Raw genomic sequence first — 121,682 nt, forward strand, 5'->3', positions numbered from 1 at the left:
TATGAATTGAAGCTTAATTGACAGCGATTGAAGGTCGATTCTCATTTACATCTTAACAGTATCCGAATTTTAGATACATCTTTGAATTCCTGTGCTTGTTTAATTTTGCTTTTCTAAATGTGTGAATCGGAAAAAAAAATGTCAGGAAAACTTTTTATCAAGGAAATTGATTTCATTAGTTTTCAATAAGAAACATATATGGGTTGAGAGTAGTTCAGTAGAGCTATGCGTCTATGGTGTCCTAGATCTTGGATTCATTCTCACCTAGAATACTCATTAGTATCCTTATGTTTATAAAAAAGACAAAATAAAAACAAATAATACTCCATTTGTTATAATATAGTGATTGCCATGCATGTGGTCAATGAATCAAATAGTAGGGCTATGATTTATAGGAGTAGAATTTGTGTATGCATTTAATGTTCTTGGCTTCTTGCAAATTCACATTGGCTATAAATAGCCACACTCGGTAATGAAGAAAGATGCACCCGAGCTTTCTTTCTATGCTCAGCTTCTTACCTCCTTCTGTTAAATTTAGTAGCTCTCCAGTTGTTCTTTTATAGCTAGGATATTACAACACGTTATCAGCACGAAGCCCTGCCGGAACTGAGAAGGTATAATTTTATTTAAATGTACATATATATGAGTAGACGTGGTTATACCCTCTACAAAAAAAAAATTAAATATATATAACCGGAATAGACGTGGTTACACCCTCTACTAATATTTTAACTACATATGGCCGGAGCACCGCCTATTTACGGTACCATATAATTTTGGGTAATACCGAAATATAGTGGGAACCTTGATTTATAAATTGCCTGCCTATCGGATAATAATTCTTTTGTGCCTAACTAACTTATGCAGGATTTTCCACTTAAATATATTATTGGTTGGAGATAACCTGTATACGCAGACGTCCGTATGGCGGGTGAAAATCCATTTGTCATTTTATATATAGATCTATTTATAATATCGATGATAATAATTATGTACACATTTATTATTGCTTACTTGTTAACGCACCAGATTCAGTAGGATTTTATGTAATATTTATATTGAAAATTTAAGTTAATAATTTTTGTGTTAAATTCAGATTAAAATGACAAATCTTACAAACTTGTCGTTCGTTGCGTTTGACATTTCTGGGGAGAATTATCTATCGTGGGTACAAGATGTAAAGTTGCATTTGGGTTCAAAGAAATTAGGCAACACAATAAAGGCAGAAAACACATCCACAATTGAAGAAAATTTTACCTCTATTATTTTCCTTCGACACCACATGCATGAAGATCTAAAATCTGAGTACCTAGAAGTCGAGGATCCCTTTATTTTATGGGAAAATCTAAATGATAGGTTCGATCATCAGAAACTAGTTTATCTACCTGCAGCTGAAAATGATTGGGCTAATCTAAGGCTTCAAGATTTTAAGAGTGTTCGGGCATATAGCTCAGCACTATTCAAAATAAGTTCTAGGCTCATTATGTGTGGTGAGATTGTTACTGAGAAAAGAAAGATCGACAAAATATTATCCACTTTTCATCCCAATAATATCAACTTAGCCGAGATGTACAGGGAGCGCAAGTTTACCAAGTTTGGGGATCTCCTTTCAACCCTCCTTGTTGCCGAGCAGAATCATGAATTGGTGATTAAGAATCATCAATCCCGTCCAACGGGATCTGCCCCTTTACCAGAAGTAAATAACACGACATTCCAGCAGAATGTACGTGGAAAAAGGCATAGAGGTGGACGAGGCCATGGTCGCTACCGTGGACGAGGCCGTGGTCGTGGGCATTTTCGTCCTTATTATAGCTCTGGTCACCAGAAGTGGCAACCTGAAACACAGAGCAAAAGAAAGGCACCACAAGGAGGGAAAACTGACAATTTATGTCACAAGTGTGGAATGGAAGGGCATTGGTCACGTAATTGTTATATCCCACAACATCTTGTTAATTTATATCAGTCATCTAAAAGATCAAAAGGGAAAATGGTGGAAACCAATTTCGCCAACAACTTAGATGATTCTCTTATAATATCAACCGGGGGAATAAGCGTTAATGGTCCTAATGAGACTAACGAAACTCACATGTGGGAGGCTGAGGATTAGTTTCATAAAATTATTAGCAACCAGAGGAATGAGCATTAATGGTCCGAATTACTATAGTTAATAGTGTGTACTGTGTGCTTTATTTTATCTATGTAATGTGTTATGTTCTTATCAAATAAATCATGTTTCTTAATTATATACAGAATGGATTCTGAAGATATATGCATTGCTGATTGTGGTACAACTCATACGATTCTACAAAATAAAAAATACTTTACCCATATAACCAAAACTGAAGCTCAAGTTGGAACGATTTCTGGCGTATCTAATATAATCGAAGGTTTTGGAAAAGCTAGTTTCGTCTTACCTAATGGTACACACATACATATTCCAAATGCATTATTTTCCAGTAAGTCCACTAGAAATCTTCTTAGTTTTAAGGATATCAGATTTAACAATTTTCACATCGAAACCACTTCTGAGGCTGGTAAAGAATATCTCCTTATTACTTCTGCTAATTCTAGCAACAAGAAAATCTTAGAAAAGTTTCAGTCACTTTCCTCAGGATTATATATGATGAAAATCAGAACCATTGAGTCACACAATGTCATTGCTTCCAAACTCATAGATTCAAAATCATTTACCCTTTGGCATGAAAGATTAGGTCATCCTGGAGTCTCTATGATGCGTCGTATTATAGAGAATTCTACCGGACATCCTCTTAGAGATCTTAAAGTTCTTTCTAAAAATGACCTTCAATGTTCGGCATGTTCTTTAGGAAAATTGATTACTCGGCCATCTCCTACTAAAGTTAAGCTTGAAAGTCCAAGTTTTCTAGAAAGGATACAGGGCGACATATGTGGACCGATCCACCCATCATCTGGTCCATTTAGGTACTTCATGGTACTAATAGATGCCTCAACTAGATGGTCTCATGTTTGTCTTCTCTCAACTCGTAATGATGCTTTTGCAAAATTACTTGCCCAGATAATCAAGTTGCGAGCTCAATTCCCAGACCATTGTATTAAGTCAATTCGTTTAGATAATGCCGGCGAGTTCACATCTGCAACCTTTGTTGACTATTGCATGTCTGTAGGAATTTCAGTTGAGCACCCAGTTCCTCATGTACATACACAAAATGGGTTAGCCGAGTCCTTTATCAAAAGACTTCAACTTATTGCAAGACCGTTGTTATTGAAAGCCAAATTACCTACATCTATTTGGGGTCATGCAATACTTCATGCTGCTAATCTTATTAGGATTAGACCAACTGCCTATAATCAACATTCTCCACTACAGATGGTACTTGGTCAAATCCCTAATATTTCTCACTTCAAAATCTTCGGAAGTGCTGTATATGTACCGATTGCTCCACCACAGAGATCGAAGATGGGAGCTCAAAGAAGAATAGGTATCTATGTTGGTTTTGATTCAACATCTATAATTAGATATCTTGAACCACTAACTGGAGACTTATTTACTGCACGATACGCAGATTGTCATTTTGACGAATCTTTGTTTCCTCCCTTAGGGGGAGATAAACATGTGAATAAGATTAATCCTGACATAACATGGAATGCATCGGGGTTACATTTTCTAGATCCACGTACCGGTCAATGCGAACTTGAAGTTAAAAGAATCATCCATATGCAAAATATCGCAAACCAAATGCCTGACGCATTTAACGATTCTAGAAATGTAATTAAATCTCATATACCTGCAGTAAATACTCCAGCTAGAGTAGATATACCAATTCAAAAATCAAGTACAAAAGAATTGGTTACAGATTCAAAGCCACGCCTGAAGCGTGGTAGACCGGTCGGTGCGAAAGATGTTGCACCAAGAAAAAGAAAGACAAAGAAAATTGCCCCTGAAGTGGCACATGCTCCAGAAGAAGCAAATACCCCCCGAAGTGGTATTATCTCCTGAAGAGATTCCCGTCCCTGAAGATTCGGGATTAAACAATCATGAAATTTCAATAAATTATGTGCATGATATGAAATTATGGGATCGAAGTAAAGCCATAATCGATGATGTATTTGTGTATTCAGCGGCATTGGATGTCGACATAAATTCTGATCCTGAACCACAAAGTGTGGATGAATGTCGTCAAAGAAAAGACTGGCTAAAATGGAAAGACGCAATTCAAACAGAATTAAATTCATTGCGCAAAAGAGAAGTATTTGGACCTGTTGTCCAAACACCAATCGGTGTGAACCCTGTTGGGAATAAATGGGTATTCATAAGAAAAAGAAATGAAAAGAATGAAATTGTGAGATATAAAGCCCGACTTGTAGCACAAGGGTTTTCTCAAAGGCCTGGCATTGATTATCATGAGACATACTCGCCAGTAATGGATGGAATTACTTTTCGTTTTATATTAGGTATGGCATCTAAAGAAAAATTAGAAACACGTCTTATGGACGTTGTTACTGCATACCTATATGGATCACTTGATAGTGATATTTTTATGAAAATCCCACAAGGATTAAAAATGGATGAGTTCAAGAAACCTCGTCATATATACTCCATTAAACTTCAACGATCATTGTATGGATTGAAACAATCTGGTCGTATGTGGTATAACAGACTTAGTCGTTATTTACAAAAGAATGGGTATATTAGTAATCAAATTTGTCCATGTGTTTTTATCAAAAAATCACAATTTGGTTTTGTGATTATTGCTGTATATGTGGATGATTTAAACCTTGTAGGAACAGCTACAGAGGTTGATGAAGCTGTCATATATCTAAAGACAGAGTTTGAAATGAAAGATCTTGGGAAGACAAAATATTGTCTTGGTATACAAGTCGAGCACTTGTCATCAGGAATTTTCCTCCACCAATCTACATATACAGAAAAGGTTTTGAGCAGATTTTACATGGATAAATCTCATCCGTTAACTACTCCAATGGTGGTTAGATCTTTAGAACCAGATAAAGATCCATTTCGACCACGAGAAGATGATGAAGAAGTTCTTGGTCCTGAAATCCCATATCTTGGAGCAATTGGTGCACTTATGTATCTTGCGAATAATGCAAGGCCAGATATTGCCTTTGTTGTCAATTTATTGGCTAGATTTAGCTCTGCTCCGATGGCCAGACATTGGAATGGGATCAAGCATATATTTCGTTATCTTCGTGGAACCGTTGATTTTGGGTTATTCTTTCCAGAGAACTCGACATCTCAGTTGATTGGATATGCAGACGCTGGATATCTGTCAGATCCTCATTTTGGAAAATCACAAACTGGATATGTATTCACATATTGCGGTACAGCCATTTCCTGGAAATCCACGAAGCAAACTACAGTGGCAACCTCAACAAATCACTCAGAACTAATTGCAATTCACGAAGCCAGTAGAGAATGTGTTTGGTTGCGATCTATTATCAAGAACATTCAAGAATCATGTGGATTGCCGGACATCACGAGAAGTCCTACTGTTATGTTTGAGGATAACACTGCATGCATTGATCAACTCAAAGAGGGATACATCAAAGGAGACAGGACGAAGCACATTTCACCAAAATTCTTCTATACTCATGAGCTTCAAAAGAATAGAGAAATTGATGTACAACAAATTCAATCATGTGACAACCTTGCAGATTTATTCACAAAATCATTACCAAATTCAACATTTGCAAAGCTGCGACATAACATTGGAATGCGTCGACTCAAGAATATGCTGCAACAAAACTCCAGTGATTGATGTTTTCTTCCAAGGGGAGATTGTACTCTTTTTCCTTCGTTAAAGTTTTTATCCCACTGGGTTTTTCTTTGACAAGGTTTTAACGAGGCAATTGATGATCCACACTATCATGACAATCAAAGGGGAGTGTTATAATATAGTGATTGCCATGCATGTGGTCAATGAATCAAATAGTAGGGCTATGATTTATAGGAGTAGAATTTGTGTATGCATTTAATGTTCTTGGCTTCTTGCAAATTCACATTGGCTATAAATAGCCACACTCGGTAATGAAGAAAGATGCACCCGAGCTTTCTTTCTATGCTCAGCTTCTTACCTCCTTCTGTTAAATTTAGTAGCTCTCCAGTTGTTCTTTTATAGCTAGGATATTACAACACCATTAGAAATGTGCTAGAAAACGTGAAGGGAATTTTGGAGTACTGAATAGTCTATTAAACAAAGACTTGTTCGTGCTCACAAGGCGTTTCATCTCCCTCGAGCCTAAACCCTAATTAAGCAAGGCTGAAGACCCGAAGTCCCTGAAGCCGAGACGCCGGTGGAATAGATAAATTTACAACCGTTAACATTTAGGGTTTAGGTTTGGGTTGCAGAATGATTAATTCGTACTGTATATTAAATTTGCAGACGGTTAGGGTTTAGGCTCGAAGGAGTAGGGCTGATTAATTCGTACTGTATATTAAATTGGCCGACGGTTAGGGTTTAGGATTGAGGGTGTAGGGCCGGTAGGCCCTACTCCCTGAGCCTAAACCCTAATTAATGCGAGGGTGCAGGGCCGAAGGCCCTAAAGCCGAGAAACCGGCGGAATAAATTAATTTACAATCGTTAACATTTAGGGTTTAGGTTTGGGTTGCAGAATAATTAATTCGTACTGTATATTAAATTGGCTGACGTTTAGGGTTTAAGATCGAGAGTTTGGGACCTAAGATAAATTAATACAATAAATTAACTTTATGGAAACGCTAACATGTGTTGCGTTTTTGTTTAATTAGATAAAATGAAAATAAAAAGGTTATAAAGGCAATTGCTTTTGACGTTTGATTCAATTCAATTTGTGGATCCACGCGGCCCAGCCCACGGCTCACCAGAACGAAGCAGTGGTAACCCCAAATCCAGACTTAAACGCTACTCCCTTTAGCGTTTTATATTCTTACAGAACCTTAAACGCTACTTTCATTAGCGTTTAGCTTGTTTTAAAAAAAATTAAAAACCTAAGACGCTCCACGATGTAGCGTTTTGGTTAAAAAAATCAAAACGCTACACCATATGCGTCTCTAAATGTCAGTGAAGGCCATTTATCGGGTATTTTGATATCCAAAATTTGGTTATTTGCACTACTAGAAATTTCATTATTCCCAACGAAATATTATGTTGGCAAATCAAGAAAATCCGTTGGTAAAAGAGATTCCTAACCGAATGCCCACTGAACTGGACCGTTAGAGTATACGTTGTTGGGAAGCAACTCGCCAACCGAATTAGGTGTCCGTTGCTAAGTTAGCAACCGAGTAGTAACAATCTAGTAACAGACCTTTGTTTTGCAAAATAACAAAAGAAACACCATCCCACCAACAGAATATTTTGGTTGGCAATTCTAGCAACAAATGCCCAACGGGAAATCCGATGTTAAATATAGTCAAAATTGTTAAATTTAACAACAAAGAACTAACAGATTCTTTCAGATGTTAAATTTCCGTTAGTAGATATAAACACATTCTGTTGGTATGCATGCTTAAATACAGTGCAAATTTTTCATTTTCTAGAATTGTTCATTTTTATGTCTATAGAAATGCAAATAAAAACAACAAAAGTGTACACTTTTCACATAATAAACATTTCTTTACGATCTTCAAAATGAGGTAAGAGTTACCCGATACAATAGTGTTCAAGTACTATATCTAAAAGGAGCCATCAATTACTAACGAGGCTTGAATACTAGCTAGTACTAACACGTAGCTATTTGATTCTCCATGGCTTTCATCTTATCCCCATCACATTTAGTTCTTCATGCAACTTCTGATTTTTTGCATCAGCAAAGGATGGACATCAAGGAATCTCCGGCTTATAAAAGAGAGATTGCAATGAACCAACTCCATGGACCTTGTTATCTCTTTTTTCTCACACATGTATTGGTACTTGTCATCCACCTGCTCTCACGAATAAATTGATATCTTAGATAATCTTATATGTAGCTACCAAAAACTCAAGTACTTGCTAAAAAGCAGTTTAACAACTTTATGATATAGAATGCAGTGAAACCTAGAATGCAGACACAATCTCAGAGGCCTTAAGCCTATTACTTGACTTCTAATTAATTGAAGATTTGTGGGCATTTTACAGAAGACCTCCTGAATACTATATGATTTACATAAAAATGTCAAGAATCCACCGACTAAAGTTCTAGTCAAATTCTTTAAATTCGTAACTAAAATTCAAAGGTAAAAGTTAAAGTTTTGTTAGAGATTTCTACATACAATTGACAAGCATATTTTATAACAAAAGTTTCAATTATTGAAAATTATCTAGAAGCAACAACAAAGAAAAACTCTGCTATCACTATATACTTCTTCGAGAAAACACCCAAACTCTTCGATAAAACTTTTTCCTTGTGGTTGGGAATGCAATGCAAGATCAACAAGAGATAACATCTTAAGTGCCTTGGCATCAAATTCATAGATTAAGTTAGCACTATGGGGCACAAACTTGTTCTGCATACTTGTAAATGCATTAAGCAACGGTACTTGACCTTAAACAAACAAAAGAGAACATCAAAGTGGAAAAATGAGGTCTCTCCTCATTGAAGTTCCATAATCAGGCATGCATATTAATAAATTCATTGTTAAACATTATAATTTAGGGGAAGACAATCATATTTGCTATTACCGAATCTATTTTACGACATCAATGCATATATCAAGTGTCAACATAAATTTAATCTACAAGAACCAATAACACAACTTGTTCCTCAATTCAATTTTACAATAAGCTGCCCATTCAGAACAATAATTACTTGTTAGATTATATACAAGTATACCAAGAACCCCCCATAATATAATCAGCAAATGTCAATTAAAAACATAAAGGAACAAAACTATACCTGAAGACTTGCACGAGATGACCTCGAAATCGGCCTTTTCTTGTTACCATCTCCTTGCTAGCCGCTACTGCCGCATCAGCTGTTTTTCCAGCTACTAATCAAAGTGTTAGATTCTGAAAAAATGAAAAAAAAAAAAAACAGGGGATTACATACACACACATCCAAATCAAAAACCCACACAAATAACAAATCAACAAATAGAAAAAATAGGAAATCAACAAATCGAAACATGAACATGAAACCCGTATAAAAACATACATAAACCTAATTGTAAAAACATCAAAATCGAACCCACATAACTTATAAAACATGAAAATCGACCAATCGAACCCCAAAAATCAACATCATACTAGAGAAAAGCGGAGTAAAACCCTAAGGGTAACTAATTTGATAACTAAATCGACGGATCTACACAAAAAAATTCATTCTCGAACAGCAGCGTCATAAGTATGATCATTTTGAAACTTTAGAGGTGGCCGCCGTTACAAAACACACCTAAAGATACACAAAGAGAGATAGAGTTTTGGGAGAGGTCGGGCTAATTTTGGGGGGAGAGTTTTGTAAATTTCGGGGTTGGGGTTGGGGGAAATGGCTGGGGGAGATTCACAAAACGAGGGAAAACTTTTGGCTGTGCCGGATTTTCAATATTTCATCGAAGGCTAAATTAATATTTTATCGTATTTGACTAAAAATTCACACACTAAAAGAAACTAAATTGTTTTAAAATTATTTTAATCAATATTAACACGTTGAAATAACATCCATACAGTTTGGATCGTCTAAAATACTTTTTTTAAGATTAGTTTCATATTTCGTATAAATATTCTATTAAAGACTAAGTAATTTGACCTCATATGACTATAAAATTCATACACCAAATTAAAGGCTAATTTTTTTTCAAAAAATTTAATCAATATTATCACGTTACAATAACATATTTATGGTTAGATCGTAAAAAATAATTTTCAAAAAAATAGTTTCGTGTTTCAGGTAAGTATTCGATTAAAGGCTAAGTAATTTGAACGCATTTGACTACAAAATCCACACACCAAATAAAAGGCTATTTTTTTTATAAAAAAAATAATCAATATTATCACGTTACAATAACATTTGTACGGTTGGATCATCCAGAATGATTTTTAAAAAAATAATTTCATGTTTCGTGTAAGTATTTCATTAAAGGCTAAGTAATTTGACTGCATTTGAATACAAAATCCACACACCAAATGAAAGGCTAAATTTTTTCAAAAAAAAATTTAATCACTATTATCACGTTACAATAATATCCGTACGGTTGGATCGTCCGAAATGATTAAAAAAAACAGTTTCATGTTTCGGATAAGTATTCGATTAAAGGCTAAGTAATTTGACCTCATTTGATCGCAAAATCCACACACCAAATAACAGACATATTTTCTTAAAAATTATTTTAACCAATATTAACACGTTATAATATCATCTGTACGGTTGGATCGTCCAAATCATTTTTAAAAAAAATAGTTTTTATGTTTCGGGTAAGTATTCCAATAAAGACTAAGTAATTTAATTGCATTTGACTACAAAATCCACGTACCAAATAAAAGGCTATTTTTTAAAAATTTTTAATCAATATTATCATATTACAATAATATCTATATAGTTGGATCATCAAAAATAAAAAATATTTTTATGTTTCGGGTAGGTATTCGATCAAAGGCTAACTAAATTTACCGCATTTGACTACAAAATCCACATACCAAATAAAAGATTAACTTTTTTTAAAATTTTTTAAATATAAAATTTCTAGTTAAGAATGTAATATAAAATTTCTTGTTAAAAATGAGCCAATTAACAATTATGTTACATGTATAAATTCAAGAAAATTACTTAATATTTACAATACATATCGAAGCCCATAATATTTTTGGCCTTTTCCAACAACCCAAATCAATTTAATCAGCTAGAGCCCATTGGGCTTTAGCATGACACACGTGTCAACTAAGAGACTGGAATTGTATTCGTGTATGTGCTCATGTAGTGTATATCAATTGTTCATGTAAAAGTAAAACCAATAATCAATTACTAACGGAACTGTTGGTATTTATCAACGGAATATCAACGCACGTAATAACAGAAGCTTTGGTTACCAGTCTGTTGCTCATTCCTTGGCATTTTGTTACTATTCCATTGTGTGGCTATAATTCCTAACGGAACCTCTCGTTGGTAAATAAGCGTGGGTATTTCGTCGCGACTTGGTTGGCAGAACATTGACTAGTCAAATCGTTACAAATCCGTTGGGAACTACCAACGGACTAATTTTCCTTAGGAAATTCCATTGGTAGAAACGCTTTCTCTTGTAGTGTTGGGACCGAAACCCAAGAATAACACATTTTTTGGGAATTTTTTTTTTTACAAAGTGGACACTTAAAATGAGATGGAGACGGTTTAAAAGCTGTAATATGAGACTAATGAAGTGGAAAGAAAGGGCAGAGAGTAAATAAATCGACCTGTTAAGGGCAACGAGGCGTTTCGTCTCCGGCAACTTCACGTGTTCCTCTTTAAATGGTCTCTTTATGCGGTCACTCAAATACAATCATCATCGTCATCATCAGTATGAGTACTTACATATTCGTTTCCAGTATTTGTTGTATTGAAGGAAGTGAAATTCTCTGCCTTGGGACACCCAACCAGATCAAAAACCCTCAAAGCCCGCATATTGAAAACTATGCTTTCATCACGACCAAAACTTTTGAGGTTTGGCAGATCTTCAAGTTTAATACAGCCCAGTCGAGGGAGTGTGATAGTCTTGTCATTTGTGTCGTCACCCCTTGCATGTTCCACAATGACTTCTAACGATATACAATTTGATACTCTCAAAGATTCGAGTTGTTGGAGATTCCTGAAAACAGAGCACGTGAAGAGAGTAGAGAATCCACAGTTATCAGCTTCCATTCTCTCTAAAGCCGGCATATAGCAGTCGTAATTTGCACCGTGGATGAAACTCTTGAGGGCTGGCAAATTCTCGAGTGTAAGTGACGAGAGTTTTGGGAGGCCAAAAGTTTCATCTCCGCTGGCATACTCAAAGATGCCTTCCAACATTCTGCAATTTGATACTCTCAAAGAATGGAGTTTTGGGAGATTCCTGAAAACAGAGCACGTGAAGAGAGTAGAGAATTCACAGTTATCAACTTCCATTATCCTCAAAGCCGGCATATAGCAGTCGTAATTTGCACCGTGGATGAAACTCTTGAGAGCTGGCAAATTTTTGAGTTGAAGTGACCAGAGTTTTGAGAGGGAGAGAATAATCTTTTCAGTCGTACCAGAAGTTTCATCTACGCTGGCATACTCAAAGATGCCTTCCAACATTCTGCAATTTGATACTTTCAAAGATAGGAGTTGTTGGAGATTCCTGAAAACAGAGCACGTGAAGGCAGTAGAGAATCCACAGTTATCAACTTCCAAGTTGAGCAAAGCCGGCATATAGCAGCGGTAATTTGCACCGTGGATGAAACTTTTGAGGTCTGGCAAATTTCTGAGTTCAAGTGACCAGAGTCCTGAGAGGGAGACAATAATCTGTTCAGTCGTACCAGAATTTTCATCTCCCCTTGCATACTTAATGATGTCTTCCAACAATCTGCAATCCTGTACTTTCAAGTGTGTTAGACTTTGTAGACTTCCAGAAGCTGAGCACGTGAACAGAGAAGAGAGCCCACAATTACTGACTGAAACAGTGGATAAATCTGGCAGAAGTATGCACTCATGATTGGTACCATAGATAAAACTCTTGAGCTTTGGTAGATCTTTAAGAGTAACTTCATAAAGATTAGAGAGTGTAATAGTCTTCTTGTTCATGCCAGAAACCTCAACCTCCACAATTTCTTCCAAATGAGCACACCTTGATATATTCAAAGATCTGAGAATTGTGAACTCTGAGAATGAAAAAAGATTAGAGAGTCCACAATTCTCAACTTCCACTTCCCATAAAGACGGGACACGGCACCCATAATTTGCTCCATGAATAATACTTTTCAGCTCTGGTAAATTTTTTAGAACAACTCTCTGTAGGTGAGAGAGCGTGATAGTCTTCTTATTGATGCCAGATATTTTGTCATACTCTGCAATTTCTTCCAAGAAAGCACAATCTGAAATTTCTAGTTGTCGGAGTTGTTGTAGACTTCTAAAGCCTGAGAATGTGAAAAGAGCAGCGCCTCCAGAGTATCTGCGAACTTTAAGCACCTTCAGCACTGGGAACTGTAAAGATTTGAGCTCATGCGACCAACACCCACTCAAAAAGAGTGTTTCCAGATTATGTAATCGAGGTTGCCATGTAGACGGAAGTTGCATCTCCTCATCACAACTTATATCCAAGCTCTTTAGTTGGCTGCTGAACTCTATCAATTCCAGCTTAATTTCCTTGCAACTGCGAATTTCAAGTTTCATTACATTTGGAAATTCAACCTGCAAAATAAATATTTTTCATTTTGTCAACTTTATGCTGAGAACGTTTCTTTTATTTGCTTGATAATAATAATATTATAAATAGATAATTTATAATTTATAATTTGAAATTATATATTAATAATGAGAGGCTTAAACTTAACTTGTTATAGAAAGTTATCATCCGACCAATACAAAGATATATAATATCATTTTTTTCTAAATAGAGAAATAATAAATATGAAAAATATAATTTGTGATTAAATATTAAAATTGTAAAATTATCATAATTAACATATATTAATATGAGAAAAACATCCACGTGATACTTTCACTACTCATTTATCATATATAAATATATTATAAATGCTAAATATCTAAGAGAAAATATATTTTAATAGATGTTCTAATACAAAAATATCTTACTAATAAAATGATGTTTAATTATATTATAAACAAAAAATATTAGAAAAATAGATTCAAGCTATTCTAGGTGCTCTATATAGTTGAAACTAATAATTATATTTATTTTTATGATTTCCATTTCAGTTATTTCTTTTTAAATAATTATTATATAATTTTTAGGAATCATATTTCTTATTTGTTCTAATTTTTTGTTACTTATTAATAGGAATTCTATAAATGTTTTAACTTTTAGTTGAAAATAAGAATTTCATTTCATTTTATTAGCTTTTATGTTGTCAAGGAGAAAATTTTATATTTCTTTTTCGGTTCCTATTTGTTAGCTTTTATTATACTAATGACAGTTGATTTAATAATATAATCATTATTTTTTCATAAAATTAAAATTTAATTATTAACTTTAAATTTTGTGAATAATAATAATTATAATATTATAATCAGACAATCAATTTTAAAAACAACTTTTTTATCAATAAAACTATATAATATAACTACATTATTTAATTTCTATAATGAAATAGAGGAGCAAATTTACATATTTTTCTAATAAGCGTATAAACCTCCTTATAAAAATTCTCCTGAAAAGTTATTATTTCCAACATTAATTTGGCCCATTCCACCTACATTTTTCTCTTGGAGAGCAGTAACATAAAAATATTTTGAATTATAAGTCGTTTGACTTTTTTTCACGTATTTTTAAGTCTTTTGACTGTATACTAAAAGTCATTATTTTTGAAATTTTCTTTTTTTGAATAAAAATATATGATTGATATTATAATCCAAATAAAGAGAATTTCAAAAAAAATGATTTTAAGTATACGGTCAAAAGACTTAAAAATACGTGAAAAAAGTCAAACGACCTATATTTCAAAACCGAGGGAGTATAAAGAGTGGTGTTGGGTGCACAAAATTGTGTGCAGAAATTTTGTACATGATGTGATAATTAATTGTCTTGATGTAAATACAGGGCCCAATCTAATTAAAACTTACCACATGTCATTTTGTATAAAATTTTGGACACATTTATATGCACCAAACACTGCTAACATAAAAAATTGAAGAAATGAATATAAATATAGTACCTTGTAGGTATCAATTTCCTCACCACAAAAGCTGGTCAAGTTTGGCAAAAGCTCTAACCGTAAACACGTCAATTCTGGAAAGACTAAGACATCATTGATTTCTCCTTGCTTAGCTTCCCCCACGATCCTCTTCATCTTCTTGCAGTTTCCTACAATAATTTCCTCAAGGTGCATAACATCTCTGGGAACCACGTTTGTAAGGCTATGACAATCGTTTATCTCTAGTTTTTTGAGATTTGGGTACAGGTTCCCTGACTTCAACCCTGTCTCCGTTAAACAAGGCAATCCATTTAGATACAAATGACTTAAAGCTGGCAATCGGCTTACATCTATGTTGCTAGCATCTGTGCCTACTCCAGAGATCAATGAACTACAATCACTTATTCTTAAGGATTGCAGATTCGATAGCTTATGCAACATGACAACTGGAATTATTGTTTGCAATCTACTAAAGCCTTGTACTGAGATGCTTCTTAGTTTGCAAAAAGAGGATTCGCAGTTGTAATCCCTCTCCCAAATATCACTTGTATCTTTTACATTTTCGATTTTCAAATCTTTCAATGAAGGGAATTCAACCTGTTGATAATTGAACACCAAAATTCACTGTTATCCTACTACAAACTTTGGAACTTAAATGCATAGGCATAAAACACAAATGAGATTTATTTTACTTTTGTAGACAGAGATATATAGTAATAATTAAATTCAAACTATTATATAAAATCATAAAATACACATAACCAATTGTGCATGACATTACCCACTCCGCAACCATGTCTGACCCACTCAATCTAATACGACCAGCCCTCAATTATGCTCTAGACAAGCACAAAATGACAAAAACAAACGCTTAATCTTCCCGGTCCCACCCAGACCCCAACTATACCCATCTGGGGAGCCACAATCGGGCTATTCACGAACCGAGTTAAGCCAAGCCGGGTTAATTTTTTCCTGACGAGCCGAGTTTTAAGTTTTTTTTTTTCTGACGAGCCGAAATTTTTTATCAAACAAAAATTGTGTTCGAACTCGAGCTCATTAACTTGTTCGCGAACAAATACAAGCCGAGCCGAGCCAGAAAAAAATAAGGTCAAACCGCTAGTTGATGCTTAAAATAGCTAACCAAATAATTTTTTTTTTTTTTTTTGAAACTTTGGTTATTCCACTAAAGGCTTAATGACCTTTTAGCCTTCAAAGTATGGGTGGAAATTCCGATGCGGCCTCGAAGTTTAAAAACGTACCTTTCGACCCTCAAAGTATCTTTGTCGTACCTTTTAGCCCTTTTTTAAAAATACCGGTATAAATCAGAGGATAAACTTGACAATTCATATCCGGGGTAAAGTTTGGGTGTACCTTTTAACCCTTAAAGTATACATCTCGTTCTTTTTAACCCCTAAAGAATACATTAAAATACATTAGATCTTCTTTTTAACCCTTAATGTTTAATGCCCCTTTTAACCCTCACGTGTGAAATATCAACTTTGTCCACCCTGTTATATACCGATATACGCCATAAGGGTTAAAAGGTATGACAAAAATACATTGAGGGTCGAAAGATACGTTTTTAAACTTCGAGGACACATCGAAACTTCCACCCAAACTTCAAGGGCTAAAAGGTCATTAAGCCTTCACTAAAATGTATATATGTTAACATTCATACGGTTGGATCGGTAAAAAATATTTTTTAAAATATGGAAACACCAAATTAGGATTAAACACTAGTTAGCGGTACTAGTCAAACCTCTACTTGATTGTTAAAATAGCAATACAAATAAAATTATTATTTCCCGAAACTTTGGTCACATAACTAAAATCTATAGATATATTACATATTGAATTCTGATTTCAATATAACACACACACACACACACACACATATATATATATTATAAAAACCCCCAAAAAATATTACATTTTTCGAGTTTTAACGAGCCGAACTTGAGTCGAACAAGCTTGAGCCGAACATACTAAAAGCTCGGCTCGAGCTCATTTTCTTAACGAACTATTTTTTGTGTTCGAGCTCGAGCTCTTAACGAGCCGAGCTCGAGTTTATTCGCGAACAGCTCGGTTCGTTAAACACCCCTAACCACAACCCTACACATCCTTTTTAAAACATTAAAAATATTAAATTATAACTTTTACAATATTAATTTATAAGATATAAACAACTATAAAATGAAAAATGATAATTACATTATATTTGATATAAAATTATTCAAGTTAAATAACTATAATAAATAAAAATAATAAAAAAATTAATCATTTAAGATTTAACCGTTATTTGCACATAATATTTTTTGTTTAAATTTTGATATGTAATTATTAAACAACCAAAATATTAATAAAAATAAGTGCTTCAAGGATGACTAGAAAAGTAAAGGGTGGAGCGTACCATATTATGGAATAGAGGTTGAAACTGAGCAGAGGGCTGCATCATGGCGTCTTTATTTTCACTGCAGAAGCTGCCGAGTCTCGGCACTTTGCTTAGCTCCAATTCTTCTAAATTGGGAAAGTGTATGATATCTCCCTTGCTTGAGCCATCATTCATTACTATTGCTTCCATCGCAGGGCAATCTCTTATTATCAACTTTTGCAGCTGGGTGAGACGTTTTGCAACAGAGTTGCAGAAGAGGTATCTTAAACCGGAGCATTCTTTAATTTCTAAACAGGTTAGATTAGAAAAAGATGTCTGCTGGCTATGCTGAATCTCACCCTGTGACATCCTTGCCAGATACTTCATTTTGTTACATTCTTCGATGTAAAGCTTTCTCAATTCTGTGAATGCTTCCCGGTTGCTATCGAAGATATTACTGATCACATTAATATCAGTGCGCTTCAAACTCACATATTCAGCCTTCTTTATCAGACTATTCAAGCTTTCTTCACGATAGTCTTCCAATTCAACCGATGTCTTGTAAGACAGATCTGCACTTGGGAGTCGAGAGTCTTGACAAGATCCTTGTAACAGAACATGTAACGGAATCCACGGAAGATGGTGTCAACTGCAGCATCAGATATTCTGTCCACAAGTTTCCCCACGAATGGAATGTCAGATAAACCAACCATGATTCTTACTTGCTTCTAATTTTTTTTCCTGTAATTGTGTAACAAGATGCAGTAGAACAACTTAAAATGCAATTAAAGAATAAGAGGGGAGAAGAAAAGGAGCAAACGGAACAGGAAGTCAAGCTGAGCACAGTGGAAAACTTTAAAAGATGCAAAAGTAAATGCCTAACACACATATATAATTAAGTAGTAATTTAAGATGCACAGTGGAAAGCTACTTTAAATCAAATAGTAAAATTAAAAGATGCACGGTGGAAAACTTTGCTGGACAATAATTCTCCCAACATTATTGAGTTTCAAAAGGTATAATTTAAGTAAGGATTGGATCCCTAACACACATATATAATTAAGTAGCATACGTTTACCGGAGAAAAATTTATGAAAAATTACTTATAGGTTTCACGTCCAACGCTTTTTTCACAATGAACATATGCTACTATTATATGTTCTGGACTACCCTTTAAGTAAATGGTGGACCAATTGAGTTTCAGAAAGCATCAATCTAAGTAAATGGGTGGACCAAAAAAGCTCTGCGGCAGCCTTGTTTTCTTATCGTTCCAGCTAGTCAAAATACATTAAGAGCATTTTTGTTTAAACTTTTAAGTTAAAGTTAAAGTTTCTACACGCGGTTTAAAGTTAAAGTTAAAGTTAAGAGCAGAAGAGCAGCAAGAATGAGTGGTGGATTCTCACTCTCAAGTTAAAGTTTCTACACGCGGTTTAAAGTTTAAACCGTACGTCTACACTTACGAGGTCTTGTCCTGTTGTCATTTTGCATAGCTTGGTGAATCGGACTATGGCACGGTGTTCTGTTGTTCAGTTTTCGTTGTTGAATGGTGTACTGCCTAAGGACACAGCCTTAAAAATTTTTACTAATTGAAGTTTGGGAGGGTTAGGTTGTCCAAGTATTTTAACTTCATGGTCGGATGTTATTTTGAGTTTTATAAAACTTGTTTCACATGCAATGCAATCAATTCTCCTTTGTAACTCATTCAAGGTTGCAACAATTTGTTTATGTCTCAGATGTAATTTCAAAAATGTTTGGTAAAACAACTGCAGTAGTTAGTTACTCTGCAGTGCTCGATCATCACCTCGGTGATACAGTTTCCATTACTGGTATTGGGTAATAAACAGATTGGTGCTCATTTTGGACTAGTTGATGAATTATACATTCACACATTTGGACTACTCGAACGCTAGTAATCTTTATTTATAGCCTCCTTTTTAATATTTCTTCATAAAGGGATAATTAAATTATAGCTCCATGAACTATTGACGTTTTATTGTGTAGGTTCGTGAATTAAAGATTCGGTATTTTAGGTCACTTAACTTTTCTGTTTTCTTATCTAAGTCCTTCCGTCAAAAAGATTCTAACGGTGTTAACTAGGGTTCTTGACGTTACTACGGATCCAAACAATTTTGAGGGTGTTAGTGATATCCAAATTTAAAGTTCAAGTAGTCAAATTAAAGCTTGAATCACTAGCGACACTCATATGACACCAATTTTCACAAATTGGATTTAATTTAGAAAACCCTAAACTAGACCATAAATTTAGGGTTTTTGATCGAATCCAGGGACTTAAATTTATAATTTTTTTGAATTGGAACTAGTTTGTGAAAATTGATATCATATGAGTGTCGCTTGCGACTCAAACTTCAATTTGACTACTTGAACTCTAAATTTGGATATCACTAACACCTTCAAAATTGCTTTAATCTGTATGAAACTCAAGAAACCTATTTAACACCGTTAGAATCTTTTGACGGAAAGATCAGAAAACAGAAAAGTTAAGTGATCAAAAATACGGAATCTTTACGGAATCTTTTGTTTAGGGACATAAAACGTCAATAGTTCAGAAACTTATAATTTAATTTTTCCTATAATTGACAAGATGTTTATGTAAATATATTTTTATTAGGTGTTTAAATAAGTATTTTATTTAAGTAAGTTAAACCCATTAAAAATCTAAGTAAAAATTTGAATGAACAAATATTTTTCTTCCTTTTCACGCTACTTTTACTCTCATATCTCCTTTTTATACTTTAAAATCAATGGTCGACCATTACTTCACCATTTTTTTTTCTCTTTTTCACTATTTTATGCATATTTCTTAGTCTTCTTATCCAAACCAAACGTAAAAAATTGGCTAGGACCAACATTTGCGAGTGAAAATGCAACTTCTTATGGAATTTTTGAAACAAATGCACTTAAATATACGTGCACAAAGTCTAGATTGCTATGTTAACAATTCTTATATTTTACTTTTTACAAATAATTTTGATTTAATATTCAATTTTATTTTAGAGATTTTGGTATTAAAAATAAATATATCTTTTAATCAAAATATTTTAAATGGGGACTATTAATGTGATTTTTAAAATAAAGCTTTTAAAAATAAAATATTTTGCTTTGACATTTGAATCACCTTTTTTTATCAAGAAAATTGATTTCATTAGTTTTCAACAAGAAACATATATGGGTTAAGGGTTAAGGGTAGCTCTAGCTCAGTAGTAGAGTTTTGCGTTTATGGTGTCCTAGTTCTTGGATTCGATTCTCAGCCAGAATACTCATTAGTATCTTTAGGCTTATGAAAAAGAGAAAAAAAGAACAAATAATACTTCATTAGAAATGTGCTGTACAGGCTCACAAGGCGTTTCATCTCCGGCACGGCCAAGTCTTCCTCTTTAAATGGTCTCTTTATCTTGTCATTCAGATTGTGAAATTCATCCCCATCGGTTCTACATTCCCGTTTCCTAAATTCAAGCAAGTGAAATCCTCTGTCCTGGGACACCCAAGCACACCAAAATATCTTAGCAGGGGCATGTTGAAATCATAGCTTTCATCACGGCCAAAACTTTTGAGGTTCGGCAGATCTTCAAGATAAATAACCCCGAGTAGAGGGAGTGTAATAGTCTTGTCACTTATGTCGTCAACCCTTGCATCTTCCACAATGACTTCTAACAATCTGCAATTTGATACTTCCAAATATCCGAGTCGTTGGAGATTACTGAAAACAGAGGACGTGAAAAGAGTAGAGAATCCACAGTTTTTAACTGCAGAGATTCCAAAGCCGGCATATAGCAGTTGTAATTTGCACCGTGGATGAAACTCTTCAGGGCTGGCAAATCTCTGAGTCGAAGAGATTCGAGTTTTGAGAGTGTGATAATCTGTTCAGTCGTACCAGAAGTTTCATCTCCACTGGCATACTCAAAGATGGCTTCCAACATTCTGCAATTTGATAAGCTCAAAAATCGGAGTCGTTGGAGATTCCTGAAAACAGAACACGTGAAGGCAGTAGACAATCCACAGTTATCAACTTCCATATTCCACAAAGCCGGCATATAGCAGTCGTAATTTGCACCATGGATGAAACTTCTGAGGTCTGGCAAATTTCTGAGTTCAACCGAAGCCAGTTCTAAGAGGCAGAAAATAATCTGTTCAGTCGAACCAGAAGTTTCATCCCCCCTCGCATACTTAATAATGCTTTCCAACAATCTGCAATCCTTTACTTTCAAGTATGTTAGACTTTGTAGACTTCGAGAGGCTGAGCACATGAAAAGAGAAGAGAGCCCACAATTACTGACTGAAACATCCGATAAATTTGGCAGAAGTAGGCACTCATGATTTGCACTGTAGATTAAACTCTTGAGCTTTGGTAGATCTTCAAGAGTAACTGATTCCAGCTGAGAGAGTGTAATAGTCTTCTTGTTCATGCCCGAAACCTCATCCTCCACAATTTCTTCCAAATGAGCACACCTTGATATCTTCAAAGTTTTGAGACTTATCAACTCTGAGAATGAAAAAAGATTAGAGAGTCCACAATTCTCAACATCCACTTCCCTTAAATATGGGACAAGCCACCCATAATTTACTCCATGAATAATACTTTTCAGCTTCGGTAAATTTTTTAGAACAACCATCTGCAGGCGAGGGAGCGTGATAGTCTTCTTGTTCATGCCAGACATTTGGTCATCGTCCGCAATTTCTTCCAAGAAAGCACAATCTGAAATTACTAGTGCTTCGAGATTTTGCAGACTTCTAAAGCCTGATAATGTAAAAAGAGCAGAGCATCCAGAATATTCGAAAACCATAAGCAATTTTAGTCTGTGGAACCTTAAAGATTTGAGGTCATGCGACCAACACTTCCTCAAAATGAGTATTTCCAGATTATGTAATCGAGGTTGCCATGTAGATGGAAGTTCTATCTCCTTATCACAACTTATATCCAAGTTCTTTAGTTGGTCGCTGAACTCTATCAATTCCAGCTTAATTTCCTTGCAACCGCTAATTTCAAGTGTGACTACATTTGGGAATTCAACCTACAAAATAAATACCTTTCATTTTGTCAACTTTATGAACGTTTCTTTAAATAACAACTTTGTTTATCAAATAAAACTATACAATATAACTAAATTATTTAATTTCTAATAATGAAATAGAGGAGCAAGTTTACATATTCTTCTAATAAGTGCATAGACATCTTTATAAAATAATTTATTGGTTCCAACTATGATCTAATTATTAGATCAAAAGTTAGTTAAATCAAGCAGTAAAATTACCTTCTCAACATTCTCCAAAATAAAAATATATATATATTATTTCAAACATTAATTTCGCCTATTCCGCCTACCGTTTTCTATTGCAGAGTAGTACTTTCTATTGCAGAGTAGTACTTCCTCCGTCCCATTAGATTGTTAACGCTCACCGTTTGCACGCATTTTGAGACTCTTAGAAAGTATAATTCTATAATGTTTTTTTAATTTATTTATTTTCTGAATAAAAGTTTAAATGTCAAACTTTTATTTAGAATTTTAAAAAAAAAAAAATATCATTGAGACTATATTTTAAAGAGATCTTAAAAAGCAAGCTAAAAAGTGATGTTAACAATCAACGGGACGGAGGGAGTAACTACTAACAAAAGAATATAGAAAATTGAAGAAATGAATATGAATATAGTACCTTGCAGGCATCAGTTTCCTCACCACAAAAGCTGGTCAAGTTTGGCAAAAGCTCTAACCGTAAACACAACAATTCTGGAAAGACTAGGACATCATTGATTTCTCCTTGTTTAGCTTCCCCCACGATCCTTTTCATCTTCTTGCATTTTCTTACAATAATTTCCTCAAGGTGCATAACATCTTTGGGAACCACGTTTGTAAGGCTATGACAATCGTTTATCTCTAGTTTTTTGAGATTTGGATACAGGTTCCCTGACTTCAACCCTGTCTCCGTTAAACAAGGCAATTCATTCAGATACAAATGACTTAAAGCTGGCAGGCCGCATACATCTATGTTGCTTGCATCTGTGCCCACTCCGGAGATCAATGAACTACAATCACTTATTCTTAAGGATTGCAGACTCGATAGCTTATGCAACATGACAGCTGGAATTATTGTTTCCAATTTACTAAAGCCTTGTAATGAGATGGTTGTTAGTTTGCAAAAAGAGGATTCAGAGTTGTAATCCCTCTCCCAAATATCACTTGTATCTTCCACATTTTCGATTTTTAAATCTTTCAATGCAGGGAATTCGACCTGTTAATAATTTCACACCAAAATTTACTGTTATCCTAATAAAAACTTGGGAGATTAAATGCATAGGCATAAAACACAGATGAAATTCAATTTAATTTTGTAGACAATCAATTTTATTAAACAATCAAAATATTAATAAAAGTAAGTGCTCCAAGGATGATTAGAAAAGTAAAGCGTGTAGCATACCATTCTATGGAATAGAGGTTGAAATTGAGCAGAGGGCTGCATCATGGCGTCTTTGTTTTTACTGCAGAAGCTTCTGAGTCTCGGCACTTTGCTTAGCTCCAATTCTTCCAAATTGGAGAAGTGTATGATATCTCCACTGCTTGAGCCATCATTCATTACAATTGCTTCCATCACAGGGCAATCTCTTATTATCAACTTTTGCAGTTGGGTGAGACATTTTGCAACAGAGTTGCAGAAGAGGTATCTTAAACCCGAGCATTCTGTAATTTCTAAACAGGTTAGTTTAGAAAAAGATGTCTGCGGGCTATGTTGAATCTCATCCTGTGACATCCTTGCTAGATGCTCCATTTCGTTACATTCTTTAATGTGCAGCTCTCTCAATTCTGTGAATGCTTCCGGGTTGCTATCAAATATACTACCAATCACATTAATATCAATGTGCTTCAATTTCACATATTCAGCCTTCTGTACCAGACCTTTCAAGCTTTCTTCATGACAGCCTTGCAATTCAATCGATGTCTTGTGAGAGAAATGTGCTCCTTCTTGAGGTGACTCACCCACACAAATTTTAAATAATGTTAGATTATCAAATATATTAGTATTTTGAAAAGGCTCAGATATTTTAAATTTTATGTGCAAACTTTTCAAGTGGGTTAGTTGATTAATCTCGACCAAAATAGGTTTCGCCACAGCAGAACTATCATCACTCCAAATCTCAAATCCATCAGGTATATGCAATTCTTCCAGCCTGAATAGGCTGGATATGGTATTTGGCATGATTTTCACTCTCAGCCCAATGATTTCTAGCTTTCGAAGGTATTTCAGGTTTGATAAATCCAGAGGTTCTGGGAGATGACCAAACAAAAGGCGGAGAGTTTCTAGGTTTTCAGGAAAAAGGCCAACATTTGTGTTGTTAATGTCAGTCAGGTCACAACGAAAAAAAACCAACGTCCTCAGTTTACCCAAGGGTTGAAGAGAGAACTTCAGCTTTGAAAGATAAGAGTCATTATTACCTTCGACATATAAAAATCTCAGATTTTCAAACATGCTGAAGAAGCCGCCAGAGAATTGTTGTATATCATTGTTGCATAGTATCCACAAGCTATGCAGATCTGGGCATACAAGATCATCAGGGATATGAATATTATCACCATCCAGATCTAGACGTAAAAATTTGGTTTTGACAAATTCAGCATCATCAAGCAACCGCACGTCACATTTTACGTGTGAAAATGCCAATTTTGGATCTTTGAACGCTATAGATCTCCCTACAGCTCTGATGATGTCATGAAGTTTGATGCACTCATCTTCTTTACAATCGAGCAACAAAGAAGATGACCTGAGAGTATCAACCATTGATAGTACCCGAGATTCCCCAGATACAAGCTGTGACCCTGTTGCCAACCGGATCAGCTTCTTGATAGGGATGTCAGTATCTTCGTTGAACAAGCAACACAAAAAGAGACACGACATGGCATCGCCGTGTAATTTATTGATACTCCATTTTACACAAGTATATACTTGTGCTTCTACGTCCGGAATGTTTACAAATTCACCCTTCTCAAGTTGTTCCAATGCATCCACCCATGAATTGTGAGTTTCGAATTGCAGGGCTTTACTGATTACATGAATTAGGAGTGGTAAACCCCCACATTTACCACACACTTTCTTTGCCAGAGACTCATCCTTCAATGAATCAATTCGATCAGAACCGACAATATTTTTGAACTGATCCCACGCTTCATCATTTGGCAGGGGTGTAATCTTAACAAGAGTCTTGCACTTGTTACCCAAGCATACATTTTTCTCTCGAGATGTTAAGAGAATCTTGGAACCCATAGAACATGGAATTCCAATAAAATCTAGGGGAATTTCCCTCCATACATCGTCGAGTATGACGAGTGTCTTGCCCGCATTCAATAAACTTTGTTTCAGCTGAGAAGCTCTGCTTTCCGCATTATCTTGCGAATCAAAGGTGCAACCAAGATCCTCAGCAATCTGTTTCTGTAAGTGTATCACATTCAGCTCTTCTTTACCCACGTTCGCTCGTGCAAACTTGTTGAATATTTTCTTCTCGGCGGCTTCTTCCCATAGCTGTTCCATCATCCTGGTTTTCCCTACTCCGGGCATTCCATATATACCAACGATCGGAGAGCTATCAGTGGTCAACGCATGCCATAGCTCCCCATAAGAATCTTTCCTAGATTGAAATTCCTGGAACTCAGTGGTACTTTTGGGTAAATTTTCAGCTCGCACAGGATGTGCAATATCATTAGCCAGGAGCTCCTTTCCGGAATCAATGAGGTCAGTTAGCCTCTCAGTCTTCTTCACCGCCTCTCTCCCAAGTCGAAAACGTGAGACGGGGTTGGTAATTGGGAGACACTGAATGCACCTCCATGAATGTCTGTTTTTGTATTTTTCTGCAAACTTTTCCGTGCTCTCCTTGATTTTTGCAGCCTCTTTCTGCCACTTATCTACATGAGGCTGGATCAGTTTACCATTAGCTCTTTCCGCAGCAACTTTTGTGGACACCCTGTCCTCCTCCATGCTAGCTTTTTCCACTTGGGACTCGAAAGTCTTGACAAGATCCTTGTAACAGAACATGTAACGGAATCCACAGAAGATGGCGGCAACTGCAGCATCAGATATTCCGTCCACAAGTTTCCCCAGGATTGGAATATCAGCTATACCAGGCATGATTCTTACTTGCTTTCAAATTTTTGTATGTGTTCTTGGAATTGCGAAAGGAAGACGAGAAGCTAGATAGCAATTAAAGGATAACAGAGGAAAAAGGAATGAATAGCAGTGAAGAGAGAAAGATAGCAAAAGAAAAGGAAAGAAAGAACTTGAAAAATGGGTAAAAAGGGCAATAGAAAACAAGGTAAGGAAGCTAGATTGGAGTTTTGAGATTGAATTAGTGAGAATGTGAGAAATTGAGATTATCCGATACCATACATTTAATCTGATATAAGTTTTTCACGTTCTGGCCACAACTGCATCTGCATGTTAGATCCCCTCTTTGAGGACTGGAACATGAATGCAATTTTAAGCTAACTCCATGATCCTAGGTTACAGCCTGGAGAGCTTAAACAACAAGTCAATTGGATGCTGCATATTTAAATGAAAAGCACATGCCTGTCGCATGAACGCCGTTCACACTTGACATGATTTATGTCTAACAACTAAAATTTATGCAAGTCAATCATATTTTAGAAGAGAAGGGTGTATTAAACTCGGATTTTAATTGATTGTTTTTAGTATATTAATTTTAATGTATTGTATCTGATTTTAATTTGTGCGGATTCTTGATAAAATGTCGCGGAGTTGATATAAATTTGTTAGGATTTAAACACAATAGATTTTGGTGAGATTTCAAAAAATTTAAAATACACTGACTAATCTTATAAAATCCATCATTTTATAAAGTTCAAAAAATCCATCAGTATATTTAAATACCATCAAATTTTGATGTAATGTTGACACGTGTGCAGTGATACTACTCTTAGACTCTTAGCTGAGCACGTCAGTGATCAATGATTCATGGCTTAGCTACAGCCTTCAGGAGTACCCTTGACGTAAATTTAACATTCACACCGACTTTCCTGTTAGCCCTCCATTTTTATAATCTTCTTATGCAATAATACCAGAGCTGTGTTTTAATCCAACGATTCATTTCGAGCACGGTTTAAATAAATATTTCAAATTTATTATTTTTTAAAAATATAATCTCTTTTTACTTGATTACACTATAAATGTTTGTTGTTCTGATCCATTTGAGTCTTTATCTCTTTTGGCAAATGACTAATAAGATAACATAACAGAATGTTAATTTGTGAAGTTTATTTGTTTATTAGGTGGTATTTGGTCATATGGAATTTTTTTTATCATCATTTAATAATGTATATATTGAACTTCTAATAACATTTCAATCTTGTACAACATGATTATAAAATTTAGGGTCGCGCTCAAGAGAGAACCAATGCTGAAAATAGAATCATGGAACCACTAAGGTTCTGCTGCAGAATTCTATATTTTACATAGATTTTTGCTATCTAAATATAAATACATGTTTTTTTGTATCGTTGTGTGTGTTCAGAAGTAATTTCAAAATATAATATATAAATAAAACATTTTTTATGTGCAGTTATGCTGCAAAACTCTAACTAATACTAGAAAAAGGTTCTCTGTGTGATATTGGTTTTCACTTGAACATAACCCATAAAATTTATGTCGTAAGTATTGTTGATAATCTATAAAGGGTAGCGGTCCACAGCCATTAATGGCTGTGGAGCACTTAACCAACACACAGATCCTCGGCCATTGGATGCATATCCAGCGCCAGGATCATATTAAAATTTTAATATGTTCAGCGCTTTTTTAGCGTTGGACATCGGAATCCCCATCCAGCGCTAAAAAAGCGCTGGACATATTAAAATTTTAAATTGATCCTGACGGCTGAATATGCATCCAACGACCCAGAATCTGTGTGTTTTTTAACCAGTCCCTGGCATATGATTGCCAGGTAATGGACCCATGTATAAATTGAAACCCATGTCCTCTTGCTCCTTGAGGAATACACATTTGTAGTTTCAATATACAAGTGTAGCCACCACAAAAATTTCTCCAAACTCCAACACGATGCAACAATATATTGTTATCAATTATATTTTAACTAGGATGGTGCCCGCTGTCGCGAGCTTAAATGTTGAACAGATATTTGTTTTTTTTTCGGTTCTAAGTTATAATTTTGGTGTATTTTTTTGGTTTATCGAAAAAAATATTTTATATTATGTAAATAAATGCCTCCTTGTAGTTAATTTTAACATTGTACAATTTGTTTGGACTTTGTTAATAAAATATAGTAAACAGTTAGCGATTGGGACATAGAAATCGCTGAATTCAATAGAAGATTTGAGTGGAAAAGGAAAAAGTTATAGCATTTCCTTATAAGAACCCCTACGGGACAACTTTATTTGCAATTCGATGACATATTCATCCCTTTTAGATGAAATTATAAAGACATAAAATAAAGATTTCTCATATGATATTTATTATTTTTTAGTACGCTTTAGTAAATAAAAAAAATTAAAGAAAAAAATAAATATTTGATTGCCACATAATCCATGCTTGTTAAGAATTTTTGTTGACTTTTACTACCTAGTCCCTAGTCTATTCTTGGAAAGAGCCACATGAAGACATTAATATACTGTTATCCCTGCTGTCCATAAGTGATTCATAACGCTTTTGTTGAATCATTATTGTTGCGCACGAGTCTTCCTTTTTCTTTACATATCAAGGTAATGCAGATGAGCAAAGCCCTGATAGACTTAACCTCTTTCCTTTTATGTGTATCTTAATCAACAAACTTCTAATACATTCATTTTCTTATAAACAGGTTTATCTTGATTCAGGTATGGACTCTGATCTGAAGATCCCTATTATGTTCTTGAAAGCCCTAATTTTCTTTCCTCGTGGAACTCTTCCTGACAAACTGGTACTCTCCCCAAGTCTTTTCAATCCAACTTATTGCTTTGCGAGTTATAGTTTTAAGTAATTTTTTTCCTTTTCTCAGCGTCTTCCCCGTGGTTTTGTTGATCTTTTTGGGGAGTCTTTGCCTGAGATGTTAAATTTGAAGACTATGGAAGGGTTTAACTTTGCAGTGAAATATTCAAAAGAGGATGGATGTTTTTCCGACATGCATGGACTTTTGGCGAAGTTGCTCCCAAAAGAATGTCAATTTTTTTTATTTAAGCACTTAGGAGGAGCCAATTTTGAAGTGTTTATATTAGATGTAGGCTGTGTTCTGCAGGGTATACCTGGTATGATTTCTTACCTTGTTTTCATTTGTCACATTGAATACCCAATGATGACGTTATTTTTATCCAGGAAGGAATAACTCCTTTGAATGCATGTTTATTCGAATATTTGGGAAAAGTTCTAGCGAATGGAGTCCCTTGGTATGAAATATATAACTGCTGCTAATTCATTATGATATGTTCGATTTTTTGCCTCTGATTATGTATTGAATTACTTATATATTTTTCAGAAATTGTCTGAAGATGTTATTGATAAGTTTGGTAGTCAAGTTCCTTCTGGAATAAGGTTTCTTGTCAGTGATGGTAGTTTAGTCTCTCGTTCTTTTGATTCTGGGAATGGCACGATAAGAGGACTATAGAAAGTTTATAGGTTTTACGATGTATCAATTTGTGATATTCTGGTCTTCACATACACCGGAGGTGATCTTTTTGTTGTCCATGCTTTTGGAAAGGATTGTATGCCTAAACGTTCATGCAGTAAGATATTATTTGTTTAAGATGTGATAAATGTTGACCGTTTTCTTCCATAATATATTTTTCATATGATTATTTTCATTTGAAATGAGTTTATGGCTTTTAGAGGATGCTGGTCTGTATTTTGAAGTTGAAATCAAGCAATCTCACCTTCAAGATTATGATTTTGGTGTGGTAAGTTTTTGCAGTAGACAGGTTATGCCTTTATCCTTTTTCTTTTTGTTTTTTGTGATTTTCAGATTGTAACATTAATCTAAATATACAGACTGTACCTGTCAAGTTCAAGGCTGCAACAAAAAATCTTGGTGAAGCTGAAACTCTAAAAATACGCCATGGTCAAAAGAGCTGGAATGTGGTTCTGAAGAAGCGAACTAATAGGGTTGAACTTCACAGTGGATGGTCGTTGTTGTGGAAAGATTTGGATTTGATGACTGGTGACATTTGTGTTTTCAACAATGCAGGTTCTAAGCTTAAATTTAACCTTGAAGTATATAAGAAAAGTATCTGAAAATGCATGTTGTTTATTTAAAATGGTTATGATAGTCGTCTAAGATTTGCTCCTAAAACTGTTTTTAAATGTTCCAGTTCATTATGGTATAAACTAAGATCTCCTATGTTTACCAGAAATATTAATCGTTTGCAAAATTTACTATGATCAGATATATGAAATGATGTTTTGTTTGAGTGAACATATTAATTCAATGCAACATTTAGATGCTGCGAAACTTACACATAGATAGTGTGACATCAAATTTGATATCAAAAGTATATTTCATGAAATTTTATACGAAATTTGAAATCTTTCATAATTCCAATAATACTTTTATTTTTGTTAACAAATTAAATTTCATAGGTGAAAGATTTCTTTTAGTGTATAGTGTCAATGGATTGTAACACCATCTCCAACCCGTAACACTAAAAAAGTGTAACTTTTATGCTATCTTAGTTCCAAAATCACATAATGCATAAAATCCAACGCATCAACACTATAATTTATACTAAAATGAATCTTTTTACGACATAAAATGAACAAATTTATTTTTAACACTATAATTTACACTGAAGGAATCTTTCTCTGACATCTTTAAAGGAAACAAATGTGTTTTATTAATAAAAAAGGGCATTATGATGTAAAAATTACACCAAACATATATACTTTTAACACCAAATTCGGTATACTAGCTATAAATTTTATAGCATTTTAGTGTTGTATTAAAGTTGATTTACTGTTTAAATTACACTATATAGCGTTTCCTTGTTATGTTAGCTTTGCTTTAATATTCTAACAACTCTCCATGGAGCTGGAATATAACAACTTTATCGTTAATGTTTTGAAAATGCTAGTAACTTTAAGAGCATTTTTAATGAAGTTGGCTAAAATTAATGGGCTAAATTGGACGTTAAGACCTTACATAAAATTTGTTGTATGTTGTTAATATTTCAACTTTGTATAAATATAATATATTAGTTCAATATGATAACAAATGATGTGACAATTTTTCTACTTCCCTCAAAATGTTGACCAAATATACCCAACATTAGTGGATTGCCTGTGTTTTTAGACAAGTGTAACATGTAATTGGAGTGGTCTTTATTTATGCTATGCTTTATTAAATGTTAGCGAAAGAATTTTTATGTTTGGAGATGTTCAAAAATAGTTGTTGAAAAGGTTAGGAAATGGAGTTTAGCGAGGTAGGATTCTTATTGCATTTTAGAATAATCATGTACATTATGAAACCTAAATTAAATAAAATACGTATGAAATTATTTTGTGCAGTTTGACTTTTGTCATAGTTTTGATATTTATATAAATTTTTATTTATAAATAATTAAAATGTTGTTTTCCAGTTAATTAACCATTTTGAAATATATCTAAAAGCATGTGGCGTGTTTATAATAATATAATTTGTTAATAATACTGAAATAAATTTTTAATTAACATGATAAAGTAACTAAAAATGTAAGCTTAAAAAGCATATTTGATGATAATGTCCAAATATATTCCAGTTAGAGTAACCTAGAGCTAAAATACATTTTAAAATCGTGACTAATAATGTGATTTTTCAAATAAAATCTTATATTCAAATTTGAATTGCTTTTTTTATTAACCAGATTGATTTCATCGATTTACAACAAAAGAAATACAATACTCCATTCTTAACTGTAAAATGTGCAAGAAAACATGAACTCAACTGATAAGTGTAAAAGAACTCACAAATACAAAATTTGCAGTACTGAACACTCTCTTAAACAAATAGACCTGTTCCAGGCCCCTAGACATTTCATCTCTGGCGCTGCCCGTCTTCCTGTTTAAATAGTCTGTAGTCTGGAACTCTTTTCCATTATTCTACATATGTAACATATTCCTTTCCTGTATTTGCATTCAAGCAAGTGAAATTCTGTGCCCGGGGACACCCAACCAGATCAAAATAATATAGTCTGGGCATATTGAAAGCATAGCTTTCATTAGGGCCAAAACTTTTGAGATTTGGCAGATTTACAAGTTGAATAACCGCGAGTTCAGGGAGTGTAATAGTCTTGTCATTTGTGTCATCACCCCTTGCATCTTCGACAATGTCTTCTAACAATATGCAATGTGATACTTCCAATTCTCTGAGTTTTAGGAGATTCCTGAAAACAGAGCATGTGAAGAGAGTAGAGAATCCACAGTCATGAACTCTCATAAATTTTAAAGCCGGCATATAGCAGTCGTAATTTGCACCGTGGATGAAACTTTTGAGGTCTGGCAAATTTTTAAGTTCAAGTGTCTCGAGTTCTGAGAGGGAGATAAAACTCTGTTCACTTGTACCAGAAGTTTCATCTCCCCTTGCATACTCAAAGATGCCTTCCAACATTCTGCAATCCCGTACTTTTAAGTCTCTTAGACTTTGTAGACTTCCAGAGCACATGAAAAGAGAAGAGAGCCCACAATTACTGACTGAAAGAGAGCGCAAATCTGGCAGAAGTAAACACTCATGATTTGCACTGTAGATAAAACTCTTGAGCTTTGGTAGATCTTTAAGAGTAACTGACTCCAGTTGAGAGAGTGTAATAGTCTTTTTATTCATGCCGGAAACCTCATCACTCCTAATATCCTCCACAATTTCTTCCAACAGAGCACAACTTGATATATCTAAACGTCTGAGACGTGTAAACTCTGAGAATGAAAAAAGAGAAGAGAGTCCACAATTCTCAACAAACACTTCCCGTAAAGACGGGATACGGCACCCATAATTTGCTCCATGAATAATACTTTTCAGTTTTGGTAAATTCTTTAGAACAACTATCTCCAGGTGAGAGAGCGTGATAGTCTTGCTATTCATCCCAGACATTTCAAAATCCTCCACAATTTCTTGCAAGAAAGCACAATCTGAAATTTCTAGTTCTTGGAGTTGTTGTAGACTTCTAAAGCCTGAGAATGTGAAAAGAGCAGAGCCTCCGCAATAGCTGCGAACTTCAAGCACCTTCAGCCTTGGAAACTGTAAAGATTTGAGCTCATGCCACCAAACCCGACTCAAAATGAGTGTTTCCAGATTATGTAATCGAGGTTGCCATTCAGACGGAAGTTGTATCTCGTCATCACAACTTATATTCAAGCTCTTTAGTTGGCTGCTGAATTCTATCGATTCCAGATTAACTTTCCCACACCTGGCTAGTACGAAATCCATCAAGCTAGGGAATTCAACCTACAAAACAATTCATGTCATTTTATATTCGCCTAAAGCTTAAGCGTCTCCAAGATCATCATACTGGGTTACATAAATATATAATAAATAATTCAATTTCTAGTAATTAGTATATTAGGCTAAATTAGAACTTCAACGATTATATTTATTTGTGTCCCTAACATTATTATAATATTAAATTGGAAATCTATTAATAAAGAAATAATGTATAAGAGATGGTAAGCATTAATATGGAAAAAAAGTAAATATATGATTATTAGATATATAAAATAAGAACCTATCTTATAAATTTTAGTTTAGAACCTATCTAGCTAATCCCTGAGAGTTACACTTGGAGCAAGGTCTTAATAAGCAAGTACTGCAATATATAGTCATGGTTCCGAGAGAGCGGCATAAATGATCATTGAACTTAGTTCTTATTTCCAATCTAGTCATTTTACTTTAAATATTTTTTTAATGGTCATTAAACTAAAAACTTACTTAATTTTGTGGTCACTCCGTTTTCCTAACACATCCATACTCTAGCAGTTTCGATAGATGAAGAACTCCGCAAGAAATTTACAGATTTCAAGACTTCATATGGTCTATGTAACGAATGAAACAGCATTATCTAATAGAAATAAAAAATGATGCAAGTGATATCATTTGTTTTGGCTTTATTGTACCAGTTAAGTAATAAATCAATAACAAGCAATAAGAAATGTAGTCTCTGACTTAAACTTTGGGTATTTCTTTTCCCTTACCTGATTTTTTTTTATTTTCATATATAATATATTTCAAAAATCATTAGCACTAAAAAATAATATGTAAAATATTTTTGAAGATCAAAAATAAATTTTAATTTAGTTTTTACATATTAAAAATAATTTTAATATATTTTTTAAGTCAAGATATTTATAAGATTAATGAAATTTTTAAATAATAAAATATATCAAATTATAAACGTAAATATATTTAACTCTTTTAAAATTATTTAATATTTAAAAATCAAATATAGGGATAATCATATAATTTTTCATTCCGTTTCCGGATCAAAACCAAACAGGTAATACAATTCAGTATCATTCTTCTCCTTTTCTATTAATAAAGAAGTCTATTAATAAAGAAATAATGTAAAAGAGATGGTAAGGAATGGGTTAATATGAAAAAAAAGGGAAGTAAATATATGATTATTAGATATAAAATAAGAACCCATCTTACAAATTTTAGTTTAGAACCTTTCTAGCTAATGTATACTTTTATCGCTATTTGATGCCACAATGTTAATTTTATTTAGGCCCTCCTCTTGAGTTTTTTTTAGGGGAGAAAGTAAGTGAATGTAAGTGTGAGTAAACAACTTTCACTTGAGTGAAAGTTTTGGAGTGAAATTATGTTATAATTACATTCATCTTCACTTACTTTCTTCTTTTTAAAAAATTGTGGCGCCCTGAGAGTTACACTTGGAGCAAGGTCTTAGAGCATCTCCGGCAGAGTCTTAGCCGGTTCTCTAAATATATAATAAAATATGTATATTTTAAGGGATTACTACATTTTATTGAATGAGAACTCCAACAACATTCTCTATTTACATTCCCTATTATTATTATAACATTATATTCAACTTGTAATAAGGAGAGAGAAAGGAGGGAAAGAGTGAGAAAAGGGAAAGAAGTGAATATTTTATTATTCAAAATAGTATGAGGAATGGTTCCACAATCCTTAAAAATGAGGAATGAAGGTGGCATCCCAACTTTTTAAGGCATGACTAAGACTCTGATGGAGTTGTATTTTTGTCATATTCTTTATTAATATAGCTTAGGACACCATATAAGAGCAACTCCAGCAGCTTCCTTATTTCATGTCCTAAGTCCAATTATAAGGAATGTGACATAAATTAGTGCTCCAGCAGTGTCTTAGAGGTGCCTTAAATCACTAGGATCCTCCTTCCATGACTTATTAAGAGCATCTGCAATAGACTCTTAGAATCACTCTTAAATATAATATAAATTATTAGCTCTTAGCAATTTAGTGTACATGTACTCCAACAATGTTCTTTATATCCACTCTTTATTTATTTTTATATTATTAAAAGTACATTGAACTCATAAAAAGACAAAAAAAGACAAAAGAAAGTGGAAAGAAAGAGAGTAAGTGGAACAAACTTATAAGAGCATCTCCAACGGTACTCCTAAATCATTCCCTAAACAATAATATAAAATGTGGTTCCTAGTAAGTTAATACACCGGAAAACGTGAGAACTCCAATGCTACTCTTTATATTTGGCTCCTTATTCACATTTTATATTTATTTTATATAAATGAGAGGAAAAAGTTAACTAAAAGAGAGAGAAGATTGAAGGAAAAATAATATAATATTGAGTTAGGAGCTACTAGATGCTCTTTAAAAGAAAGGAGAGAGAGTAGGCTCCTAAATTTTTAAAGAGCATCTAGGAGTCCATTGGAGCACTAAATTTTGATTTGCTCCTAAATTTTAGACTTAGGAGCTTGTTTAGAGAGCCCCTTGGAGTTGCTCTAATAAAATATTAGTTAAGAGCTATCTAGGGGCTCCTACAATTGAGGAGAGAGAAGAGACTCTTAAGCTTTTAAAGAGCCTCTAAGAGTCTCTTGGAGATCAAAATTTGGCATGGCTCTTTATTTTTTAATTTAAGAGCTCAAATAAAGAGCTTATTGGAGATGCTCTAATAAGGCACCACTAGTCATGCCTTATTTGATTTCTTTAATAAAAAAATCCTTTCTCTCTATTATTGTAACTTATTTTCTCTCTCTTCCTTCCATCTTTTATCAATCTCTTTCCAAATTTATTATAATAATAATAATAAGGAATGAATTATAAGGATCATTGTTAGAGATGCTCTAAGTAAGCTGCTGCTAGAGATGTTCTTAATAAGCAAATACTGCAATATATAGTCATGGTTCCACCTATACTTAGAAGTTGTTTGCCTATTTAGATGGGTGTTTAATCATAATATACTTATCTATTTGTTTGTCAAAATAAAATATCTCATAATATATGTACTCTTCTTGTTCAATATAATTTTTATATTGAATATCATTAACTTACATAACTTTCAAAAGTTATTAAATTATTAAGTGAATACTCCTTCCTGTGGCTTTTGGAAAAAAAGTTTGAACTACCTAATACTCCCTATGGTCCATAATATAGGGTGTTTGACTTTTTACACGTAACTTTAAGTTCTTTGACCGTGTAGCAAATATTAATATTTTTGTAATTTTCTTTTTCTGAATAAAAATATAACATAAATATATTTATTCAGAAAAAGAAAATTTTAAAAATACTAATTTTAACCATGTGATCAAGCCTCCTAAAAGTACGTGCAAAAAGTCAAACGCTCTCTATTATGGACCAGAGGGAGTACACGTCTCTCTCTATTTTCAAAGCAATTATTCGAATGCTTTTCCTTAAGATGCTTTTGGAATACAATTTCCAATATTTGACTAATATACATATACTCACAACACAATTTAATTTAGTTCAATCATCAAGGATAGACAAGAAAAACTATCAAAATAAGAATGAATGAGTATTTCATAAGATTTATAAGTAAATATTAAAACAAGTACTGAATATTGATAATAGTAAAGAATAATTTTCCAATTTATTTTATACAAGCGGTATATTCAATTTTTAAATTAAAGAACCATTTTTTAAGTATAAATTATATGTAAACTTTTTACAGTATTATAATTTCTAATATATTAAATGCAAGCTTAAAAAGTATAAAGAACTCAAGTGAATCAACAAAAATTCTCACCATTCTCACCATATAAAGAATTTAGAGGTATGAGAGAAGTTGTTTTTAAAAAAATATACACGTACCTTTACTTCCTCCCCCTTATTGTACCAAATGCGGCTCAAAGTTGACAAATGCTTTGACCTCAAATCCTTTAACTTAGGAAACACCAAGACATGATGAGTGATTTCTTCTTGTTCACCTTCCCCTATGATCTCTCTCATCATTTTGCACTCTTCTAACTTGATTTCCTCAAGGTGCACAACACTTCTGAAAACAGAAGAATGTCTGAACACGTTTCTCAGGTTATGACATCTGAATATTTCAAGTGTTTTAAGATTTGGATACAAATTTGTTGCAGTAGAACTGTTCCTTAAGTTGAGCCCTGTTTCTTCTAAACATGGCAATCCCTTTAGATACATAACACTTAAAGCGAGTAGTGGGCATACGTCTATGTTCTTGCCATCTAAGCCAACTTCGGAGATCACTGAACTACAGTCACTTATGCTTAAGGATTGCAAATTCTGTAGCTTATGCAACATGGCAATTGGAATCACCGTTTCAAATCTACTACAGTAATCCAAAGAGAAGCTCTTTAATTTGCAAAAAGATCTGCTGTCATTATTATAATCACTCTCCCAAATATCACTAGCATCTTCTACATAGAAGATTTTCAATATCTCTAGTGAAGGAAATTCAACCTGTTGATAGTTTAATGTCAATGTAGTGTGCTCAAAATTCAAAATATTTAGAAATGAAATACAGAGGCATAAACCACAAACGAGACTTCACTTTTAATTCATGAAAGATATTTTTAGTTAATATAATTATTTAGGGAAGAAAATGGAGTTAAGAGGCCATATAATGTAGATCGAATATATATTTACTTTTTGAGAAATCGAATATATATTTACTTATTTAGATTTAAAACTACATGTTCAAATTAATTTTCTGTAATATGTTCATATATTGGGTATAAATATTTCTCTGTTAACTTAGCTGAGTACTAAATTATTAGTATGTTAAAATTTATTAAGATTACTTAAACAAATTTAATAATTACTTAAAATTATTTATTACAACTAAAATTAACACTTAATATGATTTTTAATACAAAATTTTAAATTTACAATATACATAATCCAAGTAACTAAACAATTGAAGGACAATTATTAGAAGTATGTATCAAAGTACTAACGTGAGAGCCCGATTTTCATATACATTGTAATTGTATAAAATGGTTTTTTTTTTCATTTTTCAAACATAAATCATATTCATTTATTAACAATAATCAACATGATACTGTTGTAATAGAGCATAAATATCATCTATAACTTAATTATCTCTAATATTTAGTATTTTCCAATAATAACAATTAGATATCTTCTTAAATAGATGATGAGGGCTAGATTATTTTATTATACTTCGGGTTATTTTGTTTGTTCTGGTTAAAATCTCTTCTTGTTAACTTTTTTATACCAAAAAACACCAGACTTGATAATTAGGACAATGTTTGGAAATGGAATCTTTCAAACAAAAAAGTAAAAAATACATAATTTAATTGATTTTAATTAATAACTAGACATACTTGCAATAAATAAATAAATAAATATATATATATATATATATATAAACACACACACAAAATTATATATACAATGAGAGATAATATGTGTTTATTGGAAAATAAATATGAACCATCAGATAACTCTATAGCGTAATCTATTTCAATACAACCTTCAAATTATGTTTTTTCTTACAAATCAAGATATATGAAATACGAAAAATCAAATTTAAAATTAATTAAAAAAATACATTATCATATACTTAAATTATAAAAATATACAAATATATAATAAAAATATTTATTATTTATACTACCGATTTACAATATAAAAAAATATTATAAAAACTAAATTTTTAAGAGAAAATATATCAGTCAGTTAATATAACTTAATCAAATTTAAATTTATTAGTAAAAAATGTTAATAAAATAATACTCAAATTTAAATTATAAATAATAAATTTTGAATTATATATTAAGACTAGTAATTAATAAAGTATAACATAAGAATAAATTAATAGAAGTAAAACTAGCATGGTCAGGAATAATATTAATAAATTAACAGAAAATAACATGATTTGAACATACCATTCTATGGAATAGAGGTGGAAACTGAGCTGAGGGCTGCATGACGGTGTCTTTATTTGCCCCGTAGAAGGTTCTGAGTCTGGGCACATTGCTTAGCTCCAATTCTTCTAATTTGGAGAAGTGTATGATATCTCCATTAGTTGAGCCTTCATTTATTATTATTACTTCTATCACATGACAATCTTTTATCATCAATTTTTGGAGCTGGGTGAGACATTTTGCAACAGAGTTGCAGAAGAGGTATTTTAAACCGCGGCATCTTTTAATTTCTAAACAGGTTAGTTTAGAAAAAGATGTCTGCTGGCTAAGCTGAATCTCACCCTGTGACATACTTGCTAGATGCTCCATTTCGTTACATTCTTCAAGGTGCAGCTTTCTCAATTCCCTGTTGTTATCAAGGATACTACCAATCCCATTAATATCACTGTGCTTCAGTTGCACATATTCAGCCCTCTCTACCAGACTTTTCAAGCTTTCTTTATGATAGCCTTCCAATTCAATTGATGTCTTGTAAGACAGATCTGCTTTGTCATAATATGACAAACCCCTAACCACAAGTATATTAAATAATTTTAGATTATCAAATATCTTGGTATCTTGAAAAGGCTCAGATGTTTGAAATTTCATCTGCAAACTTTTCAAGTGGGTTAGTGCATTAATCTCGACCAAAATGGGTTTCGCAACAACAGAACTATCATCACGCCAAATCTCAAATCCTCCGGGTATATGCAATTGTTCTAGTCCGGATAGGCTGGATATGGTATTTGGCTTCATTATCAATCGCCTCCCACTCCCCTTGATTTCTAGCTTTCGAAGGTATTTCAGGTTTGATAAATCTAGAGGTTCTGGAAAAGGCCCATCCGAAATGCAGAGAGTTTCTAGGTATTCCGGAAAAAAGCCACCATTTGTGTTGTTAATTTGAGTCAGGTCACAATTATCAAAAATCAGCGTCCTTAGTTTACCCAAGGGTTGAAGAGAGAACTGCAGCTTTGAAGGAGGAAAGGTATCTACAAGAAATAAAAATCTAAGATTCGCAGATAAACTGAAGAAGCCACCTGAGAATTGTTGTGTACGCGAGAAGCCGCGTGAGACATTGTTGAATTGTATCCACAAGCTATGCAGATCTGGACATACAAGATCATCAGGGATATGAATATTATCACCACCCAGATCTAAACGTAAGAATTTGGTGATCACAAAATCAGCATCATGAACCAACCGCACGTCACATGTTACCTGTAAAAATGCAAATTTTCGATCTATGAACGCTATAGATCTCCCTACATCTCTGATGACGTCATGAAGTTTGATACTATCATCTTCTTCACAATCGAGCAACAAAGAAGATGATCTGAGAGTATCAACCATTGATAGTACCCTAGATTCCCCAGATACAAGCTGTGACCCTGTTGCCAACTGGATCAGCCTCTCGATAGGAATGTTATAATCTTCCGGAAACAAGCAACACAAAAAGAGACATGACTTGGCATCGCCATGTAATTTATTGATACTCAATTCTACACAAGCATATACTTGTGGTTCTACTCCAGGAATGTTTACAAATTCACCCTTCTCAAGTTGTTCAAATGCATCCACCCATGAATTGTGAGTTTGGAATTGCAGAGCTTTACTGATTGCATGAATTAGGAGCGGTAAACCCCCACATTTGTCACACACTTTCTTTGCCAGAGACTCATCATGCATAGAATCAATTTGAGCAGTACCGACAATGTTCTTGAACTGACCCCACGCCTCATCATTTGGCAGCGGTGTAAGCTTAACAAGAGTCTTGCAATTGTTACGAAAGCATACATTTTCCTCTCGAGATGTCAAGAGAATCTTGGAACCCATAGAACATGGAATTCCAATAACATCTAGAGGAATTTCCCTCCATACATCATCTAGTATGACGAGGGTCTTGCCCACATTCAATAAACTTTGCTTCAGCTGAGAAGCTCTGCTTTCCGCATTATCTTCCGATTCAAAGTGGCACTCAAGATGCCCAGCAATCTGTTTCTGTAGTTGTATCACATCCAGATTACCATTACCGACGTTCCCTCTCGTGACCTTATTGAAGATCATCTTCTCCTTGGCTTCTTTCCATAGTTGTTCCATCATCCTCGTTTTCCCCACTCCTGGCATTCCATATATACCAATGATCGGAGTGCTATCAGTGGTCAACTTGCGCCATAGCTCCCCATAAGATTCATTTCTGGATTGAAATTCCTGGAACTCTGTATTACTTTTGGGTAAATTTTCAGGTGATGCAAGATGTGCAATTTCATTAGCCAAGAGCTCCTTTCCGGAATCAATGAGCTCAGTCAGCCTCTCAGTCTTCTTCACCGCCTCTCTGCCAAGTCGAAAACGAGAGACAGGGTTAGGAATAGGCACACACTGAATGCACCTCCATGATTGTCTGTTTTTGTATTCTTCTGCAAACTTTTCGGCGCTCTCCTTGATTTCTTCAGCCTCTTTCTGCCACTTATCTACATGAGGCTCGATTAGTTTACCATTAGCTCTTTCTGCAGCAACTTTTCTGGACACCCTCTCCTCCTCAGTGTTAGCTTTTTCGACTTGAGAATCGAGAGTCTTCACAAGATGCTTGTAAAAGAACATGTAACGGAATCCACGGAAGATGGTGTCAACTGCAGCATCAGATATTCTGTCCACAAGTTTCCCCACGATTGGAATATCAGCTAAACCAACCATGATTCTTACTTGCTTTCAAATTGTTGTATGTGTTCTTGGAATTGCGAAAGGAAGACGAGAAGCAAGATAGCAATTAAAGGATAACAGAAGAAAAGGAAAGAATAGCAGTGAGGAGAGAAAGATGACAAAAGAAGAGGGAAGAAAGAAGTTGAAAGAAGGGTAGAAAGGGCAATAGAAAAAACAAGGTAAGGAAGCTAGATTGGAGTTTTGAGATTGAATTAGTGAGATTGTAAGAATTTGAGATTATCAGATAACATATATATAATCTGATATAAGTTTTTCACGTTCTGGCCACAACTACAAGTTAGATACAGCCTTTGAGGAGTAGAACATGTTTACAATTTTAAACTAATCTTAACTACTCCATAATCTTTAGGTTACAGCCTGCAGAGCTTAAACAGTGGGTGTTTGGATAAGGTTAAAATAAGTGCTTTTTGCTTAAAGTAAAGAAGTGGAGAAGAAGTTAGAAGTAAATTAAGACTTATAAGTGGTTAAAGTGTTTGGCAAATAAGCAGAAATCCTGAAACAAAAGCTAGCATTCCTAACTTTTTATAAGTGCTTCTTGACTTCTTACACAAACGGTACGAATAAGTGCTTCTAACTTATAATCCAGAAGCCGGACTTTTAAGCCTTCCCCAAACACCCTCACAATAAGTCAATTGGATGCTTACTGAACCTGCATATCTGACTAAAATTGGATACCACATGCATGTCGTCATGAACGCCGTTCACACTTGACATGATTTACCTCTTCGAACAAAATTTGTGCAAGTCAATCATCTCTTAATTTAATTGCGGATAAAACATGTGATGCGCGATGTTGAGAAATGAAAAGGAAAGAAGAGCAACCAACAGAAAAGGAAAAAGAGAGCAGATGAGCTGGTAATGAATGAAGGATTTATATAACTCATTTAACTTTACCATGCTCTTCTTGTAATTGCATCTTAGGAATTAAGCACAGCCTGGAGAGTTTAACAAGTCATCTGACGGTTAGCCGTTAGTCTATAACATGATTAGTCAATCACACAAGTTGCACAATATTAGGATGTCCGATTCACACTAAGTATAATTTATGCAAGTCAGTTATCTTTTGCCGTGTTAGGTAATATAAGATGTTGAGATATACTCTAGTAGTAGTACTAATGTCATTTATTTATGATTAATGCATATTAGTAAATATAGGACATCAGTGATAAATGATTAATTGCTTAGCTGCAGCCTGCAGGAGTACCCTTGATGTAAGTTTAACAATCCAACTGGCTGTCTTATTACACCTTCATTTTTGTAAGCTTCTTCTACCATAACACCGAGCAGTGTTTTAATCGAATTCGTACTAAATGGAGTAATTAAGCATTTTAAAGAGTGATCGGCTGATAAATATGAGCATAGTCTAACAATCTGCGAGATAACATGCCTACACACTTCAGTATGTCTCCTCTTCCCCTTCCCGTTAACTTGGTATTATAAGCTTGTGAGTTTCAGAGGACAGCGATTTTTATTGGGAAGCTTTGAAATTAGAATATGCTTTAATTTAGTTCATGGTATTTGAAAATTTTCTATATATGATTGTTGTTTGCTAAAACACTATAACTACTAAAAAACATTAGGCCAATTTTGGGGCAAAAAATAATGAAAGGATTGTTGTGTGCCGAAGTACCAGGCTGATAGAACAAGAATTCAGTAAATCATTAGTACCTAAGATTGAATTGAGAGTAACTCATTACTATGATTCTGAACTCTTGTGAAATACTCCCTCCATTTAGATATGTTAGTGACTAGATATGATTAATTCTATAATTATTCTATGATGAAGATTGTTGGAAACATGTGAAATTGTTCACGTCGAATGAGCATTCATTCCAAAACGGCGGGTAAGATTTTTAGTTCAAATAGTTGAAATGGAATTATTAAAAGAATGAAAATTATAGAACTTTTTTCTGATTACCTCTAATTTAGAGTTCAACTTTCATTACATTCTCTCTCGTGTCATTCCATCGAAGTGAACACAACTTTAAGAGCTTTGACCATGTACTTAAAATTTTCTTTGAAAATAACATCATCACAAGTGATCTTATTGCTAGCCGTTAGTCTATAACATCATAAGTCAATCACACAAGTGGCACAATATTAGCACGTTCACAATAAGTATAATTTATGCAAGTCAATCATCTGTTGCGCTTCTTAGGTGTAACATGTAATATAAGATGTTGACGGAGTATATAGTAGAACTACTGTTAGTTGTTTATGATTAATGTATATTTTTTTTTTTGCCAACATGATTAATGTAATATAAGATGATTAATGTATATTAATTTATATATGCACGTCAGTGATCAATGATTAATTGCTTAGCTGCAGTCTGCAGAGTACCCTTGACGTAAATTTAACAAGGGTCTTTCTAGTGTGTGCCCAAGGGCACACATTAAGCACTAAATTTGATGGGTTTAGTGGATTTTGATTGGTGGAGTTTGGTGTAAATGCAGGGGGGCCATCCATATTTATGATTACATGACCAATAAGAATGCACCAAACTCATAAAATTTAGTGCTTAGTGTGTGCCCTATAGAAAAACCGATTTAACAATCCCACCAGCTCTCTTATTAGCCCCCATTTTTGTAATCTTCTTCTGCAAAAACACTGAGCAGTGTTTTAATCGAATTTGTACTAAATGGGTAATTAAACGTTTTAAAGAGTGATCGGCTAATAAATATAAGAATCGTCTAACAATCTGTGAGATAACATGCACGAGTCCTCGTCATGCTAAAATGGACCGTCCATAAGACTAGATCGGACCTCTCTAGCTACTGTGGGATAAAATCGGCTTGCTTTATGTCCCTACTTTTGGACTTTTGTCATTGTGGGATAATATCACCAGCTTTCGTGTCCACACGTTCGGTAACATGATTATTCAAGCTTCGAGAGTTAGCTCTAAGTATCATGTGGTCAAAATGTCTTTGGTGGGTAGGTGTAACATCCCGAATTTTCGGAATATTAAAAACTAATTTCACGACATAAATAATACCATTACTTAAATCAAATCCTCAAATAATATATATGTCAAAGCAGCGGTCTAACCCAATAATCAAAAGTCATAAATTGGAGACGCAGCTCCATAATTATCCAAAACCAATAATTAATAAATTCATCAAGTTACACTAAGTCTTTATTCACTAATGCATATAATCACGAAGCATAAAATCCAAAAGCCTCATTCTTATTCTCAAAATCCTTCCACATAAAAGAACCTGAAATATAGAAAAACGGATGAGCTACACAGCTCAGCAAGTAACAATTTGACATTAAATAAATTTCAAAATCAATGGGCAGTTTTATAAAACATTGTTTCTGAAAAACAACAACAATTTGTTATATATTTGCGAAGTTAAATCCAACCCAAAGTTTATGTTTTAAAAACAATTTCAGAATTTAAATAGAACAGAGCAGTACAGAATAAAATAAAACGAACATCTTATAAATATCACAGTCTTGCTCTACGGCCACACTTACCCAGTGACCGGGATCATATTCTTATTCTTTCGCCACACTTACCCAGTGACCGGGATCTAAAGTTCAATAATCACGCGCCCTTAGCAGGTATCTAAAGTTGCACACTTGTGCGCCTACTAAGGGTATCTAAGGCTAGTTCCGGAACTATAGCGTAGATTACGAACGGGTTCGAAACGTAGAGACTGTGTTCTAAATTCACAAATACTTATATCTTATAAATTTGAAATCAAAACTCTTATATCTAATACGAAATTAAAAGCAGAATCAAAATATCTTTTCAAAATTTAAAAGTAAGTCAAAAGTACTTACTTGAAAAGCGACTAACAGTGAAATTAACACACGAGCAAATCCTAAAAATATTTAATCCACGGTTAACAAGTACGCAAATCCTTTAAAATTAACTAGTACACAAGTAAAATCATATTAGACACGACTGTGCACATAAATCAAATAATATACTATCTGATACTAGGGGTGTTCATCAAACCGCCCACACCGCATAAACCGCCCGCACCGCTCCGCACCACACCGCAAAATGCGGTTTTTCTTTTTCGTGGTGCGGTTGCGGGTTGAAATTTTAACAAACCGCGCGGTGCGGTGCGGGTTGCGGTTTGATATTATACAAACGCGGTTCAAACCGCACCGCACCGCTTTATTCTAATATATAAAAATATATCATATATAATTACAAATATTTATATTATATATATAGATTATTTATTATGATGTTATCTCATATGTGTGTATATATATGTTCAATTTACTCAACTTAATTTTAATAATTTTTTAATACAAATTAAGATTAGTTCTAAGACGACAAATTAAATATTATAATTATATTTGCTTTCTATGAAATAACTTGTTAGTGTTAAAATCTTTTCATCTCTATCATTATCATTTTCATATTTTAGTTTACATTTTTTTTGATGAGTATCCTTAACTCCTAATTTGTGTGTGTGTATATTATTTTAAATACGTATAGTTTAAAATTATATTTATATTGTCATTCAAAAGTATAAATATTTTGAATGTCTAAACCACGCAAACCGCATGAACCGCACCACACCGCACCACACCGCACCGCACCGCAATTTTGTGGTGTGGTTTACGCGGTTTTTATATTACGCGGTGCGGTTGTGGTTTATGATTTTTCTCAAACCGCATGCGCGGGTTGGTTCGCGGTTTTAGGAAAAAACCGCACCGCCCGCACCGCGAACACCCCTATCTGATACAATTTTCAGCATGTGTTGACAAAACAGGTGTATAAAAACTATGTACAGGCCATCATAATTTTAGTGAAATATTGTGAAGGATTAACTTGCATATATCGACAATTACAGTATAGCATGCCAAATCGCGTAGCCTCACCAATTAAATTGCATACATCGACAATTTATTTAATAACAAAATCACGTAAATTTTATAATCCATACACATAATTACTAAAATTCTAAAAGACAAATAACAAATTAAAATTAAAGCATGAATTCACACATTTAAGCTCAAAGATGTAAATATAAATTATTATTATTTTTTTTAAAAAGGAAATTAATTAAATAATAATAGCACGCATAACAAATTTATAATATATATTAAGATCAAATACCTGTGAATAAAGCAAGAACCATCATCATATCCTGTTATCACGAATATACAGACTAAAATATGAACTTATACTTTTCGGCAAATAATTAACATGCTTCTGCACATCAAGTAATATTATTGGTGGGCTCAAGTAAAGCTTGCGACATGTAGTGATACAGTTAAAAAGAGAAAGACACAGATTCACATGTACAGGAGCACAAAGTAAAGAAATTGTTATGTACCTCTACGACGAGTTCCCTGTACACTTTTTAATGTACCCTAAGATGATCTTATATAGGCAAGCAAAAGCAAAAACACCTAATTTTAAAGTAGGAAGTTACGAAATTTAGTCATAAACTTTGCCCTCCTCTTAAACTAGTTTCTAAAATAAAAGGCATTCTTACAGAGATTTTGATTTTCAAAAATATTCCTACAATCCTTTCCATCAATAAAGAATTTTTTTTTTCCAAATTAACTAACACAATAAAATTCTAGAAGGTTCTAATTAATCTAAATAAATACAAACAATCTAAATCTAATATCCAAAACATAATAACAATACTAATTAAATAAAAATAAATAAATAAATAAATAAAATCACCGGATTTTACAGTAGGGCTTTAGTAACCGGGTGCATATACTTGACTTAGATCCGATAATCATGGTCTCCAAGGAATATCAATTAGTTAAACAATCGATTATTTTTTTTATTTTTTGGTTTAATTTCACTTGGGATAAATTCTTTCTTCTTTTATGTTTCAAAGTTCAGTGTGACGTGTAAGGTAAGTTTATATTCGCACTTTCCAAATTATTTTTAAATGTTTTATATTGTTTTATTATTAAAATTTGGATCAAGAAGATATTTTAGATACAAAAAATTTCCACACAGTTTTGACTTATGAATCCGTTAGTAATTACGTATAGTTCTGAAATTAAATTATGATATATTACTAGGCGTACTCCGCACAATTTATGATACCTTAATAGAGGCGCATTATAATTGACATCTATGATTCTTTGAGATCGTGTTCGTGGGTATTAATGACCTTAACGAACTGTGAAATATGTTTATATTTGCATTATGAATATATGACTTGTGATTTTGGAATGGTGAACGATAAAACTTTTTGAAAGTTTACTTGATCCGTTAGTTGAATTAGTTTTGTTACTAGGTTGTGTAGCTCACGACTTATAAAATTTCAAGTATTCATCGCTGGCTGAGCTTTGAATTTTATTGAAGTGAACGAGTGTCTTAGAGAAATATTTAGACATTTATTTGAGGAGCTGTGTATCAATAGGTGTGATCATTACATTTTTATATCCTGGTTCAGTTTTGAATTTTTTGGAATTTATTTAAATGAAATTATGTGATTTTACTTGAGAAATTGATGGAATTTAAGTTTTATTTGAAATAACTGACCAAATTAATAACTCGGATAGCCAGTTGTTATAGGGTGGGTTAAGCAAAGTGACTCCAGGAAGTGGGGGTGGTTAGACGATCAAATACTTTTGGCATTTAGGAAGCAGCCTTTTTTTTATGATGGCTTCGGATGAGACGTTTGAGCAGGTGATGGTTTTTATGGTTAGCAAAATGGGATGGAATGCATCACATGTTTCTCAATGTCATGGTGTCTGGTTATTCAGTTTTTGTTGTCAAAGGGTGTATTGAAGGAGAACTTGAAGTTGAATTCGTTTATGGTGCTGGAAGGAGTAAACTAAAAAAACAGTATGTGGAGAGATTCTGTGTGGAATTTCCTCAAGTGCCAAATTTGTACGGCATTGCAGAGGATGATAGACTGAATTTGCAGCTTAAGTTATGTCGAGAGATTCTGTGTGGAATTTCCTTAAGTGATTTGTATGGCATTGCATTGGATGATGGACTGAATATGCAGATTAATTTCTTCTCAGGGAAAAACCTTCTTCGACTCTGTCTGCTGTTTGGAAAAAGGAACAGGTGACACCAGTGTCAATAAGCTATTGAAAGGATCATGTTCTATTTGTTTTCTGTTAGGAAGAATTTAAAAATATGTATTGGCACACTGACACTGACACCAAAAAAATAAACAAAGAAAGCGATGTTTAATGAAAATTTTATTTTATTTTTCTATCTATATTGTTTGATGTTATTGCAGACTGCACTGTGCTTATGGTTACCTGTGATTACACTAGAACGTTAACGTACTCTGGACAGTTAATAGTAGCGAGTTTTGAACTATATATTACAATTTCATCATCCATATTTAGTTTCTGTGAAGGGATGCTGCTACAATCACAGTGATCGCTTCATGGTGTATGACTTCATAGTTCATGGGCCGCTGGATTGATGGTTACACCATATTCCTGTGGGAGTTGGAAGTTTAGATTGGTTCATGAGAACGAAAGTTGTCACCACTCTTGCTCAAGGGATTGTGCAAGTAGAGTCCAGTTGTTTGCCTGGAAGATAAAGAAATAATATGCATATGTCTATAGCACAGTGAAATTGATTATCAGAGTATCTTGGAATGGGCTCCCCATCTTGTCCAGTCTGAACTCTACCATGGGCTTCTAGATGATGACATTTCTTCTTCATCCTAAATTATTGAAGCTGGAGTAGTTCTGAAGGTTGTGGACCTTGTTTATTTGTGCACACAGCATGTCCCATTTAGGCGTCCTAGAATGCCGCATGTTGTCCACCAGCTGCAGCAGTTGGCCTAGTCTTTTTCTGTGAAGTTAAATCAACAAGTTTCCGCAAATTCTATCTACACCCGCAAGAAGTGTTTTTGGATGGCTTCTTTGCCTGCTTGTGTCATTGTTAAAAAAGAATGTAGTTTTTTCCAAAGAGAAGGGTACATCTCTTATCTTACTGGGCTAAATTGATGCTGTCGCAAATCTGTCATTAGCGGTGGTTGTACTAGGTTAGCTCACCACAGGTGTGCCTATAGTACGACTTGCTGGTACAATGATTATCTTTGAAATAAATGAAAATGTTTCATCTGTATAGCAGAGCTTTCAGACAAAATTATGTCTGGTATTCGATGCTTGAAATTCTATTGTTTACATTCTTCTATAGGAACATTTCTGGTTGATTACAAACTAAAAAAAAAATTCTTTTCCTCATTTCTATACTAAACCTGGTTTGTGAATTGTAGTTGCGGAAGTAAGAATTAGTCCAGTTTTATGCACATCCTAGCTCTATTTCAGGTTTTTCTCTTACAGCAGTCATAAATCCCGGTTTTAATGCCAACGTATTCTTTCCTTGCTTTCAACTGAAGCTGTCTGAATAGGAGTTGAGTTTACAAAGAGCTCTGCAACTCTTATCCTTGACTTATTGCAACAGTGCACGTGAATACAAGGTAAGCGTCTTTCTCCCTCCGTCCCACCCAAATGTTTACATTTGGTTTGGGCAACGAAGTTAAGAAAATATGTCAAGAGTGAAAAAGTAAGAAAAGTGAAGATAGTGGTGAGACCGATTGATAATTAAATAGTGTGATACTTGATTCTTTATACTATAAATTTTACAATATTTTGGTAAGTTTGAACTATAAATAATTGGATAAGAGTACAAAAAATGGTTGGGACAGTGATAGTAAATAGTTTTATTCTATTCGAAATTCTAGTGTCAGGTGACCTTCAAGAATCTCGATCTTTAAAAATTTTAATATCGTCAGTCCACATGAATCGCAATATATATTTGATATCACAGATCAATTTCCACCTCATCGAAATCCTAGTCATTAAACACTTTTCTACATTTGAAAGGCAAGTTAGAAAACCAAAATTAGCAAGTATACTTATCGTAATCAAGAGGTAAATGGTTGAAGAATTCAGAAGTGTTGCCTTATCAAAGAGTGAAACAGTTGGGAAAACAGAGGAGTGACTCAAACAAATTGCTTGGCGACACAAATGAAGAAAAAGTAGTTATGTTAGCTTTTCTTCTACTTCTTCGTAAAAGTAGACCAGCAACAATGATATAAATGAACGCTTGAAACCGTCATGTATTCTTTCACTTTTTCTTCTACATCCAACTGTTACGAGAAGTCCAGCGGCGGAATCAGAAATTGAAACCTCGTCTTTCAAATAATGATTTCATTGATTATTCAAAATCAGTCTGAGATTCTAATTAATACTTCTAATAACAAAACATGAACTAAAATCAATGGTGGTGAAATTACGGAACAAGGATTAATTACAGATTGATTGAATTGATTGGGGATTAATCGGATGATTAATTGAATAGTCGGAAATTTAATCAATTCGGCAAGCAACGAAATAGAGATTAATCGGTGATTAATTATTAACTTTTTGTAGAGAACCATTCCCTCTAAAACCTTAAGGTGTTAGAGGAGGCTCCTTTATGCATTATTTGGGTTGAAGAGTGGATTATGGGCGCCCATCTTTGGGGTGTAAATTGCCTTCGTGTCCATTTTGAATTGTGAGAATATTGGGGGGTGGCAGGGGCTCGAACCCGAGACCTCCCGCAAACCTGAGCTCTGATACTATGTAGAGAACCATTCCCTCTAAAACCTTAAAGTGTTAGAGGAGGCCCATTTATGGATCTTATACTTATATTTCATCACTTTTAGAACAAAGCCTAAAATGAAAAAGCTCGAATTTTTTCAGTCAAAATTATAGCGTACCCTTCAGCTCCTAGGAAGTCTTATAAGATGCTTTGTATTTGAACTCGAGACTATGAATTCAGGCAACTGATATGATGCACCAGGAAAGGAGCCATAAAAGTACTCCATTAACAGAGCTGGTAGTTGGATGGATGGTAATGAAATTTAGTAGTAGTACTGCTTGGAATGAAGTCCTTTTGAGAAATTAACAGAGCTGACATGTCCTTGTTCATAACAAGTTACTCAAAACTATAATAAAAACTTTTAATGCAAATAAGGTACTGATATTAATTCTTCTGGGTCGGCCATTAAATTGTTTACCTGTTCTCATGCATGCAGTTGCACATCATTTACTAAAAATATTTGAAATAACTTGATTATTTATTTCACTGATCTCTAATTTAATCTACCTCCTGAACCTCATAACTTTTTTCTCTTTTTCGGTACCGTCTGTAAGTCCCACCTCAAATTTGTCAAAATTACGGCTTCAAAATGAGACGGGTCGACAGGACTCAAACTCGAACAAATTACTAATAATTTCCAAAAATTATACAGACATGATTAAGCATTCTAGAATTTAAATATTAGGTCAAATTAAGAAAGCTGGTTAATTACTGGTATTTTTACCTCTTCTGTAAAACCAAAGATTTTACCCACAAAATTTGCACAAACCCAACAATGAAAAGCTTGTAATTTGTACGTATGTATCATGTGTACATGTGACTTTTACCGTGGATGTATCTCAGAGTTACCCAGCTAATTAATCTAAACTCTCATTAATTTACTGGTCCATCTTTGTTGGAAGCTTGGACCCTTAATCCAGATTTGCAACGAATAATCACATCAATTATCAAAGGGTTGCCACAAAATCATGAAAACTTAAATCACACGACAATCTAACTAATGATCTTTTACCTGACAACAAAAGAACTAATGATCCCTTAATTTATGTCATGTCAGATTTGTTAGGAACCTTTTAAGTTAGAGGTTGGTCGCTCGATTTAAAATTATAGCATTAAGTGAATAAATTAAAGTGTTTATGACAAAAATTGAAGAGAAATTTGTCATTCGCAACATGCTGGTATGATCGTTTGCTACAATAATCTGTTAAATTATTTTAAATAAATTAACGGACTATTTTGAAATAGAGTGAGCAGTTATTATCGGTTTCATGTTGATAAAATGGTGAAAGATCTAATATTGTTGTGATAAAATTGAAGTCATGCAGGAGACGTTATGCATGGTGATGTGATATATTATGTACATGCCGCTTAATTAGATACCGTTAGTCTTTGTTTTGCATGACACGAAATATATATAGAATGCAACATCAGAAAGTATAGTTTAGCTAGCCTCGGATATGGGCATTTCTTCTCTCCTATAAATACCTGCACCAGTGTTGCCATTTCTTCTTAATTCAGTCGCGTTCCCTCATTAGTAGAGAGAGAGAGGGAGCCGAGAGAGAGAGAGAGAGAGAGAGAGAGAGAGAGAGAGCAGGGGAGAGAGAGAGGGAGAGAGAGAGAGAGGAGAGGGAGGGAGAGAGAGAGAGAGAGAGAGAGAGAGAGAGAGAGAGAGAGAGAGAGAGGGAGGAGAGGGAGGGAGGGAGGGAGGGAGAGAGAGAGAGAGAGAGAGAGTTGCAATGACAACTTTAAGGGTGCTTGTACTATTGTCTTGCATGATCATAGCAAATGCCTACCGAGACAGTTTTTCGCCGGAAAAACAATTTTCCGGCAGCCACTACGTTCAACAAGTACAAAAGATGCAAGTTTTTAAAGAGTCCTTTGCTCAACTTCAGTCAACATCACCATCACCATCACCAGTGAGTCCAAAAATATATCTTTTTCGATATTTTTTAGTACATTGTTTTACTTTATCATGACATAAATAGTACACGTTGGTACATTTAAGAGTTCGAGCGAGTTAGATAGAAATGGCCACTTTATTTGCTATGTTCTTTGATGATGATACAGGTAAGTGATCCAAAAGGCTCATCAGGGGTGTATCATGTGACATCTTATGGTGCAGACCCAACTGGAAAAAATGATAGCACAGACCAAATTCTTAGAGCCGTTTCGGATGCGGTTCGAGATCCGGGGAACGGAAATTTGTATAAGGATATTGTTAATCTTGGCGGTGTAAGAATCGATCTTGATGGTGGAAACTACAAGATTAGCCGCCCCTTAAGGCTGCCGGTTGCCGGCAGAGGTAACCTCATGGTATATGCTACTTAACAAATTCTAGTATCACGTACCAAATGATAATGTGACAGTAGATAAATCTCGTAATTATAATTTTACATAGTCCTCGATAACATCATCATTTGGTACACCATTTGATACTATTATTTTTCAGATTTTCTGATTTTGACATTTTCGACAGATACATGGAGGAACATTAACAGCTTCGGAAAATTTTCCGTCAGATGGCTACCTAATTGATCTGTCAGATCCATCTTCTTCAGGACTAGAGTACTATTATGAATATGTGACACTAAAAGACCTTATGTTGGACTCAAACTTCAGGGGAGGAGGAATTCAAGTGATAAAATCACTGAGAACTGGAATTGATAATTGTTACATTACACATTTCAATAGCTTTGGTATTTTTGTCCAAGGCGGCCACGAGACCTACATTCGGAACTCCTTCTTAGGCCAGCACATCACTGCTGGTGGCGATCCCGGGGAGAGAAGCTTCTCAGGAACAGCAATAAGCCTGAATGGAAACGACAATGCTGTTACCGATGTGGTGATATTTTCAGCTGCCACTGGAATTCTTTTAACCGGCCAGGCTAATACAATTTCCGGGGTACATTGTTACAACAAGGCCACAGGTTTTGGTGGTACAGGGATATATCTAAAATTGCCTGGCCTAACTCAAACCAGGATCATAAACTCTTACTTTGATTACACAGGAATTGTCGCGGAAGACCCTGTCCAACTTCACATTTCCAGTAGTTTCTTCCTAGGCGACGCTTATATTCTCCTGAAATCAATTAATGGAATTGCACGCGGAGTTAACATTGTGGATAACATGTTCTCCGGGTCTGGTAAAGGAGAAGACATTGTTCAATTGGACGAAAGAAACAGCAAATTTACCAACATTGATCAAGTGATTGTCGACAGGAATAACGCGAGAGGGATGAATGTTAAGGCAACAGTTGCTATAGGCACAAAAAATGCAAATGATGCGGATGATACATCCTGGACTATTGATCTGAATCAAGCTCTGCTATTTCCTGATCGTGTAAAAACTGTGCATTATTCGTTGATAGCAGGTGGAGATGCGTTTCCTAATCATGCATTGCGGAATGTTACAGATAACCGAATTGTTGTCCAGTCGAATGTGCCTGTTCGAGCAAATATTACTGTGATTGTGGATCAGTGATCCAGAAAGATTGCTTGTGTACTATTTATTATTTGTTCTAATTCAACCTGTACAGGTAATAATGTTACATGTACTACAGAGATTCAGAAGACGATTAAATTTATGATATAAACTTGCAGACTTATTTCATTCTTTTTGACGAATTATTGTTACTTATTAGTGTGTTTAATTATTAAAAAAATTATTTCATCAAAAAGAAATTATAAAAAATCTGTAAACTTTATTACTACAATTTTACAAAGAATATTAGTTTCCGCTTATCATGTCCAATACAGTTGAAAAAATTGAATGGGCTTGGCCTTGGGCTTTAGTTCAGCCATTGCCAATGGGTCATATCTTGGATCAGTGTTGGGCTCCAAAAGTGTTTAGATGGGTCCAAACAAAATTAATTACTTTATACTAGGGGTGTAAACAAACCAAACTATTCGTCAGCTACTCGAATTCGGCTCGGAAAATATTCGAATTTGATTCGGTAATAATCGAGCCGAGCTCGAGCTATTCGAATGTTTTACCGAGCCGAGCTCGAGCTTCAAATTACTCGGCTCGTAAGGTTCGCGAGCCTTGTCGAACCTCTATTATTTTTTAATTTTTTTATTATAAATATATTTTTACAAATATATTTAATATTTTATTTATAATTTATATATTTAATCGAATCGAACTTGAGTCGAACCGATCATATTTTGAATTTTTGTCAATATTTGGTGACTCGATTCGAGCTTTCGAGCCGAACTCGAACCTATCAAACTATTTACGAGCCGAGTTTCGAACTTGAAATTAAAAGCTCGATCGAACTCGAGCTCGAGCTCGAGCTCCGAACTTTTCAGTCGAGCTCGAGCCGAGCCTGGCAGTGTTCAACTCGGTTCGGCTCGTTTACACCCTGCTTTATACTAAACTTTAGTAAGTACTACTCCCTCATCCCACCCATTTATTATCAAATGGGTTGGGTACGGAGGTTAAGAAATATAAATAAAATATTGGAAAAGAGAAAGAAGAGTGGGTGAAGTGGTGGGACTCATTGATTTTTAATATATAAAAAGAAGATAGTTGAGTAAAAGTAGTGTGAAAAGGAAAGAAAAATGGAGAAGTGGTGGAACCCATTGACTATTTTTGGTAAGTTTTGAAATGTAAAGAATTAGATGGGACACCCAAAAATGAAAGTGTAAACAATATGGAAGGGAGGGAGGGAGTATATTTCATGAGCTCATGAGAATCATTTTATTTGAATAAAAAGTACAATGGAATCGAATTATTATTATTATTATTAAAATAAAAGGGCAAGTCCACGTAGTTTACTTTTTTGGGCAATGCGTAATACGTACATAAAGAAGCTTCACTGGCAACGTGTTTAGGTAAAAATAGTCCATGACTTTGATTAAAATAACCAAAAGAAACATGAAAAATACTTTTCTTATTTTTTCCTTCTTTTCTCTAACACGCTTTGAAAATTTAAATCTAACCACAGTTTCAATCTTTTACGCTTCCTTTTCTAGGCCTGGTCCCACCCCCAGCGGATCTTATTTTTCTAATAATAATTAAATATTAGAAATGAAAAAAAAATTAAGTTAAATATAACTTCATAAGAACATTTAATTGACTAACATATTTTCTAAATATTTATCATCTCCTTTTTTGAAGTCGGTGGAACTAGGAGAAAATTTGGTAAAGCAAAATATTATAAAGTGAGGGTCGAACTTTACTTTTTACAAATTATATTGTAATCAAATGAGTAATCTGATTCCATTGAAAGGTATATTTATTTAGTGGACTTGCGATGTTACGAATATATTTTTTTGACAAACATAATGAAATCGGCTTTAATAGTCTCACCATAAAACAAACAAAGCAAAGTCATTTGCGACCAACGACAGCGTTCAGTCTTTGTACCGACTCCTACATAATTTTAATTTAAGATTTTATTAGAAGATCCCCATTTTATAATACATCAAATTTATAATTGGACCACTAAAAGGGCGGTAAAATCAGATGTGATCAACTCGATCTCATTTACTGTGATGAAATCTAAAAACACCTGAAAGTGATTCGATCGTTTTAAAAGTGATCTGTAACTAAAATTATACTTTCTTATAAACTTTTTTGATTTTTATAATTATATCTAGAAATGACTCGGTCGATTCAATAGTAATATGATACTAAAATTTCAATCTGTTAAACTTAGAATTTTCAATTTATTTAATTTTAATTTCCAAAATTGACTCATTAGTAGACACACCGCGAAATTATATAACCCATGTCAAGCTAAAAAAATTAATGAATTTATTCGTCAAATTATAAAAATGACAAATAAAATAAGACGGAAGATTACGAGATTACAGTCAGACTGATGTAGAGTGTTTGTCTACTTATCCACAAACTCATATAAATCGGCTCAAGCACGGTTACACATACAGTTGCACCACTCCAAATATCGAAGCCAGAAGTGCCAAAACCCAACCAAAATACTCTCTCTATCTCCATCTCCATCTCCCCGTACGTGCATTTCTCAACTCTCTACACCACTCCTTTCACTTGCTGCATTACATTCTTCTCTTTCCAACACAATGACAAATTTTTCTTCTTCAGCCCTGCTCATCACCTTTTTTGTCCTCTTCTTCTTGCAAGATTCTTCATCTTCACCTTTTAAACAGCAGAAATTCTACAAATTCCAAACGAGATTCCAAGAAAAATTCGTGTCACCTAATCTTGCCCCTGTAACAGCTCCATTGCCCATCCAAGATACACCAAAGGTAATCCGTTATCGAAATATATAATATATAATATGATCCTCGTAAACCTTCTCAAACCTCAATGTCGTAGTTTTTTTTGCCGGTATGAAAGAAATTAAATTAAATTTTATTGTTTTTTTTTTATTTTTGCAGAGTAGTGGGAGAGTGTTTTTTCCTATCGGGTATGGAGCGGATCCGAGTGGGGCGCAAGATAGCAGTGATGCCATACTGAATGCAGTAGCGGATGCACTCATGGTAGAGAATGATGGACACCAGTTGTTGCCTGGAGTGAGTGACTTGGGAGGTGTTATTATTGATTTACAAGGAGTGAGTTTCAAGATTGGGAAGCCCATTAGGCTTCCACCTGGTGCTGGCAATCTCGTGGTAATTTTACTCTATTCCTTTTCTCTACTTTTGTTTACAGTAATATTTTAGATAAAATACGGACTATTTATGTCGGTTATTGAACATAGTCACACATCCGTCTTGTATTCGACTGAACATCGGAAGTTCAGGTTCTTGTCTTCTAGAATATTTGGCGCATTTTGTTACTCTGCTTTTTCTTGTGCTATGAGACGTGTTGTTTTGTGTTGTGATTTACATGGGTAGTGTACTTCTGGTCTTAGGATTTTCCATGTGAACCTTATCAGCTGTGTCCTGTTGCGTTCGTTAGCAACATTGTCTGATGTTACAATCAGACACTTACTTAGTACTAACAGGTGCTAAGCCTCTTCAATGCCTTCTTAACAAGTTTTAACTCTAAATTTAAAGAGTATATGAGAAATTAAAACTCCAATGAACTCTGGACAGCTCTTTAAAAAATTTAAGAGTTTTCATCTCTCTCCTCTCTTATAAAGAACTTCTAGGTGCCATCAACTTATCTTTATTGTATAAAATAATCAGTTATTTCTATTTCTATTTATGTCTCTCTAATTTTCTCTCCAATTTTTCACTCAAATAATAATATAATATGAATAAAGATCAAGCCTAAAGAGTAGGGTTGGAGTTGTCACGATATTAAATATATTAACTCAATAGGAGATTAGGAGCCACATAATATATTATTTTTTAAAGAAGGATTTAAGAGCCCATCGACCAAGTATTCGATTGTTAAAAATTTATACCGAGAGGCAGATCGATTTTCATTTTTTTGGGGATAAAAATCGAATGAAAAACAAAGGCATGTGGATGTTCACCACGTGTCAAGTACTGACATGAGCGGCTTTAGCGCATGGGGCCACCGGAAAAAAGAGTGTAGGTTAGATTGTGTTTATTTACAGAGAAATAGAGGTCGCAGACAGGTTCATTGGATTTCTCGTACATTAATGGGGTCTTGCCTCTTTATCTTCAAAAATTAGTTGCACCTTCTTCTACTACTTTCCAACTACTCCTAATTTAACTCTTACTCTGCATTCTCTTTTCCAGTGAACATGGTAAAATATTACTACTACTCCTTTCGACAGCAGAGGCCTACATAAAATATATTCATGTCTAACATGCAGTAGAGAGGTTATTTCCGTGACACTATAAAATAGGGAATTAACCCGAACATGATATGATATGTAATTGATCTGAAATGTAAAATTGAGATTGTTCTCGTAATTATATGATAATAATTAATTCAATACAATTATTCTATTTTGTTCGTTTTCTATTTCTGCTAAGCTAGTATTAGTATCATATTTTTGAGTTTCTAAATAAAGTAATGTCGATGATTTGGATATCAGATTCAAGGAGGAACTTTGCGTGCATCGGATACATTTCCAGGCGATCGACATCTTGTTGAATTATGGTCACCAAGTTCTGTCAAACGTGATACAGACGACCTGGAGGACAATGCTCAAACCGGTGGAATATACTATGAGGACATTGTATTTCGGGACATTCTTTTCGACTCCGAATATCGAGGAGGCGGATTGTTGGTGCTCGACTCGGCTCGAATTCGTGTAACTGACTGTTACTTTCTTCACTTCACAACACAAGGAATTCTTATTCAAAATGGTCATGAGACCTTCATTTCAACTTGCTTCCTGGGAGAACACCCAACCATTGGAGGCGACAGAGGCGAAAAAGATTTCACAGGCACGGCTATTGATCTCGCGAGCAACGATAATGCAGTCACCGATGTCGCCATTTTCTCCGCAGCCATCGGGATCACTCTAAGAGGTCAGGCTAACATAATTACAGGGGTACATTGTTATAACAAAGCTAAGTATTTTGGTGGAGTTGGAATTCTTGTAAAAGCAGCACAAACAAGACTGGATAATTGTTATCTGGACTTCAATTCGATAGTCATCGAGGACCCTTCTCAAGTTCATGTCATCAACGGGTTCTTCCTTGGAGGAGGTAACATTGTTTTAAAATCGATCAGAGGTCGAATATCGGGTTTAACTATCGTCAACAATATGTTCACTGGGAACGAAAAGAGTACTTGGACGCCTATTGTAAGTCTAGATGGGGCGTTTTCAAGTATCGATCAAGTGGTGATTGATCACAATAATGTTAACGGGATGAGTTTGAGATCAACGGTGGGGAAGATGGCGGTTTCTGGCAATGGAACAGAATGGGTTGCGGATTTTTCATCTGTACTGGTGTTTCCTAATCAGATAAACCATGTTCAGTATTCATTCTATGTTCCTGGGTTTTCTGGGGGGTTTCCGGGACATGTATTGACAAATGTGTCGAATAATATTGTGGTAGTAGGGAGCGAGAAACCGATTAACGGGGTGGTTTCTGTTGTTGTCGATCAACATAATATGGTCGGGGAGAGGAATTTTTTCATGTAAAAGACTAGAAATGCCTTCATTTATAACATAAATTTCGATATTTCATATCAAAAGTTTCTGGGCAGCTTCTATGTTCAACAAAGGCAACTGCTGATAATTTCACAAATATAAAGCACTAAAGGATGCTTAAAGAAGAAATCATGTAAAGCGATTAATAACTGAACAAGAATCTCGAAAGTTACTAAAGCAAGGAACAGAAATCTGGAGGTCAGTGCATGCTTTGTACTTTACAAACCTTTCATGTCTATATATTCTGATGCTCTATACAGGAAAGACAACAGATGTACACGTAGAGTTGCAAACAATCGATACTCGGCAGATGCCCTTGAAAGGATTAGCCATTACATATCAGATATATATCCACAATGACAACCTTCCAACTCACCAAAAACCATCATTTTCAAAACTCACAGAGCAGTACAAACAAATTGCACGTTGCCTGATATAACTTAAGTGACATCACACAAAAAAAAAATCGACAAAAATGCAGCACATAATTAAGATTTCTCTGCAATACATGTCTATTATATATTATGAAAATGCAGCACATAATTAACATTTGTCTGCAATACATGTCTATTATATATTCTGCATAATCTGACACAATTTCACAACTTCTGTTATAGTATACACAGCTTTCCATACCTGTAGCTACAATGCAACAATGCTATGAAGAAGTTCAAGCAGAAACACCATTTGTGCAAGTATGGAGATCAAATCAAAAAATCCAAACGAAATATTCCTACCATATCAATACTGCAACTTATTCTTTAACATCAATGTCGCGCTTGTCGTAACCTTTATCATAATCTTCATCAGTGCTAGCATCATAGTAATCATCATCATCTTCATCGTCATCGTCATCAAAATCATCCTTGTCCTTCACCATCAACTGTTCTTGAATGCGATCCCTAATAGCAGTTCCCTAAAAAAAAACAATGTACCATATTAATTATACAGTACATTTATATATGCAAAAGCATGGATCCTATGAACTTAAAAAAAAGAAAAATCTGGTGGATGTGTTCGTGTGAGTGAGTGCGAGAGATCTAACCATTTTATGACAGCCTTCTTCAAACATCTCAAGAAAACCAGCAACCATGCGATCAGCATTATCCACCCACATGTTACGAGTTTTTGCAACAGTTTGCATCTGTAACATCAAAATCAACATACATACCACGTTATCCTACCAATCAGTATCAGAACTAACTTGTTACTATTTACAACATAACAATAAACCCTAGGAAGATTAAGCTGTAGGAAAAGAAACCTTTTAACTAGACGGTCACGGCCTAATGGGACTTTGATGAATTCAAATGATGTTAATATCATATATGCAGAAGACTGATATTTTACACAATATGAAGCATAAATGGATTTTACAAAAATCAAAAAATTAGTATTTTCAAATATAATGCATACTTGTTTAGGAAAAACGATTTGAGTCCATGGAGGTTCAACTCGGCGACTAGTTGACTACTCGCTGATTACTCGTCGACACTAGTCAGACAAGTTAAAAACAACAAATTATATATGTCATTAACATATGTACCAATACATGGGGTACTGACTTGTGTATAATATGAAATTTATGTAAAGTGTATTTGTTTTTTGTTACCTGTTACTCTGTTAGTTTCTACCTATTGAGATAAAATTATTCTTTACATAGTTAGATATATAAATTCATTTCGATATCATTTCTTCACTTGATGACAAAAAAAATGATGTTACTAATAAAAGGCTTCTATTATCTAGTGCATATCACTTGTATACATAATATCTTTTTTGGGTGAATTTACATAACAGTAAAATTTTAAATAAAAAGAGAATAATATCATTCAGTGTTAACATCGTACACGCGTGCATACGTCACCCGTCTCTCTCGTCTCTCTTCTCCCAGCCATTATGAAAGGTTCTACGATATGAGAATCTGGCTGGGGTTTTGGTCACTGACCTGACAGGTTGGCGATGCAACTAGCTGCCGATCGAACAGTCAACCGAAAACCCACCTGATAGCTAGTCGATGTTAAAAATTGACCATAGGTCGAGCAGTCGAGTGCCATGACAACCATGTTTACTGATGTTCTATTAAAAATAATGCCTCTCCCTCAGACTAGTCGCCGTGACAGCCATGTTTACTCATATTTTATTAAGAGTACGCCCTCTCCTCCCTCATTTTACTACCTTTTCTATTTTCTATTAAGAGATAGCACTTTCAGTAGCAAAATAGACAAGGAGAGAGTATAATGAGTATTGTTGAAAATGTCATTCATATTAGGAGCCAAATTTTTTATATTATTTTATTGTCCTTTTGGATATGCAATTAGGTCTAAAAGTTTTGAAGGTAGTTGAAGGCCTAGACCAAAAGGGAAAGCTATATTGAAAAAATTATGTAATCTTTTATTTTTCAAGTAAAACCAAGATTACATATATATATTCCACTTCTAAAAGACAAGCAGCTAATTTTTTTTAAGAATTACTTTCTCCAAACTGCAACAAGAGCCCTCCTTTGACTTTTATGGTCAAATTGATTACTTACAATCAACAATTTTCGTTCTCACATAGATATTCCTAAACCACTTACGAGTAACGACTATAATAAAGAAGTACATACAACATTAATGATCTTATGGCTAGCAAATTGTTGCAACTATGTATAGTATAATACGTGATTCATTATTAAGCTTAAAGATGGGCTTACTGAGTACAAAGTCAATGAAGAGCATATCTATTTTCTGGTGGAAATGTAATAATTGATTATGCCAAATGTAACTTTGATACCTTCTCTTCCACTTTCTCTTGTTGTTTCTTCACTTCTTCCCGCAACTTTTTTAAGCCCATATTTACTCTCAATCTCTTCTCCTGATAGAAAGTAACAAAAAAAAATTACAATACAATTAATTAAAGAGTTGAATCCCGTAGAGGAAAATATAACCAAAAAAAATTATTGCTCCAGGGTTACTGAAAAAGGACATGCCTTCACATAGCTAACACCCAAATCTTTTCTCGAGTAACCACGATCTAAGTTACGAATGACATATTCATTGTAGTCTTTGACAATTCTCATTATGACATCTGATGTAGAGATTCCTTCAGTCCGTTTAGTCTCCTTGAACTTTCCAATGGACTTGACCTGCATGAAAAAGTTCCAAAAATTCATATACATACAACTCCGGTCAAATAAAGTTATAACAGATGATTGAACAGCCTAACAAAAAAAGGTAAGTGAACCAGCCAGTCAAGAGTAGAGCACTTTAGGAGGTATATGAATCCCAAAAAAAGTAATCGCCATATCATCTAAGAATAACACATGCTATTACAGAGTAAACAAAACACTAGATCCAAAAAGGCGATATACAGTCACATATGACATACACCCCAATGAGTTTAACATACAAATTCATATACATCCTTGCCAGCCCCACTTGCATCAGCATACCTGACAGAGAAAACAAAAGAAGAAACACTTAGCAAATACAAGGACATCAATCTAAAACAGTCGGTGTTTGCAACCAAAAAGGTGGCCATGATTCAATAATTCTCATACTGTATCAAAAGTGGTATGCCTTCCTACATGATAGTGTGTACTTATTAAAACCAAAATGTGCCCTTGTTCTAATAACTTGCAAAACGGTCTATTGATTTCTAGCCATATTCATTAAAACAACCCCTTTTCTTCAACTCCGCAAACTTCTGTTGCTCCTGTTTTATATATAGGGAAGTCGTGTCTACACATCATACAGCATTGACTCATATTAATGTTCTCTTTGTTTATTCTGTATAATCATAATAGGTACAAGGTATTCAAGTGCTGATGACACTTCCAAAATATCAAAATGTTGCTATTCAGGAATGCCAGAGGGCCAAATAAAAGAACTAGATCCACTAACGAACCAAGCAAAAGTTTGTCAATAAACAAAGTATGCAGTATTGTGAGTTATATATAGGTGCAGTGCAGATGTATAATACATTCCTAACACCGATATTAGAAGTCGCTCAAAAAATTTCCATAAAGGCCCAGCATCTGAAATTCAAGCCTTTGCCTTCAGTTGGCAAATTCTAAGGATACATACCTTTTTATGTGAGCATTAGGGTTTAAAAACTGTAGAGAAGCTGATAGCTTAAAAATTTGCTTAACTATATATTTTCATTCTATAAATTAGGTGTACAGAAAGGCCAAAAGGATATATAATATGTGAACAGGATCTCTATAACATTAAGCAAACTAATTGTCTAACGTTTAACTCAGCTCTGGGTTTGGCAAAATGTACACAAGAATAAACCTTATAAAGAAGATCCTACTCGATAATTATGTTATTTGCCTACCCCCTTTTCCCAACTCATCAGCAATGTATTTGACTCTTCTAATTGCAGCATATAATTTAGGACATTAAAGGATGCACATCTACTCCAAATAGAGAACATCTATCAACATTTGCTAATATTAGAGCTGTGTTAGAAACAAAGCCACTTACGGAAGAGAATCATGTGCCACATAATCAATTCGATGTTTGTCAAGGAACTCTATAGTAACCACCCAAGGCGCGTCAGGAATAACTTCATCTACCCACCTGCATGCAAAAAATCGCAAACTTAGTATTAAGAAAGCTGACGTCAACTGTGATACACTGTTCAAACATGTCAACAATCTTAATCTTCCTTTGAAGGAAAGATCAACTTAGCAAACTACACACTATAACATTGACACATTGAAAAATTTCCCAACAATTCCAAATTAGAAAATCTACAAACAATTTCAAAAGATTCTATAGGTTCTCCGAAAAACATTTACTTGCAGTGACGTAGAGACTCGTAGCGCTCCGTATCAGTCATGACAGTTTTGCCCTTGAATTTGTGGGTAACTTCATCATTGCAGCATCCAACAAGCAGGTACGTATTCGGAAACCTAAACATTTATAACATACTGTTTAGCCAAAGTATATCTTTACAAGTAAAACACCAAAAAAGAACACATCTTGAGAAAACAGGCCACCAACAAATTAAAATAAATCAGTAATTTCCAACAAAGTCATACAATAACCGAATAGTAACAAAATTCATATGAATCACATCACAGTCAAAAAATTCTCACTTTGTCAAAACTTCAATTTTTATCATTAACCAACCCCCCCACCCCCCAACACTGAGAATTTAGAAATGAAGATAGCATACAGTACAAATTTACATCACAAAATCAAATCAAGCACAATCTCCATACACACATATACATACAATTTTCGGATCAATTAAGCAAGCATAAAGATCACATCAAGAAACCCGCCTCAAAAACAATCCAAATCAACAATCTAACCAAAAACAAACCGACCCCACATCTAGAAATTGGATTTAACAAAGACCCAACTGGAAATTAAACATCAAAATTAAGAGTAAAGTTGAAAAGTTACGATTTTTTCGCTTGTTCAAGTGAACGGGCATGGCCAAAGTGAAAGAGATCATAGATACCATCAGCATAGACACGAACTGGCCTGTCTGTGGGGGGTTCATTCATGGTATAGACCTTGGCCATGGTACTAGTTACTGCTAATGATTTGATAGATTAATGATTCAGACTCAAGTGTGTGTTGTTGTAGTAGTGCTTTTGTATTTCCAAGATCTTGTATTTCCTGTTTGTGTTGTCCCAAAATACCCCACATTTTTTGTTGTTTTCGAGGTGTGTGAAAGTGAAATTTAAAGGTTTTTTTATATTTTGTGAAATATAATTAATACGGAAAAATGAAAAAATAATATATTTTTTTTCCAGTATTAATATGTCAAGATAAAAAAAAATCATGTCGATAATTTATCGATGGAATGTGATATCTTCGTCTATTTTTCCGGTTATCCAAAATTGTTACGGAGTAATTTATTTTTTGATTATAAAATTTAAAAAGCCATCATCAATTTAAAATGGATGAAATAATATTTACATCCTTGACTAGCATGGACATGATCTAGATACATTCAAATATTATTAATAAACTAAAATTTTAGTAGTATAGTCATAAGTCATATATATTAATTATAACATATGTTCGTACAAATTTTAAGATATGCACTATGCACATATCTTCTCATCGTTTTCAAGTATATATGAAATTGTTTTTTACTCTTGATTACAATTGAATTACAAGAAATTATATTAATATGAATTTATTGAAATATAACTAGAATTACATATATTAAATGTGGTTTAATTAAAAAAATTTAAAAACATAATTAATACTCCCTCCGTGCCTATTTAGTTGTCCACTCTAAAAAAAAAATTGTACCTAAATAGTTGTCTTATTTAAAATTTCAAAACATTTTTTAACACATTACATAAGATTCGCAGACAAATAAAAAGAGCATATTAAAATCACCATTACAAGTAGATATATACTAATTTAAAAAAATGTAAGACTTGCATTTGGTCACAATTGCTATCACTTCTTTACAAATTGTTCAATCAACAATTTTGTGTAAATCAGAATATAACTCTCTATATCAGGTGTAAATGTTGTGTTTCAAGACTTGAGAATGCACTAGCAAATTTTGTCCCATTGTTTCTGCTGCTAGCTGAGACTGAAAAATAGACAATGCGATTGCATAATTATTCGTTCTGTTCCTCACGCCTGGTAGCTGTCATTTTCCCTTCCGGAGGTCCTGAGGTTATAGGGGGTCTGTAATATGAATGCTTATCAAGCTTTGCTAAATCAACATATATCAGTCTACCATCAACATACTGCCCAAAAAGAAAAGAAAATTGAGTATCTTGAGCAATGAGAAGTTTAGAATCTTGAAACATGTATAAAATGAATACAAAAAAGTACAACTTTTCGGTCCATGTTTTCCAGAGCTTGCAAAGCTGCCTCCTGACTACTATATTGAATAAAAGCATACCCTTTCGATCTCTTTCTGACTTCATCCTTGACTATCTTAACTGCTTCAAACAGATACAATTGTCAATATTCGCTATTAAACTTTTATATGCTAGCAAAATTAGATGGACACTTACCTTCAGCTATCTCACCAAAGTTTGAAAATTCTTTCTCCAAACAACTTTCAGTGGTAGAAAACGATAAATCTGCAAATCATGGTATCAACTACGACTCGCATTTAATCTTTTAACTGACAGCTAAACAAGGAAAAAGGAGATATGCACTGCTAATTACATTTAAGAGGTAACTATAGCATACTAATTTGAATGCACTCACGCGATACATGATGCCTTAATAAAGCGACTTTACTGGGCAGTTCACCTTTCCTTAAAATATAGGATTTAAAAGCCAAAACAAGGCAAGCCAGACTGGCGGAAATTCCACCCACACTCTGCTATGGATAAGTCACGTGAAACAGGAAAAGAAATAACAACTTCATTTTCTTTTTTCTCCGATGTCATTCTCCTCAACTCACTCAATGGATGTCTTCAGAAATCGCGACCACTATACACTTTTCTTTAACCTCCAAATAAGAACAGAGTTCCAAGATTTTAGACCATACCTTCAGTAGCCCCTCAATTAAGAACATTAAGTGGTTGACATTCATTTTTAATGCTTTCATACCCATAAACTTCAACATACGAAAATATTAAAAAACTGAACTGAGGGATTGTTGCCTGTTAGAAAGGAGCTTGAATGCCAAGAGGTCAACTGATGAGTCGTTGAATAGGGTTACAAAATAAGCAAGCAGTGAAACCCATAAAAACAGCAATGATTGGGGAGGAAAATGCTAACCACACCAGAGTTTTAGTTGAAGTAAATTAAGTTCTGAATGGGGCACCAGAGATGACGGAGCAACAAAACTGAAAACTGAGACTCTATGGACTTAAAATGTCAAAATTCACCTAGCTGAAGATTATATAGATCATAATGTACAGTGATGCAGGTGTACAAAACACTAAAAGAGTTGACCAGGTAAGATTAAATACTGAGGCTTAAGTTGACAGTCAGTAAAATGGTGTTAATATATAACTGGGAATAAAGGATTGCAGATATTTTAAATTTGGGCATGTGATCTCCCTCAGAGGAGGAATGATGAGATGGTTGGAGACAACAAACTTACACATCACTGTTAAGTTACCAATGGATCAGTAAGAGCCCAGTTTTTCGACAATCTTCAACTTTGTATCCAAATTAATATACATGCACTGGGGTTCAACTAGGTTTTGGAGCTCTGTTACAATATTAACTCCCCTGATAGCTTAAGGGTGATCCGGACTTAAGACACATCCGAAAACTAATATGTGCTTGATTGGATTATATACATATTTAACATTAACAACTAAGCAATATTCCTAATATCTTCTGCTATTCCTTAAATGTATTTACATTCATTCGCACCAACTGATCAAACAAACTTCATAATAACATATAGCAATCTTTATCCTAAACGCCTAGTTAGTTACATATGGATAGGATCAAATAAAAACGTTTTTAAGTTACAAACTTACAAAAAAAAAAATTGAATTTTTTTATTCTCCCAACCTGTTAATCCTTGGTTATAGACAGTGTCTATGTTGAAAATTATTGAAAAAACATCACAATTTTAAAAATAACGAATAAATAAATCGTGCATTCAACACATTTATAACTGGGGTTCAACATTGGGTGTAGAACATTAATTATCATTGTGTTGAATATATTTATAGAGATGCTTAAACTATACCTTAGAAAAATAAATATTGGTTATATAATACGTTTAACTTAGTCTTTACATTGAAAAATTAGTTTATGTACTTCTCCAACACAATTTTAATCGATGTTCAACAAAACATCTTAAAAAAATGTTGAACTCAAGTTATATATGTGTTGAACAAAAAAAGTTTGTAAGTTTGTCTCAGAACCCTCCCCTAGTTACATATTGGTACTCATCCAACCAACTACAATTATACAAAAGTACCGATAAATTCATCATTCATCAATACCCCTTATACACTATCAACACATAACAATGGGAAAACAACTACCTGATGCAATCACACTGTTCTACTGCATTTTCTTGAATCATGATCCCCACACTAACACAGATGTACTAAACATTATAAGTGTGCACATCCATAAAGCTTAAACCCAGTAACAAAAATCAGAACTTTACTGATAATCAAGAACTTAAACACAAAACATATATACAGAAACAGAGGATTGACTTACTTCTGACCATGATTTTGCTAGCAAGCGGGAAGTCAAAGAGAGAGGCTTTAAGGGGTTTAACTTTATGAAATTTAGGCTGCCGGGGAGTGCTTATACTACCAAGATTCAACCATATGTTTGTTGTTGTAGCCATGATTTTGTGTACAAAATGAGCAAAAGAGGAAATTTAGGGGTTTAATAACTTTAATTAGGGTTTTGGAAGTGGGTCGGATCTTTCAGAGTTCGGATGGAGTAGCCTAGGTTGCGTACAGTATTTTTTTTGAGTTGACTGGTTGGGCGTTTGGGTGGGTGAGATTAAAGTAATTATTTATTGTTTAAAATAGAAAAACGAAAATAAAAGTTAGAAATAAGTTAAAATTTAAAACTAATATTTTCAATTAAAGATAATACAAATACGTTAGAACACCAATAATATGAATAAGTACTTCTAATTAATAAAATCAGAAATCAGGTTTTAAATCCAAGCCATACACCCAATTGATACTGTAAATCATCAATGATCGAACATTTTATTTTATTTTTTGCCAAAAAGCTCCCCATTTAAGTATATGTAAACTACCCATTTTATTTTATTTTTTGCCAAAAAGCTACCCATTTAAGTACATGTAAACTACCCATTTAAATCATCAAATGTTTTACTCCCATTCATTTTACTAGAACCGGACCAGTTTCCACAGCTTCCATGTCCGGACAAAAGCTCAACAAATTCCAGAATTACAGCCAATTCAAACGGTTCTTGCAACAGCCTACCAAACATTTATTCCTTTTGTCACACATTTCTTACATTTGATTTGACCACCCACCTCATAGCTAGGCTATCTTAATAATTCATCACAAATTACAGTACTATGGTCGCTATATATATATATATCAGAAACACAAGAATAATCTCAATCAAGTTGGAACTTCATACATGTCTCCATCAAAACTAAAGCAAATAAGCATCTTAATCTCTCTCACTCGTGTTACAAGATCCTGGAATTCAAATTCCGTCATGTTTGCGTGAGTATGTTAATTAAGAGGGAAAAAAGAGGCAACTTTGACCTACTTTTTGTAAGTTAATGAATTTTCCGCATGAACATGTGGAAGCTAGTTCAGATACAGCTGAACCTTCAGCTTCTAAGACCTCTTTAACATGTTTTCTATCTACGGAGATCCTATTTGCGGAGTATCTGGTGTGTTCATGAAAACACACCGACAACCATTTTTTGGTTAGATGACGGTTTTTTATTGATTTTTATGTTATTAATAACAAAGACTCGATGCATGCACAAAAATCTCGAACAATTAAAATCTTCTATCCAAATAAAAAATAGTTATTTGTGTATGTTCATGTCCAATGACACACACTATAAATACTCTTTTATTTACCATAAAAAAATTCAGATCAGATACGAAAGTGGGAACCGCAGCTTGGGAAGGCCAATTAGGAATTCTGCACTACTGAGATCAGAACAGACATCACACTACATAAACTCTATTCATGTGAATACTGCATATATCACCCGCTCATGCAGACTCACACACATGCACCATGTGTATATAAATTTCATCACGAAAGAACTGCGAATAGTCTGCAGCAAGAAACAACAATATAGAACCGCAAGAAAATGACTCCGGTATTAAAAGTGGTCCGCTTAAGCGTCTGCTTCACCGCTAAATTTTTTTACCTGCTTGAAACTGTTTAAGCCTGTGAGAATCTGAAGGGCGCAAATCATGCCAACAAAAAGGGCAAAAAGTTGGAAAAATTACTACCATCATATGAAGTATAATTATTGAAGGACTAATGCATTACATCATATTGAAAATCATAATTAGATCTTATAACTCTTACAAGATGAGGAGATAAAATGAAAAAATATAAAATAAAGGTACAAAAACGGTGCATAAGTAGAGAACTCTATGATGATCATACCTCCAATAGCCTGCTACAAGCTTCTTTTTATTCGAAAGAAAAAATATTTACATTGCAGCTGATTTCATGATCACCATATATATTAAAATTCTCCAGAGATGATTCCAGATGCCCTGATCAGAAGTAATAGTTACTACCATCCCTGTTGTTATCTCCAGTACTGAACGAAGAAGATTCATCCACAAGTTCGTGCAAATCGGGCACATCATCGATACCGAAATCATCCAGGCCTCCACTTTGCATGTTGTTAAAATTGTTGTTATTAATCTGTGAGTTTCCATACATTTCCTGTTGTTGTTGCTGTTGTTGTTGCCAGTGTTGCTGAACAACAGGATTGATCTGCTGATTATACGTGTAATCGGGTCCCAATGGCGCGATTCTTGAGCTTGTACTGAAAACCTGCTGATCATTTTGGTTCCCGAAGCTCAAATTAACCGGACCCTTCTGTGAGCCAAATGATGGACCCTTGGTATTGTGACAGCCAGTGAATTGCTGCACAAGGGATCTGAAATTTGTGGTACTTGCATTGAGAAGTGTGGTTGGAGTCCTCCGTGAAGCCCTGGACCTTCGACGAATCGGCTTCCCTGATGATCCTTGAGGATTCAGGTGAGCATCACTGGTTCCTAAAGAAGTCGAATTGTTAGGCCCCGAAGTATTGTTTGTGGTAAAACTTGTGGTGACTATAGTATTATCAGTTTCGGGTAACCCGAATCCGACGCCAGAGGCGGGATTGGCAGCAGTACTATTGGACTGCTGGTAGTAATGGTACCACTGATTAGGATCAGTAGAGCCATTGTTAGTGTCATTCATAGTTGTTTGAAGAAAAAAAAAGGGCTAAGTATCAAATTTGAAGCATAAGTTTGAATGGTTTTATAGTTGAATATAAAAATGAGTGGTCAAAGATAGGGCATAGTGAATGTTGAATGGATTAAGTAATAATATATTGTGTATAAGAATATATAGGAAAAAATAAGAGCTAGGTAGCTCAAGGCCAATAAGGATGTGCTGGTTCGAGGAAGCAACATGCAAAATGTATTCAATCTGAATGATGTGATCGTTGTGTGATGTGTTTATAAATTTATGTGTGTGCATGTGAACATGCATACGAGATTACATCACCACGCATTAAGACTCTTGATCATCTTGCATAGTTGCATACCTTTCTGGTTTCCAGATGGTCAATCTAGATACTAGTCCTTACATACAGAGCTAAAAACTCCCTTCTGTTAACTGTGCAGTAGCATCGAGAGATGGGATTCGACATGTATTTTAACATTTTAAAAAAATAATTTTATAATTATTTTAAATAAAAAATATAATATTTAAAATGTTATTAAGAAGCAAATAGTTTTAAATATAAATTATAAATCTACATTTTATTAAAATTTCAAAATTTATGTTAAGTAATGAAAAAAATTATAGAAAAATGAGTGAGACTGAAGAAGTATACTGCTAGCAATATAAAATATTTTATGCTGATTAAAAAACATGTTTTGAAAATTATATAATTAGCAAGAGGAATCAAACTCAAGAAGAAGATCAGATTGTGAATTACCGAGTTCACAGAGTGTTATTTTTGAAAAATAAGAACTTATTTTCGTTAAAAAAATATATAGAATGATATTTTCTTTAGAAAAAACTCTTGTTTTTTATTAAATAACAAAAATAAAATATCTTATTAACATCTACTGTATGTCTAAAAAAAGTATAAAAATATATATTTTTCAAGAAAAAACCCTTAAAATTGGAAAGAAAGATCTCGCTCAAACGGACCGACTACTTGAGAGTTGAGACAAATAAAATTACGTGGAAAAGGAGTGAGCGTAAGAGGCAAGTAAAAGTCATGGGTCCATAGATGTAATGAATATATAAGTGTGGAAATTTCGCAAGTATTAGCCAAGTTTGACTGAGAAATAGCGGTCCACACAGAAGCTATTTATATGTCACTGGCTGTCTTGATTTAGGTCAGGAGAAATTTCGTCAAACAAAATACATGCATGTATACATATAATCGAAGGTTCTGAATGTGAACACGATCTAACCGTTTGCATGGAATTGTTTCACGTGCTTTCCCATTTTATTTTATTAAACGTCCAAATATCAAACCAACCCCACTCCCGTACATATATACAAAAAACCTTTCATTTTTAAAGGATACAAAACCATTTTAGTACTTGATAAATTATACTATACAGTATTATTGATAACAAATATTAAATATATATATAAATTGATTATCAATTCATAATCCGGAATAGTGTATTATAACTTCTAGATCGCTTAAATTAAATGATTATTAAGTTAAATTTTACTACTAGCTATGAATCTACTAAATTTGAGTGAATCCCGTTAATAATATATTAAAATAAATTATTTTTAATATATATTAAAATTATTAATTATTAAATTCGCTAATAAACACGATATCGATCGGTATAAGTAATAAAACGAAAATTTTATGTTTTCAAAATCCGGGGTCAATATTTATTTTGTGAATAGTATAACGTCTTATGTGATATAACCGTTGTTTCCCGAAAAGCATACAAAAAACTTGTCTCATAAACTCAAAAATATACTGAAATAAATTGATTAGATTTTTGTGTTCAAAAGATGCTTCTTTCATATATTCAAAAAAATTATTTTTAATTTTTTCGGAAAGATTGTATTAATATATTTTATCATCAAAATTCTTTAAAAATGTCATATTTTTATATTATATCACAAAACAGGTGCCCAACTTATTAAACAATATTACCAGCCTATTTTTGAGAACGCAAAATTTTCAAGAACACACCCAAATAACATATTATAAGAAATTTTATAAAACAATATCAAAATTTTAAAGTACTTGAACAAAATATTTCTGATACGCTGAATAGAACTAAGATTTCGCCGATTCATAGTTGGAATAAAATTGAAACCTCTATGCTTGATATATATGCTAAACACGTACATTTAGAAGTAGTGCAATGTCACTCTCAGTTTCCACTTATTTCTAAATAAAATACATTAAGAGTGTTGCTTCTAGTTTATTATTTTAAATAAACTGTTGCAATCAATTTAGAAAGACCCGCACGTGAACTAAAGCAAAAGAATTGAAGAGATAAAGTACGAAATCAATATTAAAAGAGCAAGTATTATTTTATTGATAATAAAAATAATGCAGACAAATAGTTGGTCAAGGTCAAGAAAGAGTGATATACATGCAAACCAATCGAGCAAGAGCATAGAACTTTTGACCAAGACCCGTCTATTTATCATCGAATATTGTTATTTAATTTATTAACTGAATCATTATATTAAAATACTTCTTTCATTTTTAATTGATTGTATTAAGCTATTAAAAATAAATTAATAGTCATAACGCACAATCTAATCTAAAAATTGTTCGGTCAATCTCAAACTCACAAATGGTTGAAAGAATTGTTAGAAAACCAAGTTCTTATGAAAACCAAGTTTTTATGAAGATATCAAGTTCGATTAGGTAAACACAATCTGCAAATAATACAATTAATAAGAGTGTGTGTAAATAATAGTTATAATATAACCATGTATTGAACTGAGGAACAAAATACATAAAAATGTGAAAGAAGATACAACTCCTCGAATCTAGTCGAAACAGTCTCCTTAAAACTATTTCGGCTCTCACCATATATGTTGAGTCGATAGCTGGTTGTGTTAGCAATAACGGAAATTTCAACGAGTTTGAAATGGGAAAGAAAACTGTCACCAGAAAGAGGTAAGGTTTTAATATTCACAGGTGAGGATGTTGTTTTTCGATTCTTCAAACCTTAGGCCGCATACTCTGTTATATATATAGATTCTAGGTATCTTATGTGCTGCTCACCTACCTTAATTAAGCGCGTTAATTTATTGTAGATTGGTTAACAACATCAATTCCGTAATTGAAATTGATTTTATGATTCTTTCAAATCAATTATAATTATTCGTATTATATATATAGATTCTAGGTATCTTATGTGCTGCTCACCTACCTTAATTAAGCGCGTTAATTTATTGTAGATTGGTTAACAACATCAATTCCGTAATTGAAATTGATTTTATGATTCTTTCAAATCAATTATAATTATTCGTATCAAAACGAATTAATTATTTAAGAGCCTAAGCCTAATGGAAGTTAGAATTAGCAAAACTGGTCCGTGATTATTGGATTCTCACTTCTGTTGTATTGTATATGCAGGTCGCACACGCGAGCAAATCCAAAGGACCCGCAAGCTTTAGATTTCCTCTCGAAAGCCCACAATTTGCACACCCCCTACACGCTCGACTTGGCGTAGGTAATGGTGCAACACATAGCTAACACAAGTGAACACAAAACATGTGTTTTGCTATATTAAATTAGAAAATTGCGTTTTCTTTTCAATGTGATATTCAAGTTACGTATCCATATTTTGCACTTTGAAGGGACAAATTTTAAACTTTCATATCTCATTCATCCATCAACTATTTCGTGTGATTTTAAGTGTCTTGAAAAATTTTCACGGAAGAGAAAACGTTCAAAGTGTCACCGTTGTAAGTGGACAAATTTTAGACCTTCATATCTCATTCATCTTAACAATTTCGTGTGATTTTAAATGTCTTGAAAAATTTTCGTGGAGAGCACGTTCAAAGTGTCACTATTGTGCGGACACAATATTCATTCACTCACGCTTAGCTCAAAATAACTTGAGCATCCAACAGAGTGTGCATATAAAATTTGAATATTCATCGAGATCACATTCGAGTCTTCGATTAAATTTAATTAATTTGATTGATTTTTGTCACATGGTATTTTATGTTACTATTATCATCCATAAGAGACTTTTATCATGTAGTGAATTCATATTAAAATAAAATGTATTTTGTGAGGGATTTGGAATATAGGAGCCGTTTGGATTAACTCTAAAAATATGATTATTGTTTTTATATGTGAGAAGTTAGATATAAGTGAAAAATAATATTAATTTTTTTTACTTTTCTATGCTTGGATAATTTTTTCCAGTTTATAAATCGGGAATTATTTAATTATTTTTTTACACAAACACTAGGAATATTCTTACTTGTGGTCTACAAGTTTGAAAAAAAAGCTTGGCCAAACATCTTCATAAGGTTGCTCTAATTAACACTTCGTTGATTACATAAAAATTAGACTAATAAAAAGATTAAAGGTAATACTTATTACAGGAAGTTGGTCAATTTCATCTGTTTATAATCGTGCGAAGACTTTCTTTCTGTCTCGTTTACTTTGACCATACTGTTTATCACCCCTTAATCCCTATTCTACATCAAATCTACTCACTACAGTACTGGGATTAAGTATTTTATAAACACGAACTCCAAAGTTTGAAAATGGTTAGTCTAGTTAAGCTACTCAGAAATGTTGAAGCTCTGAACTTGACTAGTTGACTCAGACATTCCACGAAATTAGAATATAATTTTACTTAAATGTATAATTATATGTAAGAAGGAGTATTATAAGATTTTTAGATGAGATCAAACTGGTCAAAAAAGAACAATTCAAAGTAAATAATTGACTTTTGAAAAATATAGATTAAAAATACTATATTTTGTCCAGTAATGCATCAGTGACGGAGTATTTGACTATTTGCTCATGCCAGTCGTTGGTCAATATATACCACTTTGTACTTTTCACTGGTTTTGCATTTTCCTAGCATTTCTTTATTTATTACTTCCTCTGTTCCAGTCAATTGTATACGTTTCTTTTTCACTGCTCGACACGCTTTTTAAGGCACTTATAAAACATAGTTCTACAACTTATTTTTAAGATTTTCTTTTTTTGTATAAAAGTATAAATGTTATACTTTTATACAGAAAAAGAAAATTTTAGAAATAATTTACAGAACTATACTATATTGAAGCATTAAAGTCCGTGCCGCGCCCCCGTCCCCCAATGTATACTATTGACTGGGACGGAGGGAGTATCTTTTAAATTAAAAAATTAAAGCATATTACAATTGTTTCTGCAAGGAGCGCAAGATACAAATTAGCCGACGACTTTGTCGGCTGTCATTTTCTATATTCAGTTTGCAAACCTGGCAGAATTCCCATGCGGGGTTCCGACCGACATTAATCGATTTGTCAATTCAAAACTTCATATATGGATATTGGACCGTTGGTCAAATTTATCATTTTTCTAGGAACAAGGTCCAAGTATTATTACCGTAAAAATGTTCTCAAAGAGTATCATTTTACAATTTAAACTAGATTGCGTAAAGTTCTCAAGTTCCAAAACACTATTTGTATAGCATTTCACTCTAAAACGACAAATCATATTACGTTTTGTAGTTTTGTAGTCCTGGACCCGGATATAACTAACACAATGTAGCATCTTTTTATTAAGTATCGCAAATTTTATTTAAAGAAGTTGTGATATTTGCGCCTTTCCTCTCCAAATATGTTTCAGCTTATAGTTAGCATGCAATAGCAAAAAAGTGTTCAAGTATCCGTAACAGGTAACACTCTCCTCTCAAGTGCAAATTGACTCAACTCCCAGAAGTAGATTTCTTTGGATCAAATAACACACCAAATAAGCCTGCAAGGCCTTATACAACATAAAGTGATAGTATGAAATTGCCTACTTCTGGAAAAAGGGAGAGAGGCTTTTCTTGCCGAGAAAAGCAACATGAAAACTGGTTAACAAATCACGGACACTAAATGTACATTGATAAGGGTGATGAAGAACACCTCGATGAAGTTGAAAAAGATAAGAATACACAAAATTGCCAATACATCCATCTCGGTTTCTCCTTTAGGAAGAAGATTTCTCTTTTCTCCTGTTGTTTCTTTGATTTTTGATTTTTAACAGTTAAGTTCCTACTCTATAGTTATTTCCAGAATTGTGGTAAGTCTGGGTCTTTTGTATCTCCTAAGAAGTAAAGAAGAGCACACGACACTTACAGATGACAGAGCCATGCATGTACCGGCTGCCCATGGAGGCAATTTGAGCTTTACGAGAGGGAAAAAAACTCCAGCAGCTATAGGAATTGCAATGACATTGTAAGCCATGGCAAACACATAATTTAATCGGATTCGACTGAACGTCTTTCTTGAGAGATCAATGGCCGTTATTACATCTTCTAGATTATTTCTCATCAGCACATAATCAGCTGCTTCAATTGCAATATCTGTTCCTGCCCCGATAGCCATACCAACATCTGCTGCTGCTAAAGCTGGTGAATCATTGATACCGTCACCCACCATAGCAACTGTGCTTCCATCTTTTTGAAATGAACGAATGACATCAGCTTTACCAGCTGGCATCACCTCTGCTCGTACGTCATGAATACCAAGCTACACACAAAGTTTAATGTTATCAAGAAAAGTACTTATGCAACAATTTATCCGAAATTTTGCTATCTACCCTATTTATGGTCCAAGTCATTAGATGATCATGATTTTTATTAGGTTCAAACTAAAAAAAGCAGAACTATTTTTTCTCATACGATATAAGGTAGCCGCCTAGATCAAAACACTGAAAAAATTCTCACACAATACATGGGTGGGTTGTCAGTTAAAAAAATTTGAGGCATGCTAAAATTTTTAAAATTCACAGTGACGAAGTTAGTCCATTCAGTGTAAGAATGCACCCAGTATTGAGGCATGACTGACACATGATGTAGCTATATGAAAATATAGCACTTCTTTTACATCTGCTTCATATTTTACACCTTATTCTTATATTTTAAGTGCAAAAATCCACCAATGACCCTTATAGAGAGGTATTATAATCCAGTGGGCAAAAACTTCAATTTTGAAGGGAATAACTACTGCAGCGGCTTACACGTTTGTTTTCAATCAACTAATTTTAATGTGTAACTTTAATTCTGTAATATTGGATTAATTTGAAAACCATTGTATCCACAAGATGTGCATGATTAATCCATTAAAAAGTGCCTACCTCCTTAGCCACAGCATGAGCTGTCCTCCAGTTATCCCCAGTAACCATGACAGGTTTGACACCCATTTTCATGAGGCCTTCCACTACTACAGCAGCTTCTCTCTTCAATGGATCAGCTACTCCCAGAATGCCAATTAAGACACCATTGTATGCCACTAGTATGCCAGTTTTCGCACTTTCTTCCAGTTCTACCATAAAATTCTCAGTATCAGTCGGAATAGCAACACCGTTTTCTGTAAGCAAACTACGATTACCAACCTGTTGAATATTCATGACCAAGGACACCTTATATAAGCAAAATTATTAAAATTGTTCACCATATTTCAAAAATTCTTTTCCTTTGTATACTCCAATTTCTTTTGGTGTCTATAATGTGTTATTGTTATTCAAGAAGTTGCAATGAACACTCACCAATATCTGTTTTCCATTAATGAGACATTGGACGCCTCTTCCGGGAAGCGCAGTAAAATCAAATGCTTCGAGAAGCCATCCTGAGTACTTGTGCTCCTTCTCAAGGTATTGAATATCTGTGGTAGCTGAAGGGTCCTCGAAGAAGTGGAAATGGTGAGCATATTCCACTATTGCTTTAGCTAAAGGATGTTCACTGCTGGCCTAAATCATAAGATGCCAGACCAACCATAAGAATGTATTAAGGTTGTTATAGTGGTAAGACACCTAAATGTATATAATCAAAGAGGGGTTAGCTCTTTTGACAAAAATAATAATATTCATTACAAATTAAACTGCTATCGAACTAGGTTTGCAACAACACTTTCACTGATAAGCTTTGATAAGTATTTGGATAACGAAAAATGGATTAAAGCATACAGACTAGACAGCACTGGTATAACTGTTCTCCATAAATAATACTACAGCTATATATGACGAGAAACTAGCTTGGGAAATATATATTTACCTCCGCTGAAGCTACCAATGTGAGAAATTCTCCACGATCCATTTCTGTATAAACTTTCGCTGTTGTGACTGTTGCTTTTCCTTGGGTTAAAGTTCCTGTTTTATCAAACACCACATAATTAACCATCTGTGCCCTCTCCAATGCATCCCCTCCCTTAATTAGCACCCCATGATTAGCTCCAACCCCTGTTGCAACCATGACAGCTGTTGGGGTGGCCAACCCAAGTGCACATGGACAAGCAATTACTACCACGGATATCGCAAACATGAGGGCAAAAACAAAGTTATTGCTATTTTCAGGCAGCCATTCTACTGGGTAGAAACCAAAAACTCCACCGATATACCTACATAAATAATAATTAACATGAGACTTGTATAATATTTAACAATTGATAAACAATTTACTTGCATTTAACTGTCCAAAAGATAGTTGCGAACTTACCACCCAATTAGTGTCAACAATGAGAAAGCAACGACAGTAGGGACAAAAATACTTGCCACCTGCAAGTTAAAAAGATACCCAGGTGAGAACTGGGACAGATACATGAGTTCTTGACTTGTATGCACAGCATAATCTACACCTGAACAAAGTTATGAACCAAATAAATTTGCTAGAGTCTGTCGCTAAAATAGATTCATTAACTTGATAATGACCCCAATATATTCTAGAAGCACCGACTTATATTCCATTCCGCCTTCTATTGCAGCCACATAAGTTATCCAAATCATATAGTAGTAACAGATCTTATGTTTTTTATCATTTAAATTACTTCACAGCGAACTAAACTAGCCTGGTGCACCCACCATTACTGCGAAAATAAAATTCATGCCCATATCACAAAGATTGATTACACCCAAAAATCTGTACATCCAGACAGACTGTTGCAAAATTAGATAATTGTGCAGCCTCTAAACTTCACCTATAAATCTCTTATAATGGACTTGGGAAAATACACACATCAAATCCTCTCTTTTTCTGCATAAAATACACCTAGTGACTATATATTATATCTACCAAATAGTGAATACAAATAACACAAATTTGTTTTATAAAGCACAATACTGAATCTGTACTTGGGATCCACGCAAAACAAAATATTTAAGAACAGTAAGCAATTATACATACACTTAAAAAATCACAAGACTACCTAACCCATTTAGAAGAATTAGATGTAACGACAACTTGAAACTTACATAATCAGCAAATTTCTGAATTGGAGCTTTTGACATCTGTGCTGTCTCAACCAGAGAAATAATCTGGCTTAAAACTGTGTCGGAACCTATTTTAGTTGCCTGTATGTGAAGGGAACCATTTAAATTTATAGTACCACCAATTACTGCAGCATTAGCTGCCTTTGAAACCGGTTCAGATTCACCGGTAACCATACTCTCATTGACGTAACTTGAACCCCATACAACCATGCCATCAACAGGAACTTTTGTGCCAGGCAGAACTTTAAGCATGTCACCAGGTTGAATCAGTAGAGAATCTATCTCCCTTTCTCCAACAACCTTGCCACCTGATAATAATGCAAGAGAAACTACAATAATTAGTCAAATTACGTTTAAATGATCATTAAGCATACCACAAAGTACAAAAGCAACCAATAACCGTGTATGATTATCAAACACACTTATAGAATCTAGTAACTCACCAAAACTTATTGTGTATATCCTTTTTGGTAGAAGATCATGGTTGGGGGGAAGTTATGAGTGAAAGCTGGTAAGAACCTTGGTGTGTAAAAAAAGAAATTCACAGATGCATTATAATATAAAAACCAGCCTACCTTTGTCTTTGAGAAGCAGTAAAGCTGTTGCTGGTGTTAGTTCTACCAACTTCTTTATAGCATCTGAAGTTTTTCCTTTTGCAAGAGTTTCCAAGTACTTCCCCAGTAGCACAAATGTTATCAGCATTGCACTGGTTTCAAAGTACGTAGGCGACCAGAAACCAGTTACTGCACCATATAATAGTGCATAGACAGAATAAAAGTATGAAGCTGAAGTTCCCAATGCTACAAGAACATCCATGTTTGTCGAACCATTTCTAAGTGCTCTCCACGCAGCAACATAAAATCGCTTCCCAACAACAAACTGCACGACACTCACTAAGGCCCACTTTAACCAATCACCCATTTGGAATGGCCCACATTGCCGAAGCAATAAGGCATACAGTATAGGGATGCTTGGACAAACAAATCGCATGAATATGACTGGAATCTGAAAATGAATTAACAAGTCAAAACTGAATCAATTGACAAAGATAATGAAAAGTGTGAGTGATCCCTTGCTATGTGCAAATGACTTTCAGTATGCTATTTGATACAAAGGGTACACGTATTTGTATGCCTACAAAAAGAACTTGTATTCATAAAGATCAGAGAAATGAGTACTAATGACTACGGACATACAGGACAAATGCAGAACGGCAAAAGGAGCAATCAAGCAAAGAATACTAGGATGCACTAGGTTTTACAAATAAAACTTGCACATTCTGTTAAGATGCACACATAGAGCTGGTAATTTACTAGACATGGTAGCAGAGATAAGATATATATACTCACACTAAGAATGAGACTGGTCGTGAAAAGTCGAAACATTTTTGAGGATTCTTCAAGATCCTTGGAAGTCATTCTTGTGTAAGGATTTCTGACTTGTAGATTAAATTTTCCGGAGCTTCGTCCTTGAATCTCATCAACGAGCAATCTAGAACCAAGAATTATGGGATCAAAGAGTACTTCTAGTTCTCTTGATAACCTGTTGAAACAGGACTGTCGCACACCCTTCAAGTTGCATAGTATTCCTTCTAACAGCTGTACATCAAAATCACTTGTTATCCCATTAACTACTAATATAATTTTATCCTGCTGGCTGCTCTGTACAAGTGAACCCTCAAAGCCAGCATCTTCAATAGCATCCACTATGTCATCCTTACTAATAATAGTAGGGTCATATTCGACCTCACCTAAAGAGGTCGACAATGCCACAACTGCCCTCTTCACACCAGGAAGCTTTCTCAAAATTCCTTCAACAGAATTTACACAAGCTGCACACGTCATGCCTCCAATAGTAAACTGTCCCACCACATTTCCATGTGATTTTGTTTGAGATGAACTAGTTTCAGGTATAATCTCTGCCTCAAAACCAGCATCTTCAATTGCATTCTTAATATCATCGTCCTGGAATAGAAATAAATCAATCATTCACACTCACCAAAACTGCCATGTCATTTTACGAATTATCAGATGGATGACAAAAAGTTACACAACCAGATTATTTATTACATCACCGTCATTTTTAAAAAAGCACTCGATTCGACTATCACTATTAACCTAATGCTAATCTGTTGTAAAACTAAAATCAACTTTGCAAACGACTATTATTCCATAGCAATGTCCATTATGTCCACTAATAAATTATCCGTATTAAAACTACAAGGACCGATATAATAGGTAATTGTGCACTTCACGCTTTTGTTACAATTAGTAAGCAGGAATACAGATGTATAACAGGTAATGCCTTTACATAAACAAGAAAAAGTCAGCACAGAGCTACAAATCATGTATATGAACTGTAATGAGCTAGTAACATAAAACAATCATCAAAGAGCTACTCAGACTAATTAAAAGACAAAATTAGTTTAAAATGCAGCTGAATAAATTAATTATTAATTATAGTTTAAAAATTATACAAACTAAACTAAAGGCAGTTAGGCAGCTAAATCAATAAACAGTAAATATAAATGATTAGTTGAAAATGCAGCTCAATCCACACAATAATAATTATTAAAAATTTAAATTACTTGATAATCAGAAAAATTCAAACAGTTTTAACACGAGAACACGCGAGAAACAGAGTTAAAAGCAAGTGTGAATGTGTGATCATAAGTCATGAGTGACTAGTAACATACATTGACGACAGAAGGATGAAAAACGACGTCGGCTTTGTTCTGAAGAAGCGCAACAGAAGCGCTAACAACGCCGTTCAAGCTGATCAGAGCAGTTTCCACAGCATTCGAGCACGCCGCACACGTCATTCCGGTGATTCTCACCTGAATTCTGCTCATTCCTTGCTCTACCTTACTCAATTCCGCTTCTTCGTCTTCGTACGAGTCGAGTAGCCGCACGTCCTCGAGGTCGCCGGCCGGCGAGTCTTTTCCGGTCAGCTCAACACTCCGCGCCATGTATAATATGTTGTTTTTTAATATTAGGTGCGTATCTGTGTGCTGGCACACAGAAAAAATGTAGAGAGAGATGAAGAGAGACAGATGTGTGATTTTTATATACGGTAGAGAGAGAGAGGGAGAGAGAGAGAGATTTTAAGTATAGGGAGAGAGAGATGTGATTTTATTATATACGTAGAGAGAGAAATGTGGAGGGAGAAAGGATAGAAGTTTTATAATTGAAAAAGTTGGTGAAAGAAGATGGGGGTGGAGAGTGGAATTACAATCCTGTCCTTCGTACTCGGTATTGATTTATGTTTAGGAAGAGCGAAATTACGGATTTGCCCTTTGTACTTCATGTTTATGAGGGCTTGTACTACTGGGAATAGGTTAGTGTTTGCGTGACGATTGAGCTAAAATTTGTGGGAATCGGTTTAGTCGTTGCAATCTAAAATATATAAATAAAAAGGTTAGTTTTAGGTTGTTTTTTTTAATAGATTGAATTTTTCGTGTCTGCGATTAAATAACTTAAACTAAATTAATGTTGCTGTCGTATCTTAAATCTATCATACTAAATATATGGGAAGGGAAAGAACGTGTTTACGTGCATGTAGGGATATAACTATCATATCATAAAAAAACCATGTATTTTCCGAACACGAGCCTCTCTTTTTTTCCCTTCAAAATCTTGATTTAATTTCTCTAAATTTTAAGGGATGCACAAACTTCTAACTAAATATTACTCCCTCTGTCCCATTTAATTGTATACGTTTTTTTTCAACTGCTCGACACGCATTTCAATACTCTTATAAAATATAGTTCCGTAACTTATTTTTGAGATTTTCCTTTTCTGAATAAAAATATAACATCCAAACTTTAATTCAAAAAAGAAAATTTTAAAAATAAATAACACAACTACATTTTACAGGAGCATTAAAGTCCGTGCCGCGTCCCCGTCCCCGTCCCCCAATGTATACAACTCAGGGGGACGGAGGGAGTAGTGTAATATTACAATCTTTATCATCGTTAGATTATATACAAAAATTGTGAACCGATAATGTCATATCTTGCATCAATTGTTGTATAAATAAATAGGTCATGTCCTCGTAAAATAAAATATTATTTTGATGGTCAACTTTAACATGATATAATTAAGTCAAAAAAATTATTATAAATGTCAAATAAGCAGATCTATATGTCCGGAGGAAATATTTATTGTGAATTGAGTAATTTATGCTCGGTTAAAATTAGTGAGTAAAATGATATACAATCTAATCTACATTTCAGGATCACTTTAATATTTAATCCGTTATTTTTTCTATCACACATCATTAAATAGACAAATAAATTATATTGAATAAAAAAAAGAGGGTGCTTATTGGGAGATGAATAAGTTTAGCACCCGGATAAAAGGCAGAAAGAAAGATCCATGGAGTAGCATTAGCCACTAAAATGTGTAACAAAAACACAATCATTCATTCATAGAAATGGAAAGTAGACAGGCATTTTGTGCCCCCTTTCCACCAAAACATCAACTATCTCTTTCTTTCCACCAATTATTTCTCAACATTTTGACTTCATTACACTCTCCTCAGTATAAACAATGGTTTGTGCCATTGTCAAAGCTCATAAATTAGGATTCGAGTTTATTAGTATAAGATCAAATCAGTTTTGTACTTTAAACTTTGCAATGAAGGCATGAGCAGAAGCAGCAGGTGAACTAGAACATAGAGGTTTCTATCTGGTAGGTGCATTATTTGACATCTAACCAAAGTGTTAGTTATCTAACCCCCTAACTTCGAAAGTGGTTTAACCCACCCACACCTAATCTAACACAATTGGTAGATAGTGTATTTCGGGTCTTTGTCAAAATAAGGTTTATTTCCGAGAAATTTGCATAATTCTCTTTTTTCTTCAAAATATAAAAGTTAAAAAAGTGTTTTCTATATGATTTTATTTAACAAAACTAGGTAATAATTTATCACACATTAGTACAATTTAACATAGAATTTAGGGATCGTTTCCTACTGCTTCAACTTTTTTAAATATTTGACATATTTTTAAATGCATTGATCATGTAGTTAAAATAAATATCTTTAAATTAAAATATATTTTAAAGTTTCTTTTGAATTAAAGTATAAGTTCAGTTTTTTTTTAAAAATATTATAATTTTATGTCACTTTTAGAATTATGTGTTAGAAAGTAAACGACAAATATTTAGTAATTCCTGGATTATAATTAGACATCTATTAGATATTTTATTATTGTACCATTAATTTAAAAAAATATATTATAATTAATTGAATTCCAAAAATTAAGTTGTAATAGAGGGTTTTCCAAATTAATACGTATCAGAACAGCTCGGTTCATTTCTTTTATTTTTCCAATAGAAGGTCCAGTAATTAGCAGGTGTAAGAAGTCCGCTGGTGTAAGGTCCAAAAATTTGAAGCAAGGCCCATGCTCTTTTTTTTTTAAATTTCTGAGCATGATTTACGGGTTAAAATTTTAAAGGCACGGCCCATGATATTTAAGAATGAATTTGAGTTGCTCAAAGCTATAATTTCATACAAACATTTCTTTTTTCGTGACCTTATATGAAATGTCAACATCATAGTTCAAGTGGATTGTCAAAATTATTTTTATTATATTTTAATAACTAATAAAACACTTGTGTTATAAATTATTGAAACAAATAATTTAAATTATGTATCTTAAATACTATTAAGAGCTTGTTTAGGAACAATAGGAAGGCTTAATTTTATCTTCAATTTTTATAAAAATTAAATTAAAGCCAACAAGGTGTTGGTGTGTTGGTAGAGCTCTTGTACCCCTGCGTGAGGTAACTCCCACGTGTGTGTTAGAGATTAGTTTTTTAAATAACTTTCTTTCATAATTTTGAGTGAAATTATACCAATTATTATATTTATTTTTATTATAATATTTTTTAATAAAAAATGAATTATCCTATATAGTTATCCGAACCACGAGCATGTTTGGTTTAGCTCATGAACGTGACCTATAACTTAACCATTTTTCTAATAAGTTATGAGTTTAAAATGTAGGTTTGGATGATCTTGACTTATTAATAATTTATAAGTTATTAAAATAATAAAACAAAAATAATTTATGGATTATCTATGTCTTACTGATAATTAGTATAAAAAGTTAAGTCCTTCAAAAAAATTAACTTAAACTATTTCTGAATTTAAGTATAATTAAATTAAGTCATTGAAAAAAATAACTTAAACTAAATTTTAAATTTAAGACAATTTTTATCTTATTTCTGATTTTAAACCTACTCTTAATTTATTACATAAATAAATATTTTTTAATTTAAAATTCAAGGTCATTTAGAACTCGGAATTTAAGCCGATACCGAGGTCATACTAATAAAAACTAGCAAGGCACGTGCATTTTTATAAAGACAAATTTTTGTTTGATTATAATACTATAAAGATTTCCGATTTTTTGTCTGTATCAATTTATTAAACATGAATTGCGTAAATTTTTTGAGCTATGAATTGCATGTGTGATTTGTGAAAGCCGAGAGCAATTTAAAATTTTGGCTTTCGATTTAACCTGATTCACTTTTGTTTGGTTAAACTTATTGTTCAAAAATAAAATCTTATTTTTGATGAAAAATACATATAACTCTATTTTATTTCTAAAATAAACCCTTATTTTCTTGCTAAAAACGAACACAACACCATTTTAACATTTAATCCAAAAAATTATAAATATATAAATTTTCTTAAAAAAGAAGCAGCTCTTAAATTATCAAATATAAAAGCTTTGAGAATTTTACTGACTTTTAGATAATTTTTATCAATTTTTTTTTAAAAATACAAGTTATTGAAAAAAGTAACTCAAATGACTTAAGATATTAAGTCATTTTGTTCTTGTTTCTAACTTTAAGCCAACAGCTGACTTGTTATATAAATATTTTTTAGTTATTTTTTTTTCCCGGAAGAAATAGAATTAATTAATTCCTCAAACCGTTCTTCTATACATGAAGAAACTCTGAATGAGCGATACTCATCCACCAACTATGATCAGCAATAGAATTACTATACCTCGCTAAATAAATAGTGAGCTACGTGGTTCGGAGACCGTTTAACAAATTTTAAGAAAACTCCTCTCTTTTTTAACTCTTAAAGTCCTCTCTTTTTTAACTCTTAAAGCAGACTTTTGCATTCTGCTATAAGCCTACCAAAGTATGACATGAGAAGACATGAGCTTCTAATAGCCTGTATTGCAACCAGGCAATCTGATTCGATAGTCACGTCACGCATATGATGCTCTTTTATCCAGCTCAGAGCCTCCCTAATCTCTATCGCTTTTGTCAGTCAGGAATCATACTACCTTGCTTACAACTTGAGCGTGCTTCAATCAATTCTCCTGCATGATTTCTGGCAACGAAAGCAAAACTGTAGCAGTTGGAGGATTGTAAAATCGCAGCATCAGTGTTCACCTTAGACTTATTTCATATGGAAGGGACCAGTGCTTTTCGCTATCCTCCTTGGTCATGAAACCTAAGAAGTGGTTGAAAGCAAAGCAGTGACCAGAAATAAATTAATCCATAACTAACGTAAGTAATCAATTTTAAACTTTAGATAAATTTCTAACAAATTAATAAGAACTCAAGATAAAATGGGTTACATATCAGTCATTTTATAGCCTTTAAGAGTTCATTAAAAATTACAAAACAGTGGAATGTTAGAGTTGACATGGTTGTATATAAGCAGGCATGATGTGCATTACCTCAGTATGTTAGCTGAATATTTTTCCAGAGGAACACCGATGAGTTGATCAGCCTTTTGTAGGTAGAACTGTGTGGAAGTTGTACATGTTGAATTCCCTTAAAGACGAAATATCAGGTTGCGATTGATAACACATCCTTACATTTTGACTGTTAAATATTTATTTATAAATATTTCTACCAATATATAAACTAACATATACATGCTTGCATACTAAGAATATAAAAATACCGTTATACATTGTTCGAAAAAATAACAAAACATGGCATACAATGCTTATTTCGCTAAGCTTTGGATAAAAAACAGAACCAAGTATATGTTAATCCAACTGAGAATTCAACAATATTACATAATTAAAATGTGACTCACTAGTTTAGGAGAAAACAAATGATTGTGCAGAATAGTGTCACCTAAAATATAATATTTCATAAAAGAAATGTAACATTCCATGAAATTTTGGCTTTGATAAGTCCAAATCATCACCATAGTTATCACATGTAATAGATGCACAGATGATTACCTCGGGAGCTCCCACCATCAGCCAAAATAGGACCAGCGTCACGTAATTCAGGCCTAGATCCTGCAGAATAAATTTATGAAGTGTTGGTTAGGATGCTACACCAACTTAAATAATAATAACGTTTAACTAAAGGAAGCAACATAGAGAATGCAAACCAATCTCAAACATAATTTACAAAATCACAGGACATAAAGCTCTGTACCTAGTGTTATTGCGCTTACGCTTAAGAGCCCTGCGCTCTTCCGCCATCTATTTGGTGAGGGACAGTTTTGGCCTCCCTCGTTTTTTAGGAGTCGATTCCATCAAACAATGAGAGGGTGTTGCGCATTTTGCTGGCGATTTCTGATGCTTGCACACAACTGCAGATGACCGCGGATCAGTTTGAAGATCAATGCAAAAATTAGTTTTTTAAACACCATCTAGCAGTAAAAAGTAGCATATGTGTTTGTCCATGTACATAAGCATATGTATGAAATCATGAAGTGATGAAGTAGTAGAGTACCTTGAGAACAACCCCATGATTGATCTCTTTGAGGACGTTGCAGAGGATGAGACCATTGCGAAGAGCTAAACATAATTCCTCTTCCAACGGCTCTTTTGGAAGCACCTCCAACACACATTGCTCCACTTTTCTTAGCCATTCCACTGCTTCATATCTCCGCAAAGCTGCAATTTCATGTGTAACTATATATTAACAGCCTATTTTCTTGGCGCGATTTCAATTTAAATACAGAATTTTTCATTGCTACACTCATAATAAATCGGCCTAATAATATAGGTTGTTGATTATTTAAACCCCATATTACTCCATTACAAAACCCGAACTGTTACATTTTTGTCTCAATATACTTTTTACAAGATTATCGACCCCACCATTCGGTGCATTTATATGTTACAAGTAAGCTGTGGAATCATAACAGAAAAGGGATCCTATAAAAAACAATAGAGTCCAGACCTACAAACACAGATAAACAATTTAACACCGAAGAGAGTCGCATACAATGAGCAAATGCAATCTATCAATCCAACTTGTCAAGTAACCAACTCATGTAACAATCTTAAGGTATCTAATTAAAGTCTCAACATCGTCCTCTATAATTCAACACAATGAAGAAAAATGAAACCCCTATCATATGTCCTAATCATGCTCTATAGTATATACTTGACTTTTTACAGGCCACCTATTTAAGCAAGGCCTAATCTTGCAGATTTGTTTGCCGCCCAGAACAGGCAATATGATAACAGTTTTGATGACAGGTGAAAACAAATCACAAACAAGATTAACGATATTAACCAGAACTAATTGCCCAACCAGTAGCGAAAATCTTTCCAATGTAAAGATTTGAAAACAACGTGCAATAAAAAACTAATATCCGGTCCGATCTCTACTTTACAGTTGGAAATTTCTAGCATTTGAAAATTCAAGTGATTACTAAACACGCACCGTCGGATACTGCTGAGAAATCGAAGATCTTCCTCGCTTTCGCTGAATAAAGCTTCCAGGCAAGACCGGTCGAACCAATCTGGTCCACGAGATCGGAGTCGTGGAGAGGCTTGGGACCGATGCACGGTGGTCTGTACGGTCTTCTCGATCGCTGCGGTGGTCTCGGAAAAGGCTTGACTTAGGGTTTTCATGTTAGCAAACATCACGGTGGCGATGCGGTGGTTGATTGTGGTGGAGGAAGATGAGGTTGATCGAAATTCACCTTCCTCGTAACCGCATTAAAATATAATATATACTTGAACGGATCGCTGAAAAACAACACTAGAAGATTTCACCGTCAGAGAATGATTATAGATGTATATACCTAGTCATCTGCTAAATCAATTGAGAGGGAATAGGGAGCGAGCTCTGGGCGGTTACGGCCCAGGGCAATTGTGTGATTCAAGAAACATCAAGGGCATGCTGGTAATTTCACTGGCATTTTTTAGGCTCATTTTGCTCCTAATCGCCTTTTAATATACAAATAAATTGTATTTAAATACCGTTTTTAAGAACAGACGTAGACAAGGGTAATCAGTTTCTTCTTTCGATTACCAAAACCCCAAACTTGTAAAATTTAAACCCTAATTTTTGAATAAACAGCGTGTATCTATCGCTGTAGCTGTATCAATGGCATCTCCGAGCACCGCGCCACCGTATAATTCAACTTATAGTGATAACAGTAAGCCATATTTTGAATGGTACAAGAACCCTGCTGCTTCAATGTTTCAATTTTCTCACCCGCTCTCTCGCAACTCCTCCTCCCCTGCTGGCTCAGGCATCTCTCACTCCCTCCCTCCCTCCCTCTCTCTCTCTCTCTCTCTCTCCCTCCCTCCCTCTCCCTCTCTCCCCCTCTATTTCTCCCTCTCCGTCTCCCTATCTCTCTCCCCCTCTTCCTCTCCTCTCCCACTCCCTCTTTTTTGTGTTTATGTTATTTGACTGGCATATGATTGCGATGATCTTTGCAGAGCCGGGCCTGAGGGTGTGCAGGTTGTTCAACGGAACAGGGCCCTTAAATATTAGGGGCACAATTTTTATGTAGGTGTATATATATGTATGTATAGTTAAAATGAAAAAAATAGCAAAAAAAGTAAATTTTATTTTTAAGATTAAAAAATTGTAGATGAAAAAAATTGAAAAGTGTTATACACTTCAATAATTTTTAAATGTTATTTTGAATAAGTTATATAAATTCTAAAAAATATTAATTATATCATAATCATGTTAATTAAAATAAATACTTGTATTGAAAAATAATTGTATTGAAAATTGTCACAGTTAGATAAAATTCTAATTTAACTACTAACTTCAATAACTTCATTAAAATTAATTAATTTAACTACTTATACTATGTTTTTTCTTTCTTGATGACCATATGCAGTAATTATATCATTAAAATAATGATTCGATCTTTAGTAACTAATTTATTTTAATATATATTCATTTTTAATTTATACATGCATATATATATATATATATATATATATATATATATATATATCAAATATGAAACAAGTAATTTAAATATAAAATGTAGACTATAGAAACAATTTGTTGTAAAATGTAGACTATAAAAATATTATTAGTGGGTTTGCTTCAAAAAATGCTAGAAAAACAATTTTCAGATAATTTTATATTATCCATGTACTTGTTTTATTTCTTTATAATTTTCAGTTAATTTTTATAATATGAAAAAAAATATTTTATGCATTTTAATTGTAATATGATTTTTACAGTTTTGTGTCAATATTTATTATTGCATGTATTCATATATTTTTAGATTATTAAGGCACATTTTTTACATTTTGCACAGGGCACTTCAAATCTCAGGCACGGCCCTGGATCTTTGTTTTATAGTTTCAAATTAAACTGAGAGGAAATTTGTTAGATGCAAAATCTTTAGGCGAAACTACTTAGCTAATGGAAATATTGAATACAGAAATACTCTTACACAAAATGCAGAAGCTAAAAGTGGCTGTCTCTGTTTTCCAGTGTCATCTCGCTGGCTTGATGCTCGTTTGCACCTTACAATACTTATTCCTAGTGGCATGTTCCATTTTGTTTTCTTGTAATTCTGCCAGTATGTTGCTTGCTAAACCATTATCAAGTTTCATTATATGTAAATCGGATTCTTCTCTTTTTCCGTACTAAGCTAGTAATTTCAGGTTCATCTAATATTGTGGTGGTTGAGTCAGAAGAGCAATTCAAAAGGTCACTAAGCAAGGTTCAAGGTATGCGTATATACTTCTGTTGTGTTGATGTCATTTCTTTCTATTTTTTATAATTGGAGGTTTTCGATGGCCTTAGATATGAACTAAATTGACTTTCAGATGAATCACAGTCAGCAATTTTTTACTATACTGCGGTTTGGTGTTCTCCATGTAAGATTTTTAGATATTTATTGTTTTTAAGTACCTATGTAGAATAAACAGTGATGATTTTGTTTCTTTTTGATAGTTTGCTTATGTAATTTTTCATGACTGACTTTGAACTATAGGTATTTATTTTCATTTTATATCTTGCAGGTAGGTTATTGTCTCCTATTATTAAGCAGATGAGTGAGAAGTATCCTCATGTTACCACGTATAAGGTTGATATTGATCATGTAAGAGTAACCTCTTTCTTGTTTGTCACTCCTTCGTTAGCTGAAGAGTTGTCTCATAAAGTATCGTGTAATTGTGAGATTATAGTCGTAGAATATCACTGAATTATGATTGTCTGCACTCTATTTAAGAGCATTCTGTTTGTGCTTTTTAGACTGTACTCTATTTATAGGCATCCTATTTATAGGCATTCTGCACTCTATTCTGTAATTTGTTTGATGAATGGATAATGAATATACTAGAATATGGTAGAGAATAAGTTTAGGGATTTACTCTTATACAAGGAGATTCCTATATTAGAAGATGTATTCTTTTATGATGGGAAGGTGGCTCTGAGGCCATTTTGATGGAAAAGAATTAAAACAAATAAAAAGATATATTTTATATGGATTAACCTCTGAAAGCCCACGTCCTAAGGTGATTCAACCGCAGAAGAACCACTATCCCTAGGATTTCTCAACCGCGAAAGAGAATAGTTTGCTTGGATCATAACCCATAACAAGAGAGAAACTATTCTTAAGTCATTCAATCAATTAAAGTATTCCCATCATAAAAGAATACTTCTTATATTGGAGTAAATTTTTAAACTTAGCCAACAAATAAAAACTTAATAATAAAGGAAGTAAATCCTTTTGTTATTCTCTACGACATTCTAGAATATTCTTAATTATCTATTTGTCTTATAAATGGCAATCAAATCTATTTTGTACTAATAACTTTAAATTAATATTACAACTCTTTGTTCCCTTTAGTTGTATCCATGCTCTGGTCATTATTTCTCTTGTATTGCACAATTCTGTCTCATTCATGTGGAATGTTTCATTGTTCAGTTACTTCAGAACTTCCTGCTTGTAGTAACCCCTAAATTGAATTCACTGTAAAAAAAACAGCTCTTTATCGTCATGCTTATCGTTCTTAGGAATTGGGGAATGACAAACTACCTCATGTGTTGCCTCCATTGTGTTTATCATTATATTGCTCCAGCAGTCATTCTGATGCTGAAGAAGTTATATAGCTGAACAAAATAAGCAGTATAATTAGTTGGCAAATGTAAAAGACAAATGCAGAAGTGGTATTGAGCTGGTATTAGCTAGTTTAGGTCTCTATTTTTTGCACAATTTGTAGTCACGGTCTCATGTTTGTTGTGATATTTTGCGATCTAGTCTTGCAAGTATTATGAATTTGCGAACCAAATTTCTGTTGAATGAGGTTCTGGATAGCAGATAGCTTACATGTGGTATTGTCTTGTTGATTTCTTAAAATTATTTTTTCTCATCTTTTTTCTGTCTTCTATAATCTTCAATTTGTTTTAATTTTTCTTACGTTTCTAATATGATCCTTATGTGTGGACACTTGCTAGAGTGGTGTTATTGGCTTTTGCTGTCATGTTGATAACTTGATATATGAAATTTTTGTCAATTTGTTTTGCAGAAAGGCCTAGGCAATGCATTGAGCAACATGGACATACACTCTGTGGTAATTGTTACATTTTTCATTGTGTTTGTGTGTAAAGGCAGATAAATAAGTGTGATGTCATTTTAAGAAACTATGGTGTGTGTTATAGCCGTTTAAGTCATTTGTTCTGCTCCAGTGATGAAGTTTTATCATGAGTTGTCATATCGTTCCAATTGCTGAAGCTCTGTATTGAGTTATGTGTGGAACTGAAGGGACAACTGAGGAGCTCTGTCACACACAGTCACACACACACACACAAAATTTTCATATTCTGAAATATCCATTATTTCTTGTACTATGGCCATATATATCATTTTCTAGTCTGTATGGGTATTCTTAGGTAAAGAATCTAGATCTATTAGAAATCCCAGTCTATGTTGGCAAAGTCTCAGTTAAAAGCTTAAATTGAATTAAGATTGTTACTTGTTGCAGTAATTTGAGTTCCCAAGTAATTATATGAAATAATATAAAGTGCTCAGTATCTGTAATGGTAGCAATCTGAGCGTGAAGATTTAGTGATATTGGTAGAGCATTGGAGATGCGGGAAAAGGGTGGATGGTCTTCTGCTTCACACCTGAAAAGTAGTTATACATATCTACAAAAAAGGGAGATGTCTACTTTTATATAAATTCTTGCTTTTTGATCCATTGATATACCTCTGAAAGTTTATTTGTTGAATTAGGTTTTTTTATTAATAAATATGTGTTCCATCTTATTTGGTATTTGAATCACTGATTTGTATGTTGTCATATACTCGGGTTGGCCCCCAGTCTTTAGATCAAGTTTATATCTTTAAAAAAAATCGTATGGTACAACATGAGCCCTCTTATTGTGAGGGTTCTTGACTTCTTGTGATTTCTTCAGCATGTAATATTGTGTTATGCTGTGTGGACATCATTTTTTTTGCTGCAGCCTACAGTTCACTTCTTTCGTAATGGAATAAAGGCCAATGAAGTAATCGGGGCTGACGTTCAACTACTAAAGAATATAATGGAAAAGCTGTACAAGTGATTTTTTCACACATGACCATGAAATGTGAATATTCTAGTGAAGTACAAGACAGCAGAAGGATTCTCACCTGTTGGTTCTGTTAGCATTTAGCATTCAAAATTGTGGGATTTGTATACAAACCAGTGAATTGTTTCCATTTGAGTGAGACAAGTCTACTATTTGAGTGAATTGTAATGGCCGAAGATTATGATTTCACAATATGGAAGGAGATACAATTTGAATGTATGTATAGTACACGACAATTTTATTATGTGTGTACACTCACAATTCTTAATATCATTAAAAATGAAAATCGTGTATTAAATTAAGCATGTGGATTTATCTTTTGGTGTCGTAGGATACATGTGATGTACTAGAATAGATTTTTTTTTTAGACATACAAGTCTAGATATTAAAAAAATATGGAAAATTGTAAAGATACCAACAATATCTTTCTGAAAAATATATTTTTCTCCTATAAATTTTAGATACTTCCTTTTTCAGTAATACGAATACGAGTTATAAAAACTCTTACTAAGATCAGCGATTCTTCGACAAATATATTAATTAAATTTATTTATCTATTTATTTAAAAAATTAAATTTTGCAAGACTAGAAAATGATATATCAAACCATAGTACAAAGATATAATGAAGCTCGGTTAATCCTCCAATTAAAATTATTTTGCATTTACTCAAAAAATAAACTATTTAGTAAAATAAAAATAAAAATAACTAAGATGGAAATAAGAACCGAATTAGCCCATATATCCAAACAAGCCTGAGTGAAGTGTATGTGAGCTAAAACAAAAACAATGTCAATCTTCTTGTCAAACCCAAGTTTGCTGAGAAATGGGTTCAGAAGCCTCATGTTTTTAACCCCATCTGTATCTATTTCCTACTCTACTTGCTCAGTGCTCTCTTCTGATGATTCTCACCGGAAAAAATGGAGGCAGCCGGTTGTTTCAGCTCTCGAGCTTGGGGGAGTTAAGATTGCTAAAGAGGGTATTTTTATTGCAACCCATGTCCTTAATTTTGTTGTTTCACTGCAAAGTTTGAATCGTTTTGGTTTATATTGTATTGGGTGTGTGTTAAAATTTTGTATTGTGTGATAGGATGCTTAAAGTTGTTATTTTTGTTAATTTTCTGGGATTGTTTTGACGCCAAAGTTTGATAGTGTAGTTTTCTCTTTGTGCAAATGTTAGATTGATTTTAGCACACAGGGTTTAGACCTCCGATGAATATCTGCATTTTATGAATAGTAGTTTAGCTTTTTGAATTGATATATTACACTTTAGAATTTTGTGTTCTGGTTTGATTTGTTTTGGTTTTGGTATGTAGATGTGGTTAGAGAAGATCCTACAAACAATGTTCCTGACTCGATTTTTACGAAACTTGGAATGCAACTTCACAGAAGGCCTACGCATCCTTTAGGGATATTGAAAAATGCAATTTTTGACTATTTTGATACCAATTATCCGAACAAGTTTGACAAGTTTGATGATCTCTGTCCAATTGTTTCGGCTAAAGAGGTAACAGGGTATTACCTTTTATCTTGCTTACTACTATCATATAACTTCCATTGTTGGAGGGATTTGGTAACAATAATTTCAGAATCGTCTAGAGTATCCAAGAAATCACTTGAGAATGATGAAGTAAAAGTTACAAAAGTATAGAGAGGAAGTCCAAAAAATTGAAGAGGAGTTTTGCTTATATGAATCTTCTAATGATTGAATAGAATGTTTGCCCCCTAGGTTGACACCTCCTATTTATAAACAAAGGAGTGGACAATCACAACCAGTCATTATCTGTACTATTTACGTCTCTCAGCACTAGCTACTTGTATCCACTTAGGGCAGGTGCTATGTGAATAATGAACTGTGACACCGCCAATTTGTATCCCTGACTGCCACCAATTGGTATTCCTTGGGCAATGACCCCACAGGGACAATCTGTCAGTATTGGTGAGGGATAAAGATGCTCATGTGAATGCACAATTGACAGATAGGTTGAGGACTTATGAACAGTGCAGTCCTCAGATTTTCCTGGACTGATTGCGTGCTTATTGGTCAATGGTCACCGATCTTAAATAGTTCTTCATTTGAGATTTTGACCAAGTTTGCGTAATTTTCAGGGCAAGCTGCCAGGTAGTGAGTTACAATATCCGGCTTACAAGAACTTTCTACTGGCCATTTCTAAATTTCAGTAAAAGAAAATAAAAAAGAACAAAGATGCAAGTCTTTCCTTGTCCAAAAAGGTGTGAGTCCCTATATGCAGACTTGGTGGCATTGCAGATGGTACACAAAATCAGAGCACTCCAGAAAGTAGTTTCCACATAACAAGATTCCCTTTTTTTTTTCCAAGTAATATTATACAGCGCAATAGGATCCCCCTTTGCATGTCACAGTTGTTTCCACGTTATAAGATTGCTTTTCTACTAGTGGCTGCATGTCAAGAGATTAGAAGTGGTTAATATTTGACTGAAAATTCCTATTGTTTATGCACTTCAACCATTTACACATGAATACTATGACTTGTAATCGAGTAGGCTAGATGAAGTGGTCGTAGCTAGCTAGTTTGATTTAACTGAAAACGGTGGCAGCCATTAGGAATTATTACAACCCAACAGTTACCATCAGAATTAAACAGACAAAAACATTGAGAGTTGTAGTGGAACGGGAGCCTATACCTTAGGTACATGATTATAGACCCATAATATGTTAACAATGTTTAGGTCCTTAGATTTGCTTTTTTTATCATTCAGTCTGCAAAATACAAATCACTATTATTGTTCAGCTTGCCTTGCGATACTTCTAATTTAGTACAAATGTAGATAAGGGGAACGGATGAACAACGGCGTAACTATGTTTTAATGTGCAAGGACTAAGGAGAAATTATCAATACTAAATCTAAATCCCTATTAGGCTATTAATGATTTGTGACAACACCTCTTGAGCATACAATATAAATTCAGATACATTGTTTATGTTTGTCTTGCACATTTTTTATCAGCAGAAGGTAGAAAGTGCACCGAACAAATTTTGATAAAAATAATTTTAAGATGCATTCTAATTGTAACTTTATATTCTGCAGAACTTTGATGATGTCTTAGTACCCGCAGATCATGTTAGCAGGAGTTATAATGATACATACTATGTGGACTCTGAAACTGTTTTAAGGTGCCACACAAGTGCACATCAGGCTGAGTTATTGAGGAAGGGTCATACTCATTTTCTTGTTATTGGAGATGTATACCGCAGAGATTCCATCGATGCAACTCATTATCCTGTATTCCATCAGGTACTGTTTTACTAATTTGAAGAAACAATCATTTAAGCCGAAACCTTCTAGTATCTAAAATAGTTTTAAACTTAAACAATGTAGATGGAAGGGGTTAGAGTTTTTAGTCCAGATGATTGGGAGGCATCTGGAATGGATGCTACATCATATGCAGCTGGAGATCTCAAGACATGTCTCGAGGGTTTGGCAAGCCACTTATTTGGTAAGCTCTTGTGTCGTCGTTGAAGTTTGTTTAGGAAGATGGTCAGCATAAATCTAATTTATAGTGTGTATATTAGCAATATGATTTTGACTGAATTTCCCTACTGACATGAAATCTCTCATCACTTCAGGCGCTGTAGAAATGCGTTGGGTTGACACCTATTTTCCTTTCACCAATCCATCATTCGAACTTGAGATATATTTTCAGGTACTTATGCTTGATTACATTATAATTTGTGTTCTTTTAGAAACTAGCTTAAGATTTTGAACAAATGTGACAAAAAGGAGGGAAACAATACATACCAAAATATATATAATAAAAAGATCTTCAACATTAACAACATTCTTCTGTTCTTCATATTGTAAAACCTTTTAATAAGCTTTATTGACAATGCTTCGAAAAACGTCTCTTTCGGTATGTCGCCGAACTATCATGCAACTAAACATCTCCCATTTTCTGGCAAAGAAGACCTTTAACAAGTTCCTTGGCTGAAACTCCAATCTTAATTGTTTTAGTTGCAACCTTGACAGGGCCAATGCGAGCTTCACTGACATAAAACCAAGATAATTCTCTGTTTTTCAACCATTTTTCATTCAAGACCAGTAATTTCCCCTAAATTTTTGAAGCCATCATATTTTCTTACATCAGCAATATAGTTACCACATTGATCTTCTAGTGCCTAGAGTCAAACATGATCAGATTCAAAGAATATAGTTAGCAAGCTGAATCAACTTTCATTTGATTAAAGCCGAGAAGGAATGATGTTGATTAAGACAAGCTATGCAGTGACTTTGGGCATGGCCAGATCCCATAGTGTGACAAGGGGCAGAAGGGATTCTCAGTTGAGAAGCATTCATCCAAACAATATTAAGAAAATTTAGTTGTGTCAGTTTCATCTTCCTCCCTCAAGCCCAGCTCCTGTAAAGAGCAGTGAAACAGGACTGCCATGAAATTCACTTGGAAATAAATATGGTTTTTGTATCAATTTCCTGACTCATTAATAATTTATTAGGACAAGTGGCTGGAGGTTCTTGGATGTGGGGTGACAGAGCAGGAGATACTAAAAAGAAGTGGTAAAACCAATAACGTTGCTTGGGCTTTTGGACTTGGATTGGAACGTTTGGCCATGGTTCTGTTTGACATACCTGACATTCGACTATTCTGGTCAGATGATGAGCGATTTACTTCTCAAGTAATTCTCATGAACTTTAACAGCATTGATCATTATTTTTGTTGTTGATGCTTCCAGTCATGGCTAGAATAAACAATCCAGTTTTAATGGCATTCCAAAAAAAGAGGAAGTAAACTTCCTCCAGCATTAGATAACTAACACCACTAAAAGTTGCAAGTTCCTTTTCTCATGAATGCAGTTCTTGAAAGGTGAACTTGGGACAAAGTTCAAGCCATATTCAAAGGTATGATGTTCTTTTTATCTGGTAAAAGCTATGTAAACTCCTAATTTATCAGTTGTTGCCGTGTTGAAGATGAAATATGCCCAGATTGTGTTGGCAGATGTGTATGTTGCCCAAATGCTTAGAAATATTGGAGATAGTACATTAATATAATTTTGATTTTTGTTCCCAGTTTTAAAAATTCAGCTGCTTGCAAAATTTAATACATTATTAGAACTCGGAATTTGACAGAAGTCCACTTCTTTTTGCAGTATCCTCCATGTTTCAAAGATATGAGTTTCTGGTTAAGTGATTCATTTACCGAAAATAATCTTTGTGAAATAGTTAGAGGTGTGGCTGGGGATCTTGTCGAGGAGGTGAGTTTTTCTTTGTCTATGCAATCAGTATTAAACTCTTTAACCCAAACATTCCATATTTTTGGGAAAAAAGATATTAAGTTGTCAATTTTACTAGTACTCTCTACAAGATGAATATGCTCATATATTTTAAAAAGGACATTAGTGGAAAGTAGAAATTATATTCGCTTGGTATGTGTTGCAATCAAAAGTTGTCAGTAGTATGTTAGGTACTTTACATTATTTGAGTCAAACATAATTAATGCTATTAAAGATGTGAAATGAAGAATATGTTGACGTTGAATATTCAGAGGATTTGCTGGAGTGAATCGTGCATTACTGCATTGTGCCTGTTACAAATCTGAAAGAGGATTTGTTGGGAGAGTATAAATGGAAAAAGGTTGGAGATTTTGAGAGGCATGAATTAGATATCAATGTGGTGATCTTTAGAATATCACCAAGTTGTGTGTAGGGGAGAGTAGGTGACAGGGTTGTAATATTAGTTTGTATTTACTTTATGTTATTTTTTAGGAATAGTTCTAGTGTAGTATATTATAAAGTTTAATATTATAGGCTCATGTTCCACATAGAACCATTAGGCATAGAACCTTTAGAACAATTAGCTTATTTCTAGTATTAGGGGTAATTTGTTAAATCTGAATCAAATTTCTGGATGAGTAAAAAATCTGAAGGAGTAAAATTTCTGAACTAATATGTTTTTTTGTCATTTGTTAAATCTGAATCAAATTTCTAGATGAGTGAAAATTATGAATAAAATTTTATGACGAATAAAATTTTTGTATAAATAAATAATATAACCAAAATATTTCACAATATGTAAAAAAATACTATAAACTATATTTATAAGAAAATATTATAGATTATAAAATTTAAAATACATAAAACTAATATGAACATTTAACAAAAAAATACAAAATTTATAATTCAAATTAAGACTTGTCCTATGTTAACTTTATGCATAATCATAAAAATAAAATTAAACAAGAGATAAATAAACTAAAAAGGGTAAAAATATTATAATTATAGTTATATCAGGAGTTATGCATAGTAGAGTGAAGGCACGGACAATTTCTGGACCACAAAGACTCGATAATGTGAGATGAGTCGTCCAGCCGTAAGAATACTCACAAATAAATGATCTTAATGATAGATATATGCATCGTCCAACTATTTAGCTTCGTTCAGGGGTTAACATATGACCCCTTAGTTAGGATTCTGCAGCAGAATTATACATGAAAAAAAGATCTTATTTATGTATTATATTTTGAAATTACTTTTGAATACACACAATGATGCAAAAAAACATGTATTTAGATCTAGATCCTGAAAATCTATTTAAAATTTAGGGTTCTGTAGCAGAACCTCAGTGGTTCTATGGTTCTATTTTAAGTGGTTCTCTCTTGAGCGTGATCCTAATATTATATATATATATATATATATATTGTTAGCAATGTTGTTTTTCGCACAAAATCACGCAAGCGGACGTGGTCACAAATAATATAGAATCAAATTAAATTCATTCCCACAGAGACTGGCGTATCAAGAATTATGCACTTATGCAACAATGTATGATTATTATTCACTGCTAAGACAAGTATCAAATTGATGGGTTGATATTTAACTTAACTAATTAAAAGCAAATTACCAATACTAAGAATTTATAAACTAAGTGATTAACTCGAATTACTTATGAGAATTTTAAAACATGGGTTCCTAACTTCATTAACTACTTCATTCAGAGCTATGCCTTTATTCGTTATATGTGATGGTTGATAACTAATCAGATAACACGAAACTGATACACGTTATCTTTCGATATACGTGTGCCCTACTACTCCACATCCACAATCAAGATAGAGCAGACACCAATTATGGTTAGACCCTATATGTCCATAAGATTTGAAAACATAACGGTTGACGAACAAGTTATCTATCGAGATTACATAGGGCGGTGTAAGATGGTTAAAATCACACCACAAATCATGTATGTCACACACATAAACCTATGCTCGCATGGCAAGTTCTAAATCCCTATATGACTATATCCACTTTCGCATTCAATAGAGATTAACAAACAACCTAGATGTTAGCTACGCATCCAAGATGAATAAGCACAACCATACGACGGAATCAATTATTCATCACACAAATAGTTAAGGCAAATCAACTACTGAAATCCATAGATAAATCCGTTGGAATCCCATGACAACGATTAGTTCATAATCGAACAACTCGTCATCATGGGTTCGAATGTAAACATGATAGGAATATGTCTAAAACAATATAAAAGAACGAGATCAAGGTTTAGAAAACAAATCCGAAACAAGCATCCAAAGTATCGCCTAACTAGAAGAATAATATGAACTAGGTCTTCTCCTTGTAGCCGTCTCGTGCTCTCCAAATTGTTATTCCCCTCAAAACCCTCGTAATCATATTATATATATATATATATATATATATATATATATATATATATATATATATCTGTGTGTGTGTGTGTGTGCGGGCTCTTTCAAGTGTATTAAAATATGTACGAAAGTATTACAAGCCCAATTAGAAAACCCACAAAATATTAAATCCCGTCATACCTCAAGGCCTTGAGATTCGAGGTCAAGCCCTTGAAGTTCGCCCCTGAGCATCTTCTGTTCGAGTCAAGGCCTTGAGACTTCACATCAAGGCCTTGAGACTTCACATCAAGGCCTTGAGATTTCACCTTGAATCTTCTGTTTCAGTCAAGGCCTTGAGACTTCACATCAAGGCCTTGAGACTCTTCTGTTTGAGTCAAGGCCTTGAGATTTCACATCGAGGCCTTGAGATCCTGCTCTGCTTCTTTTGCACACCTTCGCACTCTATTTTCTGAACTCCAACCACCATATAAGCCTAGAAAAGTCCATCCTCCCTCCATCTAGGTGCTCTACACACATCAACACAAAAACACATCAAACATACCAAATACTTAAGGCCAAATCATCAATTTAAGTCAAAACGAAGGCTTCCAAGTAGATATAAAATCCACTTATCATAAGAATAAGAAAAGGATTTGTTTCCTTCCTTTATGAGGAAGATTTTTACTTGGTGGTTATGTTTAGGTATTGATGTAATATATCATTGTAAGAGGACTTTTGATTGATATTAAAATCGATAATTGTTCTCTCTTGTTATGGATTGCGTTTCATGCAAATTACTCTTTTCTGCATTTGAGAAATCATAAGGGTAGTGGTTCTTCTACGGTTGGATCACCTTAGGGCATCGGTTTTTGCGATCAATCCACAATCATCTATGCTTTTCCTTATTTTACTTTAATTGTTGTCCTTATTCAAATTCCTTATTTTTATTTTTGTCCTGCATCAAAAGCATACATAACGTGGATTCACCGCACGAAACCCACGCCCTAAGTTGATCCAACTAGAGAAGAACAACCCCTAGGATTTCTTAACCGCATAAAAGAATAATTTGCATGGATTGCAACCTATAACAAGAGATAACAATTCTCAATTTTAATATCAATCAAAAGTCCTCTTACAGGTTCTTAACACAAAAGTAGCTGGTACCAGTCCTTTGCTTTGTTGATGCTCTTGTTGTGGTGGCGGAACCAGGATAGTAATGGTCCTCGGGCTAAGATATTTGGCGATCAGTCGTACTGACTAAAATTCGATATATAAATTGTTCACACCAACTTCTCGAGGTCAGCATGGGTTTGAGCCTCTCTAGCCCCTCTGCTGGTTCCTCCATTGTGTGCTTGCCTTTAATGTAATTTTTACAAGCTCTCCCTGAAAGTAACAAAGAGAAATATGTTCTACTAACATGCCAATGCCAAACAGTTATGAACTTAATTGGTAATAGCAGAAGTTCAGAAGCAGAACAATACGGTTCACTTTGTAAATAACGTTGATTTCTTCTAGTTATCTATACTTCACTCTCGTGTCGTTGAAAATATTGGATTCTCGATAGTGCGATAAACTATATGATATGTAAACCCTATAGCAAATCATAGTTTTCTGCAAAATAGGGCTACATGTAGAAGTTTTTGAGGTTCTTTTCATTTAATTTTGACATATATCAACTTTTCTATCAGGTTCGATTGATCGATAACTTCACCAACAAGAAGGGAATGACTAGTCACTGCTATAGGATAGCATATCGCTCCATGGAGCGTTCTCTAACAGATGATGAAATTAATGAACTACAGGTAAGTTTTTATGAGTAATATAGCATGCCTAATATACAATATATGCACATGACTTTGTGACATAGAGTTTTAATCCCAAAACTATTGGCCTTATGTTGGTAAGTGTAATGATCCTGATTGCAGTGGAATGTACGAGATCAAGTGCAGAGCAAGCTGAATGTTGTTTTAAGATAAAAGTACTGGGTGAATTCAAGACTCATTTAAGTCGCATCAATTAAGTGTATTTTCTTCCCCATTTCTGCTTCTTACAGGTATTAATTTTTATGTAACCTTTTTAAATATTTTATACAAGGAGAAAGCTAAATTCCTTTCCGAATTTTTTTGGTGTTTAGCTCTTCCCTTGTGTGTTTTTTGTTGGCCTGTATATTAACAATAAATAATTATCACTCCGGTGGTTTAAATTTCCATGAACTATTGAGCTTCAATGCAGCATGTAATCCAATTTGACTGTCAACTATAATATGCCATGGTGACCTATTTGCATACAGATGATATTTCATCAATATGATTGAATTTGAATAAACGTAGATTGTGTTTGGGAACGTGTATTTTATTTCAAATGATATGATTTGAGGTGTTATTTCGAATTTTCAGTTTTATATTATTATTTGAATATCCCGGATTTCAAATGAAATTCAAATCCAATTTTTTGCATGTTATTTGATCAAATCCAAGATTTCAAATGAAATCCAAGTTCCCAAACAATCGTTCCTCCATTAATTTAAAGTATTCTGGGGCTCTTAACATTATCCTTCAGTTTCTTTTTCTAGCTCCTCTCTGTGGTAAAGGTCAAACTGCTCAGAATGTAGAGTCAGCTCAGTCATGTCTATTTTGTACCCTGCATCAAGTAGGTATAGCTAAAAGTGTTAATAGGCCCTTTATACCCTAGTAGCTAAGTTAGTAGGAGCTCAGCATAGCTGTATGCTAAAATGATGGTACATGGTTCAGGAAAAAAGAGGGATTATCACTTGTCAGGTAGAGGATAAAGGGTTCAAGTATGTCCATCCTTCAAAACTTATCAATCCCTTCAAATTTCTAGTAATGTTAATTAGAACAGTGTAAAGTTACAACTATCTTCAATCAAAATATCACTCCCTCTTTTAAAATAATTGACCTTTAACTTTTTTACACGCACTTTTAATAATCTTGACCGTATAATTAAAAATTTTAATTTTTAGAAAAAATTAAAAAAATATTAATTTTAACTGTCAACATCTTTGTAAAGAGTGTACATTAGGAAGGTAATCAAATCAAGTTTATATCTTTCTACAATATCATTCCGTGCATTCTAGGATTTTTCACTACTAATGTTTTCTTTTTTCTTGCTGGACGTATACTACTATGTTGAGGCCAGTTGCATTAAAGAAAAGATAAAGAAGTGCTACTATATAAGAAATAGAATGTGAAGACTCAAGAAACAGTCTCAACTTTTTCTACTCTAAAAGCTTAGTTAAAATACTCCCTCCGTCCCCGTGGTTGTTTACGTTCACTGTTTGCACGCATTTTGAGGCTCGTATAAAGTATAGTTGTATAATTTTTTTCTAAAATTTTCTTTTTTTGAACAAAAGTTTAAATATCAAATTTTTATTCAGAGAAAAAAAATTTAAAAAATATATTTACAGAACTATACTTTAAATGAGTGTGGAAAAACATGCCGGGACAGAGGGAGTAGCAAAGATCTCTCAAATCTCTCTCTCAGAGGGCAGTGTACCAATAAAGATATCACCAGAGGTGTTACACAGTTAAAGAAAGAAGAGAACAGAAATTACAGTAAATTAACAATAAGATAATTGAAAAATAGTGATAAAGCCTGAACAACACAGTAGGTATAAACAGGGCTAAAGGGAAAGGACAGAAGAAGTGGTAGTGTAGCAGTGGTCAACATGATTTGTGACAATGATAGGCTCTGGAATTTCTGATGCATCCATACAAGACTACACAGAGTGACAAAGATTTGTCCATCTGCTCAGAGACAGGGGCAAATAGGGGGAGGGGGGCATGCACCAAGGAAATTGAACGGAAGGGCAATCATTCAAAGATAATCAATCAAAAGTGTTAGTACAGTGCATAAGCAGCATGAGTATTAACCGGTATTCCCTCCGTCCCGCTGAGTTGTATACGGTTTGAGATGGAGGGCTCTACACATATATCCGTTCATTATCCACCACCAAAAGATTCCTAATAAAAATTCTCTTTAACCCAAAACCCATCTAGTCATGGACAACATTCAGAGTGTGCCACTTTTTTGGCACAACTAAAACTGTAATCCATTTGAATTGGTCTGTCAATTTTTACCTTGACAATTATTCCGGGGATGTTGCGGTGAAGATGCCAAGCAGGGGAGACTTATTGTATTGAGTTTATAAGATGATTGTCACTAAAGATGCACCTATACAGCTAATCAGCTCTCTTATGAAACCTCTATTGCAGTAATCTCATCAGAAATCCTAAACAAAATCTTCCAGAAGTTGAGGACATTTCACCGTATTTTTCTTCTACCTTTTCCGTTCAAACTTCTCATGAAGAAACCAAAATTAAATTGATACTCCATGTTCTTTATGTTACTTTTTGATACGCTTTTTGAGACTTCTATAAAGTATATTTTCATAATATGCTTCTAAAACTTCCCTGAATAAAAGTCTGATGTTTAATTTTTATTTAAAAAAATAATTAAAAAATGTTATGAAACTATATTTTATAGAAGCCGTATTTAATATTTAACATAAACAACCTGATAAGACGAAGGGAGTATGATATATATGTGGGAAAAATTTTATGCGATCACTATTTCACCGGATTATCCGTAATCATAGAGATCATGACAAACTGAACATGTTTTGTATAATAATATATTCTGTATAATAATATATTTTGTAATAATTTGATTGCAATTTCTGCGAAATAATATAAAGCAATCTGTTATTGAACAATAGAATTCCCTATGCACATACATATGAACCTTGAAAAGCTGATGAAGCCCCATAATATTCTCCTGCAAATATATCTCATGCACTCCATCATTGTACTACCTTTCATTCTTTTGCTTACCGACAGTAGATTTCATATCCCCCGTATATATTAAATCAAGATATTCTAATTTTAAGAAATAAAACATTTAATTTTGCATTCTAGCATATATATTTGTAATCACATTTTATGGAGAACAATCTTAGAGTCTAGTAGACATTATCGCAAAAAATGTATGTATCAATCTCATTATTCATCAAATATATAATTACCAAATTAAAAAATAAAGATCCATTCATCATTCTTCCTCGAAAAAAAGTTGAAAATTAATCATAATATATAAATCTCAAATTATGTGGAAAAAAAAAGTCAAAACGACACTTAACGACACTTAATTTTGGACAGAAGAAGTATGTTTTTGCATTGAAAATTGAAATGGACATTCATTTTTCGTTAATTGTGTAATTTTTTGAAAGCGTACATCTAATTTGAAATGGAGGGAGAAATTATTTTATTTAAAGCTTCTGTGTTTCTGGTGAGCATCAAGTTGCCTACTTGCCTCGACATAATAACCACCAGTTCCCCAGCACTGGACACCGGCCTCAACGCTTCATTATGCATTACTATTAAATGTTCCCTTTGTTCCACCTCTGTTGCATGTATCTTGCGTGGCACTAGCTGACACTGCCGCGTAGCAGGGCCTGCCTAGGTTGCTGCATGCATATGAGCATATCTCTTGCTCCCTCGGTCCTCTTAAAAGAACAAAAATTATAATTTTTCATATGACTTTTTTCAGTATTTAACATTTTAAATATACTTATAAAATATAATTTTATAATTTATTTATTTTTTTCTGAACAAAAAATCAAATATTATTATTTGATTTAAAAACTCACAAAAATAAATTATAAAATTATAATGATAACATCATCAAGAAAACGTTCCGCATCCCTCTCCGTCAACCTAACATCTTCTCATATATATAAAAAAAAGATGTTATTCATGAGGCTCGAACTCGGGATCTCTCCAATACAAATACATCACTCAAACCACTTGAACTACACAAACAATTAGTTTATTATTCAAAAGCATTAATCACATACTTTAAAACTTTTGTATTTATATTCGTCTCAATATCTTATTTATTTGAGATGAGTTATTATTTCAGTTAAGTCTCATATATTGTTTACATGATAGATTAATATCTATAAATTAATTATTTACATAAATAAATTTAAAATTAAAAAAAATATGAATAATCAGGTTCGTGCCATGATTCGGATTTCAAAAAATAGATATAATTCGTATTCGAATTCAAATCTAACTTAATAGTTTAAACGAGCACCGATACAATATTATAGAAATTTTAAGTCATGAATGTGAGAAATAAGTACAAAAACTGAGGTTTAAGCGAGCATCTTTGAAAGGAAAAATTGATGGGCTTTCAACATGGGCTATGTCATATTAATTTCTTTTATTATAAAAGGCAATTTACAAAGAGATTACAATATTTTGGAGAACACGAAATAAGGTGACTGAAAGAATATTCCTATGTAGAATATTTTTTTATTTTAAACTTATGAATTCAGAATTTGATATGTAACTAAATCTTTTTTAAAAAAAATTATAGATATAAGGATAGTGACAATACATCAAATTTGGTGTCGGAAAATATATTTAAATGATATAATTTTGATGATATATGTATTTGAAATACTATAACTTGTGATATGAAGGTGAATTTAAGGAAATTTTATATTGTTAATCAAAAGTCAACCACATAATAATAAAACGCGTTTACGAGAACTACTAAAAAGATTTGAGTTATAAATTTTACTTTGTTAAATAAAATAACACAGAGAAATAAGTTATATATATTAAAGTCTTAAAACTATAATTTTTAATATGCCATCATCCAATATATAACATACCAGTTAAATAAAATGATTCAAACTACAGTTAAATTAATCATTTACAAATTAAACTAATAAAATATAATTAATTCTGAACCGGATAATCTGATGCAATACGGTGAAACTAATATCTGGTTAAACGGGACTAGAACAAGAATAGTTTTTTCATGATTCAAAATATCGAATATATAACTTGATCTTTAACAATTGAACATGATATGCCACATTGATCACTCCTAATAAATACGAGTATCAAGATATTAAAAATGTGAGTTTGCACAAAGCTAAAAAAGTAACTACACGACTAATTGAACTAAATATTTTATGGTTTTATGAACTTCATGATGCCTAACTCATATCTACTCTCTTTTTGCTATTTGAAATTCCATAAAATCATTTGTTTGAGATCTGTTTTATAACGAATACATGAAAAATCATTAAAAGTCTTAATAGACAAGCTCAAAAAACTAATTATAGAAAATTAAAATTTTATAACGAGATAATGTTATAACATACTGTATCAAAGTAATATTCATCAAATATTTTTAAATTAACAATAAAAATATAATACATTGAAGTACTATATAATTGATATGAAAAAAAAAGGATAAGACACATCAAAGGTGTCAGAAATTTTTGGGGGGCAATTATATGGTTAGTAGTTCAATTGATACTTTTATAATAAAATAAGGTACGTGTCTTTTTACGTACAACACATGTTTCAATTTTTATTTATACAAAATGTGTGCAACATATGCTAAAAAGAATGTGTTGATGATCTGCTCCATCATGTATCACTTTAATAATTATGCAAACGTACGCTCAAAAAAGAAGAAATAAATGTAGGGCAACGCGGACCACACATCTTCATTTAATCATGATTTAGGATATCGTAATTCACATATCAAAAACAGGTTTTTATCAAAATCATGGTATATTAGTTGAAATAATTTAATAATTTCAACAATAAATTACAGATTCTTTTAATGAGGTATAATATATTTAAATTTTAAAATTTCAGTATTAATTTCGAATATAATTTTGAACATTGATAATATGATGATGGTCTCTATATCCTAACGAATTTGAATATAGAAATATCAGTTCAAATGTAGTTTTTGATCTATAATTTTTTTTAAAAATATACTCCCTTCGTCCTATTTTAGGTGACCTTATTTGACTTTCACGGAGATTAAGAAAAAGATAGTAAAAAAGAGGAAATTTAGTTGGAAAGTGGGTAAAGTGGTGGAATATATCAAAATTTAATAATAGATTTGAGATAGTGATGGTAAGTAGTGAGTGTAATAGTGTTTATTTAATATAAAAGAGTATAAAATAGAGAAGTAGTGTGTGTAATAGTGATAAGTAGTGTTTAAAAATAGTAAGTATAGTAAGTTCATTATTTTAGAGATGTCTCAAAAAAGAATAAGGGTCATATAAAATGGAATGGAGGGAATAGTACTTATTATTACTATTAATGCTATTAGCTTGCATATATTACATTTTTCATGTTTACATATTTTGTCAAAAAGTAAAACGTAATAGTTACGCTCGAAACAATATGATGACACACGGATATTATTTAAAACATAATACAAACTCAAGGTCCGTACAAGAACAATATAATGACATATGAATATTATTTAAAATACAGCAAAAACTAGAGCCCCGTGCCTCGCACGGGCTTTTATGCTAGTTAATAATAATAATAAACCAAAGCTAAGTAAGAAATATACGAGGCAAAAAGCTTGGGATTAGTTAAACTGAATAAAGTACCATTCACATGGTCTCTAGCCCACATATCATGTGCCTTCTCTGATTCCAATCAAATCAGCAAAAATATTTAACACTCTCCAGCAGCTCGACCCTTGGGACTCCAATTTAAATCGCTTGAAGATAGACCCACCTCATCGTCCCAAATTATTTTTGAATTATAATCTTTATAATATGTTAAGATGCTTCGATGGCATAGTTTAATATATTAATTTTTTTGAAAATTCTGTTATAAACAAAAATTTAGTTATTCGATTTTTATTCAAGTAAAAAAGTTCAAAAATAGCTTTCAATTAAACGGTCAATACTCCTTAAAATACGTATAAAAATTAAAATGGCCCATTAGTATGGTACATTAAGTACCACTTTTCGTAATTCGTTTCAACTTGGATAATTTTGTCTTACGAGGGACAACAAAGCATACAATGTGAAGATGAAACGAGGATGAGTCACTTCAAGAAGCATCATACAGCCAGGCATGATGGTATATTTCCTTTTTCATTTCAACTGGCCTATTAATGTCTTCACGTCGGCGACAAGAAGTTCATATTTAAAACTTATCTAGAGAGCACGGCAGTAGGTAAGCTATTCGAATTTGTGCCATTCATTATTTTTTTTTATTACATGTGTCCCCTTTTACATGTTAATTTTAATTTCGAGAAGTCATGTTAACTAATTTTTAATTAAATATTATTAATTATTTATTCATTTTTTTAAACTCTAAAATTTGAAAACAAAATTTTAATATACATTTTTTAATAATATAATTATTATTTTTTAATTATATAATACATGTAAATTTCAGTCAAAATATAGCTAGTTTGACAGGTTAAAAGTCAAAATGGACATATAAAAAAAGACGGAGGAAGTAGTTTTCAAGGTTGGTACTGTCTCATATACTCCTTCTATTTTGAGATATGATCGTTTGACTTTTTTGCACATACTTTCGAGTCCTTTGACCGCATAGTTAAAATTATTGTTTAATTTTTTTTCCTGAATTATAATATTAATCATATATTTTTATTCAGAAAAATAAAATTTTAAAAATTATCATTTTAACTATGCAGTCAAAAGATTTAGAAATGTGTGTTAGAAAGTAAAACGACTTATATTTGAAAGGAGGGAGCAAACATTAATCATATTTTGAAAAAAAATAAAAACAAATATTTTGAAGCAAAACAGATTTTCTGAAGAAGCAAAAAGTACGAGTTTCTGCGTATAGTTTTAGGTATTTTAGTGATATATAGACCCTAGAAGCTGCTTCTGGCTTCTGCCTTGACGAAATAGAAGCACTTTAAGAAACTGAGAATTCCAGCTTCTCTCCCACAGCTTCAGCTTCTTTTCCAAACATTTTATTAACTTATTTACTTCTCACTTCTGCTCCACTTCTCTAGTTTAAGTAAGAAGTCACTCCTTTTAAACTTGCCCAAACGGCCCCATAATTAACTCTGTACTCGCCTATATATAAATAATTAATAATTTTTTGTATATGTTTTACTTATTAATTAATTTAATATATTATGCACGGGATTCCAACATTAAATTTTTATCATCATTTTAGTGAAATATAGAAATTCAATTTATCAATTCTAATAAATTTAAATTATTTATAATAAATAATCCAACGATCACAATTCATTTTAGTCTTTCAAAAAATCTCATTTCAAAAGGCCTCATAATGAAATTTTTTGACTACTTATATTTAAGAATTTGGGTTCCACCCACTTAACAATCTCCCTTCAATATACAAAATACTCATTAACTTCACATTAATACTCCCTCCGTCCCAAAATAGTTGTTACATTCAATTTTGTGCCGGTCAAATTGACTAAAGTTTGACTGAAATATATTAATATTTTATTAAGTGATAAAATAAAAAAAATATGTCACCGAAAATAACTTTTAATCTACTTTAAAATGTAATTTTCAGTTTTTTAAAATAATGAGTGATTGACTTATAATCTTTGGTCAAAACTTAGTCAATTTGACTAACAAAAACAGAAATGTGACAACTATTTTGGGAGCTAGTATGATATAACCTCCTCTCAAGTCCATTTTACAAAAAAGTTTTGTTTCAAATACATGTCCACTTCAACTTTAATGTAAATTTATAATTTCAAAATCAACTCTTTTCTGCTCCCTCCGTTTCAATTTACATGTCCACTTTTAAGAAAAATTTTTGTTTCAAATTACTTGTCCACTTCAACTTCCGATGCAAAATCATATTTCCAAAGTCAATTCTACTCCACATATCTCTTATTTATATTTCCTAGATCAATCTCACTCCACATATTTTGATCATTTAATGCAATTAATTTATAAACAACCACTTTTCTTAAACTGTGTGATTTTCTCTTATTTATATTTCCTAGATCAATCTCACTCCACATATTTTGATCATTTAATGCAATTAATTTATAAACAACCACTTTTCTTAATGTGGACATCTAATTTGAAACAGAGGAAGTAATTTTATTTTCAAAACCAACTCACTACCAACAGCTAAAATTCTGCTTGTTCCATTACCATAATCTAGTACAGATGTTGAAATATTTCTTTTCAATTGTAAGCCTAAATGTGGCCTCGCTGAATAAAAGCAACTTGCCAAAATATTACATGCAGAAAGAAGTATCAACTATTCGAGCAATGCAAAAGACAACATACATAGCGATAATCAGCAAGAAAAAACGATGATAAGTTTACGCAAACTAGAGGTGCACAAGTTCTCATCATAGTTTAAGTATACTTCTCTAAGCCAAGGGAGATCTCTGAGGAGCTCCCTTTCTCCTGTTGTGGAAAGACAGCATCATCTGTTGCGGATACTCTGAACTGCCCCTGTCATGACCATTGCACGATGAGCCTTCGAACTCATGTGATGGATTTTCGAGGTTGCTGGGGCTACTGTGGTCCATTTCGAGCCCTTGGAATTGAGAGAAGTGGAACTCAGATTCATCAAACCCATATGTGATGCTAGAAACATCATCACCTTGATTAACCATGTTTTGAACCTGTAAAACAGCATTTCAGCAGTAAGGAATGCTTAGTGCTTTTCGTTATAAACTTATAATGTTGTGTTTGGTTGGGGAGAATGGAATGGAATGACTAAAGATATTTAAAATTAATTGAGATAGGAAGAAAGTTTTGAAAAAATTTCGAGGGAGTGCAAAATTGCTAAGATGAGAACTGAGAAAAAATTGAGAATATGAGAGAATGGAGCATTCCATCTCAAATTGAAAGTGTGATATTTAGCACATGATGTAAGGAATGAAATAGAGGAAAGAATGAAATTTCTTAACAATTGTCCATAAGATAGTTCATTTTTCATTCTATTCCTTCCGGAATCATTCACCCCAACCAAACACAACATAAGGCTTTGTCACTCGGATGGAATGGAATGAGGGGAGAATGGAATGAAAAATATATAGAAGTTTTAAGGAGAAAGAAGAAAGTATGAGATAATAGTGACAAAATATGAATGTATTTAAATTTCTTGTGATTGTAAAGAAACATGATGTCGAAATGGAATGAGCATTCCTTCCAAAACAAGTGGGTTAAAACTATAGTTAAAATAGCAGGAATTGAATGATTGAAGGAATGAAAATTATATACATTTTTTTTGATCAACACCATTGTTGAGTACAAAATTCATTACATTCTCCCTCCATTCCATTCACCTCAAATAAACACAACCTAAAAATTTAATTATGGAACAAATTCTCTTACCATGTAAAGCATTATGTTTAAATCATAAATATAAAATCTATATAAATCCCGTGACATTTTACTAAAATTCTGCACAAAATCAAAATCATATATAATCAATTAAAATTCATACATTAGAAACAATCATTAAAATTTGAGTTGAATACACACCCTAAATGTCAAATTAGAAAATGTGAGAAATATGTGGAAACGAGTCAATGGTGAAAATAACAATGAGAAGATAAAAGTTTTAATATGATCACGGTATTGAAAGAGGCGTGTGAAAAGTCAAATCATCAAATACTAGAAATAATATAATATATGGCGCTTAACAAGTTAATATATTGAATATCGTGACAACCCCAACACTTTTCTTTATATTTGCTCCCTATTTATATTTTATTATTATTTAAGTGAAAAGTTGGAGAAAAGGAAATATAATGGGGAAAACATTATATTCAATAATAGTAAGTTAAGAGCACATATATGCTCTTCAAAATAGAGAAGAGAGAAAAAGTCATTAAGAGTACATTAGAGCACTAATTTTTCAAATCTTCTTTATATTTGAAGTTATGAGCTTTTTTGAATAGTCCAAAAATGCTCTAACAATCAACTTCTATGACTTACCAAACATTGTAACTAAAATTATCCAAACACTAAAGTAACTTATAGGTCACATGAGCCAAAACATTTTAATAATTTACAAATCATAATCTACTTGTCACTTTTATTGAATTTTAAAATGCTGATTATATATGTTTAACTACACGGCCAAAGCCCCGAAGATGTGTGGCTGTGTGCCAACAACTAACAATGAACCAAGAGTCTCATAGATAAATTACAGCCAGACAAGTGCATGCATGTAAAAAAAGGAGAAGAGTCCAGCTACCTTGCATGAGAGAGAACACAAATGAAACGGCTCCTGAAGAAATCTTTCACAGGTGAAGCAAGTATTATTGCCAGACCCTTTGTAAGAAGACTTGGATTGTGCCCTTGGCTTCAAGAATATTACTTTCGCTTTGTTTATGGTGTATGGCTGCCACAAATCCAAATTATGTGCTATCAAGATCACAATATAACCTTTTATCAATTCTATAACTCAGTCAACTTCACATTTCATCAAAATGTTACTACTGTCATTCTTTTACATGTCATTTTCTCATTTCAAAAATACATTTTAGAAGAGAAAGTAAGTGAAAGCAAATGAACTTTCACTTTCATCCCATTTCTAGAGTGAAAGTTTTGGAGTGAAACTATGTTATAATTGCATTCATTTTCACTTGTTTTCCCCCTTTTAAAAAATTCAGGAGCAGAAATAGGAGCGAAAGTTATATAACTTTACTTCTTCTTCACTTGCTTTCCTCCCTGTTTATATCTCGAGAGCAGAGCGTTAGTAATGCTAGAGGCAAGAGGTTCCGAAATTAATCTATTGCTGACCTGATATCAGCACTTTAGATTCTGGCCTATTACCATCATCTGATGCACATTAATGTTCAACCGTACTTTCTCCAGAAGTAATTATTAATAATAATTTTAACTATGCGGTCAAAGCACTTAAAAAATATACAGTGAAACAACTTCTACTACCTGGATATGGGAACAATCAATCAGCTTCTCCAGGTCCTCCAGTCGAATGACATCCTGGTAAACATATCTCCTCACCTAGAAATCAAACCAAAGTTTTTTAAAAAAAAAGAGCCAATCCCAAGACCATTAAAAACATATCTTGCCTTGTAAATTGTTATTGGTGACTATCCAAATACATCTGCAAGTTAGGTGAACAGTTGGGCCATAAACCAAAAAATGAAAACAAAACAAGCCTAAAAAAGAAGAAATTCATGGGTCAAACTTGCACTTTCCTGAAAGCAACAATTGAGAAAGCTTTTGCAGGAGAGAAATTTAGTTAAAGTAAGGATATCTGCCATTATGGGAATGCAAACAAATCCCAAAAGTAGCAGATCATATGTCCAAAACACTTCCTTATAGAGTATCAATGACAAATTGACAATTGACATCTACTCTAAGATAATTGAGGCCTGTTGATTTCTTGATTGTCATGATTCAACTCCAAAGAAGATTATAATTCAAACCAGAATCTCATAAAATTTGAGAATTTATGCTGATATGAATCCTGAAATCTTTACTCAAAAAACACAGACCCAGACTGATGTAGGACAATTAACAGATACTATTTCATATGAATCATGAAGGTATCGAGTACCTGAAGAACAGGATGAGAGTGATGATGAGGAAGACAATGAGGGCAGAGACTTTGACAGCAGATCAAGCACAAGATGTTCTTTTCATTCTTTCTGGTAGTTTGATGAAGCTCACAAGCATCAAAGAATGTTTCAGACAATAAGCCTTCTAGCCATGCAGGTTTTGCCATAACTCCTGATGATTCTTTCACCATTTTCACTCACAATTCTGTTCTGTATAATTTATAGGAGTGCTTTAATATACTTGTACTCTACTATTTGATGTGTATATATAGTATAGAGAACATAAACCCTACCTGCAGGTACACTCTTGGCCTGCTTATATACCGAAAGTTTCAAAATGTTGTTATTTACAGAACACTCAGGTACTGAAAAAACCAAGGACTTAGCTTAATATATAGCACTGTTTGATACTGAGGAGTCATCTACTCATCTTGAAAATTTACGGTAAACCTCGATAAATGAGATATTTGAAACCAGAAAAATTTATTTTAACATTTATGGAGGTTAAAAATACATTGTCTCTCTTATGTTGGGAAGAGAAGAACATCTTGGAAAAATATCCTTGGGACCAGAGAAATTTATTCACTTATGGAATTGAGATTATAAATTTATGGAGATTACAAAAATGTTGTTTTTGTTATGTTGGAAAGGGAAGAAAAGTATTTAATGTTCTGACCCAAGTTTAACTTTTTACACGTATTTTAAGGTGTACATGTCTCAAGAATATTTTCAATCTTCCCTTTTAGAATCAAAATTTAGTATTAGTAAAGTTTTAGATTATTCATTTATGAAGGTTAAAAAATACACCGTCAAGTTATACTAAAATCGGGGAAAAAATATTCATATACGGAGATTATTCAGATATCGGGGCAGCTCGAGGTCGGAGTGTTGGACTGTACAAAGGTATACCAATATTTTGAGGGGTGTGTGCAGACAAAAAGAGGGTCGGGAGGTACTGATAAGGACTGGGGTGTAGTGGGTTGGGTGTGGTGCAGTGCAGTGCTGGGAAATGTAATGGCAAGAGTACTCCAGCCCACCAATGTGTACTATTTTTAGCTTCTGGCAGTAACTACAAATCACCTCAGGGCTCAGGCTCAGGTCAAGAAAATAAATACATAAAGAACATCAAGTATTTACATATTGAGCAAGCTCATTAAAAACTTATCAAGAGCCTCCGGGGGAAGGTACAAAACAGTGTCGTTATCATTTATAATGGCTTGTCTGGTGCGATACTACAGCTGCCGCAGCTTGCATAGGTGCTCGGAATGGCCAGCAAATGATATAAAAAGATTTTTTTTATTTTGTCCTAGACAGTGTTATACTAGTCCAAAATTGAATAAAATATATTAATATTATTTTTATTTTTATTTTTTTATTTTGCAATATTTTTCTAACGTTTGACAAACGCCACATTGTGTTGTATTACGTGCGATCAAAATTACTTTTATAAATCGTAGATTATTTTTACAAATATAACCCATCGAACAATAATGTTAACGATGGTTAAAGTTGAATGATCTCAATAAATTAATTGATAATTATATTTAAAAATACTTGTAAATGATAAATTATATATAAATTTGGATAATCAAATATATTACTTATGATTATATTAAAAAAATTATGACTGCTCCACTTTAAATTTGAATTCCATATAATTTAACTCTGGTTATATATATTCGTACAGGAATATGTGGAAAAAAAAACTTCGAAAAGTTAATTTAATTGAAGGACATGCAAAATATCAAATTTAGCGATCAAAAAATATTATTATATATATCAAAGCGTTGTTGATAATATTTTTGTAAAATATCCAAAACGAATATATATTTCAATTAAATTTTTGAGTACATTCCCTATAATGTTTTTGATAGTAAATTTTGTTTGGAATTTTTTCTCTTTAAATATGTGGTGACATAAAACCGAAGAAACAAACATTAGAATTTCAAAAAGGAACAGAGATTCTTGTCTTTTTATAGAATTAAATTTTATTAAAAGTATAATTAATTAAATTCATTAACATTAGTATTAACACCCTTTACAAGAACAACTTCAATAACTTAATTGTTTGAAATCTTAAATTAAAATAAAAATATGTGAGGAAAAAGTCACTATTTAAAATTATAGTTTCAATTGAACAATATTTTTGAAGTCATAAATTACTCATTTAAATAAAAATAAAATAATTACAACATCCCGATTTTTATATGTAAAAAAAATAAAAAAAGTTTTAAAATTTAAACAAAATAAAATAGAGCAGAATAAAACAAAACGAAAATCTTATAAATATCGCAGTCTTGTTCTACAGACACACTTAGCTGATGATTAGCATCTTATTCTTATTTTTTTGTCACGCTTTCCCATTGATCGGGATCTAAAGATCAATAATCACGCAACCTTGATATGTATCTACGGTTGCACACTCGTGTGATTACTAAAGGTATCCAAGACTAATTCTGAAACTATAACGTAAATTACGAGCGAGTTTGCAACGCATGATACGTGTTCTAAAATTCACAACTACTTATTATAAATTTCAAATCAAAATTCTTATATCGTATACGAAAATTGAAAGCAGAATGGAAATATCTTCTCGAAAATAAAAGTAAGTCAAAAAGTACTTACATAAAAGTCGACACTTGAAATCCAAAATTAATAACACGAACAAAATCCTTTCAGTTGATGGTGAGAGCCTATACGAGTTTTTCTTATTCACAAGGTGTCTTTATATAACCACGCAACATGCTAATTTAGTTGGAAATTACAAAATTTGGTCCTTAAATTTCTCCATCTCTTAACCAATTTTCAAAATATAAAGTATTTTGAAGAAGATTTCGATTCTGTAAAATATTACTATGATTCTTTCCATCAATAAAAAATCTTTTCCTATTTGAATTAACTTGCACAAAATAAATTCTAGAAGCTTCCAAGTAATACTAATATCTTGATAAAGATACTTAATCTAAATCTAATATCCAATTTATAATAACAATACTAATTAAATAAAATTATTTAAATACATAAAAAAAGGATTTGACAACAATCTCCGCAATAAAGGAAACCTTACCAAACTCATAA

General features: G+C 33.4%; 13 protein-coding genes and 1 long non-coding RNA gene across 20 annotated transcripts; 5 read left to right on the forward strand and 9 right to left on the reverse strand.

Annotated features, from left to right (window-relative positions):
• The first annotated feature begins 1,102 nt into the window (after positions 1-1,102).
• Positions 1,103-2,107, forward strand: LOC108216585 (uncharacterized). Its single transcript, XM_017389389.2, has one exon. The coding sequence runs from the start codon at positions 1,103-1,105 to the stop codon at positions 2,105-2,107; it is 1,005 nt and encodes a 334-aa protein (XP_017244878.2).
• Positions 2,108-10,905: 8,798 nt separating this feature from the next.
• On the reverse strand, positions 10,906-18,117 carry LOC108204424 (uncharacterized). Its single transcript, XM_017373846.2, has 3 exons — positions 17,158-18,117; positions 14,769-15,344; positions 10,906-13,284 (listed from the first exon to the last, which is right to left on the reverse strand). The coding sequence occupies exons 1-3, from the start codon at positions 17,503-17,505 to the stop codon at positions 11,410-11,412; spliced, it is 2,799 nt and encodes a 932-aa protein (XP_017229335.1). The 5' UTR covers positions 17,506-18,117; the 3' UTR covers positions 10,906-11,409.
• A 2,178-nt stretch (positions 18,118-20,295) lies between these two features.
• On the reverse strand, positions 20,296-26,512 carry LOC108216601 (disease resistance protein At4g27190-like). The gene is made up of 3 exons (XM_064091026.1): positions 23,551-26,512; positions 22,789-23,364; positions 20,296-22,148 (listed from the first exon to the last, which is right to left on the reverse strand). The coding sequence occupies exons 1-3, from the start codon at positions 26,245-26,247 to the stop codon at positions 20,787-20,789; spliced, it is 4,635 nt and encodes a 1,544-aa protein (XP_063947096.1). The 5' UTR covers positions 26,248-26,512; the 3' UTR covers positions 20,296-20,786.
• Positions 26,513-32,023: 5,511 nt separating this feature from the next.
• LOC108215379 (probable disease resistance protein At4g27220) lies at positions 32,024-42,532 on the reverse strand. The gene is made up of 3 exons (XM_017387881.2): positions 39,430-42,532; positions 37,364-37,978; positions 32,024-33,526 (listed from the first exon to the last, which is right to left on the reverse strand). The coding sequence occupies exons 1-3, from the start codon at positions 42,136-42,138 to the stop codon at positions 32,183-32,185; spliced, it is 4,668 nt and encodes a 1,555-aa protein (XP_017243370.1). The 5' UTR covers positions 42,139-42,532; the 3' UTR covers positions 32,024-32,182.
• A 10,864-nt stretch (positions 42,533-53,396) lies between these two features.
• Positions 53,397-55,340, forward strand: LOC108194932 (polygalacturonase QRT3). The gene is made up of 3 exons (XM_017361872.2): positions 53,397-53,643; positions 53,795-54,040; positions 54,204-55,340. The coding sequence occupies exons 1-3, from the start codon at positions 53,464-53,466 to the stop codon at positions 55,206-55,208; spliced, it is 1,431 nt and encodes a 476-aa protein (XP_017217361.2). The 5' UTR covers positions 53,397-53,463; the 3' UTR covers positions 55,209-55,340.
• Positions 55,341-57,605: 2,265 nt separating this feature from the next.
• Positions 57,606-60,773, forward strand: LOC108205220 (polygalacturonase QRT3). The gene is made up of 3 exons (XM_017375080.2): positions 57,606-57,955; positions 58,088-58,318; positions 59,662-60,773. Exons 1-3 carry the CDS (start codon positions 57,770-57,772, stop codon positions 60,718-60,720), a joined length of 1,476 nt encoding a protein of 491 aa, XP_017230569.1. The 5' UTR covers positions 57,606-57,769; the 3' UTR covers positions 60,721-60,773.
• Positions 60,774-61,223: 450 nt separating this feature from the next.
• Positions 61,224-66,357, reverse strand: LOC108205221 (choline-phosphate cytidylyltransferase 1). The gene is made up of 8 exons (XM_017375082.2): positions 66,129-66,357; positions 65,516-65,629; positions 65,199-65,294; positions 64,120-64,162; positions 63,701-63,856; positions 63,505-63,585; positions 61,775-61,873; positions 61,224-61,645 (listed from the first exon to the last, which is right to left on the reverse strand). Exons 1-8 carry the CDS (start codon positions 66,248-66,250, stop codon positions 61,484-61,486), a joined length of 873 nt encoding a protein of 290 aa, XP_017230571.1. The 5' UTR covers positions 66,251-66,357; the 3' UTR covers positions 61,224-61,483.
• A 715-nt stretch (positions 66,358-67,072) lies between these two features.
• LOC108205357 (organelle RRM domain-containing protein 1, chloroplastic) lies at positions 67,073-70,189 on the reverse strand. 4 transcript variants are annotated; one of them, XM_064091044.1, is made up of 4 exons: positions 69,852-70,189; positions 67,718-67,786; positions 67,536-67,645; positions 67,073-67,382 (listed from the first exon to the last, which is right to left on the reverse strand). In XM_064091044.1, the coding sequence occupies exons 1-4, from the start codon at positions 69,982-69,984 to the stop codon at positions 67,329-67,331; spliced, it is 366 nt and encodes a 121-aa protein (XP_063947114.1). In that variant the 5' UTR covers positions 69,985-70,189; the 3' UTR covers positions 67,073-67,328. The 4 variants fall into 4 exon arrangements, with proteins under 4 accessions (XP_063947114.1, XP_063947115.1, XP_063947111.1 ...); XM_064091045.1 differs by having other exon boundaries at positions 67,536-67,642; positions 69,852-70,146; XM_064091041.1 differs by having other exon boundaries at positions 67,073-67,444; positions 69,852-70,141.
• Positions 70,190-71,300: 1,111 nt separating this feature from the next.
• Positions 71,301-72,701, reverse strand: LOC108205356 (VQ motif-containing protein 22). 3 transcript variants are annotated; one of them, XM_064091037.1, is made up of 2 exons: positions 71,767-72,701; positions 71,301-71,521 (listed from the first exon to the last, which is right to left on the reverse strand). In XM_064091037.1, the coding sequence occupies exon 1, from the start codon at positions 72,574-72,576 to the stop codon at positions 71,884-71,886; it is 693 nt and encodes a 230-aa protein (XP_063947107.1). In that variant the 5' UTR covers positions 72,577-72,701; the 3' UTR covers positions 71,301-71,521; positions 71,767-71,883. The 3 variants fall into 3 exon arrangements, with proteins under 3 accessions (XP_063947107.1, XP_017230781.1, XP_063947104.1); XM_017375292.2 differs by having other exon boundaries at positions 71,301-71,531; XM_064091034.1 differs by having other exon boundaries at positions 71,301-71,551.
• A 5,716-nt stretch (positions 72,702-78,417) lies between these two features.
• LOC108205478 (copper-transporting ATPase RAN1) lies at positions 78,418-84,958 on the reverse strand. Its single transcript, XM_017375453.2, has 9 exons — positions 84,507-84,958; positions 83,161-83,775; positions 82,387-82,816; positions 81,794-82,119; positions 81,042-81,100; positions 80,601-80,943; positions 80,096-80,296; positions 79,685-79,942; positions 78,418-79,077 (listed from the first exon to the last, which is right to left on the reverse strand). The coding sequence occupies exons 1-9, from the start codon at positions 84,777-84,779 to the stop codon at positions 78,601-78,603; spliced, it is 2,982 nt and encodes a 993-aa protein (XP_017230942.1). The 5' UTR covers positions 84,780-84,958; the 3' UTR covers positions 78,418-78,600.
• A 3,786-nt stretch (positions 84,959-88,744) lies between these two features.
• On the reverse strand, positions 88,745-91,872 carry LOC108205437 (uncharacterized). Its single transcript, XR_001803978.2, has 6 exons — positions 91,483-91,872; positions 90,541-90,704; positions 90,241-90,397; positions 90,039-90,098; positions 89,520-89,616; positions 88,745-89,290 (listed from the first exon to the last, which is right to left on the reverse strand). It is a non-coding gene; the product is annotated as an uncharacterized LOC108205437 (long non-coding RNA).
• A 151-nt stretch (positions 91,873-92,023) lies between these two features.
• On the forward strand, positions 92,024-96,898 carry LOC108205436 (thioredoxin O1, mitochondrial). 2 transcript variants are annotated; one of them, XM_064091046.1, is made up of 6 exons: positions 92,024-92,299; positions 93,687-93,752; positions 93,852-93,902; positions 94,047-94,126; positions 95,556-95,600; positions 96,012-96,485. In XM_064091046.1, the coding sequence occupies exons 1-6, from the start codon at positions 92,152-92,154 to the stop codon at positions 96,012-96,014; spliced, it is 393 nt and encodes a 130-aa protein (XP_063947116.1). In that variant the 5' UTR covers positions 92,024-92,151; the 3' UTR covers positions 96,015-96,485. The 2 variants fall into 2 exon arrangements, with proteins under 2 accessions (XP_063947116.1, XP_017230885.1); XM_017375396.2 differs by lacking the exon at positions 96,012-96,485 and adding an exon at positions 96,492-96,898 and having other exon boundaries at positions 92,025-92,299.
• Positions 96,899-97,328: 430 nt separating this feature from the next.
• Positions 97,329-106,481, forward strand: LOC108215876 (phenylalanine--tRNA ligase, chloroplastic/mitochondrial). Its single transcript, XM_017388519.2, has 10 exons — positions 97,329-97,573; positions 97,910-98,100; positions 99,662-99,868; positions 99,953-100,070; positions 100,201-100,277; positions 101,083-101,262; positions 101,441-101,485; positions 101,734-101,838; positions 105,914-106,027; positions 106,151-106,481. Exons 1-10 carry the CDS (start codon positions 97,384-97,386, stop codon positions 106,199-106,201), a joined length of 1,278 nt encoding a protein of 425 aa, XP_017244008.1. The 5' UTR covers positions 97,329-97,383; the 3' UTR covers positions 106,202-106,481.
• An 8,693-nt stretch (positions 106,482-115,174) lies between these two features.
• Positions 115,175-119,163, reverse strand: LOC108197374 (protein RGF1 INDUCIBLE TRANSCRIPTION FACTOR 1). Its single transcript, XM_017364975.2, has 5 exons — positions 118,898-119,163; positions 118,604-118,814; positions 117,970-118,044; positions 117,272-117,418; positions 115,175-115,688 (listed from the first exon to the last, which is right to left on the reverse strand). Exons 2-5 carry the CDS (start codon positions 118,793-118,795, stop codon positions 115,431-115,433), a joined length of 672 nt encoding a protein of 223 aa, XP_017220464.1. The 5' UTR covers positions 118,796-118,814; positions 118,898-119,163; the 3' UTR covers positions 115,175-115,430.
• Between the last annotated feature and the right edge of the window lie 2,519 nt (positions 119,164-121,682).

This window comes from Daucus carota, chromosome 1, assembly GCF_001625215.2.
Source record: "Daucus carota subsp. sativus chromosome 1, DH1 v3.0, whole genome shotgun sequence".
In the NCBI taxonomy this organism is placed as follows: Eukaryota; Viridiplantae; Streptophyta; class Magnoliopsida; order Apiales; family Apiaceae; genus Daucus; species Daucus carota.

Bases quoted from the DNA above. Each gene is read 5' to 3' on its own strand.
- LOC108216585 (XM_017389389.2), top strand. From the start codon at position 1,103: ATGACAAATCTTACAAACTTGTCGTTCGTTGCGTTTGACATTTCTGGG.
- LOC108204424 (XM_017373846.2), bottom strand. From the start codon at position 17,505: ATGAAGTATCTGGCAAGGATGTCACAGGGTGAGATTCAGCATAGCCAG. The intron at 15,345-17,157 runs GTACGCTCCACC...AATTATCAACAG, and splicing joins AACCTCTATTCCATAATATG to GTTGAATTCCCTTCATTGAA. The intron at 13,285-14,768 runs GTACTATATTTA...TTTATTTTGCAG, and splicing joins AGGAAATTGATACCTACAAG to GTTGAATTTCCAAATGTAAT.
- LOC108216601 (XM_064091026.1), bottom strand. From the start codon at position 26,247: ATGCCTGGTATAGCTGATATTCCAATCCTGGGGAAACTTGTGGACGGA. The intron at 23,365-23,550 runs GTATGCTACACG...AATTATTAACAG, and splicing joins AACCTCTATTCCATAGAATG to GTCGAATTCCCTGCATTGAA. The intron at 22,149-22,788 runs GTACTATATTCA...TTTATTTTGTAG, and splicing joins AGGAAACTGATGCCTGCAAG to GTTGAATTCCCAAATGTAGT.
- LOC108215379 (XM_017387881.2), bottom strand. From the start codon at position 42,138: ATGGTTGGTTTAGCTGATATTCCAATCGTGGGGAAACTTGTGGACAGA. The intron at 37,979-39,429 runs GTATGTTCAAAT...AACTATCAACAG, and splicing joins CACCTCTATTCCATAGAATG to GTTGAATTTCCTTCACTAGA. The intron at 33,527-37,363 runs GTACGTGTATAT...ATTGTTTTGTAG, and splicing joins ATAAGGGGGAGGAAGTAAAG to GTTGAATTCCCTAGCTTGAT.
- LOC108194932 (XM_017361872.2), top strand. From the start codon at position 53,464: ATGACAACTTTAAGGGTGCTTGTACTATTGTCTTGCATGATCATAGCA. The intron at 53,644-53,794 runs GTGAGTCCAAAA...ATGATGATACAG, and splicing joins CATCACCATCACCATCACCA to GTAAGTGATCCAAAAGGCTC. The intron at 54,041-54,203 runs GTATATGCTACT...CATTTTCGACAG, and splicing joins CCGGCAGAGGTAACCTCATG to ATACATGGAGGAACATTAAC.
- LOC108205220 (XM_017375080.2), top strand. From the start codon at position 57,770: ATGACAAATTTTTCTTCTTCAGCCCTGCTCATCACCTTTTTTGTCCTC. The intron at 57,956-58,087 runs GTAATCCGTTAT...TTATTTTTGCAG, and splicing joins CCATCCAAGATACACCAAAG to AGTAGTGGGAGAGTGTTTTT. The intron at 58,319-59,661 runs GTAATTTTACTC...TTTGGATATCAG, and splicing joins CTGGTGCTGGCAATCTCGTG to ATTCAAGGAGGAACTTTGCG.
- LOC108205221 (XM_017375082.2), bottom strand. From the start codon at position 66,250: ATGGCCAAGGTCTATACCATGAATGAACCCCCCACAGACAGGCCAGTT. The intron at 65,630-66,128 runs GTAACTTTTCAA...ATAAATGTTTAG, and splicing joins CTTGAACAAGCGAAAAAATC to GTTTCCGAATACGTACCTGC. The intron at 61,874-63,504 runs GTATCAAAGTTA...TTGATGTTACAG, and splicing joins AAGAGAAAGTGGAAGAGAAG to ATGCAAACTGTTGCAAAAAC.
- LOC108205357 (XM_064091041.1), bottom strand. From the start codon at position 69,984: ATGGCTACAACAACAAACATATGGTTGAATCTTGGTAGTATAAGCACT. The intron at 67,787-69,851 runs GTAAGTCAATCC...CATGATTTGCAG, and splicing joins TAGCAAAATCATGGTCAGAA to ATTTATCGTTTTCTACCACT. The intron at 67,445-67,535 runs GTTGTACTTTTT...CTTTTTGGGCAG, and splicing joins TGGAAAACATGGACCGAAAA to TATGTTGATGGTAGACTGAT.
- LOC108205356 (XM_064091037.1), bottom strand. From the start codon at position 72,576: ATGAATGACACTAACAATGGCTCTACTGATCCTAATCAGTGGTACCAT.
- LOC108205478 (XM_017375453.2), bottom strand. From the start codon at position 84,779: ATGGCGCGGAGTGTTGAGCTGACCGGAAAAGACTCGCCGGCCGGCGAC. The intron at 83,776-84,506 runs GTATGTTACTAG...TTTCTATTCCAG, and splicing joins TTCATCCTTCTGTCGTCAAT to GACGATGATATTAAGAATGC. The intron at 80,944-81,041 runs GTAAGTTCGCAA...TTATTTATGTAG, and splicing joins TTGTTGACACTAATTGGGTG to GTATATCGGTGGAGTTTTTG.
- LOC108205436 (XM_017375396.2), top strand. From the start codon at position 92,152: ATGGCATCTCCGAGCACCGCGCCACCGTATAATTCAACTTATAGTGAT. The intron at 93,753-93,851 runs GTATGCGTATAT...ATTGACTTTCAG, and splicing joins GTCACTAAGCAAGGTTCAAG to ATGAATCACAGTCAGCAATT. The intron at 94,127-95,555 runs GTAAGAGTAACC...TTTGTTTTGCAG, and splicing joins ATAAGGTTGATATTGATCAT to AAAGGCCTAGGCAATGCATT.
- LOC108215876 (XM_017388519.2), top strand. From the start codon at position 97,384: ATGTCAATCTTCTTGTCAAACCCAAGTTTGCTGAGAAATGGGTTCAGA. The intron at 99,869-99,952 runs GTACTGTTTTAC...TAAACAATGTAG, and splicing joins ATTATCCTGTATTCCATCAG to ATGGAAGGGGTTAGAGTTTT. The intron at 100,071-100,200 runs GTAAGCTCTTGT...TCATCACTTCAG, and splicing joins TTTGGCAAGCCACTTATTTG to GCGCTGTAGAAATGCGTTGG.
- LOC108197374 (XM_017364975.2), bottom strand. From the start codon at position 118,795: ATGGTGAAAGAATCATCAGGAGTTATGGCAAAACCTGCATGGCTAGAA. The intron at 118,045-118,603 runs GTACTCGATACC...TTTGATTTCTAG, and splicing joins ACTCTCATCCTGTTCTTCAG to GTGAGGAGATATGTTTACCA. The intron at 117,419-117,969 runs GTAGTAGAAGTT...GATTTGTGGCAG, and splicing joins TTGATTGTTCCCATATCCAG to CCATACACCATAAACAAAGC.